The sequence below is a fragment of the Haliotis asinina genome, chromosome 16 (genome assembly GCF_037392515.1).
Source record: "Haliotis asinina isolate JCU_RB_2024 chromosome 16, JCU_Hal_asi_v2, whole genome shotgun sequence".
Taxonomy (NCBI): domain Eukaryota; kingdom Metazoa; phylum Mollusca; class Gastropoda; order Lepetellida; family Haliotidae; genus Haliotis; species Haliotis asinina.
Genome location: NC_090295.1, coordinates 9,492,652 through 9,636,830, shown reverse-complemented (window position 1 = coordinate 9,636,830; position 144,179 = coordinate 9,492,652). Strand labels below are relative to the sequence as shown.

Here is a 144,179-nt window from a genome sequence, read left to right as displayed (position 1 = left end):
AGGCATTCTCGATACACATGTGAAAACTTATATGCCGTAGAATTTTTGAAAATTCAATGAAAGGAATATATATCTTAAGTTACAATTTTTTTTACAATTCTTTTACAAAAAGTGTACATAAAATTCATCTGGTCCATGTCAAAGACTGAAAGCTGTTGATGTGTTCGTTAAGAAGGTCCGCAAACTTTCAGCTACACAAGACCCATGTTAAAAAGTGGTCAAATGTCACATGGTGCACTAAAAGTGTGATCCCAAATATAGTGAGTTCAGATTTACACCACACTCCAGCAATATTCCAGCTACATGACGGCGGTCTGTAAATAATCGAGTCTGGACCAGACAATCCAGAGATCATCAGCATGCACATCAATCCATGCAAGTGGGAACCGATGACATGAGTCAACCAAAACGCCGAACCTGACCACCCGATCCCGTCAGTCGCCTCTTACAAGCATTGCTCATAAAAAGCTCTAACCGGCACCTTCACGGGTAAAATATAACATGTTACATATGACATGAGTCTCAAAGTGATTGAGTAGGGACCAGAAAATACGACAGACATAGCATGTCTGACCACTTTTTACGAGAATCAGTTCTAATGTATCTTTACTGGTCAGATTCACAGGAAACAAACAACTCGAGGAATCCTACTGATGCCTGATCAGTGAGTGAGTGAGTTTAGTTTTACGTCGCACTTAGCAATATTCCAGCTATATGGCGACGGTCTGTAAATAATCGAGTCTGGACCAGACAATCCAGTGATCAACAACATGAGCATCGATCTGTGCAATTGGGAACCGATGACATGTGTCAACCAAGTCAGGTAGTCTGACCACCCGATCCCGTTAGTCGCCTCTTACGACAAGCATAGTCACCTTTTATGGCAAGCATGGGTTGCTGAAGGCCTATTCTACCCCGGGACCTTCATGGGTCGCCTGATCAGTAAGTCGCACGGCATTTCTGAGCAGTCAGTGACATTGATTTCACAATATGTATAATGAGTATCAATCCGATACATTGTGCTGTAAATACATCGTCTATGCAGATGAAGTTTCATACCACATTGCTCCAAAACAGCTTGAACGAGGAAAATCACAATTCCTGGTGACATTTAATTCACTTTGTCCAGTTCTCCAAGTCAGCCAATCCAATCGACGTTTGACATGTGGCTCTCTAAACATCCAGCAAATCATACTGTAAATGCGGGTCTACTCTAGCAGTGTTGGCTAACATCTTCAGATACAAAAAACACCAAAACATTGAAATATTTCAGCGAACGCTGCACAGAAGGGTGCGAGTTCAGTTTCACACCGATATTTAGCTGTGTTCAGGCAATATTACCACTGGGCTGCCCCACCGTCCAAACAAGCAAGGGTAATTTTTACGCCCCATCCCTGATCAAAGTGGATGTGCGGTGACTTGCATCAGCAATATTTCTAGCATAGGGCAAGAGAACACAACATACAGTTAAAGATTACAGGATCACCACCTTGAAGGACCAAAGATTGTACAGCGGACAATTCCAGTATTGCAAACCAAAGCGAAAGGCAAGTTAGATATATTACAGAATATCAACACAGTGAAGTGTAGTGTTGATGGACTCGCATGAAGACAAAAAATAGTAATAAAAGATCACAGAAACTGTCCTAGGTTTCTTCTATCTCCTGTTCGAACAGCATTTCTCAATACTGAGTTACTTTATGGGGAAAAAAATAATTTCTAGTACAATCAAAAAGAAAACACCTGAACAAATACATTTATCTGAAGAATATTTGGTAAGATGTGGGTTGTGAATAACCAAATTGGTTACCACGAAGCAAGTTCTGGGCCCAGATATGCAAGAATTTTCTTTCAATGCCTCTGTACAAAATATAGTAAATGTAGATTCTGTGTTTCCAAGAAGATGTGGAAAATCCTTTTAATCTGCTGTTTGGTTCAGTCGGTATGAGTGAGTGACACCGCACTCAGCAATATTCCAGCTATATGGCAGTCTGTAAATAATCGAGTCTGGACCAGACAATCCAGTGATCAACATCATGGGCATCGATCTACGTAACTGGGAACCGATGACGCGTGAACCAAATCAACCAGCCTGACCACCTGATCCTGTCATGCGCCTCTTTCGTCAAGCATAGTCGCCTTTTGTGGCAAGCATGGGTTGGTTGTTGAGAACCTATTCTTACTCGGGATCTCGACGGGTCAAATTTAAACAGAATCCCCAAGGCCGTTACAAACTTCTCAGTCAAAAGATCATAGCCTCATTGGAAAACAGAAAATAAAGAAATGTTTCTTAGTGCAGACGGGATGGGGGAAAGCCGTGCAAACAATGGATTGTACCTGCACGGCGCCTTTAGTGCCTCGATGTCACAGCATATGAGAGAATATGGTTTTATACCGCTTTTTAGCAATATTGCAACATTACCACAGAGGGTGACATCAGAAATGGGCCTCCCTCAGTGTATCCATATGGGGAATCGAATCAAATCTGGGTATTCGGCGTGAAGTGCGAACGCTTTAACCACTGGGCTACCCCTATCGTACCAAACGAGTACCTGAATTGCTGTTTAGGTGCAACAATGACATCCCTTCATAATTTACATTTTTCAAATAAACAAAGGACATCAAGTCCAAATCCCTTGAACTGCATCAAATCTATGGATTTCTTTGGAAATCTTGAAAAATAATATCAAATACACAACCTGTAGCCTCTGATCAATCTGATCCATTTTCACTGGAATGAAATCAGTTTCAGCCATGGGGAAATGAAACACACCTGGGCTATTATGGCAAGTCAAGCTTGAAGCTCTGATGTTTATAACTGTGTAAAAGCACCAACTGAACTACAATTCATCAACCTTAATGTTTAATAATATCAGAACATATGTGGCCTTACCTAAAGCATTGTCTTTCTCCTAATCCACACCCAACAGGCCTGCAATAAATTAAACACATATAAAAATTGTCTTGTATTTTAAGAGTAATAAAGTAAATTACAATTGTATTCTACTAATTACGTCATGTAGTAAAATAAAGCTACATGTAAACATGTAAAATATATAAACTCACAGTTTTCATCATTTTTAATGAAGTGACTTTCTCCCTCCAGGAAACAGCTTGGCAACATCTTATGTATTAGTATTTAAGGTAATACCTGAAAAAAAACCCCACAAGAAACAGAATCCAAGAGGTTATCTCACTTGTCTTATGATTTTCCAGTTTAAAAGCAAAATGGATATTAATTTGCGCACTTCGAATTTAAAATTAGAGCTTGGCAATTAAGAAATTACATTTACATTAGTTTGCTACATTGATGCTTTAGATCAACGCTTGCAAAAACGATGCTTACCAAGATAACAGGGGACACCGTCAGTGGAAATATCTTCTTGGGCGACTTTGAATTAACACGTACAGCAGCGAAATTAAAGCTTTCACGCGATAAAGGTTTTTCGTTTGGTCTAGGTTTTCTAAATCCTAACCCTAAATTTGGTGTGGGTTTTGGCCTGCCTGTCAGGTTTAGTCACTTAATATTTGCAAGAGGCAATGTTTTACACTCCTAAATAATCTTACCATCCATAAATTGGATTTTACATACCTTATATAACTGACATCCATTGATCCTTACTAAGTGCCCTCCTATTACAATGTCCTGCAATAAATTGAAAATGAACATGAGACATTGTTTTTTCAGTTGTAAAATGTTAATTACGATTCTGGTGACCAAGTTATACCAGTTGGTATTCAGAATTTGCTAATATACTGTGAAATTAGGCTTAAGAATCTACAGACAGCTTGACCTGAGAGTGAATAAGGTTTTTTTTGCCGTTTTTACGAACATACTACCAACATCACATATTCATATAACAATAGGGCATCTGACAGAGGGCTTCACATATTCATATAATAATGCAATAGGGCACCTGACAGAGGGCTTCACATATTCATATGACAATGCAATAGGGCACCTGACAGAGGGCTTCACATATTCATATGACAATGCAATAGGGCACCTGACAGGGCTTCACATATTCATATAACAATGCAAGAGGGCACCTGACAGAGGGCTTCACATATTCATATGACAATGCAATAGGGCACCTGACAGAGGGCTTCACATATTCATATAACAATGCAAGAGGGCACCTGACAGAGGGCTTCACATATTCATATAATAATGCAAGAGGGCACCTGACAGAGGGCTTCACATATTCATATGACAATGCAACAGGGTACCTGACAGAGAGCTTCACACATTCATATAACAATGCAAGAGGGCACTTCGGCAACTAGGCCTCCCAAGCACCTGTAACTGAACGAGAAACAATTGGAAACTTACTTGTCATCACTTCAAGGCTGAAACACCTTTCTTCCTTCATGCAGGTGCTTGCTTAATCACGTCTGTTTACTTTCGTAAAGGTAATGGCTGCAGCAATAAAATGTATAAGCTTATGAATCCATCTCTATAGATTACGGCAATAGTATCGATAATAAATTATCTATAGTCCAAGGTTAAAATTTGTAATGGCATTTATGGAGAGACATTTGACCCAGCTTGATATTATATATTAGTGATAAAACAATTAAAAAAGAAACAAACCGTGGCTTACCCACGTGACAGTGTCCAATTCCAGTTGAAATATCTTCCCCTGGACGCGATTAAACGAATTGCGTGATGACACGTTTCCGTCGACACTCGCGTGAGTGAGTGAGTGAGTGAGTTTGGTTTTACGCCGCTTTTAGCAATATTCCAGCTATATCACGGCGGGGGACACCAGAAAATGGGCCTCACACATTGTACCCATGTGGGGAATCGAACCGACACTCGCGTGAAATCATCGTAGTCGGTTGTAAAGGTTTAAGTTTATGAGAAATCATAACCCTAACCCTAATTAACTAATAGTTCATGCCCAACCTAACCTTCAACCTATCCCTAACCGGCTAACAAGGACCAGCCTTATTCAAGTCTAACCTAACCTTCAACCTATCCCTAACCGGCTAACATGGACCAGCCTTATTCAAGTCCAACCTAACCCTTAAGCGATAACCCCTAACCAGCTAACCTGGACCGTAATATGGACAATAAAATATGAAAAAGGGTAACTTACCTTCACCTTTCCTGCTGTTCTGTTTGAGTTATTACATTAAGTGCTTGCTATATTCTAACGTGTAACGAAAGTGCTTGCTATATTCTAACGTGTAACGAAAGTGCTTGCTATATTCTAACCTGTAACGTAAGTGCTTGCTATATTCTAACGTGTAACGAAAGTGCTTGCTATATTCTAACGTGTAACGAAAGTGCTTGCTATATTCTAACGTGTAACGTAAGTGCTTGCTATATTCTAACCTGTAACGTAAGTGCTTGCTATATTCTAACGTGTAACGTAAGTGCTTGCTATATTCTAATGTGATTTCTAAAACCAATCTTATTACTTTCGTGAAAATCTGAAATTGTCCGAAAGGTTGACAGTCTGTACTGTACTGTCATACAATTGGGGACTTGTCTATCAGGTTGACAGACTGCACTGTACTGTACTGTCAAAGCATTGGGAAACGGCATCACACTGACACTGTATTGCACTCTCAAAGAATTCGGAAACAGCGTGAAGCTGACAGACTACTGTACTGTCAAAGCATGAGGGAACGGCATGAAACTGACAGACTGTACTGTACTGTCAAGGCATTAGGGAAAAGCATCAAACAGAGACTGTACTGTACTGTCAAGGCATTCGGAAACCGTGTGAAACTGACAGACTGTAGTGTACTGTCAACGGATTTTGCATCAGGTTGACCGAAATACATGTATAATATTGTTGAATATTTTGAGACAGTAACATGACATCCTATGTTTTGCAATATTATATTGCGTGTTTGCTATATTCTAATGATTGTCTCTCTGAATAACCTAAGTGCTTGCCATATGCTAAGGAAGGAGGGATGGGCGGATTTGGGTGATTCTGAGTAACTTAAGTGCTTGCTATATGCTAAGGGCGAGGTAAGGGATGGTTCTGAAAACCGTAAGTGCTTGCTATATTCTAACGGTTTGGGGTCAAATTTTCCTTAGTCCTTGCTATGTTCTAGAGTTTCTGAATAACCTAAGTGCTTGATATACTCTAAAGAATTTTGTTGTATAATCTTCGTGTTTGCATTAAGCACGTGTTCATGTACAGTTTTTTGTTGGTGAGAGGCACAACACAGTACTGACGCTGGGACGGTCCATCGTTGACTGCTAGAATGCTGAGCAGGAAAAGTCTAGACATTTTAGCAAAATCAATGAAAACAAGTGTTTTGTTACATACTGAACCAAAAAAACGAAAGTTCACGTTACTCCCAAACATACCCATACAGGAGAAAGTGTTTTGCAAATGGATATATTGTTTTTTGGAGGAAATGAGCATACACTGAAATAGGACTAAGCATTAATGTGCACACTCCAGTCAACAGTAGCATGATGGTCTCACAGGGACAAGTCATGTTTAGAGGAGCTTGTGTAGCAATTACTATATGTATGCAACTCACATTCGCTTACTTTCAAAATAATTCTCCAAGTGAAGTTTCGTTTTTGTTCAGTATTGATGTTTTATAAATGTTGGCAACATTTCCTTTGGCTTTAGTTCCATCCCACCATATTTATATGAGGAACATTGTTGGTTGAGAGGATCCAAATGAACTATTCCCAAGTTACTGCTGGCGATTAATGCAGCTGTTTTATCTTACTATCACCTGCTGCTGTGTTATGTACATGTATTATGTTGGTGTGTAATGTGCGACTTCCTACCTTTCTCTGACGGCTTCAGTTTCCAGTCTGTTCTCAGTCCACAGTGAAACACGCATTTTGTCCACAGTATGTCCACAATATGACAAATCCAAATTAATCCGAGTTCTTGATTACAGTTCTGATAATATCTTCAAATCACAAGAAAGCATCTCTCCCAATGAAACTGACATCCGTTCCATGACCTCCGTGTGGGTTTTGCTTCTGTCACCTGCACAACATGGAAACAGCAACCACAGCACCTGTAACAAGCAACAAGTTATGGTCAATGGTTATGCAGATTTAGTAAAGGCTTGTTTGGCTGTGCATCACCTTACAGGAACCTCTACAGCATATAATGGCTACAGCAGCTGTATTACTCAACTAACATCTAGTTTGTGAAATTAACATTTTAGAAATAAATTCATAAAATGATCATAAAATATAAGCAGGAGCCAAGAAACTAACTGCAGACAGAAACTAATCTTGACTTGCATGGCATTCTTGAATATATTTGTTTTATGGTCAATATGACAGACTACCGTTCTACTGATGGAACTTTTTCAAAGCACATTTTATCAACTTAAATAGGTCAACAATAACAAATTATCACTGATTGCAACGTAATGTATCTCCGCAAGATGTTTACCTTATAGCTAAACCATATATCTAACTCAATGAATCATATGTCTAATATCAGTGTTTCATGCTGTGCCAAAGTGAGTGAAGAGAAATCCTAAAATTCGCCATTTTCGGGTTTCGTACTGGCACTTCAATTACTTTTAAAATCCTCTTACATGTGGTGCAAGATGCACTGACAATAGAACAAGGCCGACTGTTAACATTGCCAGATGTCAGACACTGTACCAGGAGGACGATTTGCTACAAAAAACCTTTAATATCTCCGTGAGATTCTTTCAATAGATCCACGTCCAAATTCAGCTTATCAAGAACTTTGTTTTGCCGTAAATATGCCATAAATATTACATATTTCAAGTTTGGTAACAGGTTGTGAACGTACAGGTATCTGTTTATAATTATTAAAACAACTACTTTAGACATTTTTGTTATGTTAGTAGTATGGTATCAAATTTTGTTCATGTATATACATGTTAAGAATTAGAATCACATATTCCATTGTTAAGTGGGTGACAATATTTAGATGACTTTATGAATGGAAGGTCTGAAACAAGGTGGCTACTATTCAGTGCCAGAAACCTCACAACTAGGTCAGATGAACAGCGTCATCCTACTGTTAAAAGTCTACAAGTGTCATCCATATGATTTCTACAATAAGTAAGAGTTCAAGAAAGATTCTGTGTAAGTTCAAATACATGTCTTTATTTGAATTATTCATCTATTTTAAGCTTCATTTATTCTGTCAAATTCGTAACCATGTACACTGTTTACTGGAAGACTAATTAAAAAAGTGAAATGTTTCTCGGGCATCGACGCGTCACTCATTTGTGTGCATAACAATTTTTTTATTTCCATTTTAAAAAATATATTTTTGACTTTGCCGCGTCCAAATCATCCACTATAAGAAAGTGTTTGTAATAACGCGTGTGACAGAATCTGCAACTCATTAACACGTGCTAAACTTGCAAATTGTATTTCCGAGAAAGAAAGAAATATGCGTTCCTCCCTCATCACCTTTAAAAGATATGTCCCCGATAAACATTTACATTTTTTATGCAGTCTAAGTGTAGGAGGCCTGCTACAGCCTACATACGATGGGCAAAACGTATGTTACAGCCTACACACGATGGGCAAAACGTGTGGCCTGCTACAGCCTACACACGATGGGCAAAACGTGTGGCCTGTTACAGCCTACACACGATGGGCAAAACGTGTGGCGGCGCAAGAACGTCGCCTACGAAATAAATGTTCGCCCAAGAACCCAGCTGCACAGCTTCTATGTATTAATTGTGAATAAGGGTCATTCAACTTTTACATCGTCAAAGGTAGTTATTTTTACGGTTAAGGATTCCGCCCGTACTTCTCAAAGCCACTCAACCACAGGTAAAATGTCCCCAAATACAGACCCGTGCCAGTTAGTTATATTCGGACACTTGAAAATTTTCATACTCTCATGTTAATTTAGTAAATGTAACCTAATGTTCATAAATATAATTTTCGCAAGATCTAAGTCAAATTTTGCAAATTTGTGAGGAATCGTACTTACATTCACAAAAAATTCTGTTAAATTTCCCGTGGTTTATTTATCGAAAAGCAACAATTTAATCAACATATATGCAGTGCCGTGAACTCTCAACAGGGCGGCCTATGACATTGTGCAGTGTGGAACCATACGCGAGTTGATAAATGTGGTATTAAACAGTGGTGGGAAAAATGACCTGAAATTGTGTGCGCAGACATGTGAAAGTGTACACAGATCCATCCTAAACTGACTTCATGAAAATTATTTATGTTACACTGAAATAATGTTGGAAGCTTTATAACATTCTATTTCTTCATTTCAGTACAGAGTCGAATTAAGTCTGGAAATTACGTCTAGCGTCCGAATATAACTATAACTGGCGGGGATCTGTAGTTTCAGTTTGCTATATTCTCGAAAAGATACGGGAAGAATTCTTTCCATATGAAGATAGGCATCAACTAAAATGTGTACTAAGCTTCTCATTCGCAGTGACAATGACAGGCCATCGTGTGCGATAATTATAACTAACAATTGTGATTTCCTACCTTTATCCACTGAAATTAATTTCCAATCTCCGTCATTTCCAATCCATAGAAGATACACTAGCACAAACTTTTTCCAGTGCCAAAGCGTTGAATTGTCGGCCCCTGAGCACGAGGTTGTGTCGTCTGCCTTGTCGCCTGCCAAGAGCCTGTGATCAAATCAGAATGCACGTGAAAATCGTGAGTTGAATTTAGGGGAAATGTTCGTAGAATCGGGAACACGTTCGCGTGTAAAGTGGCTCCCAATGGACAGACATTACTTGTTAATGAAAGGTTCATGGGTTCTTATATTAATCGATGTCACAATCATGAACACTTGTTTATAGTTTCAAACTACATTGTGAATGCAGATGTTAAAAAATATGTATGTAATACCAATTTAAAAAAAAAACCCGGAGAATTTCAGATGAGTGGAGGAGGTGCGGTAGTCTCCTTCTGTTGGTTTAAGCATTCCCTCATCATGACGGAGACTCGCGTTCCAGTAGGGTAACATATGGTCTGATTTCCGACATGGGCACAATGTGTGAAGCCTGTTTCTAATGTCCACGCCTGGATATTTCTGGATGAATGTTTACAGAAAAAATGTTTTGGGAGCACTTTTCAAAATGCATTGCTAATTTGTTATAAATGTTTTACGTGACTAACGAGATCGGGTGGTCAGGCTCACTGACTTGGTTGACACATGTCATCGGTTCCTAATTGCGCAGATTGATGCTCATGTTGTTTATCACTGGATTGTCTGGTCCAGACTCGATTATTTACAGACCGCCGCCATATAGCTGAGCGCGGTGTAAAACTAAACTCACTCACTCCTCCAATTTGGATCATTCCTGTGGCTTTGGTTGCTTACGTGGTTGTCAGGCGTCACGCTCAGCAGTATCCCATCTGCATGGCGGCGATCTGTAAACGACTGAGTTTGGTCCGCACATTCCAGTGATCAACATCATGAACATCGATCTACACAACTGGGACCTTGCAAGAGATACTTATCGATTTTACCATAATAAGTAGCGTACATGATAACAGAACGGCGTACATGGAGAAAATACAGCTTAAGTATGTATGAGTGAGGGCATGTATCGCCTTTCCATCATTAGACGCCGATTTTCAGGTACATCTTAGATTATCCGAAGGCACTATCGAAGAAAAGACGCCGGGCGTCCGTCATTATTTAGACATCTCACACAGTGATATATTGGTGACAGATAATGACCCCGATGATAATGCCCCGTAACCCCCACGCAGACACGTTCCCCACTGGATGCTTTCCATGTGTGAAAATACGACAAGCCAATCAGAACGCGTGTAATGTTGCGGTGCTTTGATCAAAATACGACAAGCCAATCAGAACGCGCGTAATGTTGCAGTGCTTTGATCAAAATACGACAAGCCAATCAGAACGCGCGTAATGTTGCGGTGCTTTGATCAAAATACAAGCCAATCAGAACACGCGTAATGTTGCGCTGCTTTGATAAAAATAATCCAGACTACTGAAATCCTTTAAAACATTATGTTCTTTCTTTTAAAAAAATCCGTTAAAAACATACATCGTCATATTTAAAGTGCAAAGAACGTAGCTAACAGAATTGTGCTGTCCAAAGTGAAGTTTTTAGTAAAAATCATGGAACTGACGGTGAGAGAGTCAAATACATGCACGTGTGTTTGTTGCTGTGACGGCTGTCGCTGGTCCAACTGAGCATTTTCCAGACGATATTGTCTGCTTGTTGTGGTGATTGTACGTGCGATACCAACAGTTTTTGGAAACAATCTGAAATCGGTGTGAGTTTTAGAAAAATAACATTATATCCACTTGAGTTATTTATGACAGCAAGGTTACATGAATTTTCAGTTTGAGAAACATTTTAAAGTTATTTTTGCGTTTCTGCGTACGGATTAAAGTAGCTTGTTCTTATTCTTAAAAAAGTAGTATTTGCACATTCGATAAAACACATCTCACTTTAATAATTAAACTGATTTCAGAAATATAATGGATCATGTGGAAATAATTACGTCAGAATATGTCTGTAACAAATATGTTTTTGTTTCATTATTTTAGGAGTATGAAGGAGATTTTATTCTTCGAAGTAAATAAGCAAAAACGAAAAGAACAATACAATGTATGAGTACTTCCGTGATGTTAATAGAATGAAACCGGAATATAGTTAATTCTTTGAAGTAGTTCTGATGTTCCTACGCCAATATGAAATCCTTCGAGAGGGGCACGAATCGATATTCGGCTTGTCCCGGAATGACACGTGATGGTCACGAATGTCCAGACTGTGGAACAATGCAGGTTCTGACCTGACCCTGAGCCACATCATTAAACAGAACAGACGCCAGGGCCCCGTTTGACAGAACAATCGTAGCGCTAAGGTGAATCAGGTAAAGGTGCATCACCAAATCATGGCGACGTGATCGAAAACCGGACAATTACGCACTCGTCATTGACTATATCGTATTTTAAAAGTCACACGAGTATCAAACGCATCTGTGCACATTTCCCATTTGTGCGGGAGGCATATACACATGCCCTTCCAGGGGATGCACTTGTTTTTTTTTTCTTATTAAATCGCCAAAGACCGAGTTGCTGTGCCGGAAGTATAAAAAACCTAGGTCTTTACCTCCGGCAATCTGGCTGGTTAACAATGCAAACTACAACTTCACTGGAGTGTGTTTTGCAACACAGAGTTGCCCCCCTGATACCACATGGTGGTGTTGTCTGTAACCACATGTCTTGGCATAAACCTGCAGTCGTCTAGAGAAGTTGTGTCGTCTGTCTCCCCACTCACAAAATGACAAGTGGAATCTGCCAGAAGCCCTTCAATCACTTACTTATCTAGCTTGACCAATGCGATCAATGCAAACGTCCACTCTCGGAATTGGATATGATTCAGTTCGTGAGAGTACAGTCACAACTTTCGATCATGTCAGCACAGCAACGCCAACTACCTCCACCACTCTCCGGCACAAGCAGACATGGTGAACTCCACAGACTGTCACTGGGTTCAATAATGTCTTTGTCCAGTATGTATTTCACTTCTTTTCACAGAATTAAACGTTTCACAGAATTCATTTGATATGGGTGTTGCTTTACAGGCACAGCATCACCTACATCTATATCATAGCTGACAACATTATTTTGACCAGGCACATCAGTAAGTAAGTGAGAGAACTCATGAATCAAATCTGACATTTGAACTTTCTGTTCAGGGGATAAAAGTGATAATTTCTCATCAAGGTGAGCTAACACACCAGAATTTCTTAACTTTGGTGAAACATTATCACTAATGTCATCAAACTTCACATTGCTAATAAAGTCATCAATGATGTCAGCATGTTTACCCTTGTCTTTAGTACAATTAGTAGAGAGAGTGGGGCAATACAAATGACCTGTTTGGTTTCTCACCTGTCATGATATTTCTTAATCATGACAGAACCAAACCATGACAGAACCCCTTGTGTATGATGGCCAGGCGTCAAGACGACATGGTCTGTGTCACTAACTTTTCCTGGCTGAACAGGAATGGGAAGTAAAACGAACACTTTTTCACCACAAATGGAATTTATCTTTTGACTGTCATAATTTTGTTTCATTTTTGCTTGTGAAACTTTCAGGTTTTGTCAGGCCAACTAACATGCCTTTGAAAGTCTGTCCTGAAATGTAGACACAGTTTAATACCTCCATTCCACTGAGCGCCGTTGTACCACCATCCATTCCGTTCTCCCCGATTTGACCCTTGCCCCCTTGTACCTACGTTGTATCTAGGTTTCATACCCCGTTTTCATATCACCTTTGACCCCGTCTAAACCCGGTCTAGACACCGTCCTTTCCGTCTTCACCCCATCCTATCCGTCCAGACCCCGTCCACTCTGTCATTACCCCGTTTCACTCCAGTCATAACTCCGTCCTATCCCTGTCATAATTCCCCTCCAAACCCCATCCTAACCGTTTTACTCACGTTCGACTACCGTTCATCCCATTTCACTCCCGTTCGACCGCCTTTCATACCGTTTCGGTCCGATCCACCATCCGTTTGACTCTCGTTTGAGTCCCGCCGGTTACGTACAGTCCCGTTCTAACAGTCCCCTTCCCGTCCAAACCCCGTCTAAGTCCTGTCTTATTAGCACTTCTCCTTATGTAATAGCCTCTTGAACCCGAATCGGTAGTGGAGTACCCAGACACCAATTGATACACTCCTAGCAGTAGTGGCTTGGACCTTTGTGAAACTAGAGGACCATGATGAAGAAGAACAAGGGCAGAGACGTCAATTAAAGCATAAAGCTGGGAAGAAGAAAAGGAAGAGGCCTTCAGTATGGGTTCGATCCTAGTTGGAACCCGAAAGGAGGCTGCAATATGGACACTATGAGAATATCCTTGAAGAACTCCGGTTTTAAGACAGCAGTTCATTCTTCAACTACATGAGAATGCCTGCTCAAATGTTTGACGAAATACCAGTGAAAGTAATGCCCGCAATAAGCAAGCATGACTCTAACTTTCGGAAGAGTCTTGAACCTGGACTGAAGCTTGCAGTTACAATGAGACACCTTGCTACAGGAGATAGCTATGCCACTCTATCCTATGACTTGAGGGTGTCACGCCATACAATATGCCATAGTGAACAGTTACAAGCACGATGTTATTCCATGTCCTGTCACCAAAGAAGAATGGAAGGAGATAAATGTAGGCTTTAAGATGAAGTGGAATCTACCACATGCTGTAGGAGCACTTGATGGCAAGCATAAGAAAACCTCCGAGCTCTGGCAGCTTGTACCACAATTACAAGGGGTTCTTCTCCATCCTTCTGCTTGCCCTGGAGGACGCAAACTACAAGTTGCTGTGGATAGATGTGGGTGGTTATGGGCATATGTCAGATGCCCAGATCTTGCTGTGACAGAACACCTAATGAAGCCCAATTCCAGGAGGGTGTTGTGTGAATTAACCTACAACTACCGGATATCAAGAACAAGGAGGGTAGTTGAGAATGCTTTCGAAATATTGTCAAACAGGTGGAGAATACTTCTAACTACTATGCAGCAGACACCAGATGTGCACCGTGGTCAGGGGTATTGCGGAGACGGCTGCGTGTATACACAACATCATGAGGGAGAGGTACCCTAGTGCCCATGACAACCACTTAGACAAAGAGGAAGAAGACCACAGTACTGTGCCCGGAGCCTGGAGACGACATGCGAATATGCACGACATAACATCTGTGGTTGGACCAAATAGAGCTACTGTGTTAGCAAAAAACAGCGAGAGCACCTAAAACTTTACATCAATGGTGTGGCTGGTTGTGTGTCATGGCAGCAAAGAATGATGGAGCCGCCAAGCAAGGAATAAAGTTTGTGTATGTACTTGAGCAGAGACACTGTGTTGGCCCCAAAAAGACAGAGAGTACTTTGATAAGACCACTTCTGTTGTTTTTGTATTTGTTTTTGTTGTTACTTGTTTCCATGAATCAGTTGTTCTTCTTAATAATAATAAAGTTTTGATGTTTGTACTTGGGTCTTGTATTGGTTTCAGTAATCCGTCTTTACTCTGTTGCTGTAGAGGCAACCAGAGTTACATATTCTAAAGGTAAGGAAAGTAGGGGCATTCAGATGGAATTCCTGAGTCATTTATTACTAACATCGTTTGATTATAAAGGGAATAAAGAGGTTCAGGATACCGTTAGCGTGTGACAATGTTTTTGTTTGTTTGTTTTGTTTTAGGCTCTGATTTTTTGTATTTATTTATTTATTTCTCTCGTATCATTGCTTTCAAAGTTATCCTTTTGGAAATGTGTTGGACCTGAAGAGGACCTTTTTTGTGTTCTCCAGGAGGTTCAGTTGTCCAATTGGTCAAGAGGCTCAGGGGTGTTCTTTTCTTCCTGGGAGCAGTAGTGGCGGACAATGCTGCGGAGAGTGATGAGAGTGAAGCTGCAGTGGTAGAGTCCAGAGCTGGAGCCGGTGTACTGGCCTGTGCTTTGGATGGGCTGATGGGAGCTCTTGGCTGGTTGTGGCTGGACATAGGGGATGCCCCCAAAGGAGGACTCGAAGGGGTCTGGATGGGCTGCAGTGTGTGGAGTTGAGGGGCCAGTGGGAGCTGTTGCTGTGGCTGGTTGACGGCTACTGGGGCGGCAACTGCTGTGGAACCACTCTGCATCCTGCGATCCCCAAACTGACACCTTGGGTCCAACAGCCGTCCACGGCCATTGGCTAGGATGGGGCTGCCAACCAGGCCAGGTGCTTGGTCCCTACTGTGGCACGTTGGACTGGGTGCCTGGTGGAAGAGCTGCATGTTCTGGGGCACAGGCGGCTTGGCGGTGTTGACCTGTGTTGAGTTGGTGGAGGTCTATGCTGTGCTCGTGGATGGCCTGTTCCGGATCATGTCCCACTCCTGCCAGATGATCATCGTGAATTTGCGCTGAATCCCCTTGTAGGACTCCTGGGGAAGATCCTGCAGCTGTTTCCCCAGCCAGTTGCAAAACAGCTCCCTATCTGTCGGCTCCTCCTTCCTGGGCTTCAGATGATGGGTTAGCAGGTCTATCACTTTAGTGAGGGCTTCATGTTCTTGCACCTGGATGTTGGCTGTGGAAGGTGTCGAGGTCTTACAACGACTGGAAACGGATGGGGTAGGCTGACTTGGAGCATCCGGTTTTGACTCCAACTCCGATGGCTAACCCATGTACCCCTCTCCAGAAGGACCGGCTACTGGCGCTGCTGGTGCTGCTGCTACTGATGATGATGTGGCCGCCTTCTTTGCCATCAACACAACGTTGCGACAGGGGACCTCCACGATGTGGGGACAGAGGAACTGAAACGAGTTCAGCACCCACCTGTCCCTGTCGCTGAGCTCTGATTCCCGCTGGCCAGACTGGGTCCTCCGCAAGCAGCCCACTCTAGTTTGGATGCTATTGTACCATGTCTTCAGCTCTCTAGTACTGGTTGCCCCATCTTCTCAGCTTGCTGAGTCCATAGCCAGCCCTTCACTTGCCTCTGGGTCCAGGCCTTCAGCTTCTTTTTGAAGCGGCATTCATTCGAGGAACTAAATTCGACCATTTCCTCCTCCTCCTCCTCCTCCTCAGGTGTCAGCCTTGCCACAACCCGCTACCTTGTGGATGCTGCTCCGCTTCTCCTGATCCAGGTTATGCTCGGGTTCTGAGGTCGCCTCTTCGGTGGGTGTTTCTTCCCTCGTGGTGTCCTCATCTTCTACTGGGGTGGGCAGCCTTGGAAGGGCTCCTACCCTTGCCTCTTCCCTTTGCAGTCGATCCTTTCATAGGCATGGCTGAAGATTTCTCGATGGGTGATATAGTTGTGAAATTCGCAGTTGGAATTGTTTTGGTCTGGCACTGCGGCATTTTTATACAGAACGCTTGGCAGGACGGTGCAGGAAACGTGTCTAAAACAGATGAGACGGATGACACGGGAGCAGGACGGGAGAAGCAGACATCAAAGGAAAATTGGAACGGGCTGTAACACATGGGAGACAGGGCGCAGAACGGCTGACACGTCCGGAAATCGTTGTCAAAACAAAGGTCGGCTGACAGGAAATGAAGTATAATGTGCTCGGAACGAATTAAACAGTGTCTGAAATCGGAATGCCGTTTGATCTGTTCCATTCCCGTTCAATCTGTTCCATTCCCGTTCAATCTGTTCCATTCCCGTTCAATCCGTTCTGTTCCCATCCTTCATCACGTTCAACCCAAGAACGGGACCAGGTCGGCAGCTTTTTGAACAGTTAAGAAAATCCAGCCGACCAGCCCCATCTAGCTGCCGACCATGCCATTTTCTCTTCCGTTTCAATACGTTTGATCCGTTTAATTGCCGACTCATTCACGTGTTTGCCGTTCTGGAGAGAACAGAATAGACAGGGGTACAACGGTGCTCAGTGCAACTTCTCTGAAAGCTCCCTGTGACTCCGGATGATGAGCACTAGACTTAACATGCTTAATACTCCAACTGGTACATATACTACATCTTGTTGAAACACCTTAGAAAACCAACTAAGGCCAAAAACTTGATCAAAGCCTTGACAATCACAGGAGCAACAATTTTACGAAGTGGAGTTGCTTCAGAAAATCTGGTAGAAGCACACATGATAGTGAGTAGATACTGATTTTACCAGACGTAGTCTTAGGTAATGGACAAACACAATCAATAACTCTACGGAAAGGTTCCTCAAAAGTCGGTATAGGTTTTAAGGGAGCAGAAGGAATTATCTGATTTGGTTTTCCAATAATTTGGCGTGCATGACAGGTCTTGCAGAATTCAACCATATTTTGTCTGAAACTGGGCCAAAAGAAATGTGCCAAAATTTTCTCACAAGTTTTGTTTACATCCAGATGACCTGCCATGGGACTTTCATGAGCCAATGAAAGTACATGTTTTCGAAATAATTTCAGTAGCAGGATTTGATGTTACAATTTCCATTCATCTTCCGCAGGAGCATCCAGTGAGCTAAATGTCCACATCAGAACAACATAATAACAACAAACTGGAACCTTGCTAAACTCCTCTAAAGGAACAGCCTTACCAGCCAACTTCTGCATTTCAACATCCTCACCCACTAATAAGCTCTCTGGAAAGAATGTGATCACCTGAAGAGTTACTACTCTTTGAAGATAGGTCATCAGTCTCTACCTCAGAGTGATAGGTTTATAATTTTAGAAAAATTGTTTGGGTGTATTTGATTTCTGTGAAGAAAATGGCATATCGCCAATCTGTTCTGATCCGCCCTTGATATCTGTGATGCTTGAGTGTTATGGTTCTAAAACATCTTTCTTTCTTGTTGATCTTAGTTTTTGCCAAACGGGAAAGGTGTTTACAAAGCTTTGTGACAGTTTAAAACTGTCTTTTTAGGGGGGTCTGACAGGACCAGTTAATATTCTGTCAATGTCCATGCCATGCCCCACATGCAATACGATATCTGAATTGACTACAAATGTAGAAAAACTTTCAAATTAGATGTTTTCAAAATACATGTGTTCTAGCGACAGTATTGCATTCTTTAACATGATTTGGGATGGCCATGGTGTATCATTTATTCTTTCATCCATTCATGTATTTCTTTCTTTCGTTCTTTTTCTATATTTTTTTATCCGTTCACATGTCATTCTTGCTCTTAATTCTTGCTATAGTCTGTCCATCAATCCCTCCCTCTATGTCTCTCTATCTATCCACTGTAAAATTCTGACTGATACAATACATTGGCTGAAGCACTGTTAAACACAGCCGAAGTTGCACTGGGAACGAACCAAGCCACTGTGTGCGTTGGAGCGTGACGGTAATGAAAGCAAGCAAGTGACCTATCTCTTGTAGATTATCCCAGGTTAAATGACATATAATATCAAGATCACCACACTTCATACTCTGTGGAATGAAAAGAAATACTATATATAACCCACATAGAGACGAAGATACCTGCATCTGTGGGAACGATACTTGCCATATTTAGGGCTTTTACATTGCCAGGAAATTCTTTTGACATGACGCAAACAGGTCATTGAACCATCGACCTTCGGGTACAAGCATAACATCTCAGTCGGAATGGTTTTGGTCTGGCACTGTGGCATTTCTATACAGAACGCTTGGCAGGACGGGGCAGGAAACGTGTCTAAAACAGATGAGACGGATGACACGGGAGCTGGATGAGAGAAGCAGACATCAAAGGAAAATTGGAACGGGCTGAAACACATGGGGCGCAGAACGGTTGACACATCCGGAAATCGCTGTCAAATCAAAGGTCGGCTGACAGGACATGAAGTATAACGTGCTCGGAACGGATTAAACAGTGTCTGAAATCGGAATTCCGTTTGATCCGTTCTGTTCCCATTCAGTCTGTTCCATTCCCGTTCAATCCGTTCTGTTCCCATCCTTCATCACGTTCAACCCAAGAACGGGACCTGGTCGGCAGCTTTTTGAACAGTTAAGAAAATCCAGCCGACCAGCCCCATCTAGCTGCCGACCATGCCGTTTTCTCTGCCATTTCAATACGTTTGATGCGTTAAATTCCCGACTCATTCCCGTGTTTGCCGTTCTGGAGAGAACAGAATAGACAGGGGTACAACGGTGCTCAGTGGAATGGGGGTATATGTTCGATGAAACTTCTCTGAAAACTCCCTGTGACTCCGGATGATGAGCACTACGCTTAACATGCTTAATACTCCAACTGGTACATATACTATAGCTTGTTGAAACACCTTAGCAAAGCAAGGTAAAAAATTTGACCAAAGCCTTGACAATCACAGGAGCAACAATCCTACGAAGTGGAATTGCTTCAGAAAATCTGATAGAAGCACACATGATAGTGAGTAGATACCGATTACCAGACGTAGTCTTAGGTAATGGACAAACACAATCAATAACTCTACAGAAAGGTTCCTCAAAATCCGGTATAGGTGTTAAGGGAGCAAAAGGAATTATCTGATTTGGTTTTCCAATAATTTGGCATGCATGACAGGTCTTGCAGAATTCAACCATATCTTGTCTGAAACTGGGCCCAAAAAAATGTGCCAAAATTATTTGTCATTTTGTACAAGCATAACATCACTGAGATGAAGGGATCCATTGGAGATAACGTTACTGGCCTGCTCCTTAAATGCTGATGATCGACTGAACAACTTACAGTTATATTTCGCTGTTTCAGGTAGTTAATCAAATGAAACACCAGACACATTTCCCTTGAAGCCCTCTAGATCATATTTACATGAATATTTTATTTGTATGAACACTAGGAATACTATAATCGTATAATGTTTCAGTGTTAGATTTGGGTGAAATTTTGAGTGGGTCCAAATTGATGAAAATAATGTTTCTGGACCCCCTCCAATGTTAAATAGATGGGCAGGTATAAAATAGAGGGGGTGCCCGCTGAATTTGATGAGTCAAAACACTCCAAAATTCTCTCTTGAGCCAACACTGATGTTTCAAATGGACTGTTGGTGCAAACTTTGTAACATCTATTCTTAGTAACATCGATTGATGTTTTGCTATCTGAGCAGCGTTTATCAGTTGAAGACTTAATTATGATGCACGTAATGGATGTAAATCACTTCCTGGTGTTGTTTTAAGGTTTAGAAGTAGGAATTAAGTATCGTACTAGGTATAACAAGGCATTTTCATTAACCGGAAGTACATTGGTCGGGGGTCAAAGGTTACATGCGCATAACCGGATCCGATTATGCGTAATGTTACATGCTGTGTTTACAATGTCAGATTTGGATGAATGTCACAGGATGTGTACATGAATATGGTAAAACCTTGGGGAAATTACTTCACGTCTACTGAAGAATTGTGTCGTGATGGATAATAGTCAGTGAGATTTCTTAACTTCGAATTTAGGTATCAGGCCAATGTGTATGAATCCGTTCCTACATGTTATCTCAGTTCGTAGGCTGATATTATTGTTACATTACTCGTACATCATTGTAAGTACATCTATCGGCAGACAATAGACAATTATCAATTGAACAGAGGGACCAAGCTTTAGGAAGACTGAATGCTAGTCAGACTGGAAGACATGTTGCAAAACATTTTTCTGCTCATGTTCGAACAATATACCCCTTACAACAACGAGTCAGAGCCACTGACGCCACAGCCGACCATACTTGCCGTGGAAGTCAGTAACAACCGAAGGGTGCTGGTAGAAATAATGGAGAAAGATGAATGGCCAAGGGTGCAACTGTAAGCCTCATTTTTTTTCTTATTTTAGCGAATCAAATAAAGCTGTTTCAGCAACCTAATGGTATTCCGTTTTAGTCCTACTTTTACATAGAATCCCATCTTATTTCAATGTTTGTTTGTGTTCTATATACACCCAATCTCATTCTGTGTTTCGTTTTATTTGCCATTTTGCATTTCATATACAACCCAATTTTATTTCGTTTTCGTTTCAGTTTTGATTTTACATAAACTCAATCTTATTTCGTTTCCGTTTCCGTTTCAAGTTTTATGTATTACACAGCCATGGTTTGTTTTAGTTTCCGTTTCAACTTATATATATATATATATAAACGAATCTTATTTCGTTTTTGTTTCCGTTTCAGGTTTTACATAGATTCAAAAATTATTTTTCGTTTTTGGTTCCGTTTCAAGTTGTATACCCTTTTTTTCTTTTTAGAATATAACAATAAATAATAATAACAGGGATATTTATAAAGCGCCAGTGTCCACCCACGAATTCATGCTCATGGCACTGGGAACTTACGTATAACGAGAAAAGAAGAGTCACTGGCAGGCTCTAGGGAGACCCATGATGAAATGAAATGATGGTATCAATATACTCAAAGGACATGTAGTTCACCGTTGGTTTCATCACACTGACATCAAGAGAAGCTGTGTAAATAACAGCAACTCCACCGCCCCTGCCTTGCCTAGGAATGTGTGAAAGACGAAATCCTGGTGGTGTCATTTCTGCTATCAGTGCATCATCACCACAGTCGTTTAAACAAGTCTCAGTTAAGAAATGTACATCAATATTTTTGTTGAGTAGGATATCCTTGATTTCAAGTGTTTTATTTGTGAATTCCAAACAGCCACACGTACATACTTACTTCATAATTTTGAACAACCTGACCTTCAATTCTGCACAGAAACATTCCTTTTAACTTTTCCACCAGCACGTTGTCCCCTCTTTGTTTTCAGCAGAAATCCAAAGATAATTGAGTTTGTGAAACACTGCAGGAGAAAGTCTTGAATTAGAGAGACTTGATACAGATTGGTGAATAGCCACCAGCCACAACCTCTGTTGTATCTGATACAGCGCTGATTGGTTTCCGTTGTCTTCTCTTGTATTGCTCCACTGCCCACAGCTTGGGCTTGAATAGCACAGTGGGTTGAAAAAGTTGTTGAAAATAGACAAGATTCAACAACAAATGTCACTAGATTAATAATTCTTGACACTTTTTAGCCAACAAAACATGAACAATGTTCCTTAATATGTAGCCAATAAGTATATTGCGTTTTTGAGGCAACTGTGAGTGAGTGAGTTTAGTTTTACGCCGCACTCAGCAATATTACAGCTATATGGCGGCGGTCTGTAAATAATCGAGTCTGGACCAGACAATCCAGTGATCAACAACATGAGCATCGATCTGCACAATTGGGAACCGATGACATGTGTCAACCAAGTCAGCGAGACTGACCACCCCGTTAGACGCCTCTTACGACAAGCATAGTCGCCTTTTATGGAAAGCATGGGTTGCTGAAGGCCTATTCTACCACGGGACCTTTACGTGTTTTGAGGCAACTGGGAAGATATAAACCAGAATAAATGCATAAATGGGAGAGAGTAAAAAGCAGCTGCCAAGCGCTATCACTCTACCCAAGTCCAATGGGTATGCTAGTATTAATAACATTTCATTACTCATACGGGCTAGGATGCACAGGTGACTCAGTGATTCTCGACACTGACTGGTCAGCTAAACAGAAAAGAAATATGATTGGTTGACTGAACTAGTTTTCATGATCCAAGTTCATTGACACTTTTTACCGTTTCATCGACAATTGGAATATGCTGTACTCTTCCAATCTGAGATTTAAAAAGTAAACGTGAAGGTTAAATATTGGGAATACTAATTTTATTAGAAATTGTATATTTCGCAATAAAACTGCCTGATAAATAGTAGTCTTTTAAAAATTAATAACCTTAAACGAACCGAAACAATCGTTTGCATTGTTTGTAAACAAGCATGGCCACCATGAGGATAACCCCGATCAAGGTCAAAGACCTAGTTCAAGTTGACGGTGACCCAATAGGAAGAGCGATAAGAATGTCCCGGGCATTGAATTCCTACAACCTGTTTGTTGCTAAAACTGAATTCGGGGAAATAGAAGCAGCAAGATACCGACTAAAGGTGTTACCCAGAAGTGTGACAAGCGAGTCGGTGTCCATGTCATTGATTGTCGAACTCTTCAACTTTTAACCGTTGACTTCCCCCAAGTTGACAGACTTTTGCCAAAATGTGTTTCAACACTACACCGTCGCCTGTCACTAGACACACGTCAGTCGTCAATGAAAGATGTTCCGGCGCACTGACTTGATCAAATAACGTTTTAGCTTAAATTAGTAAGTTCAATGATCATTATAGCATATTAATAAATGTTCATAAATTATTCCATAAAATTAATTTTGTTGCATTTTAAAGCAATTTTACGAGGCACTATTTTCCTAGATTCCTAGCTTTAGTATGTATGTTATATGCAACTCTGCCTGTCCATCTCCTCCCAAAACATTCTTAAAAACCGCCGAAAACGGCAAAAAACCCACGTCACACCAACGTGCAGTCTCATATTTATATAGTGGGCGAACGAGTATATAGGGTGTGTTGGACACAGGGGTCGCATCACCACCAAGGTGTTGAATTAAGACTCACTGTATTTTTTTCTGAAATCCTGAGATGTCGGTCTACATTTTCCATGCTGACCATACCTTTTCATCTCCTCCCAAAATATTCTTAAAAACCGCCGAAAACGGCAAAAATGCACGTCCCCCCAGCGTGCAGTCTCATATTTATATAGGGCCACCGTGGTCCAAAGAGGATATAGGTGTGCTGGAAACAGGGACCGCATTACCACTAAGGGTTTGAACTAAGACTCACTGTGTTTTTTGTTAGTCTGTTTGAAATCATGAGATGTCAGTCTACACTTTATATGCAGATCAAACCTTTCCATCTCCTCCAAAAATGCTCTTAAAAATCGCCGAAAACGGCAAAAGTCCATGTCCCCCCCGGCGTGCAGTCTGGCTAGCGACCAGTTATCGCCATTTTTAAGCTGTTTTTAACGATTTGCTCCATTATTTCTTCACAGAATGAAATAAAATTTGTTTTGATGATAGGTCAGCTATTCACCGATGTTTTCTGCATGCTTACAGTTGCCGATCGTGTTTCTCCGAGGGAGCGCGGTTGTGTATATTGTGCTTTCCCATCAACTAACAAGACCAGTTATCGACATTTCTGAATTTCTTTGTTATTCACCTAATTTGACATAAACTTGGTAATAAAACCATTGTGTTTCAAACCTTGACATATTGAAGAAATTTCATAACTGGAATTTGTTTTAAAAAAAGAAATTTAAAAGAACAAAACTCGCTCTCACTGTGAATGTTGACGGATGCTGATATAAGCTGATGGGAATATGGGGATGTCACCGCCGGGTTGAACTTATGAAAGTTGACATTTCGAGTAGTAGTTTGCAATTTTCGCAGTGATTGTTTTCTCGGGTAAAAACGGAAAGATAAAGGTGAAAACTGACAGTTATATTTTGTCAGTATCGTCTGCATGGTATCTGTCGAGTCCATAAAACGGAGATGGAAATTTGGGTCACTTCAAAGTTAAGTGACTGAATGTTGGCATTATGGGTATGGTCAGACAAATTAAAATCGTCACTTTTTATGGACTGAAATGTCAAGTCATAGATTCACAACACAGCCTCGATGATTTTCATTCATTTCTCATCGTTTATGAAATTTCAAGTCAACACCCCCGACGTGTCTGGGTCTCGTTTTCCGAGGGATTCATATTTGTAACGTGTACAACGCAAGATACTCACAGTAATTTTAACCATTGTAACCAGTCGTTTTTTGGATGTGTCAATGTGTGAATTACTACAGAAGTACAAGTAAAGCTGTCTGCGCAAGCACTACAGCCTAGTGTTGGCGATGACTGGTACGCGGCGATAACTGGTCGCTATAGCCAGTAGGGCCACCGTGGGCGAATGTGCATATAAGTTGTGTTGGAAACAGGGCCGCACCACCAAAGCGTTGAAGTAATTAAGACTCACTGTATTCTGTATTTTTTCTGAAATCCTGAGATGTCATTCTACATTTCATGTGCACATTCCACTTTTCCATCTCCACCGCATATATTCATAAAAATCACAAAAACGGTAAAAAATACACGTCACACCAGCATGCAGTTTCATATTTGTGTTGAATTGCAAAAATACACGACTGATGTCAGTGATGACAATGCTAAAATTGTGCTGAGTTTTATTTACTGGATGAATGTGCTTAAAAGAAACAGAAGCTATAAAACATAAACATCTTACTCTGTTTCATCCAATCACGATTATCACACGTGTATGTCTCTTCTGTTGTCTATATATGGTCCTTGTTCGCGCACAGCCAAAATGACAGTCACTTTAAGTAATACGCGAGATGCCACGAGAGTGTTCAGCTCGATAAATTCAATCCTACGTCATGTCATCTGAGAGGGTTTAAAATAGTGACGACCCGATTTCCTGGGCCATTTTGTTGCTGGGGCACCCACATAATTGACACTGTCGTTATATAAATATATATCACAATATATTGAGATCACCGCATGCGTTTGGTAGAAAAATGTCAAATATATAAAGAAATATACGAAGCGTTTGAAAACGTCGATTTTTGCAACTCATTCCATGTTTGAAAATCATCGTTTCGTTTTAAACGAACTCCGCAATTTCATAACATACAATGTCGGTTCCGGTTTGGGTAACAACACGGATTGCATGTGGTTCTGAGATAAACTGCTAACGTTATGCCGTTGTGAATCTAATATATGATTAGACGATTGCTTATTGCAGTTGACGCCTCAAAATTATCGAGGTATTGCTTTGTGGTATATTTTCGCGTTAAAGAAAGATTACTGTCAGTATAGGAGTAGTGCTGCCCTTGCTGCGTTCGTCTGGCTGTTGCCTCTCTCTGTTCACACGGTCACGGAGTCCAATTTCACTCTGTGTGTTGGAGATCAGGCTTCTGAGAAAGACTTCCTGGAAAGGGTTCCTTCCGTACACCCACGTATTTTATGATTTTGTTTTGTGCCTAAACTTGAGTAGTGTCAGTGTTCATGGGTTAAACTTAACCCTAACCCCCAAGATTAGGTGGGGGCACGTAAGGAAGTGTGACCGGCTTCTAGCGAATTCAACATTGTTAAAAGATATATGTTAACACTTATCGTGAGTCGTAAATGCTGGTGACTGAGCAGTCTCTCTCACTGATATTTTCCCTTCCACCCAGCCCTTTCGTCTAATGCTAAAGCCATAAATGAACTCGACCTCGTTGTATCGCGGTACTTGACACATCCATAATCGGAAATAAGCTTATGATGCCTATTTTATTGTAAAACCTGATTAACATGACATTTAATCAACACATCTGTGAAACGGCTATTATTTTAACTTTGATAGTGTTTCAGCGAAAACTATTAGACAAACAGAGACGATTAACACTTATCAAAGGGGAGAACGCCATTGTATCACCGTAAACACTTGAATTCATTCCCCAGGAGATAAATATAGCCCATGACATCACTTCCACTATATTTTTGGCTACGTAGTTCAGATGGAGTGGGAATGGTCAAATATGAAGCGTAAATATTATAGCAGGTATTTCTTGGATGGGGGTCAGACAGATTCCAGATTTTAATGTTAATAATTCTGCTGGATAAAACTTATGGGGATTTGATACATCATGCCGATTTCAAAAAGGTAAACGAGCCACTGATGTTAGGCTGTCGATTGACATAAATAATCACCTCGAAAAGACATGTCTAGCATGTAAAACAAGAAATACCGATTTGCTGCGATACCATGAATGCCACGATTCAACAAGGTCCGAGTATAAGTATTCACTTCTCATGTTTCTGAATCTACTGTACACTGGGTCTCCTTTTCAGTTTAAAAGGATTTAAATATATTCACGCTAGAATCACACACCTAACTTTAGTGCAGAGGTTGTTGCAAAGACTGTTTCATCATCTGCTGTCCATAGTCTTCTTAGCCCCTAAAAAAATCCATTACAAAACAGATGGCTTCTCAAGTAGAATCTATGCCCTGTACAAACAGATTTGTAATTCTCTTGTAAGGTAACACCAAAAATTCTTTTCATGATTTAAAGTAGATGAGGCCACATCTGATACCAGTAATGCAATGTCAGTGACCTGAATATGATCCTGTGAGAAAATATATATTCTGTTAGTTCCTAGGCTGTAATCATGTATCATCAGTTTGACAGGTACATGTACTAAGGTTGTAGGTAATTTGACATTCTCGACCCTCAAGTCAGCTTGAAGCATTTTCAGTCTGAATGTTCACATAGTTTTGCAGTGTCTTGCAACCAGAAACTGTTCACTGTGTTTGTCGTCAGAAGAGTGGGACATTACCGCACTGGTTCAGGCATTCGCTTGTCACATTGAACACCTGAGTTCTATTCCCTACAACAGTACAAGCATAGGTTTGGCCTGTCAAGCACTGACATTGCTTTATTATTGCTAACACCACACAAACTGAAAAAATACAGACCTCTACCTTGAAAAAATGTGAATATACAGTGATAGAAATTAACACTCACCCCAAGGCCTGAAGTGAGTAAAAATTTGTCTGGGCGAATTAGAACCATGCTGTTAGTTGCCCACAAGGGTATGTATCACTGCTAGTTATTGAGATGGAAAGACTTCCGTCCATATCCCTTCTTCTGATAACTGATACAAAGCCTCACCATAATCATTTATATGTGTTTGCCTCCCTACAGTTGGTTAGTATAAAATTATTCTTTTACTGCAATCGTTATTTTTAACTGGGCCAGTCGAAAACTGCTTTTTATGTCTACTGGCCTGAAAAGCCTGTTTGAAAATATATCTCTGAATATATCTCTTTTATTGGCCAGTATAACAAGCACAGCAAGACTACCGATATTTATGACTTTCAACAACCATAAACTGCCACAATGGGATGTAATGGCCAGAATGTTCATGAAATGCTGTAAGTGTTAAACTTTTGACCAAACTGAATTTGTGTTTCAGTCTGCTGTCAACTGCAGATATGTACGGCCGTGGGAGGGGACACAAAGGTGACTCTTGGGGAGGACGCTCGGGCCGAGGTGGCAGAGGCTATGGAGGCAGGAGGCATGACGATGATGGGGACAGACATGGCAGGAGAGACCGAGGCCACTCGAGACATGGTGGTAGAGACTGGAGGGACGACAATGTGGATGGTAACCATAACAGTTTGTGTGTAATTGAGAGAAGGTCTTTCAGGTGTCTTATGATACCAAATACATGATGCTGTATTTATTCCATACTCAGCAGACCTGTGAAGGTCCTGGGGTAGAACAGGCCTTTAGCAACCTATGCTTGCCATAAAGGTGACTATGCTTGTCGTAAGTGGTGACTAACGCGATCAGGTGGTCAGACTCACTTACTTTTTGGACACGTCATTGGTTCCCAATGCACAGATCGATGCTCATGTTGTTGATTACTGGATCGTTTGGTCCAGACTCGATTATTTACAGACTGCTGCCACTCACTGTACTCAGCAGCTAAGAAAGATGCGAGGTTAAACATAGAATTTGAAGCAAGAATAGGAACAAAGAGGATTACCTTGACCTTTGACCTTGACCATATTTTTTACATGGTTTGGTGGAGCAGTGCTTGGATCAGCACATACATTCTCAAAAAGGATAAAGTCACTATTCATATTGAAGATATATTCCTTTATGTATAGCCTCATGTTCTCTGACAAATAGCATGGTTACCTTGAAAATGCACAAAAGTGACATATTGCCTGACACTGTCAGGTCTATCCTCGATAACTTCAGGGTATGCGGTCCAAAAAGTCTCCACTGTACCCTGGATGTGTCTATGGTATCTACGATAAATTTATTACCTCCCTTGGCTGGCTTTTTATCCGATCAGGTGTCTATGCTGGGAAGTTGAGCGAACCAATCACAACTCACTTTCGCTTCTTAAATTCTCTAACCGATTAAACTTGGCAAACAAACCATGCAGATGTTCTCTGAAAAGGGTTAATGGATTTCTTGCATATGTTTTTGAAAAGGTTTCAGACCTATGAATTTTCCTGTATGATTTCCCCAAATTGTGAGTTGCATGGCGAGCAAACCTTTGCAGTTGCAACTGCTGCCTTTGTTGACACTGGCAAGTTCGGTTATAACGTTAGCCTTGCTGATTGGCGGAGCAAGCAAGGGGAGGTAATAAAATTATCAGGCCGACCCGCAGATGCATCCAGGGTATAGTGGAGACTTATCAGAATGTATACCCTGGAGATATCGAGGATGTTTCAGGTCTGGCGACACTGGTTTTGGAAACCTAGAGATTCCAGGCTTTCCAACATTACCAAATACATCTTGCATTACCTCCAGTAGACTTGTTTCAGTTTTTTACACTAAGTACCTCTGCACTATTTATGCTAAGGTTGTTTTGTGCATGCGCCCACGTTTGAAATATTGTGAGGACAGTTCTAACCCAGTGAGATTGCAGGTTAGAACTGGCACCTGTGTGGACTGTTGCTAGTATCGATTATTATCAACAGACTGGAATACTATGTATGGTGTTAAACAACAACACTGTTGCAGTCAAGTGCATTGAGTGGGCTTAGATTGAGATCATTAGATTGAGATAGTGATCTGGCGTGACTGTAAGAAGGGGAGGTAACCTGAGCACAGGGGCTTGTGATGTTAGGCAGTTTCAGTTGGTAGTTCAGTATTGCAATGTGTTTATTCAACTGAAAACAGAAATGTACACTGAACTTGGAATTTTCAGAGTTGTCAATTGTTGCTGAGTGCTGAGTTTACATATAACTACCATGACTCTACCTTCCAACATTCTCTCATAATGCATATAACTGACATAGGTGCCAATGATGGTGATAGTCACAGTGCTGGTGGAGGCCGTGGTGGTCGGCCCCCTCCTGGTCTACGTGGGCGAGACATTGGAATGTGGTATGCCAGACGCAGCAAGGAAAAGAAGGAGAAGCAAGACAGAGAACAGGTAGGTGGCTAGTGGTTGTGGCAGGTAGGTGAAGCTGGCGTCTTGCGCTTGCATCTGTGCCAGGTTTGAGGTGCTTGATTCTGTAAGCTGGGTGGTGCTAGTATTTCTGGTAGGTGACTGGTGCTTAATTCTGTAAGCTGGGTGGTGCTAGTATTTCTGGTAGATGACTGGTGCTTGATTCTGTATGCTGGGTGGTGCGAGCCATCTATGGCAGGTGACTGGTGCTTGATTCTGTAAGCTGGTTGGTGGTAGTGTTTCTGGTAGGTGACTGGTGCTTGATTCTGTATGCTGGGTGGTGGTATTGTTTCTGGTAGGTGACTGGTGCTTGATTCTGTATGCTGGGTGGTGGTAGTGTTTCTGGTAGGTGACTGGTGCTTGATTCTGTAAGCTGGTTGGTGGTAGTGTTTCTGGTAGGTGACTGGTGCTTGATTCTGTAAGCTGGTTGGTGGTAGTGTTTCTGGTAGGTGACTGGTGCTTGATTCTGTATGTTGGGTGGTGGTAGTGTTTCTGGTAGGTGACTGGTGCTTGATTCTGTAAGCTGGTTGGTGGTAGTGTTTCTGGTAGGTGACTGGTGCTTGATTCTGTATGCTGGGTGGTGGTAGTGTTTCTGGTAGGTGATTGGTGCTTGATTCTGTAAGCTGGGTGGTGGTAGTATTTCTGGTAGGTGACTGGTGCTTGATTCTGTATGCTGGGTGGTGGTAGTGTTTCTGGTAGGTGACTGGTGCTTGATTCTGTAAGCTGGTTGGTGCTAGCATCTGTGGCAGGTGGATGGTGCTAGGGTCTGTTACAAGTAAGTGGAGGAAGTCCCTATAGAAGATACGTAGTGTTTGTGTGTCTGGCAAGTGAGTGGTACTACTGTGTAGAAGCTGGGTGGGTCTTGTGTCTTGCAGGTGGGTGTGGCTTGTGGCAGGTAGGTGTTACTACAGTTTGTCTCAGACGGGTGGTACTGGTGCCTGTAGCAGGTATTAATTCCTGTTTACAAATTTGCTCTATATTTTAGCCAAAGTATAAACAGATTTAAACACTTAAGAAAGTTTGTTAATAATTTTTACTTGATACTTTGAATACATTTATACATATTTACCTGTTTTTTAGTGGTATAATTTTTTTTAGAGACCAACAGTTGCCATGGATTCACACAGAGAGCACCACATTCGTGACCTCCTTGACAAAATCAACTCCTCTGAGCCTCGTGTAGATATGTTTGACAGCCCACATATAAGGCCAGCATCACAATCCAATTCACTTGACAACAAAAACTGGACAGCAAGTTCCCCCCAAGACATGTTTGACAACCCATATGGAGAGACCAGCTCTCGGGCACAGCCTGAATTGAAAGGAGCATGTGCATTCCCAGACACTACAGACTTTAGAGACGACAAAGATGAAGAAGAGCTGGAAGAGGAAGTGCCATCCATGTCGGCTATTATAGAATATGCAAAAGCTGAGGATGAATTCCCACTGGCTGAGGGTTCTGTGGATTTCGAAGGTTTGTTTTGTGACTATAATTTTGTAACATGGGTGTAATAGCCATTTTGTCACTTTGCAATACTCTCAGTATTGTGATTTTTTGTTAACAATGTGATATACAGTGTTTGGGTCAATGCTGAGCGCCCCCACTGGGTTAAGTACTGCCCCCTCATGACAAAAGCACTCAAACTAAAAGTAAAATTACTGCACCTGAAGTCCAGCAGCTTGAATTCTGTGATAAATTTTCTGGGACATGTGGTAGAAGCAGCCCTTCATATCTGCTGCAGGAAATACTTCACATTAATGACTGTACAGGTGATGCTGTCTTTAGTGCACAGCTAGTTTCTTTGATCACCAGTTTATTCATAAGGGCACAACTTTTAAGAGTCACAATCACGTTGTGTTAATGGATTTAATTTAAAATTGGTTTTATTAGAAACAGTTCTGTTAAGACGGGGAAGGAGGAAGGGGGGTCACTTTTAGTTTTAATGGGGGAACTTATCTGGGGGGCCTGATACTCAGTGTTTCTGATCTATCATGTCAACTTAATGTCTGAAAAAATCCTGACATGATCTAGTCATCAGATGTTTATGACCTTGATGAAGCCCACATACCTATTTGGTGCAAAACTGTCATTCAACCCAACTGTCGTAGGTCTCTGGGTACCATAGCGCATAATGATAATAGGGTATGTTAAAGTTTAGAAGGTACAGTATTTGTAGCATGTTATATTTGGGATTACTCTCTCTCAGTACAGTACCAAGTCTTCTGTGTTTGTTCGGTTGGGTCCGTTAGGGTCAGGCACCAAATCATCACTGCACAAAGTCAGCCGTCTAACCCCCGCAGTCATTACTGCTTCTACTGTCTTTGTCAAGACAGGAAGAGCAGTTGCTGATCAGGTTACGCTTCTCAATATGTGTGCTGGCGAATAAGTGCCTGACTCTTAGGGTGTGGGTTCCTGGATGGGACTCAACCCTACAAAAGTAGAAGAATCTGTACTTTACTGAGAAAGTGTAATCCCAAATATAACATAACTTACATTTTACCACTTTCCAAATGGCATTCACTATATTTGTACACTGATGATAGCTTTCTTATGCCAGTGCACGTATTATGAGGTAATGTTTTGATGATAAAGATACAAATGAAGGTAACGTGTACGAATGTATCAACATATTTTTTTGCCAGCAATCTTTGATGAAACATCAGTCTTATGGCCACTTTGCTGCATCCATTATGTTATGCTTCTGTTCATGCTTCTGATGATGGAGTACATCTTGTGAGCGAGCTGGAATAATAATAAGTCCATTAATGATAAGTGTGTGAAGACCTGGGTTAGAATTGTTTTTCAGCAACCCATGCTTGTTGTAAGTGGCAACTAACTGGATATGGTGGTCAGACACGCTGATTTGGTTGACACTCGTCATTATATCCCAGTTGCGTAGATCAATGCTCATGTTGTTGATCACTAGCTTATCTGGTCCAGACTTGATTATTTACCCACCTGCATCATATAGGAGGCATATTTCTCAGTGCAGTGTTAAATACCAAACTAAGCAACCTATGGTCAGGGTAGGGGTAGAGTGCAAATCCCCACAGATAACAGAGAAATAATTGTGAATCCATTGTCTAATAGACGTTGTTGGTTTCCCAGGTGCAAAGTATGCTGAAGACCCGATGGATGAGAAAGATCATCTTAGTGATAGGATGCTGGAGGAGTACAATGAGAAACAGCTGCAGGATGACTACTGCAAGATGATGCAGTTCAGGAAGAAGTTACCCTCCTATGAAATGAGGGAGGTGAGAGTTTTCTTACTGAACCCTCAAACCAGACTTAGTAATTATTTACAGACCTCTGCTATATAGCTACAAATTGCTGGGTGTGATGTTAAACAACAAACACTAAATTAAAATGTTGTCTCAAATTACCATCAAGAATATGTTTTTTACACCAAAACAGAATTCATTTATGTTTGATGGTTGAGTGAGTGAGTGAGTGAGTTTTGGTATTATGCTGTTTTTAGCAATATTCCAGCGTCATCATGGCTTGTATGTGTGATGAATGATTTTGTTCTGTAAATAAAGGTCTGTAGAAAAAGACAGGTAATCAACATCTAAAGGATACTTGATACACAGTAGATATTTTTTTTATGTAGTTTTCCAATAGTTTTGTGTTTCTGCTTCAAGTTCCATTCTCCACATTTGTGCACAGTGTTAGACCCTGTACTACCTCATATATATGATCATTTATAAGTGTTGCAATTTCATTTCAGAAACTGATGGATGACATACGTAACAACCAGGTTGTTGTGATCAGTGGAGAGACTGGCTGTGGGAAAACAACCCAGGTCAGTTTTTTGTTGTTGCAGCCAGTTATAATTAACTACTGACACAAAACCTACTGGAGTTTTGCTGGTTCAGAACTGCCACTATACAGATGGTCGGAATTCCGGACTTAAAGGGATTGCTCATAATTTGTGGCTTTAGGGTTGTTTCTCGTGGTTGTGGTTATGGGGAATTTAAGTCTGATCAAGATCATGGGAACAGATTTTCTCAAAAATCTTTATAGCAAACCAAGTTTGGTATGTGTTTTCAGGACATGAATTCTCGACTTTGAACAAGGAAACCAAGGTACAAATTTTTACAGAGTTATGGTCCTTGCCACTTGTGTCTTGACTTAGTTCACGGTTTTCCCAGTGGTTACAGATTGGCTCAGAAACTGTCTTAGATAGGAAAATCAAATTTGGGACACAAATGCCTTGAGTTTGACAAGAGAAATTCTTTAACGAGTTATGGCCCTAGTCATGGTTTTCTTGACTGAGTGCATCCTATCATTGATAGGGAAAAAAGAAATATGGTATGTATTTTCAGGAAATGATTGTGTATTTAATAGACAGGAACAGAACACTGTGGTGTGGGATATTGATGATGATGTCTTCTTGTTTTATGTGTCATCAGTGACAGGGGATGTTGATCATGATATCAGTCATTGGTTTGTCTCATCCAGATTTCTTAGTTTTCACTACATTGTCTTATACCTAGAATACATGGGGCTGCATTACCACAAAGAACTATCATTCACTGATTCTCAATTTTCAGGCATTTCATACTTCTGTGTGGTAATTGACCAGAATTCATCAATGTCTGCTTGTTAGCTTCTCAACTTGTGAGGCATTGGTGAGTTATGTTTTATGCTGCATTCAGCAATATTTCAGCTATATGGCAGCAGTGTGTAAATAATTGAGTCTTGACCAGACAATCCAGTGACTAACAGCATGGCCATCTATGTGTGCAATAAGAATACAATGGAGTTTGTCAAACAAGTCATCTGGCCTGACCACACTGTCTCTTTTGTTGCCTTTTATCACAATTTATGGATCTTTATCATCGGTTAAAAAATCCCATCGCAGGACGGTCAGGACAAGTCAATTTTCATTTCAGGCAATCAAATAATGGTATCTTGCTTGTCCGTGTACTACTACATAATTTCCACTTATGGTTTCAAACTGCAAATAAACTTTGATTTCATTTCATACCTGCTCATAATGTAGCTATTACCTTTTGCAATAATAATAATTTAGTGCTATCATTCTTTGAAATTTATCACTCTTCGATAAATAGTGCAGTAAACAGTATCATCAAACATTGTCATAAAATCAGGACAAGTGAAAACTTAGTGGGGACTAGTTACTTCCTTGAAGTCACTTGCCCTGTGCCGAGTGGCTTTTAAAAAAAAATTTGAACCCCTGTTTATGGGTTGTGGTCAGAAATTGTGTTTGGTTGTGTGTTTTCAGGTCCCTCAGTTTATCCTGGACGATTGTATTGAGATGGGGATCGGGTCTCAATGCCGAGTCATCTGTACACAGCCCAGGAGGATTAGTGCAATATCTGTGAGTCACGTTACCATAGTAAAACATGGTTTGTATGTTAAATAGTCACTAGTTAACATAGGTATTAAGACTATGTCGTCAATGATATATATACTCCTCACAAAAAGTTAAGCAACACAAATGTTTAGTCTCATTACATTTTCATTTATTGAAATCACTTCCAGTAATGTTGGGATTACAATCGGGTGACCTTGCAGGCCAGTCAATATGTGTGATGTTGTTGATCTAAACCTGCAGTCACCAAACAACGTAATTGGTGTAGATTGGGAAAATGAGGTTTCTTTGTCATCTTGGCCCCCGTAGCCCTTGATTCTACAGACAAAGAAGAATTCCTCTTGTTAGAGTATTTCTAAGGAGGGTCCTCAGTCCAAGTACCTTAACTCCTAACCTCCCCCAGTGCAAAGTTACATTAAAACAGTGATGTAATAATGTAGTATTAGTAAACACAGGACTAAAAGCCTAAATATGAAAATTGCTTGATAACTACGTTAAACAACACATCACTGTACAGTAACACACAGACTCTGTAATATAGCCACTCATTGACTCACTGACACAATGCCATGGAAGTAGTCACACGTTGATAACATCACATGACAATATATTTTCACGAAAACAAACTATCGCATATGAAACATAAATGCAAACACATGTAAATGACCACACAGTTACCATATTACCGTGTGGAATGGTGCGTGCGTGCATGTCTCGCTTTTAGGAATATTCAAGCAGTAACAAGGTAGGGAACTCCACAAATGGGCTTCACACATTGTACCCATGTTTGGAATCGAACCATGGTCTTTGGTGTGACAGTGAACGCTTTAAACTCGAGGCTACACCCACCAGCCTAGTCCCGCAGCAAATAATTACATATTGTTATACACAATTATGAAAACAGCTACGTTACAACAAAAAATGTGAACTAAGATGACACAGCCTAACAACAGTCAAAATATTACAATGAAAAGGCAGTTCCTGAAGAGTAAAGTCAAACATCCGTTTCTCTGTTTCCTTTGTTTAAATATTTTCATTTTTTCATGCTACCACAGGTAATCAAAATTATCTTCTCCAGGTGGCGGAGAGAGTGGCGGCAGAGCGGTGTGAGAGATGTGGGGGGTCAGACAGCAGTGTCGGGTACCAGATACGTCTAGAGTAGTGAGTTTCAGTCCAGCAATTACTTCCTGATCACGATACTTAAGATCGATACTCGATAATTTACTCATGTAGTATACTGAACAGCAAAAGAAACGCAAGTTTTCAAAAAAAGGAAATCTCATAAAAGCAAGCGTTTATGTTACGTTTTCTACTTCAAGGTTTGATGAAAAGCCAGAGTTACAGTATTTTTAGCTGTTCAATACTGTTGTGAAACAATGGAATCTGTCTTGTCTCAACTAATGTGGAATTGCACATTTAACTTCAGGGCTCTAATACTTCAGATTACGTAGAGGTCCAAATTGGTGATGTTAGAACAGCAGATAAGATTGTCTTGAAACATTATCCCAGAGTATTATGAGGAGAAAAACATACTCAAAGAAATATCTGGTTGTGTTTGAATTGTGTGAAGTACCAGTGCTGTTGCTGAAAGAACAGTGTAAGGTCTTGGAACTCCAATTTTTGGATGGTGTTGTGATTGGGTTCAGGGTTCATAACATTGTAGAAACTTGAAACCCCTGGATCAGTATGGTTGCCTACCGTGTGCTGCATCTAGTGACCGAGTGCTAGCCAATGCCCGTGACATAAGTGTTAATATTCCAGTCGTTAGAATAAAACAACTGTCACTCTCTTGATGATGATGATGATGATGATGATGATGATGATGATGATGATGATGTTTATTTTGCAGCAGATTACCACGAAAGAATGGCTCCATTCTGTACTGCACAACAGGGATTGTCCTGAAGTTTCTTGAATCTGATCCGTGAGTATTCACTGAAGTGACTGATCTGTCTCAATATCTGGAGATTCAGCAATCATTTTGTTCAGTTAAACGTCAGGCCAGAATTTCTTTAAAGATGGTACTACTGCCCTACTTGCCCATACTGTAGGTTTAATAAGAATATTTGCCTTCTGTTGTCGCCAGGCTTCTTCAGAGAGCAACCCACATCGTCCTTGATGAGATCCATGAACGTGACCTTCAGTCTGACTTCCTCATGATCATTCTCAAGGATATTCTACCTCGCCGACCTGACCTCAAGGTCATACTGATGAGTGCTACACTAAATGCAGCAATGTTCTCAAAATATTTTAGTGAGTATTTCTTGACCATGTGATAATACCTTTCAGAGAGTTTGAACTACGCAGTGCTATTACAGTGAGTTCCTTTCAAAAGGTCCCCACTGTAATATGCTTTCATATGTCGCTACATTATGTTGAAATGTCATTTATGACCATGACATATTTTATACACAGGATTTAATGCACAAACGTTTCTCATATTTTGTACAAGAAATAACAGAGTGAACATTTCAACATCTACATTCTACCGTTGTGTCTTCAGATGACTGCCCACAGCTGAACATCCCTGGCTACACGTACCCTGTGGAAGAATACCTGCTGGAGGATGTCGTTGAAATGTTGAAGTAGGAGCCGTTTTCTCACAATACAAAACTTCACTTCATTCTGACCTCACCACAGGGAGCCTCACTTTTACTCTGTAGTCACTACAGAGAACCTTACTTTCCTCTACCTTCATGAGTGACTATGCTTGTCGTAAGAGGCGACTAACGGGATCGGGTGGTCAGACTAGCTGACTTGGTTGACACATGTCATCGGTTCCCAACTGCGCAGATCGATGCTCATGTTGTTGATCACTGGATTGTCTGGTCCAGACTCGATTATTTACAGACCGTCGCCATATAGCTGGAATATTGCTAAGTGCGACGTAAAACTAAACTCACTCACTCACTCTACCTTCATGATAGTTTGCCTAAATAAATGGCATGCTGATGTTACGAGGCGTCTTATTGGGCACCCATGAAGGTTGATCTTAGCAACCCATGCTTCTCATAAGAGGCGCAAGAGAATCGTGTGGTCAGGCTCGCTGACTTGGTTGACATATATCTTTGCATCCCATTTGCATAGACTGATGCTCATGCTTTTGATCACTGGATTGTTTGGTCCAGATTCAGTGATTTACAGACCACTACTATATAGCTGGACTATTGCTGAGAGCAGCATAAATCTAATCTCAGTCACCCACTTAATAGGGAATTTCAGTTTGTGCATTAATGGGGTTAAAGTGTTTGGGAGGTTCCATTGGAACCAAACACCTTACTGTTTCAAGGTTTTACAACCTGTGAGAGCTTTTCACAAATTCTTTGTAATCTCTGGTACGGAGAGAGCCATATGGAGTTTTCACTTTTCATAAGTGAGATTTTGTTGTTATTCCTTTGTCAGGTATCAGCCAGACTCAAGTCAGCCACAGCGTCGGCGTCCTAGGGGAAAGCGGAGTCGAGAGGCAGATGAAGAGCGATGGAACTTTGAGGTCTGGTGCAGAAACCTGGAAGGGAGGTAACACTATCTTTTAAATGCCTTTTCCGAACATTGCAAGTCATAGCTTGTATATTGCTGAGTGCTACAGAAAGGGAACAAACAAACAATAATAGTGTGAAAGCTTGCTTGTCTCGACCAGATTAATTCTGGAAGTCTGAATTCTGGATAAATACTGCTGGGACATGTAGGACATGTATTCAGAGTAACATTATTTTGAAATACCTTGAGAATAACAGATTATGTTCAGATGTAGTATTCTGATGTTTTGAACATGGAACCTTTTACATGCAGATGTTCTGTTTCAGTTACTCACACTCGACCATTACAGCGTTGCAGAACATGGACTTTGATAAAATCGACCTGGATCTAATTGCCACCCTTATCAGGCATATTTCTTTGAATAAGTCGGTGAGTTGTCTCCCTTGCACAAACCACTGGGGAAGTAGCCAGTGTATGTGTGAAAACTTTTGACTTGTTACACATTATGTAGTCTCTGAAATGAACATATTCACAGAAAAATGTTCACAGATAATATTCATAAAATTTAAGAAAAGGAGCCTAGGTGTAATCAGGATGTGCCATGTATTCCAGACTTGGATGAGCTATTTTGGGTGTATTTGTTCCAGGGTCGTTTTGACAGACTAATGTCATTGATATGCACTGCTCTTTACTCTGTTCAAGATAAAGCTGACCATGTGTTTCTAATTGGCAAATAAGTGAAGGTCAGTGGTTTGATTCCATGCCTCAGCATTCTTGTTACGCGACCTGGGGCAAATCATTAAAGACACAATAATGACTGGCCTGCTTAAAGTCAGTATGGCATGTCCAGAGCTCCAGATAATTTTTTAAGCAACTGGGTATTTACTCAGATGTCTGTTAATGTATGAGTAATTGCACTTTTTGAGGAGTAAAAGGCATTTTGTATACTCCTACTTGCTTAAAGAATTGAGTACTTTTACAGTGTTTCCTATCCTTATTGGGTAATGAGCACTTTCAAGTATATAAATATAGATGCTTCTCAATTGACCTAGGTTTTTAGTAATTCTTATACTGCCAAATATGGAAGTCACGTGACTACTACAGCTGTACTAGCATATGGATGTATAGGCATTGCTGAACATTTGCCAGCGCTAGTGTAGAGTTCGGGCGCCTTGACGAATTTGGCATACGCCAGCCAATTAGTTAATTGAGTAAAGTGATTCTTGAGTGATTCTTATGCATTTTTTGTACTGCTAAGTTTGTAATTGATTGAGTAAATGTGTTTTTATTGAGTAAAAGATACAAATACTCGCCTTATCTGGAGGCCTGCCATGTTCAAGTCGAGTATCCATATTATACCATATCGTGATGAGCCAACTTGTGTACATATCTACCTTTATGTAGGAGGGAGCGATCCTGGTGTTTGTTCCTGGCTGGGAAGAGATCAGCAAACTCCATAAGATGATGCAAGCAGACAGGATGTACAGCTCAGGTGAGTTAGCTCCCACTATTGTCAAATACAGCCACTAGGGGGACTGAAATGATGGCAGTCAAAGAGGTTACTTTACCTTTCTCTTTGTAAATCTTAGGGACCCACAGGCCACTGACCTAACTACATGTTGCAGGGACTACAGACAGTTGATTCTGGCTGATGTGTTTTATTTGAAGAATGATAAACCTGTGGACCACAACAACATGCTACAGTTGTTGCCTGACATGGTGTGTTTGCAGTGTTAATGACAAAACTTTTTACCCTGTGACATACAAAATAATGGTATTTGTCAAGCCTTACACAATGTATTGGTTTCGGTATGTATTTGTTTGTAAGGTTCCACTGAAACATGTTACATTGTTTCAAGCTTTGAGTTCCTACCATAAGGCAGAGCCATTCATGCATAAGGCAGATACACCAAAATTAGAATGAAATAATCTCTACAGAACATTTCTAACTGAATAAAGTTGTGGTATTTCAGTTCATGGAGATGTGTCAGGGGTGTGGATTATTTCTGACATGATACATGTGTGATACGGGGGCAGTAGCATAGCCAAGTGGTTAAAGCATTTGTTTGTCATGCTGAAGATCTGGGTTCAATTGCCCACATAAGTACTATGTGTGAAGCCCATTTGTGGTGTTCCCCATTGTAATATTGCTGGAATATTGCTAAAAGCAGTGTAAAACTAAACTCACTCACTCACATATGTGATATTGCTCAATGTTTACTTCTTCCAGACAAGTTCCGTATCATTCCACTTCACTCACTCATGCCAACAGTCAATCAGAGGGAGGTGTTCAATAAACCGCCACCTGGTGTCAGGAAGGTTGTCATAGCAACCAATATAGCAGAAACAAGGTTTGTTGATTTCAATTTTAACTGAGTATCTTGTAGATGAATGAAAGTAAACAGAATTAATACATGGTAGGAAACATGCTAGGGCTTAAACAATATCTCCATAGCATTTAGTTGCCTGTGATAGTGAACAGATTGGTTTTATTTTCCTCTCTTTATCTGTTCTCACTGAAAGTCTGTGTTAGAATAGGCCTTCAGCAACCCATACTTCCCCTAAAAGGCGACTATGCTTGTCTTAAGAGGCGACTAATGGGATCTGGTGGTCAGGCTTGTTGACTTGGTTGACACATGTCATTGGTTCCCAATTGCAAAGATCGATGCTCATGTTGTTGATCAGTGGATTGTCTGGTCCAGACTTGATTATTTACAGACAGCTGTTGCATAGCTTGAATACTCGCCCAAAATTTGTCACAAAATTCTTTACTAACTCGGGGATAAAAAATATCACTTTGTTAAAGATGACTGAATTGGATTGGGTGGTTTTGGATACATTCTTGTCATTGTACCCTGTTGCCGTCTAGCCAGGTTATTTTAGGGCTTGCTGGGGTAATGTTGTGCCATTCCTGACTCCGTCAATGTGGGTTTCAGTATAACTATTGATGACATCGTGTATGTGATTGACTGTGGCAAGATCAAAGTGAAAGACTTTCAACCAGAGAACAACCTCAGCACTCTGGAAGCCAAGTGGGTCTCCAAGGCCAACTCAAAACAGAGGCGTGGCCGAGCTGGAAGGTGAGTGTTGGTTGTTGCTAGTCAAATAAAGGATCGATGTTGGTATCCAAGGTGATCTCAGAACAAGGCATGGCAGAGCTGGACGCTGGATGCTGGTAGCTGTCATTCAAATATGGAGCCCAAGTGTGTCGATTCCCAGTTTCATAGTAATAGGATTTCATTGGTTTCATCAAAGTTGTAAGCACTTATATCACCACAAAGTTTCCTTCATATCAAGCTTAAGGGCTGTTAAGACATGTAGTTCTGTGTGAGTGGCGTTAAACCAAACTACTTTGCTTGCTTACTGACTCAATAAGGAACAGTGACATAGAAGCTGTGGTTAGTAAATTCTCTCCCTCAATATATTTTTCTGTTTTTAATTTAAAATCTGTAATACATTTTTGAATAGTCATCTGACATTCCCTCATCATGCGGAAGACCCAGGGTTTTGAATCCACACTTAGGTGCAATGTACGAAGCTCATTTCTGGTGTCCCCTGCGACCCATGAAGGTCCCAGGGTAGAATAGGCCTTCAACAATCCATGCTTGCCATATAAGACGACTATGCTTGTCGTAAGAGGCGACTAACGGGATTGAGTGGTCAGACACGCTGACTTGGTTGACACGTCATCGGTTCCCAACTGCGCACATCGATGTTCATGTTGTTGATCACTGGATTGTCTGGACCAGACTCTATTATTTACACACCGCTGCCATATAGCTAGAACATTGCTGAGTGCGGCGTAAAACTAAACTCACTCACTCACTCACTCACTCACTCACTCACTCACTCACTCACTCACTCACTCACTCACTCACTCACTCACTCACTCACTCACTCACTCACTCTCACTCACTCACTCACTCACTCACTCACTCACTCACTGGTGTCCCCGGCCATGATACTACGTGAGGTATTACAAGCAGGCTAATGGCAAGGGTTGAAACTCACTGACTGACGTGTTATGAATCCAACTGTTTCTGGTTCTAGGGTTCAGCCGGGTGTGTGTTACCATCTTTACACAGGACTTAAGTGGACAGAGGTTGATGATTATCTTCCCCCAGAGATTCTGCGGACTCGACTTGAGGAACTGTGTCTCCATATCAAGGTCAAACATGATTCTTCACATTGCTCTTGCATATGACATCAAAAGCAAATCAATCAAAAAGACATTACACCAATATTACAACAATTTGAAGCAATTTGATCTCTCCAGAAGGAAAAATATACAGTATTCTTTGAAATATTCTAGAAACCAAAAGCCAGTATTTCTGATAAGAATTCATGAATTTACAGTATCACGTTTACAAGAACAATAGAATGTTGTGTTGTGATGTATTTCAATATGTTTCTTTGTCTTGTGTCAAGATGATAGTTTTAATTTTTTTTTTATCTAGTTGTTGAAGTTGGGGAAGATTGAACCATTTATATCTAAGGCGATCCAGCAGCCATCTATGGAGGCGTTACACAGGGCAATCATTACACTGCAGAATTTGGTGAGTTGCTGCCCAACATCATGTGAATGGGGACTGTTGTACTATGACAGTCAAAGGGACATAACTTTGGAGCCTATTTTTCAAAAGTACTTTCTCTCGGCTTTTGTGGAGTGATGGGCACAATTAACATTACTGTTTATAAATATTTCCAGATAATGGAGCAGGAACAGCCTCAAATGAACCCAGAGAATTTTCTGGGTTTCGTCTTCCTTTTATTCTTTGAATACCAAGTTTCAGGGCTTGTTCTGGCCCCATTACCAATTTTACCTGATGACTGGGACAGAATTAGCCCTGGAACATTGTATTCAAAGAACAGAAAGGAGATGGAACCCAGAAAATTCTCTGTGTTCATCAAATAACATCTTCTAAAATGCCAGTCAAGCATCTACTATCTCTCTTTTGACCAACATGGACAGTTGCAGTTTGTGTTTGTTGTTTAACACCGCACTCTGCATTATTCCATCTACATAGCAGGATCACTTACACTGTGGGGCCCTGTACGGGTTGGCACACAAGACAAAACTGTCATATTTAGTTCAAATGGACATTTTAGTGCATATATATATATACCCCAAGGAAGACTTTTTTTTGAAAGAATTCTTGACCTCTGCAGGTTGTATAAGTTTAAGAGGTTTATGTGATGCTGATCTAGAAAATGGCATGTTCATGAGACCCTCATCACCCTATTGCTCTTAAAGAGACTTATGTGTGACAGATGGCCAGATGAAGTTTCACAGCCAGTATAATATTCACTCCACATACTTGTCAAGAAGACTGTGACACTTGTCAAGACGATTGTGAGCTTGTGACTCTGTAGTCAGTGTGAATTATAATTCATGTATATTCCCAGGACGGTGGGGTAGCCAAGTGGTTAAAGTGTTGGCTTGTCACACCGAAGACCTGAGATTGAATCCACACATGGGTACAGTGTGTGAAACCCATTTCTTGTGTCCCTCGCCATAATGTTGCTGGAATATTGCTGGAATATTGCTAAATGCAGCGTACAACTTAACTCAGCGAGTCTGTCATGTATGTTCCCAGAATGCCTTGGACAAGGATGAGAATCTGCTTCCCCTCGGCTATCATCTTGCCCGTATGCCAGTTGACCCTCACACAGGGAAGATGATCCTATTTGGTGCCATGTTCTGCTGTCTGGACCCTATCCTGACTGTTGCTGCAAGTCTCAGCTTCAAGGATGCTTTCTTCATACCTCTGGTTGGTAGAACCTATCATCTTACCTATCATTATTTTGACTTTGAAATAAGTAGATGGCAAACAATTAATGTTTTGGGTAATCTTAAAATAATAACGAAGCTTGTTTTCTACTGACAAAGATTTACAAATGTTTTACTTTGTCTGAAAAATATAATTTGACCATTTCTTACAGATGGGTTTGATATGAAAATTTATTACATGTAAAGATAGGTGGAGAGGACAGTTGAGTAGTCTAGTGGTTAGAACATTAGCTTGTCACACTGACGACTTAGATTTGATTCCTCACATGGGTATAATGTATGAAATTGTTGTGATATTGCTGTCATATCGTTAGACTCTTATCAACTGTTATTGTTTCCTAACGCTATATAAGTTATTTTTGAACATCTCAACCCCACCTTGCGATTTGATTTAAAACAGCCCCCCTGGCAATTTACACTGGTTCTAACTAAATGGATCAGGCAGTCCAGGGTGTCATGGTTCAGTGTCTGGCATCATGGGATGTTGCTTGTATACTCAACAGCAAAATAAATGCAAGTTTCGAAAAAATGAAATCTCAGAAGTAAGCGTTCATGTTTATATCTACTTTTAAGAAACTCGACAAAAAGCCAGAGTCATGTGTTTCTTTTGCTGTTCAGTATATTATAAATCACAGGTTTATGTGCTCAAGATATAGATATAATTTTTGGCACTAGATTCCATCATTCACAGTTCAGTTCTAGGTAATTGGAAGAACTGTGTATAATGGGAGGTGGTTTCCTGTTACACATACTGCTCCCCTTGTTCAATGGCTGCCGATTGCATGTTATTGAAGACAGAGGGTCTAGAACATTGCCAACAGTTTCAGTCGCTGAATTGCCTGATTATTTACCAACTGCCTTCTGTATTTATGAATTTGTAAATCCAGAAAAATCTAGCAATGTATGTCTTTAATGCTATACGTCTATGCTGACAGTCATTTCTGCATGTTGTAACATAACCCAACCATATGTTATTATTGATATCATGTATTCTCTCTCATAGTCAATTGTAAATTGTAAATTTCCACTACAAGAAATGGTTGGTTGGTTGGTTGGTTGTAAATGTAGAATGGGCCTGTGGCATCCAATACAAGAAACGATTGGTTGGTTGGTTGGTTAGTTTGCTGGTTGGGTGGGTGGTTGAATGATTGATTGATTGATTGCCATCACATATCTGATATTGCTTAGTGCGACGTTAAAAGAATACCAAATATACACTTGCCACACCATCAAGATACCTTGCCATTTCCATAGGGCAAGGAGGAGGAAGCTGACCGGGCACGGAAGGCATTGTCTGAGGATTCCAAGAGTGATCACATTATGCTTATCAAGGCATTTGAGGTATGGACAGAATTGTTTTCAGTTTTGCTGCTTCAGGGGAATTGTCTTTAGCAATATGAGAAATATGTCGTTTTTTTGCTCTTATCCTTTAATCCAAATGGAATTTTTTTATAATTGTGTTGATTTTCAAACTGTTAATAAAAACACTCAGAAATAAATGTTTATGTCCATTTTCTTATAGTATAGGTCAGTGAATTTGTTATCCAGCTGGAATAATGTTGAGTGTGGCTTAAAACTAAACTCACTGACTGTTATCCACCGGCATATAATACGGGGGGATTTATATAGCCGTCTGAGTAAATGTGGTCTCAGTACTTTTCATTACACGCCACTACTGAGTCTAACAAAACCTAGTAGGAGGTTGTGTCGAGTAACGTTTCAGATTGACCAATCACAACACAGCTTACCAAATCGCGAAAGAACATTCACACATAACTTTTGAACTTTTACCTTGGAAAGGTTTGTACCCGAATGATCCCTAATGCTATTTTCCATACGATCGCTGCTGAGATATTCACATGGAGCACGCTACCATACTGTAAACAGTAAGTGAACAGTCACTGAAAATAGCGTTTTTGTCAATATTCAAGGATGTCAGCTTGCTGAAATATTACTTTAATGGTAACCATGTCATCAGAGAGCCCTAGCATATATACTGCTGGTCAAATACCTGTGTTTTCTAATTTTCGTTTATTGATGGATAAGTGACAGTGACTAGCGAATATTTCAAGTCCGTCCAAATCCTAAATAGTAGCTGTTGTCTGATTGGTTAAATCCATTCGGCCTTCTTGCATTTGACTGACAGTCAAAGATCGTTCAAAAGTTACCTGACGTGACCTGCAACTAAGTTTTGTGAGACTCAGTAGTGGAGTGTAACGAAAGCTACTGAGACTAAGTTTACTTAGACTTGGGGATATAGTCAACACCTTGTCTGTAATCATTTTGCTTCTGGAGTATAGCTGAAGCAACAAAAGTTAATGGATATGTCAAAAAGAACTAAGTGGTTTGTTTTGCTGTTCACAGATTTTGTCATTTTTAATTTTCTGGATTTCCATTGAAACAATCTGGACTCTCTAAAAGGGAAAATCACTCAATATTTATGTGTAAAACTTGGCAGATATATGAAGCAGATCACAAAGTGGTGCCTTTTGCTATTTGCAGAATTTGCTTTTCTTAGTTTCCATGTAAACATTCTAGTCTAAAAAGGAAATGATGTCCTTCGTGTCTGGAGTACAACTTGAAAACCTTTCAATATCTTTCAAAAAACTTATCAGCTATACGAGACAGATCCCAAAGTGGTGCTTTTTGATACATGCAGATTTGTTGCATTTTTATTTTTCTCATTTTCCATAGAAATGATTTGGACTCAAAAAATCAAGTTTTACTTTAAGTAACTGTCAGATGATTTGCTCTTCCAAATTTACGGGGTCAGGGGAATTTGTCATATTCAGATGTTGTGCTAGATGTAATGGCCATCAGACCAGATTCAATACTGTGTCTTGTCTTAAGTGTTTGATTGTTTTAAGAAACAATTGCTGAAAATAATCATTGCTTGTAAAAATTGTTATTCCATATCAGGGCTGGGAGCGGGCTAAGTCTAGAGGAAATGATCGCGACTACTGTTGGCAGAACTTCCTATCTCCAAGCACATTACGGGTAGGTGCACCTTCGGAACCCACCGCATCATTCTGGGAACAGTTATGGCTGCCAGTAATGTTGCTGTGTGTCTCACTGTTGATCAGTTTAACTGTTGGATTGGATTGTTAATAGAAGAAGAGAAATGTTTAAAGTCAAAATAACTGTCACAAATTTATGGTCAGCATAAATCCAAGTGATATGGATAACAAAATCCCAATGAATGTAATTTCAGAGTAACTGATTGTGCCTTTTTCTTTTTAGTGTTGACATATATATGTATTTTAAAACGGTGCAGATCAATATAAATCTGTCCATACCTTCCCTGTCATTATCTGTACTGCTGCAGTAGATTGTTTTACAATATGAACAATGCAGCACACCATACCTGAAATTTGATGTAATTTCTGAATAATGTTGCCTTGGCAGTGCAGTGAATATTGTACAGTCATGTATGACAGCTGTTGACAAACTCATGTTTGCAATATAGTATGTGTAATTATCCAGCTTGATATTACAGCTGTTGACAGACAATATAGTGTGTATTTCCCCAGCTTGATATTACATGTATTGACAGACAATATGGTGTGTAATTCACCCGCTTGATATTACAGCTGTTGATAGACAATATAGTGTGTATTTCCCCAGCTTGATATTACATGTATTGACAGACAATATGGTGTGTAATTCTCCCGCTTGATATTACAGCTGTTGATAGACAATATAGTGTGTATTTCCCCAGCTTGATATTACATGTATTGACAGACAATATGGTGTGTAATTCTCCCGCTTGATATTACAGCTGTTGTTAGACAATGTAGTGTGTAATTATCCAGCTTGATTATTACAGCGGTTGACAGACATTATTGTGTGTAATGCCCCAGCTTGATTATTACAGCTGTTGAGTGACAATATTGTGTGTAATTCACCAGCTTGATATTACAGCTGTTGACTGACAATATTGTGTGTAATTCCTCAGCTTGATATTAAAGCTGTTTACTGACAATGTTGTGTGTAATAATCCTCGTCTTGATTATTACAGCTGTTGATAGACAATATTGTAATTCCACAGCTTGATATTACAGCTGTGGACAGACAATATTGTAATTCCCCAGCTTGATATTACAGCTGTTGACAGACAATATTGTGTGTAATTCCCCAGCTTGATTATTACAGTTTTTGACAGACAATATTGTGTGTAATTCCCCAGTTTGATATTACAGCTGTTGAAGGACATGAAGGGGCAGCTGGCTCAGCTCTTACTGGAGCTGGGGTTCATCAAAAACAAGAATCCAAAAGACTTGGCTGCCAATGTCAACTCCAGTAAGTTGAATCTCTGAGAACTGGGTACTTTGAAATACGTATAAAAAAATGAATGACAGTATTACCTTGTTTACTGTAACCCAACATGTAATTTCTAATATATGATAATGCTGCTTTTGTCCATATTTATGAATGGTACTGATAAACGACATAAGGTCAGGGCAAGTGAGGGGTCACTGTTGCTGGAACAATGTAGAGAGTGCGTTACAGTGAAATAGTGAATAGATCATTGTCAGAAGGCTTGCGTACAATGTTCCTTTAATGGCCTTTAAGCTTAAAGGCCATTAATCAGAGATTGTCTTTTGTGACTTGTTCTCCTACCACAGAGGTTACTCCTGTCGTATCTTCCAAGTAACCTCTGTTCTAATGTGACCCTTTCATGGTACGACTGTTCTGTGTTCGTGATTGGTTGCAGTCAGATTTAGGTGTTTATTTCTTCACTGTGTTACTAATTTTGTATCCTCCTTGTGCAGATAACTATGGACTGGTGAAAGCAGTGCTCTGTGCTGGACTTTATCCCAACGTAGCCAAAGTGGCAAAATGCCCAAGACCAGGGGCACCACCGTACAAGTAAGTGAAGCAGAACTTTCCATGCTAAGCTGCACAACCACTGAGGAATCCCTCAGACATGTGTAACCTAGGTTACAAGAAGAACTATCAGGACAATTTTAGCCAAGGAAGTTTGGGCGTTGGGTCAGCCTAGTGCTTAAAGCGTTGGCTTGTCACACCAAATACAGTGTATGCAGCCCACTTCTGGTGTTCCCTGCTGTGATATTGCTGAAATATAGCTAAAACTGGTGTAAAATCATATTCTCACTTTATTGTCATTTCCTGGAGCATTGGATGCCCAAAAGCTGAAGGTGCTCCACTTTGCTGTGCAGAGATGAATCCCTTGGGCATGCCATAAACCTGATATTGGGAAGTCACAGTCATTGTTGTTCTAAGTGTGGCTACCACATACCCTGGAAGATCCGGGTTCGAATTGATCTTAGCAATTCCAGGAGACAAGACTAATGGGATTAGGTGATTTGGTTGACATACATCATTGTATGCTAGTTGCGTAGATCAATACTTATGCTGTTCATTACTGGGTTTTCTTGTCCAGACTAGATTATTTAACGGCTGCCATCATATAGCTGGAATATTGCTTAGTGTGGCAGTAAACAAGTCAACACTATACCTATCCTCTAAGGGTTCATCTAAATGGTTAAGATCTAACACACTTCAAGCTATCATGCTACATGTTGTGATATAACAGGCGTTCATAGCAGTGCTGAACCCACCTCACTCACTCACTCTCTGCTATTTTCAGAATGGTGTCTCTCTATACTAGGCATGAAGGCAAGGCAGATGTACACCCGAAATCTGTCAACTCCAGAGAGAATTTCTTTGAGTCCAAGTGGATGGTGTTCTATCACAAGTTAAAGACAACAAAGGTACCCTCTTGCAGTTACAGATCCACCAATCATGGCAAGAATGATTTGCACAATTAGTTGTTTAGTCATATTAACAGTTATAGGTAATTTGTTAAGAGACAGTTGTCTAGGAAGGATTTATCATCTATGACATAGGCTAAAGTTAGTAGTTCTGTTGGCTCTATAAAATATGATACTAGGAAGCCTGTGTTATGAATCATTTGTTCTTGGGTATTTTCTTGGCATGATCTTTATTGTAGGACCTGTGAAGATCTGGGTTATAACTGATCTTCAATAACCCAGGCCTGTTGCAATCTGGTGGTCAGGCTTGCTGACATGGCTGACACATGTCATCATACCAAGATCTATTCTCATGCTGTAGACACTGGATAGTCTGGTCCAGACTTGATTATTTACAGACTGCCGCCAGTTAACTTGAATATTGCTTTGTGCAGCACAAAACTAACCTCACTCATTATTTATTTTAAGGTGTACGTCCATGACTGCACAATGGTGTCACCGTATCCACTGCTTTTCTTTGGAGGAGACATTGGTTCTGGAAAGGTGAGACTGCAAAATTTGTTTCAACCAGTGACTTAGAGAACACTACCATGAATAACTGCATATCTACTGCATTGTCCTTTTATTTGCTCATAAGAAATCTGCAGTTTTGAAAGTGATTAAGTGAAACAAATCAGAGCAAGTGCGCCAATTTGAATTTTTTTAGAGGGTCTCTCAGTGACATCTGAACCCCTATACACAGAATACAGACCATTTATGTCCCTCACAGAATGTCAGATTTATAGCTGTTGAAAATTGTGAAATACTGGCATGAAAGTTATTGTACATGTTAAACCATCCTTGATATCTCCATGGTATACATTCCAATAAATCTCCACTATTCCCAGGACGCATCTACGACTTGGCCCGATGAATTTATTACCTGCCAGGGAAGCTGAACATACCAATCACAACTCACTTTTGCTTTTTAAATTGTTAAAGAGGTAGAAGGAGTTCTTGCATATATTTTTTTTTAAAGATACAGACTTGTCAATTTGTCAGCATGATTTCCCCCCAAATCTGAGTCGCACTCATTCTCTTCCCACAGAGGTTACTTGTCATATCTTCCTACGAACCTCTGTTCTAATGCGGCCATATTTCGCAGTTCTCATGAAATCCCCTAACGGCAAAAAATGGCATCAGATTTATCTCCCTTTATTCTGTCCAATCAGAACACGTGTTACATCGACTTAGATTCAACTTGACAAATGCAAGCAATGTGGAGAAACAAAAATGACATGATTGAGTTCTGCCTAGAAGAAACATTTGAGTATCACGCTTGGGAAGAGGTTCTAGTTTTCACGATGCAACTGGAAATTACCGAGATCTTTCGAACGATCACTTTTGAAACAAGGTCGCTGATTGCACTACTAAATCTGATTGCCTCCAATCAGGAGTCTTGAATACTCGCACCATGAAAGGGTTGTATTAGAACGGAGGTTACGTAGGAAGATGTGACAAGTAACCACTGTGGGAAGAGAATGAGTCGCACTGTGAGCAAATCTTCACAGCTGCCACAGTTACCTTTGCTGACACTGGCAAGCTCGGTTGTAATGGCACCTTAGCTGACTGGCTATTGTGAGAATGTGGAACCAGCAAAGGGAGGTAATAAAGCTGAGCTGTAGATGCATCCAGGGTATAGTGGAGATTTATTGGAACGTATACCCTTGAGATATCGAGGATCAAGTTCAACTGGCCAACAGCTAACCTGTTTTCTCTCATTTCTGTTTGGAACTGTTAGTATTTAAAGTCAATTTGGCTAAAAAAACTCGCTGAAATATTAGAAGTAGGCCTGCTCAAACCTCAGAAATTTTATTTTTACCCATATATGCCTGGATCTGGATAGTCAAGATTCTGAGGTCAAGAATTAGTTACATCTATTTGTAGACTGCCCTCTTAAAGCTGGAATAATACTTTTAACTGTACTTATTATGACGATTCTTGAAATGACAAGTCTAGGTGTCTGCCTGTCACACTGAAGGCCCGAGTTTGATCCTATGGTACAGGTCCCCTGGTTGGCACATTTGTGCAGTATACTTGGACAGTATACTTTTATCCACATTGTCTTCTTCACCCAGCTGTAAAATGGGTACCCATGAGCATTGTGCCTAACAAGCAGCATGGCTATATGAATCCCAGTGGGTTGAAAAAGTATGGGATGGAACATTAGTGTCCTATGTACAGGGATATTATGTACCTAGAGCCTGGATATGAGTGCCAAAAAGTGGACAAAAATAGTAATATTTGTGAATTTTGAATTTATTCATAATGATGTATTTATTCATACTGATAAATATCAGCCATAAAAGTACCAATATCCCTAACTTATTTTGTGCAGCATATATTGGCTTACTCATTACTTTGAAACCATTGGGGGTGTTTTCAAAGCAGATCTTTGGTGGATAACTTCCAGACCAATGTTTATTTTCTGTGGATGATTAATCTGCAAGATGTTTTTAACTGATCTGTTGCTGCTCAGGATGGAGACCAGGACACTGTGTCTGTAGATGACTGGATTGTCTTTAAAGCTTCACCCACCACAGCTCAGCTAGTCAAGGTATGTTGTCTCTACCATTGGGAAGCACTGCCATGATTCATCATAGCTTTGTGAGAATTCCGTTAGAATGGCTCCCAAACAACCTGTGTGCTGCTTGTGAAAAGCAGCTTATTGTGGTTGGTTTGCTGAAATGGCTCATTACTCATAATATATTGCTCATCAAAAGTTAAGACTCACTTAAAACACACATCTTCTTTTAGTGTATTTACTGCTAGACACATATTAGATGATCCTGCGCACTAAACGCATTTGTGACAAGAGAGGCGGTACAACAAATTGGGCGAGTACACTTGGCAGCCACAGGTAGCTTGACGATTATGCATGTGCAATACATGCTAACCGTGACATGAAATCAACTCCGCATATTCCTTCGAATGATAAGACTTGCATTTTCAGGCATAAGATACTGATATTCCATGCTAACCTTTACTTAAGACGAAGACAAATAGATGATTGGGGCATTGACAAGCATTTTAGATATTCAACAATTTTGTTAAAAAAAACCCAGGAAAATGTCATTTGCTTCGTGAAATGGATCGGTGGTCCTGAACATATTTGCTCAGTATATTGTGTTGATTCAATTCGTTGGGATTGTACCTGTTCCCAAATCGAGTGTGCTATAACAGTTCATGCGTGAAATGCACGGGGAAAATGAACTTCTCGATATTTATCAGACAACCTGTCTCCCTCTTGTTTCAAGTGGATCGTTCTGTGGGGCGTTCCCAAGTATGCAAATTGGGGTCATTTGTCAGGTCATGGATAATCTTATATGTGTTTACCAGTACTGAGGGGGAATAAAATATGGGATCACACGAACAGACAAGTGTTCCTAATTTTTTCCAAGGTTTCTTCACAAATTTGGCATCACATATGTATAGTTACATCGTAGATTGATTTCTCCACTAACTGCAAACCTTATGCAGATGAATTGCATGAGGATCATGCTTGTGAACAAGTGCATTTTGGTGTTAAGAATTTACGAATGTTTCTAAGGGTTTCTCATGTATTGAACTTATGCCTATCTTTACAACATTACAAATTTGTTTAGTACAGTTGCCGGAAGTTAGTGGGTATATTTACTAAATTGAGTCAACTTTTGATGACAAGTATATGAACCCTGATTTGTCTGATTCAGAGTTGATTATTTATGGGAAATTGTCATATAGCTGGAATTATGTTGTTGTTTTGTTTGTCTTGTAACAAACTTGTTTGCTCCGTCTCTCTCGGAAGAATTTACTGTAAACAAAAGTTTCTCTGTTGAAAACATTTGCTAGTGAAATTAGGTATGATCATATTTTAGAATGTGCTTCTTTGTATGGCACCATTGCTTGTGTTTACCTCTGTCGCATGCCATCAGACGACAGAATGGCTGAAAGAAATAATTATTGAATTACATCAGTAAGGTCTGGAAAACAGTGAGATTGTAGAAGTGTTAGTGGTTCACGAGTCTACGTTTGGGCGAAGATGTTTGGTGAAGGTACAGAAAACAGACGTTGAAGTGGTCGGCCACTTTCCCCTGTTGTTCATCAAAACAAGGAACACTTACATTATTGTGGCATAAAGAAAGTGTATCACCATTTCACAAGTTAGAAGTGCGTTTGGTGGTATAGGGGAAAAGTGACATGAAGACATAATAGGTGGAAGAAAGTGTTGTTGGCTGATAAAACTCAGAAATAAAAATGTTTCTGTTTGGAGATCAGAATGTCTGAACTATAACAAACCAACATTAATATCCCAAGATTGGCCAGGCCCGTGTAAAAATTAAACTTCAGAAAGACAATGAGAGCATCCACTGCTGCGAAGATTTGATAGCTGTAGTACAGGAGATCTGAGCCACTTTCCCATTCGTATAAGCTTTGGATACAAACCTATCAGTCTCTTAAAAGAATCTCAAATGTCATATTACCAAATGGTAACAAGTTTTGTGAGTCAATACATTTGTTCTTGTTGAACATTATTTTATGGAGCACTAATGATACAACATAGGTGATGTCAGACATATTTGTTGCAGTATGTCACTGTAATTTTTGTTCATTAATATTGAGGGATTGAGTTCAGTTTTATGTTCCACTCATCAATATTCCAGCTATATGGTGGCAGTCTGTAAATATTCAAGTCTGGACCAGACAATCCAGTGATCAACATTGATATTTGAGTGAATGAGATGGGGGATAATGAATGAGAGAGGAGGAGAAAGAAAAATGATATAGGATTAAGAAGATTCAATGTAGGATATAATCAGCTTCTGGGACAATGTTTTACCGCCCTCAGGACCTTCGACGTGAGTTGGACAAGCTACTGGAACACAAGATCACCCACCCAGGACCCACCAGCTGGAATGAGGCAGAGAAAGAGGGAGCTCTTATGAGGGCCATATCAGATCTCATCACTACAGATGAAGATCAGTTCCAGTCAGGGGTTCTGGCAGCTCATTCCACAGACTCTCAACATCACAGGAGGAACAGACATAAACGTTGGTGATGTTTGTGTATCTTTGTGGAAGTCTTCATGCTAGATTGGATGATTAGGTGCACATTCTGTTTGACCAAACATGAATGTCAGTCCTGTTTCATTATGCTAACGTCAACTGTTCAACAGACTCACTGGCAGTCCATCCTTTGACGCTCGCTCACACCAACATCAACTGTGGATTCTGTGGGTAGCCTAATGTTGGAGTGTTTGCTTGTGATGACAAAGACCCAGGTTTCTCCCGTTGGGATAGTGAATTTGATTTATGCTGCTTTTACCACTCTCTTATCCATGAATATGCTTCATCCTGGTGGAGTGGTTAGAAGATGCAGATGTCAAGTTTATGCTCCCTTTCAGTGAATGTAAGCAAAGAACAAAGATTTCAACCAGACCATAGGGCTGGTCAGATGTAAAACTTACCTGCTCACAAAATAACTTCATGTCTATATTTAAAGTGGTGGGAAGAACCTGGTTGTGCATGGTGAAAATAACCTGTCCCCTGCAGTTGGGCAGCCAGGCATTTTAAACGTTGGTGTAAGTAAATGAGGAAGGAAAAATAATTCCTTCCAGTATTTTTTTAAATTATGTGATTCATAAGGACATACAGTGCTGTTTCCATACTGAAACTATGGGTATGTTTTTGTTGAAGAAACGTTTGATTGAAGGCTGTAATCCCACCTTAATGGTAGACTTAGACGATATCTGAAGCTCTTTCCAGGAAAAGTGGTCTGATTGAAAAACATATTTTGTCTTGTGATCAAATGCCAGTCACTGGAACTAATGACTGTCCGCAGTTCTGACAACCCAGTACTTTTTGTTACACTCCACTACTGAGATTCATTGGATCAGAGCTTACCAAATTGCAAAAGTGGACATCCGCTTATACCTTTTGAACTTAGTACCCGAACAATTCTGGAATATGCTTTCCCCACCCCCCATATGATCGCTACAATACTGTCCACCATGATTAAACAGTCACTGAAAAATAGTTTGTTTGTCAATATTCAAGGATGTCAATGGTACCCATGTCATCAGAAAGCACTAAGCATATATACAGGTCAAGTGTTTTGTGCTGATTTTGTTTACTAGTCACTGATCCCTCAAATATTTTAAGTCCCATCAACCCCTAAACAGTAGCCATTGTCTGATTGGGCTGTCATAGGTCGCTCAAAGATTAACAAAATCTAGTTGCAGGTGGCGTCAGGTAGACTCAGCAGTGGAGTGCAACATAAAGTACTGAGACTGATGGACAGCTTATTAGCGTAAGAAGTATTTGTCATATGTTAAAGACAATTATGATATTTATGTCATTGCTTGTTGGTTTTCAGATTTGGACAGTGATAATATATTTGCAGTACAAAAGAAAGTGTAGGTCGAATATAGTATTGAAATACAATATTGTGGGGTGTTTTTCCTGCTCACTGACGCGTTTTAAAATTTGACTGGCATACATTTAAAAAAAATTACTAACAAACAAGCTTTGGACTCTTCAGTATCCACGTGTTTTCTTTCAGCTCACCTTTATGGACCGTCAAATCACAAAGTCAGTAAATGCTTTTACTGATCTGTTACCTTGTGTATGGGCTTCATTTCATGACTTCAGCACCACTTCAGTGATATCATTTGCTCACTTCTCTTCAGCTGTACCTTCATCTAAGAAGATGCTGTATCCATGGAGACGGTCACCACCCAAAACAACCTACATACTTACATTATAGCAGAAACAATTCTTTATTAAAAATATTAATCCCCACTGGTTACATCTCTTGTAGACTCAGTGGAAATAACATATAAAAAATGCTAAAATTGACATACAAAAATATGGTGTAAATAGTCCTATTAATTGTATATCTCGTACAGATCAGTAGGAGTAAAGCCATATTGTCTGCACCCTGTCTCACATGTTGCAATCTCTCCTGCAGAAATGTGAGGTCTGTGCAAGGAAATTGTCAATACTAATCAAAAATGCCCAGTGATTGGTTCACCTCCATGCAGAGAAGATGGGTTTTATTTGTTGTAAAATAACTATAGCTTACAATGTCCACTTTATATTTTGTTATGGCATAGTGCCTTCAGTTTAACCATAATTTGTATATTTCTGTTCCCTACCTGTGCCATCTCACTCCCCACCTATGCTGTCTCTTTTCCAAAGTGAGAAGAAAGTGATTTTACATTTAGGAATTTACGAGAGTTTTAGTTTTACGCTGCACTCAGCAATATTCCAGCTACATGGCGGCAGTATGTAAATAATCGAGTCTGGACCAGACAATCCAAAGATCAACAACATGAGCATCGATCTGCGTAATTGGGAACCCATGACGTGTCAACCAAGTCAGTTTGCCTTACCACCCGATCCCGTCAGTTGCCTTTAATGGCAAGCATGGGTTGCTGAAGGCCTATTCTACCCCGGGACCTTCACGGGTCACGAGCAAAATAGGTCTGTGTAGTAGAAAATGTGGTATCGAAAAGGATACACTCTACAGACAGTTGCATGTTGTATACATGATCACAAATTTCCTAACCACCGAAGAAATTCATTTCAAAAATTGTAAATAATGTCACATTTTTATAAGAAGTCACTTATTGTTTCCCTTTGCTTGTAACAAAAAAACACAAAGTATAACTTCAAAAACATGTGCTAGTAGTTAATATCTGATTAATTATTTGGGAGTTAAGGTTAACCTAAGTAAGGTTGCTTTGTGAAAGGAGCCCCTGGATTTACAAACTGATCATCCCACGCTCTGCATGGAGGTGAAAAATCCCTGTATAAAGCACAAATAAAAATCAGAAAGCACATCAGTAAACAGATCCATGTAACAACAATCTCACAGGTTACAAACTCTCTTGTAGAAGAATGAGATTGTCCAAGTGATAACAACAACCGTCATAAAACTGAGAAAATGGCACTAATTATAACATCCATGTACCTGTAACTAAGTAAGACTATATACATGCTACTGACTACAAAGATTTCAAAGCGTCAGCTTTTGAACAAAGGACCCTGATAATCCAAACAAATCATCTCAGAATGATGGGGGTTTGGAATGAACAAGGTTTCTAATAGTATGCCACATGAACCCAAGACAGCAACAAAAACCCACGCTGAATCAACTCAAATTTTTACATTTTTGGTACCACAAGATTATTGCACTGTCACAGTCTACCTTGTTTGTATGGTGGTACAGTCTAGAAACCCTACTGGGGAACATGGAAATGAGTTCTTAACATGTAATAAAATTCACACACAGGAAAATGCCTCCATTTTAGGCTTTTGTGAAAATAGTGTACTTTTTAGGGTCTAGATTTTTGAAGCTCTCCCAACAATGGCATATGTGTGAAGCTTAAAAACATTTGATTACGCAAGGCATTATAAACATTTTGATTATCTCACAGGTTACAATTTCTCTTGTAGAAAAGTGAGAAACGTAACAATATACATCATAGCACTGAGATGCTAATAACAAAATCTTCACATGTAACAATAAACAAGGTGTAAGAACATTGAGGATCATTTGATGTCTACAATAAATTATGTCAACTGTGGCCTGATCAATGACCAAACAAGATCTCAAAATACTTTGACACTCAGTACCTGATTCCTATAAAACAGAGGACAAGACAATGAATGCATCCACAGCCAGTCCGTTAAAACTGGTTGACACGCCGTGTAGTTTGGTTTCAACGCTTGAAAATCAGTTGAAAGAAGGATTAAAAATTAGGGTAAATAAACATATTTAAGATTAGTCCCAATTTTGATGTTTTACAGTTTTAGTGTCACATTTGATTTAAGTAAACTAACCATTAAATTTTGTGAATATTCTTGAACAAACGTGTTCAACATGTGTAAAGCTATGAGCAATGCATTCAGTTTCATATTCAGAAATATTACTGTAACTTGCCTGAATGTCTATTGTGAACCTGAAGAGAGGTACTGATAAATATTTGTTGTATAAAGAAACACTTTGACGGGACTAGTCATGAAAAAAGAACCTGGGGATAAAACCCTTAAACTGGTGTTGAAACCAAATCTGCCAACATGTCACTCAGTGACAGGTTCCACTGCAGCCATATTGTCCTTTGTTCCATTCATCGAGTCAGGTGATGAGGCCAGACAATCCAGTGACAATGCTAATTGCATGACGGCAGCTTTTTCAAATTTAAACATGCTGCACATGATGGGGATATGCATGAATGTTTTACATCGCTTTTGAATACCAGATTACTTGTGATATGTCTCATGTCAACGAGTCGCTACGATTTGATGGCTTGTCTGAAAAAGGGTTCATGATAGCCAGCTAAATTCATATAAATAAGACTGCAGTCCCAAATTTTAGATGGAAGGTCTCCCGTTCAAATTATGTATTTGACACGAAACAGCCATGATAATACCCGGACAATTTCCCTCATTTCCTATTATGCTGAAGTTGAAGCATGTCAGCACCATATGATATTCAACAACTGTTCATAACATGATTAATCACGTGTGATGTAGACTTTTCAAATGAATTCATAACTTGAATCCGTGTCTTCACACCGGGATAGTTCGTGATTTCTAAGTTTCAAACAGGGATGGAAATATTTCTTGAATTGCTAATGTACCCCGGTACAGTGGCACTTGTAAAATCACTTGCCCTGATAATATGTCTACTATACCAGCCGATAATCTTGTTAATTACTGAAACAACATAATGAACAATGGAAAGTCAAGTGGACACCAGTACAGCATGATGTACAAATTAGCTTGCCCAACAGAAAAAAACACTTGACTGGGACGTCGGGCAATGGGTTACTAGTATTTGTACCCCTGGTTTCAAAGGAAATCATATATTAGTATCATATACCACTCACAGCTGACCAACAAGGAGGATATACATACTAAGTACACCCCCAACTCATACCATACACAAGAGAAAACAAAGATATCTGAGTGAAAATACATTGAACAGCAAAAGAAACTGATTTTTTTTTTTTGTCGTTAAAACATACATGCACATGAATGCTTACTTTTTGTGAGAATTCTTTTTCAAAACCTGCGTTTCATTTGCTGTTCAGAATATAATTAAATACAAGCATCACAAATATGGAATCCGTTTAAGTTACAATGCATCAAGCTGATGACCATCTGTGAAAAAAAAGTGACATTTTGATTAACGCTAGAGATTTGACCACAATGTTAATCATTAGACTTCAACCCACATGAACAGTGAAAGGCATTTATTTGCTGATGGTTTTTAAGGAGTAAGGAGTGAAAACACTTTTTAGCAACATTTCCAAATATAACTGCAAGGGATCCCCAAAACAGGCTCCACACATTGTACCCATGTACGAGTTTGTACATGACAACTGAACGCTTTAATCATGCTGCTGATTTTAAACAAAGTATGAGTGAGAGTCAGTATGACAAAATATGGTGGAAATGATCATGGAATGAAAAAGGCCAACAAAATTATGTTCATCAGATACTTGACAATAAAATAATTAGGTACACAGTGTCTCCGTTATCTGGTATATACATAAGAAATCGCTGGAAAAGTGCGCTGGGGACCGGCAGATCATGTATTACAAAAAAAAAAAAATCATGGGTACCAAAAGTGATTTGACTGTGCTTTCATGGTCGCAAAAACTGTTACTTTTAGCCAGGGTATTTCCGAAACAAAAATTTATAATGACAGCTGATCCGGAACCTTGTGATTTGTCAATGAAATCACTTATTCAGAATTTTCATTTCATTCATGACTGGTAACAGTTTAGGTTGTTAGACACTTTGTCCGATAAATAATTAAGCCAACATAAACACTGACACAGGGACGGGTATGTGTTTGGCAGTGTACATAAAAATCTAATAACTGACTTTTTCCATTTGTTCTGTTTCATATAAAACATTCTACCACAAGACAATGCATCACACAAAATAAAACCACTTTAACATGGCCTCCTATCTAGCACTGTCCATGAAATGACAAACATGAGTGACAGACAACTGTCAGGTCATAAGCAAGTTTACATTCAAAATTTGGCACTCTCACATGTTACAATTCTCTTGTAGAAATGCAAGACACGGGTTCAAATAAATAAGCTATATCATAATTAAAATTATCACATTGTCATACATTATACAATCAACGTGAGGACATCCATGATCTGTTCCCTCATTGATGGTCAACAAAACAAGAAAACCAAGGACGGTAACTCTTAAACTGGAAAGGTCGTTGAGAATCAACTAAGTGCAACACTTGTTGAAATAACCTGATCCTATTGGCAGTAACGTGAAAAAAACAAAACACAGACACACACACTGATTTTTCTAGTAGATTGAGAACATCAGTTAAGAAAGAAAACAGTTACAAATACCTAACACAGGGTAACTGTTAATATTTGATCAATGTATATCTGACAAACGAATTAAAAGAGTAAATCCTACTTATCACATTTCAGTTCAAACACAAGTAACGTACGTAACTTCAGCTCTGACTAAATGGTAAATCTTTATGGACAAATTGAAGTAGCACTCATGAAATGAAGTATTCATCCATAAAGGCATTCTACATAAAAACTATGAATGTGACAGATCCCCTGCAAAAAATTAGCTAACAACGTGGGGATAAACAGATATGTTTTCATTTTAGTTACGTCAAACTACGTAACTTTTACTTATGTTGTACTAACAACAGATACGGTATTCTGCAAACAAGGCACACAAACAAGCAGGCTTGGTTCAAGAGAACATTTGGGACATACATACTTCTACTGTAATAACCCCAAATCCTCTCGTCATTAAAATACAAAAATAATAACAGCTTTCCAGAATGACCTAGCATTCAGAGATCATCATAAACATGATACCTGTGTCCTTTCACTGAATCATAACTTGGAACAGACTACTTTGTATAATTATTTCTTTCCATGCTCTTGGTTTTGAAGGATGACTAACAATATTGTATTGACCTTTCTATCTAATACAAGATGAAATTATGCAGTTTAGGTATAAGCACATTAATTTGATATGATAGTTAAATCTTTGCCATGTTTGTGCCAGACCAATTTTGTTTCTTATTTTACAGATCTGCTGGTCGTATTTTCTTTCAATAGAAAGAAAACATGATAATAATTAATTTCATCTCCTCAAAACATAAAATCCTCATATATCCTAAACTATTTAGGCATAGGTGCCTGGGGCATTTACAATGTTAACATAGAGGATGTAAAGTGTACGCAAGATGGCAGCCTGTTCCTCGTACAAATGACTACCTGAGAAGGTCACTCAGTTGCATGACTGTGTGATCACAGACAGGGAAATGTTGGTTCAGTATTGTGACAAACAGATTCAAATATTGACATTCCCAGTCGTCACTGTCAACAGGCCCATGCTTGTGACATTCTGCGTCAGATCAACGATCTGGGTCATGTGCAATACTCAAAAATTTAGACAAGCCACACCCAACAGGCTTATTTCGAACAAAATCCCTTATTATTTACGCAAAATAAACTGCAAGTATGATTTTAAAAAGTTTTAAGACTGTTTCAGAATAGTCAATAACAACTACATTAAGTCACTGAAGATATTCACTTTGAAAATAGCTAAAATGAAATCTACTTCAGAACAATGTTCTTGTCTGTTCATCTTGTATAATGAATGTAAATTATTATGTAAATACTACGGAGAAGGTGTTCTAAGTTGTATAACTTGTACCCAATCCTTTTCTCATGAATAAAATATGCTTAAAACAAAACAACAATAACAAAATATTTATTAGATAAAGTGCATGAACAATATGCAAAATTTCTTTCTTCATATTCAAATGGAATTCTGGAAATTTTCATTTAAACATTTGTGTTTCTACTGCCTTTTATGATCCTTTGTATATCCTATATGTGTCCCAGTCTTTGACCCTGTGGTGTGATCTTATGGAACGCAAGTTACTCTCATCTGAAAATGTCCTGCTTTCACATAGGACAGAAGTTCTTGACAAGAGATGGACGTAGCTGTTAGAAGTATATATAGATCACTTTGTCAGTAGTGGGAGTTACTATCTCATTCTCCTGTCAGGTTATCTTCATGGAGTGTAAGGAGTAAAATGATATTGCAAAGTCATGATACGAGGTATGTGACACTACAGGTACAAAATCACACATTTCTGTAGAAGCTCATCATAGTTTTCTCATAATAATACTCACTATCTACCCCCAGGGAAGCTACCATATAATTTATTCCATCCAAAATTATGTATTTAGAATATTATACTTAAAAAAAGTTTGTATGAATGAATTCAACTTTGCATAAAATTGACTCACACACCCTCTACAAGAGCATTATTTCAAGCAAACCCCATAGTGTTATGTCCCTTGCAGCACTCTATACGAATATTCTACACACAACTTGTGACTGAAACTGGTGCGACAAACACGAACAACACCATGTACAACAGCTTTTGATGTACAGAGAAATTGTTTTTATTCCATATATGGCAAGTGTTTGTTTGGAAGCTGTCTGCCTCAAAGTTTCAATTATCGATTTCAGGTTAGTCGCAACAGATAATAAGTCTTTTATTGCATCAATAGGAAGCTAAAGTGAGGGTACATGTCCCCAATATAAAAACTATAGCCTAAAATATTCTCGACAGACTCTGACAATGTCCTTTAAAGCATATTTGCTTGAAATGGAAACTTTTGGACAGTAAATAATTTAGAGGAAGTCAATAAGGAAACAGTAGCTCTATAAACATTAATATTGACAGTTTAAGTGCACTTGAAACTAGCGGTAGACCGATTAATTGAAATAATCAAAGACTGGTTGCATTGATGAAACGACCAAGCAATCAATCATATTTTCTCAAAATGTAACAATTTTCGCACACTTGTTTGCATTAACAACATATTTCACAAAGTTGGTTTTGTTGGTCATGTTTCATAAGGACTACAAACTTGTTCCAAGTCAAATTTATCTTAAAGACTCCAGGATATTTAGGGTCCTAACATACTTGTCATCCTTAAGATGTGAAATCTTCAAATGTACTTTGTGCAATTTACGAAAAAAAAAAAAAAAAAAAAAAAAAGCAAAACATACATTTTTTCTCATATTTTTTTGTGCACTAGCGAACACAGGGATGCCAACCCCAAAGTGTTGCAAATTGTAGCTTCAACGTTCAAAATTAGTAGTTTGACCATAAAATTAGTAGTCCACTAAATAAACAAAATCATGATGGATTCTGGGAAAAAAGTGATTGATATTACGGTCAAATTATTTCCGCTGGAACTAAATGTGTCAAATTGCAAAGGTATTGAAATCCGCTTCGCTAAAATTACGTTTGTTACCTGCAATCATGCCAGTTCAAATATGTCGTTAAATTTGATGAATGGAAGGTACATGAAGTCTGAAAATGTATTTCATTGTTGCAAATATATGTTTTTTGTCTATATATCCGAATTTTAATGCATTTTATTTAAACTTCGTAGGATTTCTAGTGGAATCATATGGCGTAGTTTGAAGTTAAAATTTGTAGCGACTACGATAAAATCATACAGGTTGACATGTCTGCAGAAATAACTAGGAAAATTTGATGCTAACCAAATATTTTCTATGATAGATCGGTTGTAATGAATTTATCATCAATTAAGATATTTGAACTAATTCCCAACACTACTTGAAACAATGACTACAGCATACGTTTCAATATTTGACTTGGTTGGGTCGTTTTACGAGCAGTTAAAAATCATGGGCGATGCAATACGTGTTTCCATGTGTATATTTAAGTTAGATCAGCTGACCACACTTTATTTAAAGCTTAGACCTTGCCCTAGACAGATATACAATTCTGTGATGACACGTCTACTGATAACAATGGGTCATTCTGTTCTCTGAGAAAAAGATGGGTCATTTTAGACATTTAAATATCATCTAGGATCTAAATCTGGCTAACCATTGTTTGACTTGGGCTCTTTAAATATACTTAAAACATTTCCATCAAGTTTCATGTGACAAAGCAGGAGATTTTATTTAACCAAACGGAAATTTATTGCTTGGATGAAATGTACACACCATAGTAAATCTAATCTGCACAGATAGCTTACTGCCGAAACTAAACACCTTTCCTGAGTGACGTGGGATTTTAACAGATCTGGGTGCACTTCACAAAGCTATCATAGTGATGTGACTGTCATACCTCCTATACTGTCGTACAAGCTTACAGCTAGCGACAGGCTTACAGCTAGCGTTGAACTGGTTGAAATCTCACAATTGATGATGGCTTCAATACTAAAAAACAATCGTCAAAAGGTGGTTTGCAACATTTTTCAGATTTTCCTATTCAGGTTGTTATTGCAGATGTATATAATATGGTGCAACTTGATACTTTACAGCGATGACTGATGTATCCTAATTCTTCATGAAAAGTTCAGTCATGACTTTTCGGTAAATGAAGAGAGTTTTCTAACAATTAAACACATTTTCAGGCCCTGACAACTTCGAAGACATGTTCCATAGTCAAGTGTTTCAAAGACTAAACCAGTAGTTCCACAATCATCTATGAGAAAATGTGACCACCTGTTTGGTCGTTTGGTAACTGCAACTAATCTTTGATTATCTAAATTAATCTTACCACCATTAGGAACAGACATGGCACTATGACTGTTTTGTGAAATAGGACCCTGTAATGTAAACAAATAGAAGTTGATAAAGAGACTAGGGCCCTGGGCGGAAAGTAATCTCGTGCACTATGACTACTATAAATATGAGTTAACATATAAATTTAACTGTCCTTAGGTCAACACCACCTTGGCAATAGGGTCATGGAAAAGAAGCATTCATCTAGACCTGAAAGCTTTGACCCCGGCTCCAAATCTGGAAAGAAACACTATTTTATCAAAATTATGGATTTTTCACAGCACTTTTCATAAATTCACAGTATTTTAACATTGTTTTATGAGGCCATATTAGGTGGAGTATTATACAACTAAGCATTAAAATTGTTCCTCTTTGGGTGCTGTCAGCAGTAAAATACAGGGTAAAACACTTCCTTATCATTGTGTACATTGTATACTTGACTCATTATCATGGGGCAGTCACAAGGACATATTTCTGAAATAATCATTGTTTTATTGTTTTAAACATATTTTATTCATGAGAAAAGGATTGGGTACAAGTTATACAACTTAGAACACCTTCTCTGTAGTATTTACATAATATTATTTACATTCATTACACAAGACGGACAGACAAGAACAGAAAGATAGGAAAGATTGGGGTAATTGGAATAAATAAAAAAATCTTTTTGATTAACAAATACATGTTTGAACAATTTTAAATATGTTTTGATTGGCATGATCAGTCAGATGTGCATTGCGACGTAGTAGTAACTCTGAGTTTATATTAACATTGACAACACTGTGTAAATTAGCCATCATGGTAGATCTCTGTTGAGTATATAGTTGATAGTCAAATAGGTAATGATAAGAATTTTCACAAACATATCCACAAGAACATTTTGGATTATGTATTATACCAGCATGGAATAATTCAGTTGACTACACATGCAAAGTAGTTTTGTAAGGATGATTTTAGTGATTAGTGATCCAAAATCACTGTTTTGTGTTACCACAATGTTAGATTTAAAAGAATTCAGTGACATGCTGTAATAATCAATTGCTTCTCTTAGTTACAGTGTGGCAGTGTGTAAATTTAAGTTTAACTGATTTTAGAGTTTATCTTTCTAACTCTACATTATAACTCCCTTGTTTCACGCCAAATTAGGTAGTACTGGTTTCTAGTTAAAGTTTGAGCCATGAATTACTTATTTTATCTTACTATTTTTCCCTTCACAAAATGTGACATGTAAATTATCTTATAAAAGAGACCCATGAAAAAACAAAACAAAAAACATTTGTACTTTTGTTTTTACTCCAAAATCAATGTTTCTGAAAATCTAGACTCTAAACATACCTGTTTGTACACCTTATTTCATTCAATTTTAAAAATAATAATCAAAACCAACGCGTTTAACAGAAGGTTTTAGTTGTAAGAGATAGTAAGGTCAATCAAATCTGTCATCATGACTCCAGTACACCACCAATGGATTCAACCCAAGACTTTCAGGAATAACATCAGTGTTAAAGACACTATCCTTTACATTTTATTAGTGACTTTGGTAATTGCTGCTATCAGCAACATTCCTGGTATGATGGTGGCCTGAAGATAGCAGTGTTCGCGATGGTGTTTCAAAGGAACAGGACTTTGGGTCCTGTAAGTTTCAGATGTCTGTCTGACCCACTCAAAATTCACAGGACCCACAGAATAAAGTTAAACAAACATTTCAGATTTGAAATTTCTTATACTTGGCATTGAAATTATTAAGATTATATGATAACAAACATAAGATTTCTAAACAGCAAAGAAGTGTCAGATGCCGCAAATAACAACTTCACACAAAGACATTGTGAAATATTCAGTCAGACACTGGGGCTGGCAGTTTGGTGATTTCTATCTGACCACTGGCGAATCTGCCAGATTTGTCAGAGGGTCTGAGGCTATTCGTGAACACTGAGATAATTGAGTCAGAGCTAGGCAATCCGTTTCAGTCTTATCTAAAAGCGAACGCTTCACTTGATGTAAAAAAATGAAATATTTCAACCTATTATAATTTTGCCATATATCTCTGTCTTTCCAACGCAGTATGTTTATCTCCATTCTACCATAACTGCATTATTAAGATTTAAAGAAAAAACGCATTCCGCGATTCTGTAAAATCAGAGGTATAAAACGTTATCATATACCTCTGAATGACTTTGATTAACCAATCATATTACAGTATTTACTGAAGTCATGGTAAAGTTTCAAATATATATCCATCACACATTCGTTGTCGCACATTACAAAAAACAAATATCCTGATTTTAATTAAGAGCATATATTAAAAATCACAAAAAATAAGAAAATCACAAATTTCAAAGATATTTGAAGGGAGCCTTATCATTTGAGCATTACCTCCTTAAACACTGTTACAATGACATCTCATTCTATAAATAATTCATGCAAGCCTAAAACACGTGACAATAGGCATGAATTATAAAGATCCCTGCAAGCTATGATTCTTGTTATCTGGGATCATGACATGCACTCAGTATAATAATCCCTGTTCTTAAAACTAGTTAACATTAACCTTGTATAATATTCACTAACCATCTCCAGGCCTAACACCGAAACATTCAGATCGGTACTCACAGAAAGTCTATCAGATACATCAATTCCATTAAAATATATTTTAACTATCAGATCATTTGATTGGGAAGATTCATGAATCTCGAACACAAGCCGTGACGCCAGTGGTAGAACTTGTTCAACTGGCAATCCCAGGACAGTCATCACCATAACAACGAAATCCTCCTCTGCTGCCATAACCGAAAATCTCTCATATTCAGCCCCATGCAGCCATTTGAACATTCGCTCAAGAAATGGATAAACATTAAGATGTGCATAGCTTTTGAAACTGACTGTGGACGTCATGTGATTGAGATAATCATTAGCTGATTGAAAAACATCATTTAAATTTGAAATGCTGATGTTGAAACAGGTGCCTCTTTTGCATGGATGTTGTCTCCCATCACACACCCATGAAGAAAGGAAGGACACAATTTCACGTGGGGCTATGTCTGTATGATAAGGAAGGTTTAGTTTTGCATTGATGCCACGCTCAACTTTGGCACTACCTTTAAATATATGAAACCCTCTTCGCACTGCCTTGGCAATCTGATGTTGGAGAAAATCTGACTTTGGACAGGAGCATCGCTGATTAGGATACATATGACAAAAATTATTCAAAGACTTTTGGACACTTGTTGATACAAAATCTTTCTCATGAAGCAGGCCATGTAAAAAAGCAAATATACTCTGATATGCCGCTTCATCTTGTATGCAGTGCGCTGCCAACATCCTTTCTATTGAATATGGTTCATCAAACCCAAATGTGGAGTATTTTTTCCCCATATATTCACCTAATAGTATATGCTGGGTTGTACCAAGGGGAGACAACTCCTCATACTCACAGAACGGTGAATCAGGGTATGGCCGAAATATTTTGAATCCATCTTTCCTTGATCTCATATGACGATAAATATCTGCAACTTCTGGGAGACTTTGAACTTTTGGATGGCTTGACAGCTGTGCATACTCCTCGAAGTCACAGCTAATATCAGGACTTGTGATGTTTTCAAAATCAATCTTTGTAGCTCGCTGTCCTGGGGAGATTAGTGCAAAAACCTTCTTCAAGTGATAGCCAGGCACAGGAGAACCTGAAATGGACAGAATTAAAGGCATTAAGTCAAAACACTTGGGTTCAATAATTGATTCTATGTTTTAATAACGTTTATGCAATTTTAAGCTGACCCTTCCCCCAGTTTTCATCCTTTACCCCAAAAATGACTGTTGTTTAAGACCACACTCAGCACTATTCTCAGCATATGGCAGCAGTCTGTAAATAATCAAGATTGTATCAAACAATCCAGTGATCAATATCATGAGCACTGACCAACACACTGGGTCAAACGAGTCAACAAAGTCCACAAGCCTGACCACTCCTGTTAATCACTTTTTATGAAAAGCATGGTGTGCTAAAATGAATTTATCCCAGATTGTCACAGGTCTAAATATGTAATTCTTAAGGTGATGCAATGTGTCCTTAATGACCTCATCATCATCATAGAGCAAGACACCTTGATATTTTGCTCCAGTTCTTAGCACGACCTGTGAAGATTTATGAGTCTTTATGTCAAGTTTCCTGGCTTCCTGTTACAAGCAAGTGAGGTTATCAAGCAAGTAATGGTGTTAGCACCTTCACTGAAAGGGCGCTCTCACAGCTATAAAGACGTTTTTCATCCATAAATTGTCATTCTTCATTACTGCTCCGACTTCTAAATGCCTCTCAAAGAGGATATCAAGTACCATCATGATGTATTCTTTCATTACAACAACATCCTGATTGTCATAAAAGTCAGGTTGAGTGCAAAATTAGTCAGGTCAAATTACATTCTTAAAGTCACGTTGCTTTTAAAAACAATTTTGAATCCCTGAGATAGGTCAACATTCAGAAGCTGCTTCTAAATTATGTTCAGGACTTGTTTTAGGCAATACATGCCAAAATATGTCATCACTATGGGCGACTATTGAGGAGGAAATAACTACATCCATAGAGATAGTCTACTGCAACCAACTATTGCAATAGTTTTTTTTCCCTTGAACAGTGTCATTTGAAGTCATATCCAAAATGAATGTACAGTATATATAAAAAAATGAAGTTAAAGTGGTTTCAGTCTCTTTTTAAAATGACTAGAATATTGAAGTATCAAGTAAACTGTCAATATATAACTCAATGAAGCTGCAAGTCTGAAGTGGGCTTTAAATATTGTAACCCTATGGGCAATTGTACCCGGGTCTTTGCAATTGGTGTGATGAGAAGATGCTTTAACCACTAGGCTACAGCACCGCCCTTGATAAGTCAATGCAAGAAAACTAGTGAGAGTATCTGGCAATTTCACATATTATTGCAAGCAGACGTGACCAAATTTTTCACTGAAATCAGTTGAGTGTTCGTCAAAAATAACAGAGTAGAATATCAAACTTTTCATGAAATGCACTGTAGCCACAATCAATATGAAATTAGCTGCTGTTTTACTATTCATTCAAAGAGATCCTGGCGCCTGATAAACACGTCTCTGCAGATCAAAAGTCATCTCATTCTGTCTGTGCGGGCACTCATGAATTAAAATTTCTTATGCTATCATTTATATTTGTTTTCATAGCAACAGTCATATGTTTCACTATTTCATCAGCAATTTGCAATAAAGAATATTCATGGATTTATTTTGTATAAATTAAAAATAATGGATTGAGTTTAAGTGTGTAACAGGAGTAACCATTCCACCAATAAATCATGGTACAAAATGTGAGATGGATAAATAAATTGTACAAGTGAATAATTGAGTCTGGACCAGACAATCCAGTGACAAACTACATGAGCATTCAGCATTGCAATTGGGAACCGATGACGTGTCAACGAAGTGAAACAGCACCAGAGAGACCCAACATTGAATCTTTAGCCACCCGTCTTGAGGAACGAACATCATCCCTTGACGTGTATTGAAGATATCCCTGATGAATTGAAGCCTGTGTCGGTATTAGCTCTCACTTCTTTCGAATAATCAGACACCATAACTGCTGAAGCAGTTCAGTGGTGAACTAAAGATGACGAAGAGAGATTAGTCCTAATGAGCCTGAATAGTCATCTATGTAAGATTTGAACATGATCCCCCAAGTATTTAAGGAAATACATGATGGGTTTCATGAAACTGAAGGACTCTCTATTGGTAATTGATTCTCTTGAATTTGAAGCGCAGGTGCTTGCAATGCCTCAGATGGATTTGAACATGCAGAAATTGAGACGGATGAGGTTATTCCAATAGGTTCACTGAGCCCACTTATAACTAGGGAGTTGCTTTGAGGTACACAGCGTTGAACAGCTTCATACTGAAGATGAGCTAGTTGTTGGCAAAATTGGGAAATAAAAGCCAGGTGATGGATTCAGAGGTTCTATCACATACTTCTTGAGCAACGGACCTGTGCTGGTTCACAGAATTAGTAGCTAGTTCGCTGGATAGGTTCATCATATCAGTTCGGAGGGCAGGGGCGGCAACAGATGAGAGGTATCTTGTAACCCTCAGACAGTGTCACTAGCACTAAGGGGCTGTCTAAAATGTTACAGTTGGAAGTGAAGAGTCCCAGTCTTTTGCCTACTGGGGTGTTAAGATCAGGACGCCTGGTCGTGGAAGTCATGTGAATATCTCAGAGTCACAGTCCTAGAGTTGGAGGGACGTCTACAGGAGGAAACGGACTTGCTCCCTCTGCCACAGCCAGATTTGGAATGAAAAATGTCTCTTAACTGTGGGTTTGACGGAAAGAACTTGGCCGTATGACAATGCTTGAGCGCTTAAAGGTTTTCCAGCTTTATCAAAATTGATTCACCTTGAAATATATCCCATGGATCTGGCTGTTAAATATATTCAGATGGCCACGGCTGATGAAATATATCCCATGGATCTGGCTGTTAAATATATTCAGATGGCCACGGCTGATGAAATATATCCCATGGATCTGGCTGTTAAATATATTCAGATGGCCACGGCTGATGAAATATATCTCATGGATCTGGCTGTTAAATATATTCACGATGGCCACGGCTGATGAAATATATCCCATGGATCTGGCTGTTAAATATATTCAGATGGCCACGGCTGATGAAACAGGTCAGCATGATATTGATCATCTGAGGCATGGCTGACAGCAAGTATGTAGCCAAAAAAATGCAACAGCTGGTCCAGGACAGTCTGGAATTGCTCCAATATTATGCACATAGATTCTCGTATGTACTTTTGATCTACAACAGAAGTCACAGCTTCCACCAAAGAAAGGATGCAATTATTGAGCGGTCCGGTGCGATGCGATGAATTACGGTCTTACAACAACATCCTTGGATGATCCTGAGTGGATGTCAAGCTGAGTTCCAGGCACTCTAAGAAGTGAAAGAAGAGAGGCATTCACTCAGCAATATTCCAGCTATATGGCGGCGGTCAGTAAATAATAAATAAATAATAAGTCTGGACCAAACAATCCAGAGACCAACAACATGAGCATCGATCTGCGCAATTGGGAACTGGTGACATGTGTCAACCAAGTCTGAGAGCCTGACCACCCGATCCCGTTAGTCGCCTCTTACGACAAGCATAGTCACCTTTTATGGCAAGCATGGGTTGCTGAAGGCCTATTCTAACCCGGGACCTTCACGAGTCTAAGCTTCTAAGAACTCTTTCTGCTCACTAGTAAGCATGACCACACAATGGTCAAGCTCTTCAGGACGATCTTTTACTGGCCACTTGGCAGATGAAGGCCCAAATTCATGTGAATGCTTGTGTAAGTCCCTGTCAGAGTGTAGTACTGACCCTCCTGTGGTCTGCAAAGTTGTCTTTATCCAGATGTTCGCACTACTCACATCGTTGATCCCATGAGCACATGTCAATGTCAGACGTAGAAAAAAATTGTCTTGCACTGGTTAAAAAGAATTCTTTTCTGGTAGAAGAGTTTCTTTTCCAAGTAAAAACAAGGGAACCATGAAATTGTTTCTCTCAGAAAATAATGTGTTCATTATACACTAGGCAATCTGATAGTGCTGACAATCAACACAGTACATGATTACCCAGAATAACCCAAGGTGCCTGTTAGGCACTAGAAGGTCTTAGTCACACAACATATCCCACCGTGTACTCATTTTCTGCTGGGTGGAAAGAGGCATTTTTCAACAAACTTATTTGCCTAAGGTGATTTCACATGTACGACATTTGTTTTGTTGTGGGTCAGGACTGAAGTCCTATAAACTCTCAGGAGTCGCCCATCCAAGGACTCTCTGCACAAAACATTGCTAACTTCAGCTGATACCACCATGGCAAAAGAAAGATGATGAGAGATGGGCGTGAACAGGTAATGGAGCATGCGACATGCTTCTCTGGAGACAGAGGCTGTCCTACAAGGGAAGTGACATGGAGTGCGTGAGTGAGTGAGTGAGTGAGTGAGTTTGGTTTTACGCACCTTTTAGCAATATTCCAGCAATATCACAGAAAATGGGCCTATCACACTGTAGTGATGATTGTACCCATGTGGGGAATCAAACCCGGGTCTTCGGCATAACGAGCGAACTAGGCTACTCCATCGCCCCTAGTGCAAGAGTAAATAGACAAGAGAGGCCCAGTGTGGGTTTACAGTTTCAGTTCCACTCAGTGGGTCAAATGAAAGGGAGAGTAAATGTTTAAAAATAAACATGCAAGCAACACTAAATCTGAAGTGGTTTTCCAGATTGGTATAAATTAAACTTAAATGACTTTACATGTAATTTAGCCGAGGGGGTTCAAAATAAAAATGAAAAATTCCAATTGTACCTTCACTCCCAGTGAATGCATTTTCCGACAGACGACAGTAGTTCATAAACCCAGGGTGTAATAAGGGATCTGACTGGTTGTCAACTGTGAATGTCATCACATTGCCATTGTTCTTGTCTGGCATGAGCACTGCCCTCTGGTGGTCACTTGACACATGAAGAGATGAATCATCGCCATGGATACATGGGAAGCACAAGCAGAACACTGAAAATAACAAGAACATCAAATTAATTTCATCCTCAGAAATACAAAAAAGCAAAGCGATCTGCTCTACAATCACCCTGCCTAATTTACCCTGCTCTACAACCACCAAGTCTGCTCTCTCTAAAATCATCAGGTCTGTTTTTCCCTGCACTACAACCACCCAGCCAGCTTTACTCTGCATGACAACCACCCACTCTGCTTTATTCTGCTCAATAACCACACTGTCTGCTTTACTAGGTTCTACAACTACCCAGTCTACTTTATTCTGTTATACAACTACCATCTGTTTTGCTCTGCTCTACAACCACCCACAGTCTGCTTCAATCTGCTGTAAAACCACCCAGTCTGTTTTCCTCTGCTCTACAACCACCCAGTCTACTTTATTCTCTTCTATAACCACTGAGTCTACTTTACTCTGCACTACAACCACCCATTCTACTTTACTCTGTTCTAAAACCACCCTGTCTGCTTTACTCTCCCGTACAGCTTACCTGTCTGCTTTACTCTGCTCTACAACCGCCATGTCTGCTTTACTCTCCCCTACAACTACCCTGTCTGCATTACTGTTTTACAACCACCCAGTCTGCTTTACTCTGCACTACAACCACCCTGTCTGCTTTACTCTCCCCTACAACTACCCTGTCTGCTTTACTGTTTTACAACCACCCAGTCTGCTTTACTCTCCCCTACAGCTACCCTGTGTGCTTTACGGCCACCCAGTCTGCTTTACTCTGCAATCATTAATGCTACAGTAACCCCAACCAGAGTATTCTTGTAACTGTAACTTACTTCTTTATTTGATCAAATTTCTACTCTGCTCTTTTTGTTACATATAATAAGGACTGTGACGAATCAAATTTATAAGTATTGTGACCTGTCAAATTTGTAAGGTCTGTGACTAGTCAAATTCATACGGACTAGCCAAATTAATAAGGACTGTGACTTTTTGAACACTTCATATGTTTGCCTTATCATTCAAACATCACTAATTTATTACTGTTTTAAAATGAACTTTCAAAAAATGTACATGACTTGTTTATAGAGATCTTATGAAATGACTGAAACATCTGGCGTCTGATCAATTGTGAATCACACACAAACACACACAAGTGCAACATAGGATATATTGTCTGTCACAACAAAACTGAAAATGCGTCTTCTTTCTAGCCTGAATCCATAAGGTTGGGCATTTACCCAGGCAAGGAAAATGCTTAAGGGAACCTTTGGCAGATAACCCACAATGGTGGTACCCTAAATCATGCCAGTCATAAATTCATTCACTGAACCCTCAAGGTGTAGTGAGTTTTATTTTACGCCGCTTTTAGCAATATTCCAGCAATGTCACTATAGGGGTCACTAGAAATAGGTTTCACACATCAGACTCATCTGGGAACCTGAACCCAGGTCTTCATTAAAATGAACAAACGCTTTAACCACTAGGCTACCCCACTGCCCCTTCACATTGGTTAGTGCTCAAGTCAAACTCTGGTCTTCAGCGTGATGAGAGAATGCTTAAACCGTTAGGCTACTCAACTGCTCCCATTCGAACTACAGCTATCAGGGATATTTACATCTGGTTACAGCACCTGGTGGGCACCTACCATTCTTACTATCTGACTGTTTAAGTTGAAATTAATTGGCATGTGTCCTTTGGTATATGTACACAAACAAAGCTAGAATGACAAGTCTGTGAAAGTAGACTGCAGTTACGGTTATGGAAAATGGCAGCTGGAGGACGTAATTAGGTTGTCAGTGTGAAGCTCAAATCGCTCTGAATCAGAGCTCCTTTAACACTCGTTTCAACATTATTGCTGTTAAGGCTGTAACAATTCAGGTTTGATTCAATGAAAATTGAATCTGACGCCTTAGTTTTGATTTTTCATGACCATTATCACTATTTTGACTCAATATTTAAGTATTTATTTTAGTTACTTCCAAAGAACGCAATTCTGACTCCAACTCCAGCATTTTAGAGTGCTGAAAGGAGGCGAAACATACGTTGATGTTAACGTGTTCATGATGGATTTCACGCTTAAAAAACAGTGAGTGAGTAAGTGAGTTTAGTTTTACACCACACTCAGCAATATTCCAGCAATATGGCGGTGGTCTGTAAATAAACCGGTTTGGACCAGACAACAGATGCTCAGTGACCAACAACATGAGCATCGATCTGCGCAATTGGGAACCTATGAGATGTGTCAACCAAGTCAGCGATTCTGACCACCCGATCCCGTTAGTCGCCTCTTACGACAAGCATAGTCGCCTCTTACGACAAGCATAGTCACCTTTTATGGCAAGAATGGGTTGCTGAAGGCCTATTCTACCTTGGGACTTTCACGGGTTGTTTTGAGAGTTAAATGAAATCTGTTTTTACTTTGTATAAAGAATGGTATCAAAAATGATCAAATCGAGTGTCTAATATCAAAAATTGAATTGAATCAAGGTCTGGGTGATTCTTTGTGTCACTAATTACAGTTACATGTATATCACAGCAAACAATAACACGTGCAAATAAAGCCCAAAAGTAATGCATCTCATATAGTGACCAATATGGTGAAAACTATCACGACAGGTATGATTTCAGACTTGGGAATCAGAAATCAAATGTTCCATTATTGATTATTAGAGGACTTGTGGTGAATGATTATTGATTATAATTAAAAGATACACATTTTTAATGTAATCACCAGATTTAAGAGTTTTTCCGTTCATTTTTTTCCCAATTTATGGTTTCTAACACTGGATTTGTGATAAAACAAAATCAATGCACACAGCTTTATGCTTGAGCGCATGTTTGTTCATGTACATTCGTCAAATTTAACGGATAGTTTAATTGAGTCAAGTGTGCTATGACAAAACAACAAATGTCAGACTACTCAAAAATATTTTTTACAGTTGATAATCATTTCTTATCCTTCTTTTGGTCAATTTTTGATTATTTGGAACACTACTACGCTTGATGGTGCCAAACCAAGAAACATAGTTAGGGCAAGCCTGCATTCAAACTCATACTAAAAGGTTTCTGGTATTCCAAAGGGAGGCAAATCTGCATTCAAAATAGCAACTCTGCATGTGATAATCATTATTAATGAAAAACAAGCAGTGTACCTAGCAACACCCAATGTGAACGACATCATGTACATGACTAAGAGATTTAAAAATACATCGACAAATGGCACCTTCTACTATCTGCGTCTGCTCACCTGTAAGGACTGCCACCACTGGCATGAAGTTGTCACCAGGTGGGTGACTGTGACAGAGTATGAACATCATCCACGACAAAGAATGAAACCAACTACATGCAACTGCCACCACAATCTAGCCTCGTAACACCACGGTCTTTGTAATTATACCGACTTTGCGATACCCCCCACCACACCCCAGCTGCTAAATATTAGAGTGTGGATCTGCGTCAACAGGTGTTGAAGCAGTTGACGAGACGAGACAATTAACACCTGTAGAGTATTTTCCATAATTATGGGAAATATTTTGACATGACCAACTAGTTCTCATATCAAGCTTGTGTTATTTGATAATAATGATAATAAAATAGCTCTATTTTGTCCAGTAAGCATTTCTTTGATATCTTAATCATGGAATGTATTTTTACTTTGATACGTCAGTTTAATTTATAAACAACTAATGAATAAATTTTAATTATTTTGTGTAGAAATGTTTTGATATGTTGGATGGATATAATGTACTGAAACAACAGAAGATATTCATAAACAAAGACTGGATTCAGTGGAAGCCCATGACGACTTGGCACTGTGGCATTATGATGTTTTCCAATGGTCTCTGAAACCATATACAGCAGTGACCGTTTTTCAATTTTTGAGTGGGTAAACTTCTGAAAAATACATCTAAACAATTGCATCTACATATTGCAATAAAAGCAGTTCAACCAGAATTTGGCTGGTGCAAGTAGGTTTTTATCTTAGGTTGCACCTGGTGCAAGTAGGTAACATTTCTCAAATCCAGCCCTGTTATTTGCCATGAAATCACTTTAAAGTAAGTGGTGGGAGTCACTTTGAACCACATACTTGAGGAACCTTCTCAGGGTTTTATGTGACAGATAAATGTGGATGGATTAGTGAGTATGCTTTTAGCAATATTCCAAGAACATCACGACAGAGGACACCAGAAATTGGCTCCAAACAACACGTAAATATGAATTTAGCACACACAAGTGTAGATGATGGCTGCAGAAAAAACTTCACTGCGTGCAAAATTTTTTTTATTGTACCCAAACACATCTGTGGCTGTGCCGAGTGTTTGGTCACTTCTTTCAGAGCACTTTTGTGCATCATCCACGAGTCCACGTGATCCAGACTTCACACTTATTACCAAACCATACTGGCTGCGAAACGATTATCCGCAGATTTCCAAAATTACTCTGCCTTTTGTTCAATTAATGAAAGAGAATTAATTGGGATACTTCTTTAGCAATTCATCTATCAGAGATTCCAACCCTGAATCAAATGAAAGTGGAGTCATGCCTTGCCCAAAGCAATTCTTGAGCCCTGAAGGTGTGAGTTGGGGGTGAGCATGGGCAATCAGGACCATTTTGATGGTGGCTGTGTTGGGGGTCCTCCCCTACAAAAATCAATTTAGTCTGCTGGAAATATGCCATTTCCGGGAATACTTAACCAGATAATAGTTAAGTCAAATGAACATATTCAAATGGCTATTTACTAAAAGTCTTTCAAACATCCTAAATTTATAAACATACCTGCATTTTCTAAAAATCAGAGTTTTTCACGGTCAAATCAGAGAGTAGTTTTTGTGTTTGAAAATTGGAGTAATTCCTCCAAAATCAGAGTGGTTGGCATCTCTGGTCCACGTGTCCCGACTGTTCACAGCTGTCAGCCGTGTTTCCATAGCCGAAGGGAATTATGGCAACACAAATAGGTGTCATCTCACAACTAAATGTAACAGTGATCACCATTTCAGAATTCCTCATGACTACTAATAGAAGTAATATATTTTTGTACCATCAAGTATCTTTGAATAATTGTTTCACTAATTAAGTGTTAAGGGGTTTTTAAAATAGATTGATGGGGAATCAAACAATGAACTGTCAACTTGAATTTGCTATTATTTAGATCATGTGACATCCCCCCTTAAATAGGACTATAGGCAGTGTTCACAGTTGCTTTTGTACGTGTGTGTGCAGAAATGAAATTATAAGTATGTAGTCCAAACCTTGTTCCATTACAATCCGGAATCATTTCAATATGTCTTGTTTTTTTCATATCTTACTCTTTAAATTTACATCTAAAATTGAGCACATCAGAATCTATGGTGCCTGAGTGAGTGAGTGAGTGAGTGAGTTTAGTTTTACGTCGCAGTTAGCAATATTCCAGCTATATGGCGACGGTCTGTAAATAATCGAGTCTGGACCAGACAATCCAGTGATCAACAACATGAGCATCGATCTGCGCAATGGGGAACCGATGACATGTGTCAACCAAGTCAGCTAGTCTGACCACCCGATCCTGTTAGTCGCCTCTTACGACAAGCATAGTCACCTTTTATGGCAAGCATGGGTTGCTGAAGGCCTATTCTACCCCGGGACATTCACGGGTCCTATGGTGCCTGAATCCAAAACAAGCACATAAAAGTATTTTTGCTTGTTTATATTAAGTTTTTGGCGTGAAAAACACAGATTTCTGCATTAATGTAAACACTGACTATAGGGCTCATAACTTTATCTTTAACATGTTACTTTCAAAGAAGAATTTCTTTTGCTGCTCTTTATGGTTGGGACAAAAAAACCAGAATTGTAATTGACCAGAACTACGCACACATGATACTGACGTATTGGTGATAACTGTTTTGCAGTGATAACTGTTATGTGGGAATAACTGTTCGGCAGGCAGTACATTTTTTAAAACTGTTCCCTCACAGGACCCTTAAGACTTATAACTGGGGCTCCCCGGGGTACCCATGTTTGTAAATCAAGGTGAAACTAAGTTTCATGTCCTAATATGGAGTGATTTTTCCAGACATAGACTGAACTACTCTGCAGCTAATGCCAGGACAAATTGCCACATAAGATTATCTAGCCTCATGTAAGAATGTCGAGTTTTGATTGGTCCACGTGACTCTGATAAAATACCATGTACATCCATCACGATCTGCGAGCGGGATTATAAAAGTTGTGTACTCCCACTATGAAAGTCACATCACCCTGCTATACCTCGGTGACAACGTAAAGTGAGCAAAGTGTGCAGCGACATGTTTTTAGTAACATGCGGTGCATTGAGGTTAAACGATCAGCTGGTGTCAACATGGCAGAAAGTTGATTCGATGCGTGTTGTTTTGTTTTGATTTAGTGAAAACATTCAGCTAGATAAATGCATTATCAAATCGTGTCGAGGGAAATAAAGGGTTTTATCAGTCTCGAGCTCCAACCTTACTTGGGACTGATAAAACCCTGTATTTCCCTCGACACGATGTGATAATTTATAATGTAATGAAACACTTCCAGATTTATGTTATATTTACAATTACTGCTATAGACAAGGAAACGTATTTCGCTGATGATATGATCAATACAGAGTAAGAGGCTTAATCAACATAGTTTGGTGTTGAATTGAATGAAACATCTAGACTAGCATTTAGTCTCTGAATATATATAACTTGGACAGTAACAAACAAACTCGTATGACCTGAAAGGGTGCCCCAAAGAGCCCACAGGTCAAGAACCGGAGGAAATCTCATTGCTTCATTTAGGGCTTTAGCATTGCAGAGAGGGTTTGGCAGTAGATAATTATTATGGTTGAGAACTGAGACAGACTATTAACATCTCACAAGCAATGTTAATTTTCAATGTTAAAATTCCTCTGTAAGTTTGCAAAATATAACTTTAAAAGTCTTACATTTTTAACAACATTTCAACCCAAAAATGTTAAAATTATGATTTTTCCAAAATTGTCTTCAAAGGGCATTTAGGAGGGAATCCTAACAAATATTAAAAATATTTGATTTAAAATGCCATCATACCCTTAAAATTAAGATGTTTCATCTTTGCCTTCCATGGGCAACTGAGGGGAATCCTAGATAAATGCGTGTTTAGAATGGCTGAAGCACCACATAATGTATTTGTTCTCTGCGTACACAAAGTACCAGTGAGTGTAGTTTTATGCCGCTTTTAGCAATATTCCAGCAATATCACAACGGAGACACCAGAATATGGGCTTCACACACTGTACACATGTGGGAAATCAAACCCAGATCTTTGGCGTGACAAGGGAATGCTTTAACATGTTTAACCACTAGGCTACCATACATTATACTCACAATACTGGAAACATTACACCTGACAAATACTGGATGACTTTTTGACCTCTAAAAATTGAAATAATCAACATGTTCAACTATGTAACCTTATACTTTGGAACCTAAGCCTGATCCTAGTTTTTAGGTTAAGAGCTTACATAGATATTATTTCAAATTCACACATTATCTATCCAGATTATTAATGTGCACAGAATATCAGAGCCTCTATTTTCCCTCAAACAGAAGGCCTCATATTATCATGACGAATCTATCCTGATATTGTCTGTTTCATTGTCATAAATATTCATACATATTCAGTTTCACTTTGTGTGGATTTACTGGTGCACATGACTTCATGTAATGAGGGCCAAAATGTGTAAACATTGGTGCTAGCCAAAATAAAAATGGTTCATAGAAACATCTAAAATATATCAACAATACATTGTAACATTTACACATTTATGTAAAAAGAGTCCAACTGCAAGTCATCACATCACACTGTACCTACGTGCACAGGGGCTTGTAATGCTAAAAACTGCTGTCAAGGTATATACTGTCTCTGATGAGGCATTAGTACTATTCCGTTTTTATAGTATACCGGTACTTCATCAGACACACATATACCTTGATGGCAGTTTTTAGCGTTACAACTATTAAATCAATCATTGTAAGTACTGATGTTAGCATTGTTATATTATTCTCCCACTTGCTTAGAAATGCACGAAAAACAATATAAAATAATTCTTGAGGTTTTTTTGCAAATTTCACAAAATGCAATAGCAAATTTTACTTAAGGAAGACCAGTATGTTAGGAACAAAACTTTAATGGTGTTTTTAAGATACATTCCTCTGTGACTTAGAATGAGCTCATAATGTTTATGAAATGTAAGTTTAATGACAAAACCAAACTTGTGAAAAATATAGTTATATACAAACAAGTGTTCCACAATTGATTAAGTTTGATTATGAGAAGACATGATCAATTGCATTTTGTCACTGACTAATCTTCGATTATTTCAATCAAGTGGCATTGAATCGTACCACTACTGGTGCCAAAAACCACTAGGTGTGGTGAGTAGTGGAATATAGTGAAGTTTCTTTAATATGAGGCCTCCTTGGTATTTATTATAATTCATGCAAAGGAATGTTCTACAGACAAATTCCGCATTTAATTTACCAATCAAAGGAATTCCATGTTTGAACTTCTATCTAGTAACAAATGTCGAAATGGTAGGGTTGTTACATTTCATTCACATATTCAGCGAATCATGAGTGAAAGTTTAGAATTACACCACTTTCAACAATATTTCAGCGATATCACAGCGGAGGACACAAGAAACGGGCTTCACACTTTGTACCCATGTGGGGAATCAAACCTGGGTCTTCAGTGCATTGAGTGAATGCTTTAGTCACCAGCCTACACAACCATCCTTCAGAGAATCAAACCATTTACCGTTAAGAAATCAATATTTGTGATGACTTGAATGGAATATAGATGTATTTTCGAAAATGGAATGATTTTATTTTAACTTGAGTGTTACTTATCAAAATCATGGATGTAAAATGGAATATACCCAAGCTAGGCCCAGTAATAGTCAACAGTCCTATATATACTGGGCAAAATAAGTTGAGTAAAATGGTATTTTTATGACTGATCTTTCATCAGTATGACAATGAATAAATACATCATTATTCTTAATTTCAAAATTTACAAATATCCCTCACTATTTTTGCTCAGTATATTTCAGTTACCATGGTCAGCATGTCCACAATTTTGCATTGTGGAAAGTGAGTGAGCGAGTTTAGTTTTACATCACACTCAGCAATATTCCAGCTATATGGTGGTGGTCTGTAAATAATTGAGTCTGGACCAGACAATCCAGTGACCAACAACATGATCATCTGCGCAATTGGGAACCGATGACATGTGTCCACCAAGTCAGCGAGCCTCACCGCCCAATCCCATTAGTGGCCTCTTACGACAAGCGTAGTCGCCCTTTTTGGCAAGCATGGGTTGTTGAAGACCTATTCTAGCCTGGGACCTTAACTGGTCATTTTTGCATAGTGGCATTGTGCCAATTGTATGACTGGAACTATGATGTGTTGCTGAGATTGACATCCAGAGATTCAGCTAAATACAAAGATGAGCTTTGAGCACACCAGTGATGGACAACAGAACTTTATAAATACCAATATCATATGAGAGGGTTAGAGCAGTGACTTGGCTGACATTGTGTCATCATAACTCAATATCCAACCTTAATACTATCACTGGATTGACTGACCCAGAGAAGTTTACTAACAGCGGTCCATCTAAGCTGTTGAACTGAGCTGTTCAAGCTAACCACACAAAGGTCAATAAAATATTGGAGAGAATTGTCAACAACCATAAATGGCGTCATCACATACTTTGCGCTGTTTCAATTTGGCCAACATTTCATATCACAGACATATATTTTCCAGTTTTCTTTTTTGCCTCCATTTTTAGATATACTTCGGTTAAATCTCTAATTAGAAAAAAAAAATTAAGTCACTTTAGAAACATAATTCTATTTAAATTTATCAAATGACATTGCACATGATGTGCATATGGTTTAAACATATTTCATATTTTCTTCGGATGTGAATACTGCTTATGATTCATAGTTCATAAACCGATCACAGATATCTTAAGGATACAAACACATTGTACATGCATATTTTGTGTTGGCAACTCATTCTGTTAACTCTAACAGAAAGCAACCATTACGTGTTATTTATTTTTCTATTTAGATATTTGGTCTCTAGTGTTATGTCACTGTTCCAAATTATATCGTAAGAGTGACTTCTGTTTTAATCACTTCAAGAGAGGGTTAAAACATATTTCAATATGTTTGACATAGCAGAAGTTTGCACTTATATGACCTCTTCAGTGGGATGATAAGAAAGACAGCCACTAAAGAATGTATGTCCATCGTCAGGACAGGTCAGTCACAAGAAATAAAGTCACCACCTGCTTCACACATATAAAAACAAAACTATACATAACTATTTGCCCTTTAAACGTGGATGTAACTATGTTATATTGATTATGGTTGTGAACAGTAGATAATCCTTGACCGGGTCACACTTCAAAGAGTCAACAAAGAAGTGACAGGTGACAGGTCGAGTGTTCTGAGTGCAAAGCGAAGTGCTCACCTATATTTAACAGATTATATGCTGTATAGTGTAGGTAAAAAAAAAGACATCCTTACCGAGCAAACCAAGCGCAAACACTCGCAGGATGAAAATTTCCACATCCACCCAAGACACCATTTTTCAAGAACTGAAACTGGCTCTTGGTTTCGAAAAATGTTGTCACTGTTCAAAGTCATTTAGTCTATTGGTGGATACTTCCGAACCATACAAAAATGTACTTCCCGTGTTGAAATCTCCTTCGTCAGACCACGTGCCCTTGAATAGCATGGGCGAGTCTCAACTGTCACGCCAATCACAGCTGACCGAGTTGAAGTCAATTGGCTGTGCAAGTATGATACGTATAAAGGCATGACACGAGAACAACACTGTAAACTCATGAAACGGCGGAAATGACAGTCATGGTCGTATCTCATTCAACAGAACCTCAGCTTCCATAACGGCGATGTGAAACTGCACGTTGTCCGGTGAGGGAGCAGTCATTTACTTCCGCAAGTAATGCAGATTTGCTGGACCTTATATTATTTCCAATGGGAAACAGGCACAAGCTGTAACAGCCTTACCTTTACTGACATTTAGTTCCAAATAGTCGTGTTATTTTAAAATATAGAAAATATATATATCTACATGACACATGGGTGATTTCTGAAGTGGGAGGCTATCTAGACTTGACGCATGGTTCTAGACTTGAGATAGGCTCCTGTGTATTGTTTTGCAAATGTTCTGTGCAGCCAGTATACGGATTTGGAAAACATACTAGGATCATCCCGTTTGTAATTAACATTTGTGACCAATGTTTTAAGAGAAAGGCACACCTAGAGTATATTTAATGTAGCTAGTTTTGCATCATGCATAGAATGTGAATGAGTGAGTGAGTTTAGTTTTACGCTGAACTCAGCACTATTCCAGCTATATGGCGGCGGTCTGTAAATAATCGAGTCTGGACCAGACAATCCAGTGATCAACAACATGAGCATCGATCTTCGCAATAGGGAACCGATGACATGTGTCAACCAAGTCAGCGAACCTGACCACCCGATCCCGTTAGTCGCCTCTTACGACAAGCTGAGTCGCCTCTTACGGCAAACATGGGTTGCTGAAGGCCTATTCTACCTCGGGACCTTCACGGGTCGCATCATGTATACAGGACGTGGGATGGGAACGTTGAGGGTTCTTTTTTGTGAGATGCGATGGTTTCGTCTCGTCAGTTGTTTGTGATGTCGCACTCAATTTTCCAGTTATTATGGAAGCGGTCTGTAAATAATCAGGATCAGACAATCCAGCGATCAACAACATGATCCGCGATCTGCGCAAATGAGATACAATGGTACATGTCAACCGATCAGACCACTCTTCCAGCATGCATGAGTTGCTGAAAAAAATTCTACCCGGATCTTCGCGGGTATCACGATCGAGCAGGATGCTGCTGAGTGGTATTACAACTATCCATCGCATTGCAGGTGCAATCTCACTATTTATATACACCATTTCAAAAGACTTCACTATTTAAAATCACTTCCTTCTCTATTCATTAAACATTCATTTGACTCAATCTACTGAGATGTACCCTGCAAACTGATTCAACGCACATTAAATTACATTTGAATTTGCATGCACATCTGTGACACTATACTGCATACTGTTTTGGGACGGGACTTACTGTACTAAAATACAGCTGAATGAACACCTCGTTGAATGAACAGATCCCGTTGACAGAGTATGAACAAACATTAAACTGCAGGTGGAGCTAGCGAGTTAAGGATTGTTAGTTCAGCATGTATTCTCATTCCAGAAACCCCTGCTGTGAAATATCAGTCCGTGAAATATATACTGAACAGCGAAAGAAACGCAACTCTGTGAAGTTTTTAAATAGGACACAAACATGAACTTTCACTTTCACGAGACTTATATTTTTTGTTCAAAACTTGCGTTTCTTTTGCTGTTCAGTATACTTATGGGGTTGAATAACACGCATATCTCTGTATCTGAGGCATCTCGGCCGAACATCACACATAGGTTCAAATAACGTGCCCTTAAAGAAGCGAGTCCGCTAAATGCTCCCCATTTTAAAGGTTTTCAAGCACCAGGCAACACGATACATTTCTATCTATTTTTTATCTGATTCGAATGTGTACACATCTACCTACATAACCTGCAGGTATAGAAAGTGTGAAAATATGATACAATCTCAGCTAAGCTGCCAAGTTAGATAAGTGGTGACCAAGGTCTGGCTAGCTATTCTCGAAACGTTCGTAGCCCTACGAACTTCTTAAGCCCATTCTTAACACACTGGCTACGATCAAAATTAAGAATTCTTAGGGCTACGAACGTTTCGAGAATAAGGGCCCAGAACTGGATAGCTATTCTCGAAACGTTCGTAACTCTACGAATTTCTTAAGCGAAATTATTAACACATAGACTACGATTAAAGTTAAGAATTCTTAGGGATACGAACGTTTCGAGAATATGGGCCCAGAACTGGTATTCAGCAATCCACACTTGTCGCAAGAGGCGACTATAACGGGAGTGAGTATAGTCAGGCTCCCTGATTTAGCCGACGCACGTCATTATATCCCGAAGTCGTTGATCAACGTTCATGATGTCAATCACTGGGTTGTCTGGTCCAGACTCGACTTTGTACACCTGCACCCCTCTCTGGATGAATGCGAAACATGGCGTCTATAACCGTGCTATCTATAACTTGAAACAATAGTGGTATTGAAAACCAAAGATGGCGCCTATAAACGTGCTATCTATAACTTGAAATATTAGTGGTATTGAAGGCGAAACATGCCGTTTATTTCTATTAATGTGTCTAAACCTAATGGGATACAGTTTTGACTGACATGGAGAAAGAACTGTTTCGGAATATGTATCTTGATAAACATTAACCAAGGCGGCCGGCATTCCCAAGTATCTGGGCTGATTAGTCATGTCAAGTAACAGACTCTCCCACAGACGCTATTCCACATACAATTTACAACCACCATAGATATATAAGCAAGGCTGCACTCTACGGTTATATATAAAGGACCCAGCCAGTGAAGTTGAACATGCTGACATGAACGCAGTCGACGCCCAGTAACTATAAAATGATGAGGTTCGAGGGACGTGTCAAGGTCTCAGCACACAGGGAATTGTAAAAACTAATATAGCACTTGTTAACTGCTTGACGTTCTCTAACAACGAAATACATACCCGCCCTCCTCCTCTGCTGCTTCTACTACAGCTGCTTGATACGAAAACTACACCAGTCAATAGCTATATACTACTACTGCTGCTGTTGCTGCTACTACTACCACAACCACTACTACTTCGAATACGTTGTAGTAGTAGTAGCAGTAGCAGTATTCGTAGTAGTAGTAGCAGTATTAGTAGTAGTAGCAGCAGCAGTAGTATTAGTAGCAGTAGCAGTAGTCGTAGTAGTAGCAGTAGCAGCAGCAGCAGTAGCAGTAGCAGTAGCAGTAGCAGTAGTAGTAGTAGTAGCAGCAGTAGCAGTAGTCGTAGTAGTAGTAGCAGTAGCAGTAGTCGTAGTAGTAGTAGTAGCAGCAGCAGTAGCAGTAGCAGCAGCAGTAGCAGTAGCAGTAGCAGTAGCAGTAGTCGTTGTAGTAGTAGTACTGGTAGAAGAAGGAGGAGGAACGGCTTCATGGACTATAATAGCTCATAAACATTATCACGTATGAAAACCAGCTCATGGTCATACATGAAAATAGTAATAACAGTTCATGTTTACGCCAGAAAACAGGGCTATATATAGTTCTGGATCAAACATAAAACAAGAGCTTTCAGAGTTCATGATCATACACGAAAAAAAGCTTTACTGGCTTATGTTTATTCCAGGAAACGAAGCATATCTACATTTGTTAGTGGCGATGACCCTGCATGAAATCCAGGAATGCAACATCCTCGGCACCCAAGGGTATGCATGGCCATGATCAGTCTCTCCCAAGTGAAATCCATATAATTCAAACCACAAATCTAGCTTGCTTCTATTTTCTGTCTCCATGATGTGTAGCATGACTCGAAAAACACCTGGTTGTTCAAATCTCGAGGAGTAGGGGCGGTGGGTAAACTTGTGGTTAAAGCATTCAGTCACCACGCTGAAGACCCGAGTTCGATTCCCCACATGGGTACAATGTGTGAAGCCCATTCTGGAGTTTACCGCTGTGGTATTGCTGGCATCAAACCCACTCACTCACGGTGGAGAGTTATATGTGACACACCCGGGTGATTTACATCAACAACAGCGTTGCCCAGAGGGCTTAAAGCAACAACAAATCAACCCTACACGAAAGTAGTTTATTTAATATCGATGGATGTATAACAACATAACAGTAACAACAGATTCGATACCTGTAAACAAATGCGACCCAAGCAACAGCTGGCCCTCCCTGAAACATAATGAAACACATAATATAGACGATGATAATACAGTCCTGTACATTCTTCAGGAAATCTAATAGTGATTTTTTTAAATAATGATTTCCAGTGCGGCTGGAATAATTAACATGTCACAATCAGGCATGCCTGATATGGAAATGTTATAGATAAATATGTTTTACTTTTATTTTTTTAATAAGTTTGCCTTTTAGACCAGAAACTATACATGTACCCGAAAATATTATTACGAGTATCATGATGTTTGACACTAAGGGGCGAATTCGGACATGTAACTCCAAAAAGCGCGTCGAAAGAAAATTGGTTGTGCTGATACAGTTGTTTGTCGAAAGAGGGCGGTATTTAATAAATGGCGGTATATAAACAATAGAATAAACAAAATAGTTGTAGTCTCCCAAGCTGTTTTCAGCTGAAATCACGGACTAACGATCACTCTATCAACCACTGGTTTGTCTGTTGCGAACATCAAGGAATGTTCTTACGATTTCAATCTATTTAATGCACATGATGTGATTATTTTTTTAAAAGTCGCAATCAGCAGAATGTCATCTGTATGACAATGACATAAAGATAACGGAGTCTGGATTACATAAACCAGGGACTAATAGTATGTTACACGTACCACGCCGTCAGGTCATGATGACCTGCGAAGAATACATTTCTAAAGACCTGTTCTTATATGGATTTCTACGATGAAACTTACGACAGCTTATTTTCCGGCGGTTGTGAGGATGATGGGGAGGTAGTTGCTGTGGCTGTGACCTCCGCTGCCGCCGTGGGAGATGGGCACAGGGATGGGGATGGGGTAGTCCTCAGATGAAGACTCGGAAGACTCGGAAGACCCTCCACATCCACATCCGGAACTGGACGACCCGTAGGAGCTGGAGGAGGGAGAGGAGTGATGGTGATGGTGGATTATCGTCTCCTCGCTGCTGCTGTAGCTGCTGTCGCCGCTGCTACTGCTGCTACTACTGCTGTGGCGGTGGTGTCGGTGATGATGGTGACGACGGTGACGATGACGGTGACGATGGCCATTTGTGGACATGACCAAAACGACTGAAAGGTCAAGGATACTGATTAATAAAAACAACATTCAGTGAAGTCGCGGCGAACAAAACGCAGAAATTTGTGTCGCACCCGTATTTCTTTCAGTTAAAATTTACAATAAATGTTGCAATTTTCTTTTGAGAAAACGTTCACTGAAATTATAAACTGTAAACCCTTATGACTAGCGATAACGTAGGGAAAAATCATCACGGAGTAAGGTTACACCTGGATAATACACTTTGATAGCATCGGTGTTCAAAAGGTAGTTAGGAAATGTTTCCTTTCTTTATCTCATACGTTGTGAAATTACATACATGAGATTAAAAACAAATGAAACAAAACTTTATGATTAATATGATGAGTATATTGAAAATTAGCATATGAATAAACATTTACGCAACGTGGATTGATACAGATTGTTCTCATGTTTTTCAGGTCTGAACTTATTGATTCGAAAAATATTTAAATTCAGTAATATAAAGAGGAACTCGAACTTGAAGATCACGAATGCTGGGATTGCCTTATGCTTCAGACTTGTCCTTCTCTGAGTTCTAGCACTGAATCGAAAACACTTACCGAGTGTCACTAGGAGAAGTGTTGATATTCTCTGCATGGTGATTGTTTTCTTTTTGTTGTCGTTGTTGTTGAGTTGGCAGAAGTTGAAAGCTGTATGACTCTTGTGGTTTTTTGTAAGTATTTATACCTCTTGATTACGGAAAGATGACCGGATGCGACATTCTAAGCTCTGGGCACCTGCTGGTCATTGTGGTCACTATGCAAGGTCCAGAAACGATTAGCCTGCTAATCCCACGGACTATGTAGCCAAGGCCCATCACGGGCGTGGTCTTTGCCGCATTGCTTACAAAATAGAAATACCATACACAATATAGTTATATCACACATATGTTTAGAAAATGTTGGGTTTTTTTTGTTTGTGTGTGTTGTGTATTTTTTTTTTGTTATGTAGAGAATTAAGTCTGAGACGTAATCTCGCCATAACAAACTCGAACTTTTACAGTAAAATTCATTCAAGCCGTCAAACAACCATCTGAAAAATCAGATGATTAATGATATCATATTTGTCTTACACTGACTTCCATATATTTAAACCGTTTTCTTGTATTCTGACACAGGTCCGCTCGATGGTTAATTAACTAGCAACGTCAGTTTAGAAAAGTTCTCTGACGGCTTAAATAATTTATCGTTTTCTTTGGGCGACTAAACTGGGTTAGGTGATTGAATCTGTCGACTCTCAGTATATATCGATACAAGAACAACCTGCTTATCTGTCCCAGTGTATATCACATAATTATACCATAACTGTACGAGGTTTATTTAAGTTAACATAGTTAGTTACCTTCATTGGGAGTAAAGGAGCAGTTGGGTGGCCAAGTAGTACAAGTGTTCGCTCTTCACGACGAAATATTCAGACGGTTCGATTCCTCATATGGGTACTGTGTGTAAAGCCCATTCCAGGTGTCCCCTACCGAGATATTGCAGGGATATTGCTCAGGGCAGCGTAAAAAGATACTCATTCATGCACTCTTTAGGAATAAAAGAACGGTTCGAACAGGAATAATTCAATCACTCATAGCATAAGGGCTGTACTTTGATTGCGAGACAGGTATTTTCCCTCTAAGCTATAGATTACACTTTTTAGTGAGTTTGCAATGAATAGAACACATTTTGAGACCGAATACAGGGCATATTTATCATTTGAAAAACCTGACAATATTGGCAATATAGGATGTATCCGGGATCGGGAGATCTCCAGCCTTTTATCAAGCGTTCATTGTGTAGACAGAATCGATTTTTCACGTTCATTAAGTGGATATCTTCCATAACAGCTGATTCGGCCAGTCAGTGAGTTAAGTCAGTCGTGACAATTTACGGAACATATGTTTATGATGGATATATCGATATATTCTTACTTATATCACATAATATCCACGCGTTTTGTAACGGGACCCGCCCACTCACATCCATAACCAGCCATCACTGTCCAACCATAAACACCGTTGTGTCGAACCCTGATAACTCGATATCTCGGTCCTGGCAAAATCCTCCAAAATTCATCTTTATTCAAGCACTTATAACTCGATACAAATGCCTCGACGTTTCGGATGTCTCGATATAACTTCATGGTCCCAACAAGCAAAATTGCCCTTTTAACTCGACCCCTTTAACTCGATATTTGCAAAGCAACTCAATATTGACCTCCCTTTCATGGACAGGTATCCCTCTCAACTGAGGCAGTGTAAGTGTATCAATCTCTTAAGTTATATGGTACGAGAAAGGCAAATGCTTTGTGATATTGCGTTAGTAACTATAAGCTCGCTGACCCGTTAACCCGTAGCTGGCAAATATCCAGTCGGGCCAATAAATCTCCAGAGTCAATGGCCCGACTGGTTAGTGAATTGGTTTATTTTGTGAATATACCACTCTCTCCTACTTGATAAGTTATAATACATAAATTATATTAAGCCATGCAAGATTATGGCCTGATATCAATGCTCGTCATAGAAGCTTAATGATGAAACTCATGTCATGCCTTCAATATCTTTCGCTTAGATACTAAATTCAAGTTTCGGCTAATGAATTATTTTCTAGGCTGGTAACTTTCAGGCATAGCTAGCCCGTCTAGCTAGCAACATCTATAAACTATCTGGCTCAGTAGTATATACAATGGGGGTTCTGGACCACTTTAAAAAAAGTCTCTACAAAGCCTTATTTACTAAATAAGGCTTTGGTGGAGGTCCTTAGCTCTTGCTACTATTACCCCTACTACTTAACGTGTGTTGGAGGTAACACTGTGCCGTACGGTACGATCAATAATTCTTCTCTTACCCGGCCTATGTCACGTTTATATCGATGAAACAGTTTAACGTGAACCGCCTATAATCTCTTTGGTGTTCGTAATAAAGGCTTGCTGGGCTTTTTGTATCCCTTGTTCTATGTACTTTTTTTTCTCGTCTTCGCTGATAGCAGACTTACGAGACTTGGACCGAATATCTTGTTTCATTCCGTTATATTTTGTGAGTTCAGAGAGGATTGAACGAAACTCCTCTTCTGAGATCTTACTATCAGAGAGTGCCGTGGAAATACGCCCACTTACTGTGTTGAGCTTTGCTTCGGCCAGAACCCTGATCTCGTCGTGTTTCAATGCCTTATGATGCAGTCTGCGTGATATCAACTTAAGTGCCAACCCTAACACCCCTGCCACCCCAGCTGTTATTTCAATACCTAGCACTATAGGTGTAGCCACGATGGTAGCTAACAATCCAACACCTGCCGCCCCTAGTCCCATGCTGGTTGTCATAAGGGTAGTGTCAGCCCCGTCCAAGATATTGAAAGCTCTATGGTACTTTTTACATAGTGCTTTCCGCGTGTCACGGTCTTGTTCTAGTTGGCGTTTCACATCACATAACTGCCTCAAGCGGAACCCATCTACGGTTTCCAGCGTCTTCGCTACTTCATCTACGCCTGGGTACAGGCCCATCCTATAATATATATTTTGAAAGATATTTTAATTGGGTTTCAGTTAATATTTTATCAATGTATTTGAAGTCTACAAGTTCTAGATTACTACTCAGGGTAATAGGTGAGAGGCTAATAGACTTTCCTGTTGTAATAAAAACCCCACTGAGGCTTATTAAGCGGTTTATAGGACCCGTGGGGGTATCCTGTTGTATAACAATACGACAATATTGGCCTTGGTGTTCGTCATACCAGTGTATTGACACCCCGGGTAAAAATTGGTGTACTCTTGAGGTGTTTTCATTGTCTAAATAAAAGAAGACTTCTATGATGAGTGTGAAAGGGGAGAATATTCTACCAACAAGATCTTTGCCATAAGGATTATTGCTAAATGTTAATTTATTTTTTGCTCCAGACTTTAACCTATTTTTTCGGTATCAGTAGTTTTCGTGGGTACTAATTCCTCTGGAATGAAATCCCCGAACCAGATACCGTTGTTCCTAATCTTAGTGATATACCACGTATCTGCGTCTATTGTGATATAAGGTGAGGCGAGTGTTAAGTTGATCAGCCATTTGGGCTCTTTTAAATCTGATAACGACACCCGTCTGTACACGTTGTCTTTGAAGTGCAGGATATATAAGGTGTCTTCCTCACCAGGTTGATCGAATCCCTCCGTATCTCCTAGGTCGTTAAGCGTAGTGTTGGGACGATGACTGGTCATTATTATACTATTACGATATAATTTCCAACTGGTTTTTTGATAATAATTCAGGGGTGAACTTCATACCCATGAAGTGTATGTTGTCAGGCAGGAAGATCTTGGTTAGTGATATCTTGTTTTCCACGATCACGTTGACCCCCTGCAGACTGGTGTTGGAGCCGACACCCACCCGCACGTAAACGTTGCAAACTTGATACTGGTGTCGTTTCCCCCACCCGAGTTTGATCCCCTTCACGATCTCGACATCATTCCCCGATGGTTCCCCTAGGTAGACTTTGATGATCAGTGTTGAGTTTGCTGGTAGACTCTCTAGTATACTGACCACGCCTTCGAATTCAGACACCAACTGCAATGTCACGTTTTGTATGGCCGGTTTACTCGATAGCATGTGGGCTGCCATAGTGTCGAGTGGGCTGACGACTACGCTACGTCTCTGAGTTGGGACGTAAGCCACGAGCAGGGTTCCATTGTTCACGACTTTGTTTAGGTGGTTGTCTTTGTTATCCGTGAACACGTAGGGGGAGCCGAGCTTAATATTGAGAAACCAGTTGTTATCGGGTAACAACACCCACTTGTCATCTTCGGTGGAGACGAGCATATATGGCTTGTTTCGGGCGACGGTAGTGCTCTCAACATTGTCTAAGTTGAACAGTTTACCCCCGAACGATGGGTATATTATCCAGTTATTACCGGTGTTGACAAGGGCGTACTTAGTGTTGACTGTTGCTCTTGTGGTATCTACTATATCACTTAGGGTTCCACCGGAGGTGACTTCAACGCGTTTGTAAATGTTGTTTTTCAGTTGCAAGGCGTACGATTTACCATCTACTCCGGGAGCGTCGAAACCGCGCGTGTCTCCGAGGTCGGAGATCCCGATATTGACGCATTTTTTCACTCCGGGCCCTTGTGCGCTGGTCATTTTACATGAAGCGTTAAGCTGAGGTATCCTATATTTACAGGATTATGATTTATATCTAACACCGATATTATCAGCTCAGGTATGTTGCCCTGGGTTAATCTCTTATACTGCCGTGGTGAAAACGACTCGGTTCTACCGTCGTTGTATTTCTCAGTTTTCACCGGCACTGCTCTCAGTATAGTGGAAGGGTGACCTCCTTGAATGTTGTACGTTGTGCTCACCTGACCGAGATGAATGTACAGCTCTCGGTACGGTACTAGGTCGGGTAACTTCGTGCCTGTGACGGTTGTTGTTGGTTTTATCTCGTCAGGAGACATACCGAGTATCCTCGCTAATGGTCGGCCGAGCCTCAAGGAGGTTCTTCCGTTGTTGATTAACACCACTGTGCCGTTTGAGTCGTTCATCTTGAGTTCGGCTCCCAGGGGTTTGAAGACCTCGTCGTTTAGAGAGCACACACTGTAGTAACCGTCAGTTATCTGACTGCGAGCCCCACTGACGAACAGCTTATTGTTGCTGGCGTTGATGTTAGTCCATTGCGGTAGGTAGGTGATATCGTAGAGTGCGACTTCGAGTTGGCCTGACGTGTTATCGATCGCGTGCGTCAGCTGAACGGCCTCACCGCTCGTTATTCCTGGAAGTGTTATGTACATATTATAATATATAATTTATATATTATAATATGGACTTAGCACACTTGAAAATCGTGGTGGTAGGTAGTACGGGGTTTAAAACAACCTTTATTAATATCTTTGAAAACTATATCGTGAACGTTAATAACGCGCAGGCGGTGGTAAACTGGAATCAAAACCCAATGCAGTTTTGGCAGAACCAACTCAACTTTGCTGTGTGGTGTGCGACGACAGGGTCGGGTGTGACACTAGACTACGGTATAGACGAACTGAGTAAGGCAGTCATTTTGTTTCATATTTATTATCAAACGAGATGAATATTGAAGGAAATAAGTGCTCCTCTTCCCCAAGATAAAGCGTGGAGTATGACGAATAACCCCTATGATAAACGCGCTTATGAACGTGTTTGTGGGGAGTTTGAGATTCCAACGAATAAAGACTTTCGCCTTCCTGGTGTTAACCATGGTCTTGGTATAGTTTACGTGTACTTCTACAGGTCCGGAACATATAGGGCCGGTTCTGCAGATGGTACATACAACCCAAACCGTCATACATTTACAGGTCCCACAACGAATGAAAAGATTCATGTCAACTACATAAAGCAAACCAATCCTGATGCAGCCACAGCCTGGACTAAAATGATCTCAAAAACATCGAAAGAATTCACTCGTGCTGGTACAATACGCTTGAACGACTCGATTCGAACGTACGTGTGGGCGCTGTTGGGTGCGCAGTCGATGACGCGTTCCAATATCCTCGGTAAGGGAACTGCTTACGACGCTCAGAAACAGTTCGTTGCCAACGTTGAGGATGCTATCAATTCTCCAGTTGATCTCCCGCGGGCCATCGAACGCTACCAAAACGTGTTAGAATACGCCAGATCGAAAGTCAACTACGTGTTCGGCGTGGGGCTGTATATGGCTCCGAATGATATGCAACTGAGAGTAAAAAAAGTGGTGGGTTATAACAACAAAATAGTCATAGCCACGGCGGATCAAAAGTTGGGTATCAACCCCGATATTAACACCCCCTATATCCCACACATCCCACCATGTGAAACGGGTATAGTGGCGCCGCCCCCGGAGTCTAAAGTTCAACCAACACCACAGGAGGTGGCCCCTCATATTCAGGCCTCCAATCAGCAGCACATCGATAGTAAAACGGCCCTGGTGGTTGGTGGGGTAGCTTTGGGGCTTATTTGGTTAAAAATTTCTTAGCCGCTACGTACACCAGACCCGCCATGGCGACGAAGGCTGCCCACAGGTTTTGACTGAGCCACGTGGCAGTTTTAGCCAGAGCACCCAACAACCACGAGACGATGCTACCCAGGATGCCGGGAAGGGCTTCGGCGGCTTTACCAGCCAGTTTAGCTAGGCCTTTCCCGAGTTTTTTTATCCAGTCTTTAACACCACTTGAGGTTCCGCCACTTGGGGTTCCGCCGCCGGCAGGCCCCACAGTACCCCCTGTCAGTGACACCACCAAGGTTGATATGATGAAACCCAATGCAGTCAGAACGCTGGCGATGGTGATCCCTTGCTCCCGGAACAATATCCGAATCCTGTCTGCTAACGTGGTGTCTCGGTAGAGGACTTGATTGATGGTTTCCCGTATACGGCTGACCTGGGATCGAAGCTTTTCTTTGAAGGAGGATGCTGTCTCCAGCCAGGTCTGCCTTTCCTCTTCCAAATTACGTATTCGTTCCTCGATGGTGGCTTTCATAGACTCGTCCTCAGTTTCACCGAGTTTGTCCTTTTCATGGGCGATGTGGTCGTCTATCACGCTAATTTTGGCCGTGCTTTTCGCGAGATGTCCGCGAATGGTTTGCATCGTCAGATCCAACCCCCGCAGTTCCCGAACGGTAAATTCGAGCCCCGGGAAGGGCTTGTTCTCGTAGTCGGCCAACACCTTTTTAATATCATAAGTCATGTTTTGATCTGATGTGGCGTCCCTGATGTCTTGCAGACTTTGAACTAACTTCGGAGGATACTGCTTAGGTCGCGCGCCACCGTAATCTATGAAGCCTAGTTCATCGCGGACAAAGTCATTCCCATGTTTACTGCCCAATGTTGATAAGGCAAGCGGTTCTCTAGTGCGTTTATTTATGAGATCGATCTCCGGGCGAGACTTCAAACGCAGCGTGCCATTGCTATCGAGGGTAAACCTGTAATAGTCCCTTCCCAACGGCTTGAGTTTGGATTTATTTTCAACTGCGTTGTAATAATCGTCGACAGCCGACTGTAGAAGGCCAGTACTGAATGAGGTCTCCTGGTCATCATCGAATGCCTGGGCACTATCGCCCCGCATATCATCCATAGGTATGTCTTCATCCATTAGTATTAAAAATATATTTCCTTTATATAACAATGTACGGCAGAAAATTAGATCCTTTCAGAAGATTGAGAGAGCCATTAGGCGCCAGAGCCGTGCGCCAGTCGGTGACCATCACCAACAATCCCAGCAAGATAGACCAGAATCAAACTCTGCTGGTTAGATTTCCAAACCTTGGTGAGAATGACCTCATTGTACCAGGCACTGTTCGACTGGCGTTCAATATCACGTTGACCTCCGACAACGACAAACGCGAGCTAGTGCGGAACGTGGGTCGAGCTATCATCAAGAAAACGACCGTCAAGATCAGCGGTAACGAGGTGCTGAGCATCGACGACAGCGACGTGTTTCACTGCTACGGGGATCTCTGGAAAAGCGAGGGAGAACGAGTCTATGATGTGTACCAGGGCATCAGCAAATCAACCCGGTCGCGCATAGGGTATGCCTTCACGCCAGACCAGCTAGACAAGCTATCGGACGGTGAAAAGGCCATCGCTCGAGCATACGGGAATCGATTCTGCGTGCCGCTCGACTTCGAGTTGCTCACGGGACACGCGCCGTTTTACCAGGCCGCGCTGGGTGATAGGCTCGAATACGAGCTCACGTTTAACGACTATAGCAAAGTAGTGCATACGCCGAACGGTGATGAGGCCAGTTATGCCATAGACAACATCTCTCTGGAGTTCAACATGGTCACTAGCCCGGAGCTGGCCAGGCAGGTTCGAAGCCAGTACTCTGGGAAGATGGCTATCCTGTACGATCGCGTACTGAGGCATAGATCAGTCGTGCGAGATAAGAGCGACACTGTGTGGAATATCAACCTGAACGTGCCGGCGCGATCGATGAAAGGTATCCTGGTCGTCCCTGTGGAGGATTACGAGCCATTCCGGAGGGACAGCGAGAAGTTTTTCAACCCCGAGATTGAAAAGGTGGAAGTGACCATCGAGGGTGTGCCCAATCAGCTGTTCAGTCATGGTATGAGACCACACCAGCAGTGGGATGAGATAAAAAAGCTACCAGGGACAGTGGGGGGGACCCCCCATTATATAACAAAGGACCTGGACCTCGGCTCCGTGCAGATCAGTGAATACCTGACCACCAAGTACGCCCTATGGTTGGACATGCGATCCACGGATGATGATAAACTGCACGGTAGCGGGCGCCGTATAGATAACGGCAGCGAAGGGATAACCATCCAGATTACTAAGAAGGCTCAACCCGCTGGTAAGTTGAAATTATATCTGTACGTTATTATGGACGCGCAACTTAATATAGACAATGGGAGATTCGTGCAAGCCATCTACTGATGGGGGGTACCCCCCACTGCCCCACCTCCCCACTGACCCACACTGTGCCATAGTGTGCGGGCAGACTGGCTGTGGGAAGACCGTTTTCGTGTTGGATATGTTGGAGGGTTACTACAAGAATGTGTTTGATAACATCGTTATCATGTGCCCTACTCTGAGCATGAATAAAACGTACGTGCGACCTTGGGTGATGACGGACCCGGACGTACACAAAATCGACCCTGGAACACGCCTGCAGGACTGGTTGAAAGCTCTTCACGAGAAATTTAAAGGGGAACCGACGCTGTTTATACTGGACGACTGCAGCGCTAATCGCGAGATAACAAAAAAGAGAGACATGCTATCGTACCTGGCCTTCTCCGGCCGGCATGCAAATCACAGCGTCTGGGTGCTAACGCAGAAGTTCAACTCGGTGTTGAAAGACCTCAGGGAGCAGACGCGATGGGTGGCCTTATTTCACTGCAAGGACAGGGATTCGTTCGAGGAGTGTTTGAGAGAGAACGATGTGATGAGCAAATTAGAACGGGAACGGGTGAAGAAACAGCTCGCTGAAACTAAACACGCTAAGCTCGTGCTCAAGACCGACCAACCAGTAGCATATAGGGTGTGCTAAAGCTAAGCAAAGCTAAGCAAAGCTAAGCAAAGCTAAGCTAAAGCTAAGCAAATGCTAAGTATAGCTATGATATTTGAAGTGTTTGTCGTGTGCAACTTAACCTTCATTTCTCTGTGTTTTGTCTGCATCGGGTATTATATAGTTAAAACTAAATCTTACTTGTTATATTATAAGATGGAGTGTGAGGAATTGCTCGAACAATTGTTGGTACCTGGGGGTGTGGGGATCTCCCCCACTGATGATAAGCGAGAGAAACTGGTGGCGTTGGCTGTTGGCGGCAAAGCCAAACATTACTTTGGAGACTACACTCCGGATAAAATTCACAAAATGTCAGCCGAAGAAATCGATAAGCTGTACGCTAGATACGAGTCCCGGCTCGGAGCAGAAATGACAAAGACAATAGGATCGGCTATGACCCAGATATACACCGGTATTGTGTCATACTTCCTTCCCATTCCCCCAGAGCGCCGACTTTACCTGTGGGAAGACCTCGAGAAAGACCCTTTTATCGAACACGCCGTGAGCTCTATCAGCTGCGAGCTGTACCACAAATATGGCATGTTGTTGGCTCCAGTGACGGCGGCGATTATCACAGCAAAGCATTGTCAATTTGAGAGAAAAAATAATAATAATAGTATAGATGGATGCTGCACAATCCCCCAGGGAGGAGGAGGAAACCCCCACAGTGAGGGAAACTCCACTGAAGGAAACCCCCACAGTGGGGGTACCCCCAACAGTAACCAGACAGAAGAATCCTAAGAGAGTAGCTGCCGGTACAAAAAGGTGGTGTAACCAACATAAAATTATTACAGTGACCAACCCAACCCGACTGTTGTTGGCTGTAGGCGTAACTGCTGCCTTGGCTATCTCGTGGTTATATACACGTGAGGGACATGGGGGAAACGTGGGGGTACCCCCCACCCCAACACAATTAGAGGTCGACCCGCATATCATGTTATAATTTAATATTTTTATATCATATACATAATGTCTGAGGGGAAAACGTTCGTCAACGACGCGTACCACGCCACAGTGGTCGCCAGTCTAGCCGTAGGGTACGCTCGGTTGACTAAAATGGTGCTTAAACAACCAACTATCAAGCTAGATTTCAACCTGCAGGATATGGGTATGCTCATAATGAACCTTGGTATGGCGATGGCTACAAAAGACATCCTAGTAAAACAAGGGATAATACCTGAAAATATAATGAAATAAATATAGGATGGCCACGATAGCTATGATGGTCGGTGGGGCGTTAGTGAATGCCCTGGCATTTTCCGGGAGTAATTTCCTCTTCTCGAAACTACGAGATGACCACGCGGCTGAAATACAGGAAGAAAGGAAGTGGCACGATCTCGCTACTGAGAACTTACAAAAGGCACAAGCCGAGTATGCTAAAAAACGCCTCCAGAGGAGAGATTTTATTAACGAACAACTCCAGCGTGAAAACCATGCCGTTCAAACATTCAACGATGTCGATGAAGCAATGAAAGAATACTACCTACTAACTGGTAAACGATTGGAACCGCTCAATAAACCCACACTCGCTCAGTTCTACACACCATCCAAGGGACAAATGAATCGTGAACTGGGCTTCATAGTGTTGGGTATAGCAGCTACTGCGTTGGTTGCGAAGCAATTAAACTAAATACCCATATAAGTAAACATGAGACCCGCTCCATACCAATGCGAATACATACTTATGGGGAAGACCGAGGCCTGTGGTAGGAAATGCAGGAATCAGGGGTTCTGTTGTTTTCATATGGGAAGTCCTAACTACACGTGTTCTGTGTGTGGTATCGGGGTTAAAGGGCACTACTGTCTATGTAAAGCTCACGGAGCGAACGTAGTCAGACATCAACTCATCTACGAGAATAAAAAGGGCTACATAAAAGAACGTAGGCGACTGCTCAAGATAGACTCCAATTAGACATTGGTTCTCTTAGGTGTAAACTATGACTACTGTACGCGAGCTTAAGCATATCGCAAAACAGAGAGGTGTGACCGGGTATTCTCGAATGCGGAAGTCAGCATTGTTGAGATTACTAGGTTTAGAAGCTCAAGCGAAACAGTTTGGATACACGGGTACACATGATACTTCGCTGAAAGAAGACTTACGAGAATTGGTCCGAATATTGGACGAAAATCCTCACCTAGTTTTGATTGGCGGCTCTCTTAATACCAAATAAAATATTTACAATACTATATCCAACAGTGCGAGTACTGGATTCACTATATTTTTTATCAACTCCCTTTACTGTGACCCAATTAGACATTGGTTCTCTTAGGTGTAAACACTATGACTACTGTACGCGAGCTTAAGCGGGTCGCAAAACAGAGAGGTGTGACCGGGTATTCTCGAATGCGGAAGTCAGCATTGTTGAGATTACTAGGTTTAGAAGCTCAAGCGAAACAGCTTGGATACACGGGTACACATGATACTTCGCTGAAAGAAGACTTACGAGAATTGGTCCGAATATTGGACGAAAATCCTCACCTAGTTTTGATTGGCGGCTCTCTTAATACCAAATAAAATATTTACAATACTATATCCAACAGTGCGAGTACTGGATTCACTATATTTTTTATCAACTCCCTTTACTGTGACCCAATTAGACATTGGTTCTCTTAGGTGTAAACACTATGACTACTGTACGCGAGCTTAAGCGGGTCGCAAAACAGAGAGGTGTGATCGGGTATTCTCGAATGCGGAAGTCAGCATTGTTGAGATTACTAGGTTTAGAAGCCCCTACGGTAAAACAATTAAAAGCTCAAGCAAAACAGCTTGGATACACGGGTTATTCAAAACTGGGGAGAGCCGGGTTAGTCGAATTGTTATCACATACCCCCGTAGCACGTCCCACTGTAAAACAACTGAAAGCCGAGGCACACGATTTGGGTTTAGGTGGGTATTCCCGTATGAGAAAACCACAGCTTGTAGAATTATTACGACAGAATAGAGCTATTGACCTACAGTTCGTGCGCACTGAGCGCGCTGTAGGCAACTATTTGAGAGGTTGGCGCATGCACGTTGATAGAAACATAGACATTACAGATATCAAGCCTCTGATAGCTGATAAGGTCAACCAGGAACTAAATAATCTAGGAAGTATCAAGTTTCAGATCACAGTGAAAATGTCGCTCGATAAGCAGGTTGGGGACCTCACTGAGTATGTTCAGCCTTACTTCCGAGGTAAACAAGAGGTCGTCACACATACAGAGACCATTGACACATCAATCGATACCAGTTTTCAGCAGATACGAGAATACCTAGAACGCTACACACACTTGGGGTCCGGGTGGGCTGTAGATAAAATCGATAATGTCTATCTAGACATAGCTAACTACGTGCCGTTCAGAGGTGGGTCATACCTAGCCTTGCCCCCCTACTATAGGAACAAACATGCCATAGTAAACGTTAAGAATAGAGGAAACGATTGCCTGAGGTTAGCTATCAGGTCAGCCTTATTTCCAGCTGACACTCATTCAGATAGGCTTTCTAGCTATCCCCAAGACGATGGGCTCAACTGGGATGGTATAGATGAACCCACCCCCATATCCCAGATCACTAAAGTAGAAAAACAGAATAATCTGGCTATAAATATCTTTGGGCACGAAGGTAACACAACAATAGTACACAGGGTCAGCGGGGTGAAGGATTGCCAAGTTATCAATATATTCATGATCCAGCGAGGTGACAAGTATCACTACACATGGATAAAACACTTTAGCAGGCTGTTGTATGACCAATCGGCACACAGAGAAAAGACCCACTTCTGTGAACGATGCCTACATGGCTTCACACGAGCTGATTTATTAGAATCCCACCGGGAGGATTGCCAAGGTGTGGGGCAGACGGCCATACGAGTCAACATGCCTAAGGAAGGTGATAATATCCTAAAATTCGGTAACCACAAGAACCAAATGTCTGTGCCTTATATCATATACGCCGAATTCGAAGCCTTGGTGGTGGGGGATTCCCCCACACACCCCAGTGGTGCCGCCGGCGAGGCCCCCAGTGGTAGCTTCACCCACAAAACACAAGAGCATAAAGCCTGTGGGTTTGGATACATTGTCGTCCGTTGTGACGGGGAAACGAAAGCTCCGGTAGTGTATAGGGGCCCTGACGCGGCTGAAAGGTTTCTAAAGTGTTTGCAGGAGGAAGAAAAAATTATTAGGAATGCATTGTATAGAATCGCTCCCATGCGTATGACCCGAGTCGACAGGCTAGCTCACGCTAGTAGCACTAACTGTCACGTGTGTGACTCACCACTTAACGGTGATTCGGTGAGAGATCACTGCCACATAACTGGTAAGTATAGAGGCGCCGCTCACAGTGCGTGCAACCTCAAGCTTAAAATCAACCCTAAGACAATAAACATCCCCGTTGTCTTTCACAACTTGAGAGGGTACGACTCACACTTGATCATGCAGGCCATCGCGAAAATCGATGGTAATATAACGTGTATCCCCAACAACATGGAGAGATACATCTCCTTCAGCTTAAACGGACTTAGGTTCATTGACTCGTTTCAGTTCCTCCTGTCGTCACTCGACAGTCTGGTCAAGGCCAACAATACCTTCCCTATCACCGATCGATACACAGACGCCGAGACTAGACCCCTGCTTATGAGGAAGGGTGTGTACCCCTATGAGTACATGGATAGTTGGGTCAAGTTCACCGAGACCAGACTACCCCCTATTGACTGCTTTTATAGCAAGCTGAATGAGGCGGCCGTCTCACGAGATGATTACTCGCACGCGACTAACGTATGGAATAAACTGGGTTGTAAGAACCTGGGTGATTATCACGACCTGTACTTGAGGACAGATGTACTGCTGTTAGCCGACGTGTTTGAGACGTTTAGGCGGACGTGTTTCAAGCAGTATAAACTCGACCCCGCATGGTATTACACCAGCCCAGGTCTGTCGTGGGACGCCTTGCTTAAAAAGACCGGAGTTAATTTGGAATTGCTCACAGATTACGACATGCACCTATTCATTGAGAAAGGCTTGCGAGGTGGGATTTCCATGGCATCCAAACGATACGCGAAAGCAAATAATCAATACGTGAAAGGTTACGATCCTAACAAGCCAACCAATCACATTCTCTACCTCGACGCAAACAACCTGTATGGCTGGGCCATGAGCCAGTATCTACCTACAGGGGGATTCGAATGGGTACCCCACGTTGATGTTATGGGGGTTGCACCAGATTCGAACAAAGGTTATATCCTCGAGGTTGACTTAGAGTATACCAAGGAATTACACACATCACACAACAGCTACCCCCTGGCCCCCGAACGTATGAGGGTTAACCCAGACTGGATGTCTGAGTACCAACATAACTTGTTAGGTGGGCGTGTGACAGACGTTGAAAAACTCGTGCCTAACTTAATGAATAAGACCAAGTACATCGTTCACTATCGCAACCTACAGCTGTACCTGTCGTTGGGTATGAGGCTGACCAAAATACACAGGGTGCTCATGTTCGACCAGAGCCCATGGATGGAGCCCTACATCAGAATGAACACAGACCTACGAAAAAAAGCCACCAGTGATTTTGAGAAAAATCTCTACAAGCTCATGAATAACTCGGTGTTTGGTAAGACTATGGAGAACCTGAGGAAACGCGTGACCGTGAAGCTGGTTCGGTCGAGTGAGGAAGACAAGCTCAGGAGATTGATAGTCAGTCCGGCATTCAACCGTAGTAAGATATTCACAGACAACCTGGTTGCCCTACACATGAAGAAAAGCCACATAAAATTCAACCGGCCTGTTTACGTGGGGATGAGCATCCTCGATTTATCCAAACACCTGATGTATGACTTTTACTACAACGAGCTCAAGAAACAGTACGGCGACAGGTGTGAAGTGCTGTACACTGACACGGATTCCCTGCTGTTAGAAATTCGAACCGAGGACGTGTACGAGGACATGAAAAAACACCTCGATTTATACGACACCAGTGACTACCCTAAGACCCATGCCATACACAGTACGGTAAATAAAAAGGTCCTAGGTAAGATGACGGACGAGTGTGCTGGCACGCCCATAGCCGAGTACATAGGTTTGAGACCTAAGATGTACTCCATACTGAAAGCCGACAATAGTGAGATCCGGAAGGCTAAGGGGGTTAAGAAGTATGTGGTGAAACAACACATCAAACACGCCAGATTCAAGGAAGCCCTGTTCAAGACCCGTACCTTTAGGCATAAAATGAACACACTTAGAAGTGATGGACATAAGATAACAAGACGTCCCTGTCGCCTATGGACACGAAACGTTGGATAGCTATTGATGGGATAAACACATATGCATATGGACATGAAAAAATTTGAGGCTATTTACTACAGCCCGCGTGGGTACTGGAAAGGAGCTAGCGCAGTAGATAAGCTAGCTAAAATAGCGCGAGTACCCCCGGAGGAAGCCAAAGCGTGGCTTGAAAAACAAGCCCTGTGGCAGATCTATTTGCCGGCACCACGCTACGTGCCTAGAAGGAGGTTCGGTATTAACATACCTAATAGCGTTCACCAGGCAGACCTACTGTTCCTACCCCACGACAAGAGGTACAAGTATGCCTTAACCGTAGTGGACGTAGCCAGTCGTTACAAGGAAGCCGAACCCTTGACCACGAAAGATTCGGCCCAGGTAGCCAGAGGATTCGAACGCATATACAAACGCAGCCCGCTGACGTGGCCAACAGAGCTGCAAGTTGACCCCGGACGGGAGTTCATGGGTGCCGTGTCACAACTGCTAGCCAAACATGATACAAAGGTCAGGCGTGGCACGGCCAGAGCCCATCGCAGCCAAGCCATAGTTGAGAGATTTAATAGGACTTTGGCTGAGCGCTTGTTCGGCCATCAGTATGCTAGGGAGATGGCCACCCCTGGAAAACGATCGACTGAATGGGTCACGAGGTTACCCAAGGTGGTGTCGGCAATCAACCATGAAGTCACCCGTCTCACCGGTAAGAAACCGGCAGACGCTATCAAACTAAAATCAATAGTTGCAGAGTCGGCCGCTCCATTGCGTGGGAAGGAGAAACAGATACCAGATAGGGCCCTAGTGAGGTATCTATACCAGCCGGGGGAACACGAGGGTGATAGCCGTAAGCGGGCCACCGATCCTATATGGTCAGTCAAAACTTACAACATAGATAAAGTGGATATGAAAGCCGACGAACCTAACTTATACTACTTGAGGGATGGGCCGGGTAGGGGGTTTGTAAGAGAAGAATTATTGATCGTACCGTACGGCACAGTGTTACCTCCAACACACGTTAAGTAGTAGGGGTAATAGTAGCAAGAGCTAAGGACCTCCACCAAAGCCTTATTTAGTAAATAAGGCTTTGTAGAGACTTTTTTTGAAAGTGGTCCAGAACCCCCATTGTATATACTACTGGCTCACTGATTTAAGTTTAGCTGGTACTACAAAAGGATGAACAGTCAGTGGTTTGCAACGGTTATGGTCAAGTAGGATGAGTGAGTGAGTTTAGTTTTACGTCACACTCAGCAATATTCCAGCTGTATGGTGGCGGTCCGTAAATAATCGAGTCTGGACCAGACAATCCAGTGATCAACAACATGAGCATCGTTCTGTGCAATTGGTGAGCATCGTTCTGCGATCCCGTTAGTCGCCTCTTACGACAAGCACAGTCGCCTTTTATGACAAGGCCTATCTATCCCGGGTAGGCCTTCACGGGTCCCAGATAGAAGGACGTTGTTGACAAGCAGATATGTAGCAGTGGTTGACAATGATATATACTTGTTTGTTTGTTGTTTATCACCGCACTTAGTAGTTTTCCATCTACATGGCGCGGTCTGTAAGTAATCGAGTCGATGTTAATGGTTCGCGTCCCACTGATCGTAGTTTTGGTGTCACGTAGGCACCATCAACTATAAGTTTTCGTGATCGTTTGAAGTTTACGGGTCCAGAATTAGTACTACCTTGTCACGATCAAGGTAAAACGTGTTTGGTGTGTGCAGATGCATAAGCTGATTGTGAAACTACTTCCCTTAGTGAACTATTATACATTTTAGACATTTGTAAAGCTGAAGAAATGTTATGGATGAGAAAGGAAATGAAGAAAGTGACCGGGCTCTTTTCTCAATCATTTTTAGGAAGATTTAGAAGTGCTTCATTTCTGTATAAAGTTTTCATTTCAGTCTCAATCCTAAGTAAATGTATGTAAAACTGCGCTAGAGCTCTGTACCCAAACATTACAGAACAGAGAAAATATTTCATGTGCACTGTTACTTTCTGGCTCTTCTCCTGCTATTTTAGTTGCTGGGATATTGATAAAAACGGGGTAAAACTAAACGCATTCATTCAGTCATCGCTTCCCGTGCTTAAGTCGAATACAATGTACCGACATGTGGGCGTCGAATTATTATAATTTCGCTGTCGTCATGCAATGAATGCTATATTAGGAATAATACTTTCTTAGCAAAGTACAGAGATGGTACTTTTTGAGTTGGGATTCGTACCCACACCCTCAGAGTCAGGCACCTAATCGCCAGCCGCCTAACCTGCTCAGGCACCTCGACTTCCACATGAACGGAAGTTGGACAGCTGGTAGTCTAGACTGCGGACTTTGTGTACAATTGGCAAAGCTATATGATAATACAAATGTAACATATGTTATATCTGGCTTCAAACCTCAGATCCAGAGGGTGTGGGTTCGAAGCTTAGATGCAGAGGGTGTGGGTTCGAGGCTTAGATGCAGAGGGTGTGGGTTCGAGGCTTAGATGAAGAGGGTGTGGGTTCGAGGCTTAGATGAAGAGGGTGTGGGTTCGAAGCTTAGATGCAGAGGGTGTGAGTTCGAGACTCAGATGAAGAGGGTGTGGGTTCGAGGCTTAGATGCAGAGGGTGTGGGTTCGAGGCTTAGATGCAGAGAGTGTGGGTCCGTATTCCGGATGAATCTCAGCACCCCCCAAAAAAGCAACAAAACCGCAACAAAACAAAACAAAACAAAATAAACAACAAAAACAAAAACCGAAAAACAAACTGGAATCTGTACTTTACCAAGAAAGTGTTAACCCAAATGTAACATATATTACATTTCACTGCTTTCTAAATGACATTATGTTATCAAGTCACTCATGATCATTGTCTTAAATCTTAATGAGCCATTTTGATTGTGAGAGCAGCCAAAATATGCATCGGTTCGATGATAGTATGATGTTGTCGGTCAAACACAGGTCTGTGATGAACCGTTTATCTTACAACTCGCTCTCGCGTTTGTTATGTTTTCAACTCATTGGAACACATTTGGCTATCGGCACTATCGGACATTCGCGTGGAAATCTCTACAACTTCTAGTGTTATTTGGAATTTGAGATATATTTGGTCGAAATGTAATCATGTAAGATTATCGCAGTATATTTCGGGGACTGAATGCTGTTATACATCGCGTTCAGCGATATTTGGCCATACATGATAGTATGGACCAGACAATACTTTGATTGAAATTCATTCGTGACTGATTTGTGTTATTGCGGGGCAAGTCTTCTCATTCGTGACGGTGTTAAATTGTATTATTCCGGGACAGACCAAATAGCGACTCGTCTTCTTGGAGATACCGGACATTAGGAAAGGGTAATGAATTACCACGGGGTACGAGAACCACATGTGATCAGACTGGCCATCTAAACCGAGCTGTTCAAAAGTTTGTTAAATTTTACGGAAAGCAGAAGTTTGGGGTATCGACAACCAGCGTTAGAAATAATCGCCGGCCTACCACCGGTTGTTGTTGGTTCGGGCCGGAGGTTTCACATATTTGCAGGCTCTCATGGCTTTTCAGTGAATCTTTCCTCTATTTTTTATCAACGTTCGAGAATCATCCATGATTCATGTTACGATAACCTACAGTTCCCCTTCCTGGTATCTCAGCGTCTTGAACAGAGGAATGCCAACACCAGTCTAAAATACAAATTTCTCTCTACGCTATAGTCTTTGCTAATTGATCTTGTAGAAACAACGTGAAACTGTGTAGTGTACTTTGTTTTTATAGGTTTGACTTTAATAAAATGGGCCTGTACATTTCATTCAGGGCCTGTAGATTTTAAAGCATACAGGAAGCAGCAGGCCTTGAAATCGAGCTGGCAAATTAAGGTACTGTAAACACTGTCAATAATTACACGGAATCCCCTTTAAGGAAGAGGGGTGGAGGTGCATGGGAAACGTAAATATTCACATCTTTGTCATAATGGCGGATTCAAGGAGGGCGTGTATGTGAGTCTTTGTTTTTTGTTGATTTCCTTTATTTTGTCTCAATACTAGACTGGATGATTTGCCTCAAAAGCGGTCACCTACTCAAATGCCATTTTATGGCCGCCCCAAACAATACCATGGTTTCGTAAACTACACAAATTCTGAATGTATTGGTTGGTAGATGACGCCAATGCTTCTGATATATAGTTCTGTTGACAACGAGATGTAACTTACATAAAATAAGAAAATTGTTACAAAAGAATTGTATCACGTCAAGTCTGGATGTTGAAGCGCACGTACAATATAAAGTTTTTTCACTTTCAGTGTTGTTGCGCGAAACATGATCGAAAGCCGGATATAACACCAATGAAATTATACACTTAAATACAGTAGGAAATATACGCTATGATCTGGTTTTTAACATGTTTGCAGATATCTTCTACCTTTTAGCATATATTTCATACAAATCTATATCTTTGAAACGTATGCTCATTCTGCATTTTCGTATGTACAAGCACCTTGTTCATGCATGTCATGACCGGATTGTCAAGTATTTCCAAATATGAACAGCAAAACAGATACCCCGGGAAATACATGATCATACAGCATTTCTAATGCATTCCTTTGAATTGCAATGGGTGCTGAACTTTCCGATTTCGTTCTACGTTTGCTCGGTTGGGAAACATGTGAATTTACTTTGGTCGGAAAACACATCGATGTAAATTTTCAAATTTGAAAATGTTTCTTCACCTTCGATGTTTATGCCTCATACCGGATTTCAGGGATATGTATATGAACGCTTCATGTATGTTCATGTTACCTGTGCTCAAACAAGATGATCATGTGTCATTCCTCCCCATATTATATCTCCTTTATGGACACTAGGCAAACACATTCTTCTTTAGGCATCTGCCGGTTTCAAGCTTCATGCATGTGTTCAGATAATTCGTGCCTTTATTCGCCGTATAATGATTCACCTGACCCACCCTGAAGAGACAGCACTCCTGACAACCGCCATCCACCAACCTGCTGGCACCGAACATTTGACGACACCTTTGTCATCCTTCCCCCATCTGACGACCCCACCATCCTTCTCCAACATCCCAGAGCCCCAAACCCCCGGATGCACTTCACCATGGAAACAGAGACAGACAACAAACTCCCCTTCCTAGATGTACTGGTCCAGAGAGAAAACCATACCCTCACCACAAGCGTAGACCACAGGCCGACCCCCACCAACCAATACATCCACTTCAGTCAAGAGAGGCGTTATCACAACCCTGACCCGTCGTGCCAAAAACATCTCACCAACACCTGAACTACTCGAGATCGAGCTGGACCACCTCAGACGTGCCTTTACAACCTATAACGAATACCCACCGTCCTTTGTCAACCTGACCATCAAGAGCACCCTCCATCCAACCACCAAGAGTCCCAGACAACAATCAGCTCCCTTCACCATCAGCATACCGTACATTGGATCAACTAGCCACCACATCCGCAGACTCCTGAAACAACAGGCCAACGTCGACGTCACCTTCCAAAGTGGCAACATCATCCAGAACCTCCTGTAAGCAACAGGCAGACCCACATAATCCCAGAAGCCAGAACCAGCAGGTGTAGTGTACCACATTGAATGTGACTGTGGCGACACCTATGTTGGTGAAACCTCCAGACCATCCACAGACTCAAGGAACACCAGACCTCAGTGAGTAAACAGGACTCCAAATCAGCCATTGCCGACCAAATCAGAGACCACTCAAACCACTTCATCAAGTGGAACAACATCAAAATCTTAGAAAAGAACCAATCAGACTACAAAATCCTCAAGCTACTAGAGGCACTCCACATCATGAAGATTGAACCAGCGATCAACAGAGATGACGGTTACCAAATCTCGCTCGCATGTCATCACTTGATAAAATAATTCTGTATTTCAATCCACTTTTTTATAACAACACTCTGTTGACTTCCAATCTCCTATACCCTACTCCATATTAACTTCTGGCTTCCCATCAGCTTGTGTACATCAACCCCATTAATTGTATAAACAACTCATCGTCTTCTCTTCATTGTAACAACAATTCATGTATATATTCCACCACAAATTCATTTCCCTGTGCCATCTGTTTGACAACGACATTAGTATCTATGTCGAAACGTCGCACTCACTCAATAAAAGAAGTTGTATAACCATAAATCCATTTCCTCTTACTAGGGTCTCTCGTCTCAAGATCACGAAATATGTACTGACAAGCTCAATCGCACATACTTCAACATTTGATTGACAATGTTCATCGGGTTGTTGAGTGAACCAATAAGTGGTGTGCATACCAGCGCAATAACGTTCACGTGTCTGCGGGATGAAACTAGGAGGTACTGTAGCTGTTATACCATTTTGTACTTTCCAACGGCAGTTTCTAGAAGCTGCCAATGCATTATGTAAAATCGCTGAAGACACAGTAAATACGCAATCACATGTGATTTAAAAAGTATCAGCTGTTGCACGTCTTTTCAGGATAATATACACTGAAGAATACCATTAACAATGTGGCGATTCACTGACAACAGAAATGTATTATGTAAGTTGTCGATATCACTTTATTAGTATGTTATATGTGTTCCGAAATAGTCGCAGCAACTGAATAGGCACGTTAACATATACAGCAATGTGCATGTCGGTGAAGCAATGAATAATTATCAATAAATACACATGATTTGTCAATATCAACAGCTCCATTATATGCATTTCTAGAACACCGTTCTAAGGAGGGACCATATGCTTGTATTCATTGATTTTGGAAATACTGTAGATTTATATTTGAACAATTAGGCACAAATAGGTTTACCAGTCCGCATGTTGATGACGACATGTGTGACAACGTATCAGACCCTTCAAGAACTTGGCAGGATGTATGAGTTTTGGTTTGGAACGAATAGCTTCAATTCTTAAAACCACATATTCTGAAGGATTGCATCTTTTCTTGCCTGGAGCATATACAGGCTGTCGTTGTATAGCTTGAATATTTCATACAGTCATAGGCCTCCTCAAAACAACGGAATTTATGTCTTGTGAGAAGGACGTCTCCAACGGGGAAAATTACAGCAATACGACATCACATTCATTTGTGTGGCAATAGTTTCCCGAAGTTGAGTGTATGGATGGTCAACTTAAACATGACAATCAAGACAGAGGTAAAACATGCCTATGGTACACCCAGAGAACGCACACACCTGTGCTATACTCAGAGAACGCACACACCTGTGCTATACTCAGAGAACGCACACATGTACACCTGTGCTATACTCAGAGAACGCACACACCTGTGCTATACTCAGAGAAGGCACACACCTGTGCTACACCCAGAGAACGCACCTACCTGTGCTATACCCAGAGAACGCACCTGCCTGTGCTATACCCAGAGAACGCACCTGCCTGTCCTATACCCAGAGAACGCACCTGCCTGTCCTATACCCAGAGAACGCACCTGCCTGTCCTATACCCAGAGAACGCACCTGCCTGTGCTATACCCGGAGAACGCACACACCTGTGCTATACCCAGAGAACGCACCTGTCTGTGCTATACCCAGAGAACGCACCTGCCTGTGCTATACCCAGAGAACGCACCTGCCTGTCCTATACCCAGAGAACGCACCTGCCTGTCCTATACCCAGAGAACGCACCTGCCTGTCCTATACCCAGAGAACGCACCTGCCTGTGCTATACCCAGAGAACGCACACACCTGTGCTATACCCAGAGAACGCACCTGTCTGTGCTATACCCAGAGAACGCACCTGCCTGTGCTATACCCAGAGAACGCACCTGCCTGTGCTATACTCAGAGAACGCACACACCTGTGCTATACCCAGAGAACGTACCTACCTTTGCTATACCCAGAGAACGCACCTGCCTGTGCTATACCCAGAGAACGCACCTGCCTGTGCTATACCCAGAGAACGCACCTGCCTGTGCTATACCCAGAGAACGCACCTGCCTGTCCTATACCCAGAGAACGCACCTGCCTGTCCTATACCCGGAGAACGCACCTGCCTGTGCTATACCCAGAGAACGCACGCACCTGTGCTATACCCAGAGAACGCACCTGCCTGTGCTATACCCAGAGAACGCACCTGCCTGTGCTATACCCAGAGAACGCACCTGCCTGTCCTATACCCGGAGAACGCACCTGCCTGTGCTATACCCAGAGAACGCACACACCTGTGCTATACCCAGAGAACGCACCTGCCTGTGCTATACCCAGAGAACGCACCTGCCTGTGCTATACCCAGAGAACGCACCTGCCTGTGCTATACCCAGAGAACGCACCTGCCTGTGCTATACACAGAACGCACCTGCCTGTGCTATACTCAGAGAACGCACCTGCCTGTGCTATCCGGTCATAATCGCTACACGATAAATACTATTTTTCATGTCTCACAAAATATATGTTTTGATAGGGCATTGTTTGCTATACTTTTGCGTTAGTGAAACAATTGTGAACAACTTTAAAGTTTATGTATGGCGTTATTATAGCAAGGGCTGAGCGGATGCAGAAATAACACGGTTCAGGCATTGTGAGACTATTAAAAAAGGTCACATGCAGTGTAATAGCATTCCAAGTATGTACTGCCAAAAATAGTTTCCAGTTGTGAGCTGAATACGTCACGTAAGAAACACTCACGTATCCCCGCTTCCCACTTTGGGACGTGGAAATGACTGATATTGGTATATAATGTGACAAGGATAAGCAGCTCACAAGACTTCCTCCTTGACTCTACTAAACTTTATTGCTAGATAGTAGGTTTGCCATGTACTGGAAACTCTATTTTTTGTGTTTTCTGTGGAAACCTGACATACAACTGAATTTGACTGTCTCATTTTGCACACAAAGAAGTGGACGTAGATGAAGATTGTATCTGACTCTCGTGTCGAACACAATGAAAATATTCACATTTTGCAAATAAATAGCACATGTCTGTGGGTCATGATTAACGTGTGTATTAAGTTTGGCATGCAGAACGTTGGTGATATATGCTGTGGCCAGGGAACCATCCAACGCAGTTTGCACCAAGTCATGTTTCCATAGAAACAACAACAAAATAAATTCTGAAAAATAATTAAAATAGCATAAGACACATCAGTGGAAAGTGACTAACATGTGTGTGAAGTTTGGTGAACATAACATATAAACTTTAAGAGGTATGCTCCGGACAAGAAACATCAAAGACACTTGTCACTTGTCACTTGTCACTAGGTCGTATTTCCCTGGAAACAGGTACCCCCCCCCCCCCCCCCCCACCACCACCACCCCATCATACATATGGGTAATGATTAACATGTATGTGAAGTTTGGAGAACCTAGCATATAAACTGCAAGAGATATGCTCTGGACAAAGTTTCGTGACTGACGGACAAACATAATGAACGCTATATAAACCGCGTTACTTCGTAGCGGGGGTATAGTTACGAGTTGTACGTGTGGCGTATTTGCCTGTGGTCAAAGAGAGACTCTATTCTGTTGAGACAACTTGGGCCAAACGGGCACCTGATCGCCCTTTGTCCACCACTACACATTATAATTCCTCGAAACAAGCGCCTCCCAAGATTTGCCAGCGTAACTACATGGTACTGGTAGCAAGAGCGAATGCAGCTCAATAAGGCTTTTCTGTGGTGTTGGAAAATCTTGTGAGGTGGTCTATAGTCCAAATAGTTTGTTTTCCATATTTTGTTCCAGTCTGTGTCACAGTCACAGAACGATAATATTTACATTTCCGCCCAACTCTTGCTGTAATGCTTATTCCCTAACTTAAGCATGTCACGATATTCCCAGAATCAGCATCTCCTTTTAAGTAAAAATACCATGGCTGGTGGACGCTTTGCATAACTATGTTAAGTAACTAAAAAGGACAAAACCCTGTCGACAGTCGCACGAAGTATCTAGTACTAAACGCATGGTGCTATATTGTGAATTATAACGATGTCAAATACTGTTGGCACCAGGTGTTCCCGAAAAGATCAGCGGATCCTGCCCACCAGTTTCTCACACATACAGAGAGAGTCAGAGAGAGAGAGTGAGTGAGTGAGTGAGTTTACGCCACTTATAGCAAGATTCCAGCAATATCACGGCGGCGACAGCAGAAATGGGCCACACATACAAAGGCTAGTGATATTTTACTCATAAAGACAAACGGCGTTAAATACAACATGTTTTACACACAATTTATTGATGCAAACAGACGTATACACGTATACTTCTCTCTGTCGGTCTTCCTTGTGATTATCACGTGTGTCATCTGAAAAAGAATCACCATCGTTTCAGATATAATGAAGGCATAACAGGTCAATAATTAATGTAAAAATACGCCTCGCATATGAAGAAGAGGTCCCCCAAATACAGGGATTAGTCCCTTCGAATATATGTGATTCCTGTACATGGTGTGCTTATAGAAGGGCTGTGGACATTTCAACTAATCTATGCTGTGCTGGATGGCTACTTCAACCCTACGTTGCCGCTAATATTCACTCAAGGGTGGGCGTGGAAATGGGCAAAATACTCCACGCTGTACTTTAGGGCTGTTTTATACATGTGCACAAGGTCATGGATTGCCCGTTGTAAAGGCGGACATCTTTTTAAAGAAAATTAACACTTTTATTCAACGTTTGTTTTAAATTTTAATTTCCGATATAGTTCGGTATTAAATTCAAATTACAGTATAACATATTGCTGAAAATGGGAAGTCTGTCCCAGTAAATAATTTTGATTATTCAACGAATCTCCAACTCATAGTGTATATCCGATATACATTTTGTTTAATTAAAAATACATAGCACGGTATCCTCTTGCAAAAAAAAGAAATGTAGCTTTAATGGGAGTCCCCATAAGTCGATGTATTTTCTCAAAAAATGTATACATATTTTGATGAAAAACGTATACAATATTCTTTTGCGTGACATGACTGGGACTATTATATTGCTCAAAGCATTGTCAACCACTCAGTGTGTCGGATGCTTGGATGCTAAATGCTGTTTTGTCTTGGCCAGACCAAGCCGTTTTGATTCTATGTAAGGATGTGCTTTTTGCATTAAATACATACGACGTCCAAAGCTGTAAAAGGTCGAACCTGTCAACGTCTTCCCACGCCGTTCAGAAGTGCCTGAAGTAGAGCGGCGTCTTGGGCACCGTTGCTGCTACTGTGACCGCCACTGCTGCCGTGATGCATGGGGACGGGGATGGGGATGGGGTAGCTGGAGGAGGAGCTATGGTGGGAGGAGCCAGAGTGACAGCAGGACTTCTTGCAACACGCGGACGTCAGAGAAAACAACACAGCTGCAGAAAAGTCGTATCGTGAAATAATTAAAGTGGAATGTGCCGATAAATATGGCTGTGCTGTCAAAATAGATAAAAACCTTGAACAAAGGCAGTAACCCTTCCTTCAGAAATATCTTTTGTGTTACTGATTTTCGTTGAAATGAGCCCCTGCAATGAATAACGTAAGGCAAGGTGACACTGGCCAGTTCTATTATTTTCACCTATATAATAAGGACATATGATCCTTGTTTTAACAAGCTTTGGCTCGGTATATCATTTCACATATTAAATGATTCTTGTCTTACCACACAACACAAGGATTAGAAGGTGCTTGGTGGACATCTTGACTTGATTCAACACTCTTCCTTTTTTTAAAGTCGGATAGTTAGTGCTGTCTATTCTACAAGACCACATTATATACTCATGAGGGAATTGCCCACTGTGCTAATGTGTGACTTTTGATTGGGAAGTGTCACTTTGGCTTATCTGGTCTCATGCGGCGGAGTGGGTTCAACAACACGTAGAGACTCGTAGGGAGCTCTCAGGAAGACAATACCGACATAGATGTGTCATATAGTCTTTACAAACACAAGCCAGTACAACTTGTCCGGTACATTGTCTAAACAGGATTATTTCTTCAGTCCCAGTGGGTGCCGGTTTAGACAGCTTCCAGTGTAATCATATTTTGACAAAAATACAATCAGGAGAATTGTTACAAGTCTCAAATTCATCCTTATTTTTGTTTCTGCAATTATACAGGAATTTGAGATTTTATAAACGAATGTCAGTGTTGTTTTGTTGATGCTTCTCGAATGAGTGAGTGAGTTTAGTTTTACGCTGCACTCAGCAATATTCCAGCTATATGGCGGTAGTCTGTAAATCATCGAGTCTGGACCAGACAATTCAGTGACCAACAACATGATCATCGATCTGCGCAATTGGGAACCGATGACATGTGTCAACCAAGTCAGCAAGTCTGACCACCCGATCCCTTTAGTCGCCTCTTACGACAAGCATAGTAACCTTTAATAGATTTGTTTGTTTTGAGTTTAATCAGTAAACCATTAACGTTGGTTGTGTTTGTCAGAGCTCTCAAGCGGATTTGGACCATTCACGCAGCCGCTGTGAGGATCTGTTTCTCACGATAGGGTGTGTGAGTTACCGTTTACGATAGCTTTTAGCAATATTTCAACAATATCTCGGCGTGGGATACCAGAAATTGGCTTCAAACACTATATCCATGTGGGGAATCGAACCCAGTTCCTGGCGTGATGAACGATCGCTTTAACCACCGCCCTTCTCCTGATAGAATGTTCAGCTTTCTTAAAGTATTATATTCTTATTATCGTTGTTGGTAGAGTAGAAAGATATAAAGAAAGAACGAATAAAATAGAGAAGTACCTCGTAAAATTTGAAATCTGATTTAATCGATAATTTAATCGATATTCTATTTATCGGCAAGGATGCCCTACTGTGGTTTTACAGACTGGGAACCGCCATGACTCAGAGCAGGTGGTCGCATCATCGCGGTGACATTAGTTCACAGGGAAGATTAAGATAAACAGGTGCGTGAGATCACTCACCAGATACGTGATTCTCTTCCGATGTTAATCTATGTGTTACCTCTCCACACACATACCACGTGGGGGTCTCACACACAGCACCTGGGGGTCGCACACACAGCTCCTGGGGGTCTAACACACAGGGGTCTGGACGATGTCCTTCCTTCCACCAAAGAGACAACACAGAGTTCAAAGAGGCTCCTAATTATTTCTTAGCTGCCAGGGGGTAATACCATACAATATATATATATTGAACACAGCGTAGTAATGCTTCATTCATATCAACCAACGACTGAGAAAATGAAAACCAAATTTCTGAGCTCAGTCATTTTATTCGGTAAGATATCAATTGCAATGTTTTTATGTTCAGTAATATATAAATGTTGGAACCTTTGATTGTAATGAAACAGGAAACAAACGGGTTAAAAGCATGGTAGGGATATTTAGCCATTCCTGTTAGAACTGGATATTTAGTCATTCCTGTTAGAACTGGATATTTAGCATTCCTGTTAGAACCGGATTGTTATTTTTTGTCATTACTATACATTAACCGCTGCTGAACGCCTAGTGATCATTATAGGTGAAAGTGATCAGTCTTTTTTCCTGAAAAAAAGATTTTGAATTGTGAAATGATTTCTTCTTTTTTTCTAATTTTTCTGTGGGAGAGATTTTTTGCAGAACTCACAAACTGAAGAAAAATGTGGACAAAGGTCCAGGTCTTAACGTAAATCCTTCGTGAAATCAGTCAAAATATATTCCTCACTTTCTCTCGAAAACCTGGTATCATGACTTTTGTAATTGTTCACAAATACATTTTCAAAATATAATCAGATGTGCCATCGTCTCGGCTTCTTGAAGTGATTTCTTGTGTGTGGGATGTGTAGCTTTGGTGTCACTATTTTCTGTTACATAAGAATTTTTGCTACAATGCAGTTTACTGACAACGTCTTTCCTTTCACATGCAATGTTCTCGAACAACAATATCTCTTTTTACAGTCATTTATAATACATTTAAAAAGAAAGTTAATTCTTTGACTTCAGCTATGTTGTTTTCTCTGACGTCCGCGTGTTGCAAGAAGTCCTGCTGTCACTCTGGCTCCTCCCACCATAGCTCCTCCTCCAGCTACCCCATCCCCATCCCCGTCCCCATGCATCACGGCAGCAGTGGCGGTCACAGTAGCAGCAACGGTGCCCAAGACGCCGCTCTACTTCAGGCACTTCTGAACGGCGTGGGAAGACGTTGAAAGGTTCAAACTTTTACAGGGTGGATGTCGTATATATTTACTGCAAAAATTAAAGTGATTATCAATTAATTGTAGGCTTAAGAGGAATGTTTGTGGCGGATACGAAAGATTATTATCTCCAAACGGTGAAAAGCTGGCCAGAGACCAGTCATCTAAATCTGAATCCTAATGTAACTTGTGTGGACTGTTTGGGTGTATTGGGTTAGGGTGTGTATAACAGAGCGGGTATGCACGAACTGCATCAATAACATCAAGGGATGATAGTTTATTGAATAGAGCTCTATTAACTAGGGAAGAAAAAGTCTCACTTATCATCCACAAAATGTCTTACCTTTACTATAAAGTACTAACTTATGCAATACTTATACGAACGCATTGGTCAAAACACCAACGTGACCGAGAGGATTGCATCACGATCAAGGTTATATGTTATGTTACAGTCAAAAAGTCCCAAACTAACAGTAGTTTCACACTCTGTTATCACTACGGAGAAGCCGAACCCTGAATTCTATCTCATTAATAATAGACCGTGGACAGAACTGGAATATAGTTTAATTCAAACATGTTCTTGACATAGGTCATTTGTATGCATAATGCCCAGGTATGACATGTAAGAAATTTACATAAGCCTCTTCACAGTTTAAATATCTTTTCCATCTGTTTATACGTGTATGTAACTATATTTATTTTCAGATTCAGACTTCTACAAGAACTTTCGTCCAGAGAATCTTCGAAAACTACAAAATAAAGATATATATTAACACACACAATGTCGTTTTGGTTAAATGGATGAATCTACCCCACTGAATAATGATACCTGACACCATCTGTCTCAAGGCTCATTAGTGGCATTCCTAGTCTGATCAGGACGCCAATACTTTCTTGCTTCCCACTCGTGGGTATTCCTAGTCTGATCAGGACGCCAATACTTTATTGCTTCCCACCCGTGGGTATTCCTAGTCTGATCAGGACGCCAATACTTTATTGCTTCCCACCCGTGGGTATTCCTAGTCTGATCAGGACGCCAATACTTTATTGCTTCCCACCCGTGGGTATTCCTAGTCTGATCAGGACGCCAATACTTTATTGCTTCCCACCCGTGGGTATTCCTAGTCTGATCAGGACGCCAATACTTTATTGCTTCCCACCCGTGGGTATTCCTAGTCTGATCAGGACGCCAACACTTTATTGCTTCCCACCCGTGGGTATTCCTAGTCTGATCAGGACGCCAATACTTTATTGCTTCCCACCCGTGGGTATTCCTAGTCTGATCAGGACGCCAACACTTTATTTACTGGTCATCCATGCATATTCCTACTAGTAGTCTGATCAGGACACTAGCACTTTATTGCTGGCCACCCGTCGACATTCCTGGTCTGATCAGGACACCAATACTTTTATTGCTGGCCGGCCGTGGCTCCCATCGTCTTTTCAAGACCGAACAGATCACCAGTGGTAATGTGAAAGGTGGATTCCAAAAGCAGAAAAATCAAAGATTGTGGTAACCATCACGATAAATTTGACGAACGTCTAAAGGCAAAGGGGACGGGGAGTCGGAATGCCTTCACGCACGCAAGAACAGAAAAGTTTGATAGGGAAAGTTGGTGTGGGTTTAATGAGTACATAAGAACAGAAAGGTTTGATAGGGAAAGTTGGTATGGGTTTAATGAATACATAGGCAGATACTGAATTGGTCACGGGGAGACCGGTACTTGTCCATCACGAGCAAGCATGAGACCACGAGTACAGAGGATAGAGCACTTAGGCAATCGTACTGAGGTAATCTATCAAGACATGTAATCAAGATCAGATTAAGCTCAAAACTTATTTGGAGACACTTGTAACATAAGTACAGACCTGTGCCAGTTATATTGGGCCACTATATAATTTCCACAGACTTACATGTTATTTCAGTGTAGCATTAACAATGTTGATGAATTAAATTTTCGTAAGAGATAAGTCAAATTTGTGAGGAATCATCTTACATACAATCACATAACTTCTGTTTAATTTTCCGTTGCTTATTGATCGAATGGCAATATATGACAGTGCCGTGAACACCTTTAACGTGGCGGCCTATGGGATTGCGCATTGTGGAACCATACGCGAGTTGATAAATGTGATGTCAGTAGGTGGATCAGGGATATTCTACAACAATAGATCATTATCTCAATCTTGAATACTAAGCTGCCTCCATGTTGGCTACACTTGTTACGTAACTAACCGCGACATCCGTTCAGGGGCTTTTCAAGGAGTGACTGCTCCCCTTGTTGATTGTATAGTGGTCGGAAAATCGAGCTGAAAGTATGTGCGCAGAGCAGAGACGATTTCAAATGTTCTTGTCGGATTTGACAAAGATCTGCCCTAAACTCACTTCATAAAAATTATTTATGCTACACTGAAATAACATGTAAGTCAATGTAAACCATGTCAGATGCCCCAATATAACTGGAACGGGTTTGTAGATGAGATCGAAGAGATATGCTGCCGGGAAGTCATATCCCTACATTCCCGTAGTACCACTTTGCTGGTCAACTGCAGGGATTCCGAAAAGAATAAAAAATATAGCTCTTCGGCATCCTACATGTAAACTGCAATTAAGCTAATCAGACAGCAGTCCAATACCGGGAAAAAGGGGAGAAAGAAGAAAAGTGTTGGAGGAGGTGTGTGCGTTCATGAAAACAAACGCTGGTGCAAGAATCTAGCACGTGGGTCGAGAATCTAGCACGTGGGTGGAGAATCTATCTGCAACAAGATCATTGAACTCTTGTGCATTTCATTCTTTCTAGAGAATTCGGACAAGTTTTGTGAGCAGTGTATATATCCCGCCGGATGCTAATGTGAAACGAGCTATGAACAAGCTTAATGGTTTTTTTACTAAAATTCATACTCGGAGATTTCATTGCATGTGACGGCATAAAACATGTCCCATCATGAAAAGAAACTTGTTTTGGAATAGCTTCCATCTGTGAAATGTTAAATATATTGACAGATGATAATGTGATTAATTCATTCGCTAAGATAAATCCACATAAATATTAGCATGTTTGGAATTGTTCCTGAGGAATGTAGAGTGCAACTGGCTGTTATTTTTCAAAAGCTATTTCAGATATCAGTTAATTCTCACAGTGTTCCCAATCTCTGGAAAACGTCTAAAGTTATTCCACTGCCATTGAAAAAGCCCTCCGTTAATAATGACTTCAGACCTGTTGTGCTAACTTCAATTGCCATAAAATATTTAGAACGTATTGTTAAGATCTTATTGTTGAATGAAGTCAGCCGTGTTCTTGACCCATTACAATTTGCATACAGAGCAAGGCGTGGAGTGGACGATGCAGCAATCACTCTATCACAGTGTCAATTTAGAAACTATGGTATTTATGTGAGAATAATGTTTTTTATTGTTCATTCGCCTTTAATACTATTCAGTGGATAAGTTTAGTTTTACGCCGCACTCAGCAATATTTGTGTGTGTGTGTGTGTGCGTGCGTGCGTGTGTGTGCGTGCGTGTGTTTGTCAGTTCAAAATTAACATTTGGTGTTCTGTAAGAAGAATTCCCTGAGCCCGAAGGGAGAGAGCAACATAAACAAACATCGAGGGTACCTCCAACCATGCTCCCCTCATGACCAGCGAACACACTTTAATTGTTGATAAATAAACTTGTCAAAATGAATGTTAATTCTAGCATCATTAAATGGATTAATTCATTTATAGTTAACAGACATCAATTTGTACTGGTTAATAATGTGAAATCATCAACTGTAAGCACATCAACTGGTGCTCCACAAGATTGTGTTATTTCACCAATATGATTCATATTGTTGACCAGTGACATTGTATCTAACACAGGAACATGTTTTACAGTCAAATTCGTGGATGCTGCTGCATGGGTAGGTCTTATGAGGGAATCAAAACATTAGCAAAAGACATTATGTTGTTTTAATTTTTGTGGTATTTTAGCTCATATATCTGCAAGTATTTCATTTATATTTCTTTAAATTCCTGCAGCTTATGATCTTAGAAACACGTTTTATTTACCGGTGTTCACAAATCAGTTGAAAAAATGTTGTAGGACCGCACAATTATAGCTTTATCTCCATCCCAGCGCGAGGAACAAGCATTTGAGATCGGGACACTTTCGTGTACAAAGGCGTGATGGGGCGATTATCAAAGATTATCGGTATGGAATCATCCAGCTTAAGAACAAGCTGTGCCGTGAATAAAACACAGTACGTTTTCAAGATTTCAATAACTTTATTTTTGATGCCTAAACAATTGTCAGTCTTTCAAATGGCAATGTAAAGCCGTTTCTGCGCTGCCGATGAATTAGCGTTCTGGGACTTTGTACGGTAATAACTTTCATGACCGGTAATTTGAATTAGATCTGATTTGTCTCCAAGCACCTCAAAGTGGTTGCCGAGATGAAAATCGCAGATGTCCTTTGTGACGGCATATTTATTTACAAAATTAGTCAGTGAATGCTTTGTATTCACACGCAGTTGTAACGGTCCGGGTAATCTGCGGTGTCTTGACAGAGGCGACAGTATAACCAACCATTTAGAAATCCGTCACGGTGCTAGAAGACACTCATTCATACGGGTTTTCAACAAACTCACTCTACAGACACACTTCCCTAAACCTGTACAGAGTGCAGAGCCACTACATTATGTCTCTGCAGCTGTGTTGTTTTCTCTGACGTCCGCGTGTTGCAAGAAGTCCTGCTGTCACTCTGGCTACTCCCGCCATAGCTCCTCCTCCAGCTACCCCATCCCCATCCCCGTGTCCATGCATCACGGCAGCATTAGCGGTCACAGTAGCAGCAACGGCGCCCAAGACGCCGCTCTACTTCAGGCACTTCTGAACGGCGTGGGAAGACGTTGAACGTAATTTCAAACACAAGCTGATATTTATCACGTAAGATGTCTATACTTTGTTAAATAATTAAGTAAACAAGTGCAATACAACTGCAATTTGATATATGTCACATATGATAATTTTCCGAAAGTCATTGTGTTTTCATAGCGTTATATTTGGTCTGTCAAGCCAAATATACGAATAAAATGTCATATACCTGAAATATCATGTCAAACGCTCGAACTGTCATGCCAGATATGCTAATTACTGTCTAAAAAGACATGCTTTAAATGAGTCCTTTATGTCGTGAGTGTATATACGTAAATATATTTTCCTTTCAGATTCAGACGTGTTGTTGCAAGTCCGGCATTGTGATCATCTGTACACAAAAATAAATGTATAAATATAACATTGTGTTTGTTATGTCCACTTACTACCTTCAAAAACTGATCAAACTCGATTTACGCTCATCATTCGTTAGATAGTGACGAATGCAAAATGGAACCGCGATAAGTGTAAATATATCTAATAATTTCAAAAACAGAAGATCTCAAAACTGTAAATTTAATTTGAATATTCGGCAGTTTCTTTTTATAAGGACACCATGTAAGGTGAGTGAGTGAATGTGTGAGTGAGTGAGCTTACTTTTACGCCACACTCATCAATATTCCAGCTATACGGCTGTAAATGATCGAGTCTGAACCAGACAATCCAGTGAACAACAGCATGAGCATCGACCTGCACATTTGGGAACCGATAACATGTGTCAACCAAGTGAGCGAGCCTGACCACCCCATCCCGTTAGTCACCTCTTACGACAAGCAAGGGTTACTGACACCATGTATGGATGTACAGAACAAATGGTCAAATATTTTAAGGTGTCCTTTGCCTCTGTCCATGTACACTAATACAGCAACTAGAAACCTGGGTAGAAAATGGGTATCCTCAAATACATGATTTGAAATTGTGAAGGGTTCCTCGTAACTATACTGAAGTTAAGCAACACCTGTATACTGATGAATAACTGCCGAAATGTTTTGTGTTTAGCCAAACACGTGTTACTGAAATCTAGCACCATGACTCTTCAAGACGCATGCACAATATGATCGATCATGCACGAGATTTCCACGCGTTTGCATCACGTGGGAGCCAACATCATTCACGTGCTTTTGTCCCTGGTACTTTTTCCAAAGTATCCATCCAGCTGCAATAAATCCTATATTTGTCATATCTTATTAAAATGTGGGTGTTACCATGAGCATATGATTCTGTATAACCGGTCTCGAATTATCCGATGAAACAAACTCCATGGGATGTGCGAACGAAACAGGCGAGGTGGGGTAGAGTAGTGTTTGTTACTGTTAATTAATAGCCGTGACAAAAGGTCCCCTTCTTAGAACCAGAAAACATATACAACAGACAAGTCTAAAATATTCATAATGTACTGAGAAAACAATGCATAAGCTACAATGTATCGCCCAACAGATTTCTAGCACAAACCTAAGGTAATGGGCCACAAATATCAAACATTACCTAACCAGAGTCTTGGTATTTACAGAGAGACTTGATATATTAAATAGAGCTTGTTTCCTATGAGAAAGCAGTCAGGCACGAAGTGTCAATCTTGCATGCAAGTAAGATGTTGCTGGCAAAGAGACGATGATAGGCAGAGGCACACAACTCCTGTATGATTACGAATGTAAGTCCGTTTGTGATCGTCATCACAACAGCCCGCCTTTATATATACTGACATAGATTCTTAAACGTTCCAGCAAAGCGTGGCTGTATCAGTATTCAGTCAGAACATTCACGAACAGGAAGTAAACAATAGATTGCCAAGGGCACGTATCAAAAAGGTCGGCTACTAAAAATACTATTGCCATTAAACATATATGATACAATGTGACCCACAACACAAACTCAAAACTCTAAACATGGTGACCCAATGATAACTATCACCTGATCAATGATTATACAATTAAGAAAAAAACCCAACACATTCCCTCGTAACATGGTTTAAAGCTTTCGCTCGTCACAACGAAGACCCGGGTACAACTTCTCTACATGGGTAGATTTTGTAACGCTCGTTTCTGGTGTCCCCAGTCGTGATATTGTTGGAATATTGCTAAAATCATACACAATCACTCAAGCTAAACATTCTTACAATTTCAGTGAGTGAGTAAATGAATGATTGGGTTGTTTATCACGGCTTTGTACAATATTTCAATTTTAGAACAACATGTCAGTTTGAGGATTGAGTGAGAGAGTATGGTTTTGCGCCGCTTTTAGCAATGCTCCCGCAATATCACAGCGAGGGAATCAGAAATTGACTTCACACATGTAGTTAATTGGGTCTTCGGTGAGACGAGAGAATGCTTTAGCCACAAAGATACTCCTTCCTCGGAGTGAGTGAGTGAGTGGGTTGGGTGTACCGCAGTATTGGACGAGAACAGATGTAATAGCAGAAATATAATATTTCAGTGTTAACATTTACACTGATAAAATCCGGTGGTGTCACATGTTTGGCAGCCTCAGCAGTGAAACAACACGAGTGCACTCAAGTATGTATCTTAAGTGTACATGAAGGCACTAGCATCATTCAACAAAAACACACATCTGGAATGCATCGTGTATTTTATTTACTGTCACATAACATGGATTTTCCACACACGTATAGACGACACATGGTAGCTGAAACAGAAATGTGCACATAAACAAACAGAACAACAGCAAGAACGCTGCCAGAAAATATCAGGACTGACACACTTTCACTTGGTGTTAATTGTTTTGTCTTATTTTCACCTTAAAAATAACGATAAGCACAAATTTTATGTAACACCCCAAACTGGTCAACTGGAGATTGTGTGAGATGAAACGATATCATTTTCGATTTTGTACAATGCTGTGACATCGTCAATTACATTACTCACAATGCTATGAAGTCAGAAACATCTGATGACGTCACAATGCTATGACATCACTGCAAGTCTAATGACAGTACCCTGTTCAGAGATGTACTTATTTCTTTTCTGAAAACTAATGAGAAGTGATTTTGTATGACAAATAATCTCAGCCTCGTGTCTTCTGATATCAACCCTTGGGTATTTTTAACTTACTCAACTCATGTTAATATAACTCACATCAGCAGACGCTTGTGTGAAACTCTATACCCTGACTCACGAAACACTACAATTGCTTTTAGCACCTATGTTATTAAAATCGAAAATACGTCCACCGCCACTTCTATCTCCCCGCATTAATAAGAGCCTGCAGAAGGGCGGCGTCTGAGGAACCGCTGCTGCCGCTGCTGCTGTCGCCGCCGTGAGACATGGGGACGGGGATTGGGATAGGATAGTCCGAGGATGAGGATGAACCGGAGCTACCTCCACAGGAACAGCCGCAGGAGTGACCGTAGTGGGCCATCAGGGCAACTGGCAGACACGTGTGGGAAAAAACGGTCACAATTAACGCACAATAACAGGCGTCAGGTCACAATTTACAGGCGTCTTTGAGTATTAGGAACGGATAATGTTCCGAGTGGAGAAACTGCAAATTCTGGGAGGTGTTGTCAGAAATGTTAAGTTCACTAACGTTATGGTTTTATTACGAATACTTTGAAGGCACAAGCTATCTGACGTCACACCTGTGATACACATATTTTAAATATTCAACGTGAACGCGAGAAAATAGCTAAATCTCCACCGAAACAGAGAGATTAGTTTTACGCTGACTTTAGCAATATTCCAGCAATATCATGGCGCGGGACACCAGCAATGGGCTTCACATATTGTACCAGGGGTCGAACCCGGGTCTTCGGCGTGACGAGTGAACGTTTAACCACTAGGCTACCCTACCGCCAGTGAAACAGTTTCTTATAGACGTGAAAAGCAAAAGCCTCAAAAGATCAAAGAAAACTAATGATGACACCAGGTGTTCCCAGATAATGACCAATTGTTAAAACACGTTAAAACAATGAAACCCCTTTCAAACAGAGTCTCAAAACAATTCTACATTACGGTCGTACTCTCAACGTTTTGCAGAAGGAGTGAAAATATATACTGACCAGTATGCATGACAATCAGTTTAATACAACTTATCTGGGTCTCATATGGCCACTGCATGAACGCAACTTCGTATAGATGATTTCTGTGGCATGCATTCAGTTTCTGTAAACTAATTCATGAAGGTTGAAAATCTAGTAGCTTCGTTAAATGAAAATTTACAAGAATTGATAGAAAACAATTATTTTTTTACTCAATTGAAGAGAAAATAGTAAACAACGTTACATATTTTTGTCAGACTCACCGAGAAAAAGAACAGCCAAGAAAGCAGGTTTTCCCATCTTGTTGGGGTGTTGATCACAGAAGAGACTAGTGCACAATGTCTAGATCCGGTGACTGTGGTTTTTATAGGTTAACGTCGACAGTCGCACTGTCGTTACTGTTTTCAACAACCTCATGCCTCCCCGTCGTCATTGCCGCTGAGTAACACTTTAAGCTGTTACCACCTTGGGTGTACGACCGAAACAAGTGACATGCAAATACTTTCAGAAATCAAGAAAACAACTGTATAGGTTAGTTCTTACTGAAAGGTCACATGCAATCAAAAACGCAAACATATTTAGAACACAGTTATCACTTGTTCATGATGTATAAAATGCATTGGTAATTGTGACCAAATCTGTATGACAGAGGCTGCTAATCACAATCAACAAGTTTTTTTATGTAACGAGTAGACTATTTACTTGTTTGTGTACACAATCAAGATTAGACTACTGCTCACGACCTCATACTCCGAGCCTGCATATTGTTTCAAGCTCCGTGAACCTATTCACTGCGCATGCGTTATGAGCGCAGAGCAGCATAGCTGTTGAAACCACTTTTCCCCCCAGCTCTGTGGGAAAATTAGTGAATCGTTTGAACTCGGATATCACGGGCATTTTACATAGCGGTTTTTCAACTTTCTAGGTTGAATTGGTATTTTTATGACTTGTTTAGGTAAGTACATACCGAAAGGTATAAGAACCTGCGAAGTTGTGTTTTACGTTGCATGTATCCTTCAAGAATAGTAAAGTCATATAAATGACTATTGCAAGGAACATACCTTTTTACACACAGACTAACCTTTGTCGCTGGACCTCGTCACTCCATACTTATATTTTTTAAGGCCCTTTGGAATCCATCGTTGAATATGGTGAGCCAGGTTTAACGCCGGTTTTAGCAATATTCCACCAATATCACGGCAGGGGACACCAGGAATAGCTTGACACTATGTACCCTTATGAGGAATCAAACCCTGCCTTCGGCGTGGTGAGCGGAGGTTATAAGCAAGAGGATACCTGATCGCCCCTCACTGAATGTGTGCGTGTGCGTGTGCGTGTGCGTGTGCTGGTCGGTTAAGATAGACATGGAATCTTTAATGGATGGCGATATATTTGAAACAGGCATCGCAGTTGTTCTGGATCTTACATTTGCAGTGGAAAATAGCTGATATTTCACATGACGCTTCTTGTTCTTGCCCACCCGACAGAACTCACCATTTTGAATAAAAGGGGAGATAATCAATAATTGAGCCTTAACACACCAGTAGCCACGCATGCAATTTTATAGGAAAATTATAATCCATACTATAATATTAATTTGGAAATATTTGATACAGTGTATTACTGTATTGTAGTTCCATTTTTTTTATTTTGTGTTTTTTCTAATCTTGGTTTGCTTTGATTCGATCCAGAGGAAGTTAAATCATTATAACATAACTAACTTACTCCTCTTGTGATTTGTCACACTGTGGTCCAGTTGTCAAAAGTTGTTTAATCTTTTCTATTCAATTATCCTTGTCGGTGAAACTTGTATATTGATGTATAATACGTTATATGTTGGATGACATTATATGTTTTGCTGTACAACAAAGATAGTGGAATAACAACAAAATATCATTTTATTGGAATAAAACTACAACGGATTTTAGATTTTATTTCGTTATAATCTGTAAATATATACATTTAACTCGTTTCCCTTTCTACATAGTTTGTACCGTTTCCTCCTGTTTCATGGTATGGACCCGTGAAGATCCGGGGTAGAATAGACCTTTAACAACCCATGCTTGCCATAAAATGCGACTATGCTTGTAAGAGTCGACTAACGGGATCGGTTGGTCAGGCTCGTTGACTTGGTTGACACATGTCATCGGATCATGCTGTTGATCACTGGCTTGTCTGGTTCACACCCGATTATTTACAGACCGCCGCCATATAGCTGATATGCTAGTGAGTGCGGCGCAAAACTAAGCTTATTCACTCACTCACTGTTTCATGGTATGAGTATGCAGGTGTATTTGTATACTGGAAACAAGCGTTTAATTTCTGAGCTTGTGTCCGGTGTGTTTTTACGATTTATTTTAACCAACATGTATTCTTTAATGTTACAGACAAAATATCGGAAAACAGAAGAAATGCTTTCGTTGGACAATTCTGACCTATAGAAGGGACCGCCTTGATCGACACAGCATCCTCTGTGACCTCTTCGACCCCTTGAACAAACCACGTGGTGAGCATGACCCGGAAGTTGTTGACGTTAAGGTGCATTGTTGTTGAACATATTCTGATGGTGTCATGTACCAGCTATTGATAGTAAACGATGTAGAAAAACAATAAAAACAATATGTTGGTGCGACGTCCCTAAGCTATCGAATCATCGTCTTTTCGCTAAATACACCAGACCAAAGATACTATTAACCTGACGAATGATAACAGAGTGTTCAGATCGGGTTTTGTTTTCACTGCAAACTAGAAGTCATCGATATCTGATTTGCATTCTTAACTGAAACCATAGCTAAACATTGTTATGTTATGGTGTTTTGTTCGTCATGAATCGTAACTCGGATAATATCTGACAAAAAACCCTTTAAATGTAAGATTTTGTCAGCTGCGTTTATTCATGTGTATACGTTTGCCTTCATGCCTTCCGGGTCTTGTTTTTTTGTCCGGGTATCATTATATAGCCCTGTAAAACAAAACCACATGTGAGCTACGCATATTCAGTGCTCTGACAGCACAGCTGTGGGCGACATGATTGTACGTGATGTACTATGCCCCCGTTATTAATGTATTGAAGATCGAGGGATAATTGAGATTGCCTCTCTGACCTGCAACGTATAACCGACAATCCAGAAACATTTTGATACAGTTGGAAGCTTTTTAAGCATAATGTAACGTTAACGACATAAAATACGCTGGCTGAATAACTGTCTCAACAGAATCTATTTCGACTTATCATTTTCACCGATGATAAGTACAAGAATGGATCAAATGGAATCAACGCAAGGAGTTCATGTAACCATTCTCAAGAAGCAAAGTTAACTGTTTCCATGTTTTATAGTTGTTTTAAGGGAAACACTTACTGCGGTTTATCCCGCCGTGGTCAGGATGACAGGGATGGAGTTGGCCTCACTAGCAGTGGAGCTAGGGACGGGCACAGGCATGGGATTAGTGGATGAGGAAGTTTGGGTAGACGCCTGGTCAGACTGGCAACTGCTGACCCCGTACTGGGCAAACAGAGCCACTGAAATAATACGAACATAAGAGCAAGTGCAGAGACGTAATTGCGAGACGCGGCCTTAAAATGTTCACATACGTTCGCGTGTGAGTGAGTAAGTATTTTGAGTGTAAGTGAGATAGTTAATATTTTTCGTCACATCGGCAGTATTTAACACTCTCCCCCTTGAGGAAAAGAAAGTTTCACAGAAACGTTCTGTTACAATCAAAGCAATCATAGCATTATAAAATGACATGTAATAATATAAGTAATACGAGGAAAGTCATGCAGAATTACTATGACAAAATGCAGATACATACATACAGCATCATCGAGCCATCAAACACTTATATCCCTGGAAAGTGCATCAGCACAAACATTGTCTTTGCTTTTAATGTGATCACAAGATTGAACCCTTGCAAGGTCAAACTCCACCTCATAAGTCTCTGATTCTTGTTCTTCATTTTGTGAAGAAAAGTCAAGGGATTGAGATCAGTAAAATCTTCAATTGGCAAAGTGGTGGTACCAAGGTACACTTCAAAATGCTGTAAAGCTAACAAAAGACCTAATGTCTCTTTCTCAATGGTAGAATATTTTTTTTGGTGCTTGTCAAATTTCTTTGAAAAATAGCAAACTGGATGTTCAGTTCCTGAATCATCCTCTTGAATAAGGACAGCACCTGCACCAACATCACTTGCATCTATTTGCAACTTAAATGCTTTCTCAAAATTTGGTGCCTGCAATAATGGGGAATTCATGAGTATGGCGTTGACTTTTTCAAATGCAGTCTGACAACTGCTATCCCACTGAAATTTTACCTTTTCCCCAAAAAGGTTGGTAAGTGGAGATACAACATCAGAGAAGTTTGACAAAACTTACTGTAATAGCCATCCATACCCAATAATCTCATGAGTTCTCTCTTAGATTGAGGTACTGGAAAATGTACAATTGGTTCAACTTTAGCATGAACTGGTTGTATCTGGCCGTGCCCTACAACATGCCCTAAAAATTCTACTTGTGCCTTTCCGAATTCACATTTGGGAAGATTCACAGTTAACTTTGCCTCAGACAGTCTTTCAAAGAAAGCACAAGCCCTTTTAAGATGGTCATCCCACTCCATGTCGTAATCGATGACATCATCCATGTATGCCTCGACACGATCAAGGCCTCATGTGACATTGTTGACGAGTCTCTGGAACGTCGCTGGAGCTTTCTTCAGACCAAACGGCATCACCTTGTACTGATACAGTCCATCTGGTGTAGCGAATGCCGATATTTTCTTTGCACGGTCTGTGAGTGGAATCTGCCAGAAGCCCTTCAGTAAGTCAACCTTACTTATGTACTTAGCTTGACCAGTGCAATCAATGCAATCGTCCACTCTCGGAATAGGATACGAGTCAGTTCATGAGACCGCATTGACAGCTTTCATGTCAGCACAGCAGCGCCAACCACTTCCACTCTTTGGCACAAGAACACATGGTGAACTCCACGGTATGTCACAGGGTTCAATAATGTCATTGCCCAGCATGTATTTCACCTCTTTCCACAGAATTTCATGCTTCACTGGATTCATCCGATAAGGGTGTTGTTTTGCAGGCACAGCATCACCTACATCTATATTATGGCAAACAACATCAGTTCGACCATGCACATCAGGAAGTAAATGAGAGAACTCATAAATCAAATCTGACATCTGAACTTTCTGCTCAGGGGATAAGTGTGATAGTTTCTCATCAAGGTGAGCTAACACATCAGAATTTCTCAACTTTGGTGAAGCATTATCACTAAGATCATCAAACTTCACATTGCTAGCACAGTCATCAATGTTGTCAACATTTTCACAAATGTCTTTAGTACAATCAGTATCTAGGGAGAGTGGGGCAATGCAACTGACATGTTTGGTTTCTAACCTGTCATGATATGTCTTAATCATGTTGACATGACACAATCTCTTTCGTTTACGACGACCAGGCGTCAGGACAACATAGTCTGTGTCGCTAACCTTTTTGTCAACAACATATGGGCCTTGATATCTTGCTTTCAGTGGCTGAACAGGTATTGGAAGCAGAGCTAACACTTTCTCACCACAAGTGAAATTTCTCTCTTTTGACTTCCTGTCATAGTTCAGCTTCATTTTTTCTTGTGAAACTTTCAAGTTCCTTCTGGCCAACTCACTTGCTTTTGATAGTCTGTCCCTAAATGTAGACAAATAGTCTAAGAGATTTATCTCAAGTCTGTCATTGAGTCATTGTTCTTTTAAGTATTTTAGTGGCCCACGCACACTGTGACCAAATACAAGTTCAAAGGGGCTAAACCCTAAACTTTTCTGAACTGACTCTCTGACAGTAAGCAACAACCAATGCACACCCTCATCCCAATCTTTCTCTGTCTCAAAACAATAAATCTTGATCATATTGTTCAGAGTTTGATGAAATCTCTCTAAAGCTCCTTGTGACTCTGGATGATAAGCACTAGACTTAACTTGCTTAATACCTAACTGCTACAGAGCTTGCTGAAACACCTTAGACATAAAATTTGAGCCCTGATCAGACTGAACAACATGTGGCAAACCAACTAAGGTGAAAAACCTGATCTAAGCCTTGACAATCACAGGAGCAACAATCCTACGTGGCGGAACTGCTTCAGGAAATCTGGTAGAAGCACACATGATTGTGAGTAAATACTGATTACCAGACTTAGTCTTACGTAGTGGTCCAACACAATCAATAATAACTCTACTGAAAGGTTCGTCAAAAGCAGGTATAGGTTTCAAGGGAGCGCAAGGAATTTTCTGATTTGGTTTTCCAACAATTTGGCATGCATGACAGGTCTTGCAAAATTCAGCCACATCTTGTCTCAGATTGGGCCAAAAGAAATGTGTCAAAATGTTCTCACAAGTTTGTTTACACCCAAATGACCTGCCATGGGACTTTCATGTGTCAATGAAAGTACATGTTTTCGAAATAATTTCGGTACCACAATTTGATGCTACAATTTCCATTCATCCTCCGCAGGAATACCCGACGACCTATATTTCCTCATCAGAACACCATCCTTGTAGTAATAACAAACTGGAACCTTGCTAACCTTCTCAAAAGAAACAGCCTTACTAGCCAACTGCTGCACTTCAACATCCTCACCCTGTGCACTAATAAACTGCTCTCTGGAAAGAATGTGATCAGTACCTGACAAACTATCTGACTTATCAAGAAGTCCTGAAGAGTTACTACTCTTTGAAGATAAGTCATCTGTCTCCACCTCACACAAAGAATGATCCATGCAGGTACCTGACGAATCATAAATGGTATCATTCTGCAAAGAAGTCTTGGAAGAAATGCCTTTCGACATTGAACGAGTCACTGCACAAGAATACCTGGAAATTCATCCTCCAACTTTTCTGTACTATCTGAACTCTCCGGCGAAACAGAGACAATAGGATCAGTGCCAACTTTAGCCCCCATAAGACAATTACCGATCAACAAATTGACACCCGGAACTGGGAGAGAGTCAAGAACACCAAGTTTCACCTCACATAAAATCAGATCTGATGTCAAATACCATGACGCAAAACATCTGAGTTAGCTGAAGACTCATCAGAAAAAGGCAAAATGTCCTTCAAAATCAGAGATTGAAGAGCTCCAGTATCTCTCACGATAATAACGGGCCGTGGGGTAGAATTATCTCCCATAAGTGACACAGAATCCTTATACACAACTACAGAATCTGGAGACTTACTCTCACAGACAAAACTCTCCTCAGAACCACCTGGAAAGAAAGGCTTAGGTGCGATGGACACTAAAGCAGACACCAAATGACCTGGCTTCTTACAATACTGACAAACAAGATCAGAACCACTGGTAGTCTTAGGCTTAGACTGAAAAGTATGCGACTGCTGGCCACTAGAATTTGAAACTGTTCTAACACCACTGTAACCTGCATGTCCTGAAGTCTTAACTGGGGAAAAGTCCTTTTGTCCAGAAAACTTTGTATTACACGGAGATTTAAACAATAATCATCTGCCAACATTACTGCCTTATGTAAGCCATCAACCTTTAGTTCATCCAAATAGGTCTTAAGGTCAGCTTGAAATCTTCCATCAACACTAACTGTCTCAAACCATCACAACCTGTGACTTCCTTAGCCCCACGCCACCCATCAAGCCAATGTTTCCTTTTCTCTAGCAAACTCTACAAAAGTTTCATTGTCCCTTTTGTGAGCATTTCTGAATTTCATGCCTTGCAATGTCAAATGAGGAAGAATCTGAGGTCTGAGAAGGGTTTTCAAGTTTTTTCAAAGCAATTTCTTTGTCAATTTGCAATTTCTTCAATTGTAATTCCTTTCTCATTTTCCCTTTCTCTTTCTGTTTCCTTCTCCATCTCAAACATTTTCAATTCCATTTCTTCTTTTTCTCTTTCCTTTTCCATTTGAAACTTTTTCATTTCTATTTCTTTTTCCATTTCCAACCTTTTCAATTCCATTTTTTTCATTTCCAACTAGTCTGAATATTCGTCTGGCACCATTTCCAAAATACAATCTTCAAAAACTACTTCATCAATAGAATGATTTAACACAATTTTCAAAATCTGAAATTTCCTCATAGCAGGTTTGGCATCAAGTTTGAGATGTGAAGAAATTTGCAATAAATCTGATTTCCTCAACTAACTAATTGTCTCAGAGTCAAGGGACAATAAAAACTCCGAACCCGGACGAGCTTCCAATTTTGTTACGGCTAAGAATTTACCGTGACAAACAATGTAAGAAATCCCCTTGCGAACCAGCAAAACAGAACAAAGACAAGTCATAAACGTTCAAATTATGTTATTATGCAACGAGAGCAAGGTATGCAAAGTCACAAGTCAATTTCACAATGCCGATTTCAGGTACAATTCAAGAGAGACAAAATCTAAGTCAATGGGTCACAAAAAAAATACAATATATCAAACTCACCAAAGTCTCAGTACAGGAGGTATTCAACTATGGAGAATGTCAACACAGCGATCGGTGTGACAGCAGATAATGTAGGTCAGGCGTTGACGGATTTTGATGATCAAGCGTGGCAGTGATGTAACTCCAGCAAATAAGAATGAGTGTCCCCTTCCACACGGCAACCAGCTTTTTTATATATTCTAAGTCATTTGCCGAAAGTTTGGGCACACACGACTATCGTCAACACTGTAGAATGCCCTCGAATAAGTCTCCCGGAAGTAAACACATAGAAAACTAGGAGCAGATAAATTCCGGAAAACAAGAGTCCTAAAAGTGTTGACCAGCTATTAAAACGAAATGTGATCCATCATTATTTAATTAATAACAAAAATATACAGAAAATACATACTCGTAACAAAATTGTGTCACTGAAGGACAGCCAAACAAATAGAATATCACAAATAGAATTAAAACTAGCGTGGAAAGTTAAAACTAACACTACTTTTTACAATATAAAAACGGCTATAGAACGCCAATAACAGAAGGTGAGTATTTTGAATTGAGTTGACGTTTTACGTCACATCTGCATTGTTTCAGTGATATATTTTGAATAATGATGATGATTTTAAAAATGATAAATCTCAACCAGACTAACCACTGCATGAAAGTGTTAACGACTTTCAGGTTGCAAATGCATCTTAAGAAGAAGATTATAATCTAGTTGGCGTTTAGTGCTGTTTGAAACATGGACATATTCTGCTTCATGAAGAGAGTAGTTGAATGACTAAAAGGGACTGATCCATGTCTCTTTAACATTTCCAATTGCAGCATTCGAGGACTATCGGAAGGTTTTAAATGAAACAAGTGATGAGGATGTGATTTGCCCTTTCGAGATATGATGCCAGAAATACTCAGCGTAACCTGACAGATGATCTTCGGAGGTTTATGAGTGATAAATGGTATCAACATAGGTATGGAAGGTACAGAATGCAAACTGCTTCAAAAATTACAGCCAGTCATATAAATTAACCCCTCAATATCATGACGTGATAGCGATAGTGTCAGCGTGATTGATAAACACATGGCAATCAGTATCACAAGGGACTATTCTATGACTGCGGAAATGATATAGTTAAGGCGATTAATCAAAATTTTCCTTATCTCCTAACGCCATAGTCAGGAATTGCAAGACTTTAACATGACGGTCTGTAAGGACCGAGGATAGATACATGAAGCTTAACACTACAAAACTCGGCAACAATCCCGCCCACAACTCAAATATATAAGCAGCCAGGAAGGAAACAAAATCTATGGTCCATGATGTTACAAAGTATCTGCTTAAGTCCGTTCATTGTAAGATTCCGTCTACATAATAGCCATGTGTTTGTGAATCACTAATGTTGCATATGTCACAAACACACGCAACGGCAAAAACACCCAACATGAACAAATGAATGGTAAACAACCAGGCCACTATTCACAACATTCAATATAATTTAGTCGCTTAGTAGAATTCTTCGTATTCTCGAAACATTCACAGTCCTAAGAGTTCTTGACTTTGATCGTAACCAATGTGTTAAAAATGGGCTTAAGACGTTCGTAGGGGTAGGAACGTTTCGAGAATAGCTAACCTGAATAGAGAATTCGAGAATAGCTATCCTGAAGAGGAAATTTACATATTGTACCGATAAGGGGGGTCGAACCCGGGTTTCTGTACACTAATTCATGAAGGTTGAAAATCTAGTAGCGTCGTTAAATGAAAAATGTATTACAAGAATTTATAGAAAACAATAAATAATATTATTGTTTTTCTTACTCATTTGAAGAGAAAATAGTAAACAACATTACATATTTTTGTCAGACTCACCGAGAAAAAGAACAGACAAGAAAGCAGGTTTTCCCATCTTGTTGAGGTGTTGATCAGAGAAGAGACTAGTGCACAATGCCTAGATCCGGTGACTGTGGTTTTTATAGGTTAACGTCGACAGCCGCACTGTCGTTACTGTTTTCAACAACCTCATGCTCCCCGCCGTCATTGCCGCTGAGTAACACTTTAAGCTCTTGCCACCTTGGGTGTACGACGGAAAGAAGTGACTTGCAAATACTTTCAGAATTCAAGAAAACAACTGTATAGGTTAGTTCTTATTTACAGGTCACATGCAGTCCAAAACGCAAACATATTTAGAACACAGTTATCACTTGTTCATGATGTATAAAATGCATTGCTGATTGTGAAAAAAATCTCTTTGACAGAGCTTGCTTATCACAATCAACAAGGGTTTTTTTTATGTAACGAGCAGATTATTTACTTGTTTGTGTACACAATCAAGATTAGACTACTGCTCACGACCTCATACTCCGGGTAGGCCTACTGTTTCAGGCTCTGCGAACCTATTCACTGTGCATGCGTTATGATCGCAGAGCAGCATAGCTGTTGAAACCACTTTTCCCCCTAGCTTTGTTAGAAAAGTAGAGAATCGTTTGAACTCGGATTTCACGGGCGTTTTACATAGTGACTTTTCAACTTTCTATTGGTATTTTTGATGATTTGTTTAGGTAAGTGCATCCCGAAAGGTATAAGAATCTGCGAAGTTGTGTTTTACGTTGCATGTGACCTTCAAGAATAGTAAAGTCATATGAATGACTATTGCAAGGAACATACCTTTTACACACAGGCTAACCTTTGTCGCTGGATCTCGTCACTCCATACTTATATTTTTAAGGCCCTTTGGAATCAATCGTTGGTGAGCTTGGTTTAACGCCGGTTTTAGCAATATTCCACCAATATCACGGCGGGGGACACCAGGAATAGCTTGACACTATGTACCATTATGAGGAATCGAACCCTGCCTTCGGCGTGGTGAGCGGAGGCTATAAGCAAGAGGATACCTGATCGCCCCTCACTGAATGTGTGCGTGTGCGTGTGCGTGTGCGTGTGCTGGTCGGTTAAAATAGACATGACATGGATGGCGATATATTTGAAACAGGCATCGCAGTTGTTCTGGATCTTACATTTGCAGTGGAAAATAGCTGATATTTCACATGACGCTTCTTGTTCTTGCCCACCCGACAGAACTAGCCAATTTGAATAATTGAGCCTTAACTCACCAGTAGCCACGCATGCAATTTTATAGGAAAATTATAATCCATACTATAATATTAATTTGGAAATATTTGATACAGTGTATTACTGTATTGTAGTTCCATTTTTATTTATTTTGTATTTTTTCTAATCTTGGTTTGCTTTGATTCGATCCAGAGGAAGTTAAATCATTATAATATAACTAACTTACTCCTGTTGTGATTTGTCACACTGTGGTCCAGTTGTCAAAAGTTGTTTAATCCTTTCTATTCAATTATCCTTGTCAGTGAAATTTGTATATTGATGTATAATACATTATATGTTGCATGACATTATATGTTTTGGTGTACAACAAAAATAGTGGAATAACAAAATATTATTTTGTTGGAATAAAGCTACAACGGATTTTAGATTTTATTTCGTTATAATCTGTAAATATATACATTTAACTCGTTTCCCTTTCTACATAGTTTGCACCGTTTCCTCCTGTTTCATGGAATGGACCCGTGAAGATCCGGGGTAGAATAGGCCTTTAGCAACCCATGCTTGCCATAAAATGCGACTATGCTTGTAAGAGGCAACTAACGGGATCGGTTGGTCAGACTCGCTGACTTGGTTGACACATGTCATCGGTTCCCAGTTGTGCAGATCGATGCTCATGCTGTTGATCACTGGATTGTCTGGTCCACACCCGCTTATTTACAGACCGGCGCCATATAGCTGGAATACTAGTGAGTGCGGCGCTAAACTAAGCTTATTCACTCACTCACTGTTTCATGGTATGAGTTTGCAGGTGTATTTGTATACTGGAGACAAGCGTTTACTTTCTCAGCTTGTGTCCGGTGTGTTTTTGCGATTTATTTTAACCAACATGTATTGTTTAATGTTACAGACAAAATATCGGAAAACAGAAAAAATGCTTTTGTAGGACAATTCTGACTTATAGAAGGGACCGCCTTAATCGACACAGCATCCTCTGTGACCTCCTCGACCCCTTGAACAAACCACGTGGTGAGCATGACCCGGAAGTTGTTGACGTTGAGATGCATTGTTGTTGCACATAGTCTGATGGTGTCATGTACCAGCTATTGATAGTAAATGATGTAGAAAAACAATAAAAACAATATGTTGGTACGACGTCCCTAAGCTATCGAATCACCGTCTTTTCGCTAAATACACCACACCAAAGATGCGATTAACCTCACGAATGATAATAAAGTGTTCAGATCGGGTTTTGTTTTCACTGCAAACTAGAAGTAATCGATTTGCATTCTTAATTGAAACCATAGCATTCATTGTGTGGTTTGAATTAGCTAAACATTGTTATGTTATCTTTATTATTTCGTCATGAATTGTAACTCGGATAATATCTGACAAGAAAACCTTTAAATGTAAGATTTTGTCAGCTGTGTTTATTCATGAGTGTACGTTTGCCTTCATCCAACGACGCACGCAGTCCGGGTCTCCAAACGTTTTTTGTCCGGGTGTCATTACATAGCCCTAAAAAAAAAACAAAAAAAAACACATGTGAGCTACGCATATTCAGTGCTCTGACAGTACAGCTGTGGGCGACATGATTGTACGTGATGTACTATGCCCCGTCATTAATGTATTGAAGATCGAGGGATAACTGAGATTGCCTCTCTGACCTGCAACGTATAACCGACAATCTAGAAACATATTGATACATTTGGAAGCTTTTTAAGCATAATGTAACGTTAACGACATAAAATACGCTGTCTGAATAACTGTCTCAACAGAATCTATTTCGACTTATCATTTTCACCGATGATAAGTATATGAATGGATCAAATGAAATCAACGCAAGGAGTTCATGTAACCATTCTCAAGAAGCAAAGTTAACTGTTTCCATGTTTTTATTGTTGTTTTAAGGGAAACACTTACTGCGGTTTAACCCAGCGTGGTGAGGATGGTAGGGAGGAAGCTGGAGCTGGGGGCACTAGGAGGGGGCCCAGGGACGGGCATGGGGATGGGGATGGGGTAGCTGGATGAGGAAGTTTGGGTAGACGCCTGGTCAGATTGACAGCAACTGCTGACCCCGTACTGGGCAAACAGAGCCACTGAAATAACACGAACATAAGAGCAAGTGCAGAGAGGTATTAGCGAGACGCGGCCTTAAAATGTTCAAATACGCTCGAGTGGTGCAAGTGAGTATTTTGAGTGTGAGTGAGTGAGTTAATATTTTTCGTCACATCGGCAGTATTTCAGCCATATCGTGACGAGAAGATATTTGACTCTGAAATGAAATAAATGTATATTATATGTTATAAAATCACGTCAGTGAAGGACAGTCAAACAAATAGAATTAACAGTAGCGTGGAAAGTTAAAACTAATAACACTATTTACAATATACAAAATAAAAAAAACAACAAAAAAAACCAAAAAAACCCCCAAAAAAACACAACACAAGGTAAGTAAAAGGCGACTATGCTTGTCGTAAGCATTAACGAGATCGGGTGGTTAGGCTTGCTGACTTGGTTGACACATGTCATCGGTTCCAATCGATCGATGCTCATGTTGTTGATCACTGGATTGTCTGGTCCAGACTCTATTATTTACAGACCGGCGTCATATAGCTGGAATATTGCTGAATGTGGCGTAAAACTAAACCCACTCTCTCACTTGAATAATGATGATAGTTTTAAAGATGATAAATCTCAACCAGACTAACCACTGTATGAAAGTGTTAACGTCTTAACAAGAAGCTGGCGTTTACGGCAAGTGCTGTTTGAGACACG

General features: G+C 40.5%; 4 protein-coding genes across 4 annotated transcripts in view; 1 reads left to right on the top strand and 3 right to left on the bottom strand.

Annotated features, from left to right (window-relative positions):
• LOC137268293 (lysosomal proton-coupled steroid conjugate and bile acid symporter SLC46A3-like) overlaps positions 1-9,613 on the bottom strand; it is a 63,402-nt gene extending 53,789 nt beyond the window's left edge. The window contains exons 1-2 of the mRNA XM_067802838.1: positions 9,455-9,613; positions 6,773-7,011 (exon numbers count right to left, since the gene is read on the bottom strand). The gene's annotated coding sequence lies outside the window, so the exon portion shown is untranslated. The remainder of the gene's footprint in view (positions 1-6,772; positions 7,012-9,454) is intronic.
• A 16,257-nt stretch (positions 9,614-25,870) lies between these two features.
• Positions 25,871-57,013, top strand: LOC137268287 (ATP-dependent DNA/RNA helicase DHX36-like). The gene is made up of 27 exons (XM_067802832.1): positions 25,871-26,018; positions 28,213-28,403; positions 30,059-30,195; positions 31,309-31,684; positions 33,320-33,465; positions 33,939-34,013; positions 35,460-35,555; positions 36,628-36,710; positions 37,399-37,473; positions 37,636-37,802; positions 38,053-38,134; positions 38,952-39,065; positions 39,353-39,455; positions 40,431-40,518; positions 41,257-41,377; positions 41,963-42,106; positions 43,077-43,194; positions 43,484-43,582; positions 44,624-44,797; positions 46,072-46,158; positions 47,737-47,814; positions 49,017-49,116; positions 49,590-49,686; positions 50,429-50,552; positions 51,021-51,095; positions 53,071-53,148; positions 55,420-57,013. Exons 1-27 carry the CDS (start codon positions 25,972-25,974, stop codon positions 55,627-55,629), a joined length of 3,285 nt encoding a protein of 1,094 aa, XP_067658933.1. The 5' UTR covers positions 25,871-25,971; the 3' UTR covers positions 55,630-57,013.
• Positions 57,014-68,249: 11,236 nt separating this feature from the next.
• On the bottom strand, positions 68,250-85,458 carry LOC137268356 (2-phosphoxylose phosphatase 1-like). Its single transcript, XM_067802908.1, has 3 exons — positions 85,308-85,458; positions 74,587-74,790; positions 68,250-69,897 (listed from the first exon to the last, which is right to left on the bottom strand). The coding sequence occupies exons 1-3, from the start codon at positions 85,366-85,368 to the stop codon at positions 68,714-68,716; spliced, it is 1,449 nt and encodes a 482-aa protein (XP_067659009.1). The 5' UTR covers positions 85,369-85,458; the 3' UTR covers positions 68,250-68,713.
• A 4,897-nt stretch (positions 85,459-90,355) lies between these two features.
• Positions 90,356-91,326, bottom strand: LOC137268130 (transcription factor MafB-like). Its single transcript, XM_067802654.1, has 2 exons — positions 91,270-91,326; positions 90,356-90,702 (listed from the first exon to the last, which is right to left on the bottom strand). Exons 1-2 carry the CDS (start codon positions 91,304-91,306, stop codon positions 90,356-90,358), a joined length of 384 nt encoding a protein of 127 aa, XP_067658755.1. The 5' UTR covers positions 91,307-91,326.
• Between the last annotated feature and the right edge of the window lie 52,853 nt (positions 91,327-144,179).

Excerpts from the sequence above, each read along its gene's own strand:
- LOC137268287 (XM_067802832.1), top strand. The coding sequence starts at position 25,972 with ATGATTAGACGATTGCTTATTGCAGTTGACGCCTCAAAATTATCGAG. Across the intron at positions 44,798-46,071 it reads ATGCTTTCTTCATACCTCTG|GGCAAGGAGGAGGAAGCTGA; the intron begins GTTGGTAGAACC and ends CCATTTCCATAG. Across the intron at positions 50,553-51,020 it reads ACAAGTTAAAGACAACAAAG|GTGTACGTCCATGACTGCAC; the intron begins GTACCCTCTTGC and ends ATTTATTTTAAG.
- LOC137268356 (XM_067802908.1), bottom strand. The coding sequence starts at position 85,368 with ATGGTGTCTTGGGTGGATGTGGAAATTTTCATCCTGCGAGTGTTTGCG. Across the intron at positions 74,791-85,307 it reads GTTTGCGCTTGGTTTGCTCG|TGTTCTGCTTGTGCTTCCCA; the intron begins GTAAGGATGTCT and ends TGTTATTTTCAG. Across the intron at positions 69,898-74,586 it reads TGCATTCACTGGGAGTGAAG|GTTCTCCTGTGCCTGGCTAT; the intron begins GTACAATTGGAA and ends TGTCCATTTCAG.
- LOC137268130 (XM_067802654.1), bottom strand. The coding sequence starts at position 91,306 with ATGCAGAGAATATCAACACTTCTCCTAGTGACACTCG. Across the intron at positions 90,703-91,269 it reads ACTTCTCCTAGTGACACTCG|TCGTTTTGGTCATGTCCACA; the intron begins GTAAGTGTTTTC and ends TTGACCTTTCAG.